General features: G+C 42.0%; 2 protein-coding genes across 2 annotated transcripts; one reads left to right on the forward strand and one right to left on the reverse strand.

The window, feature by feature from the left end:
* The first annotated feature begins 272 nt into the window (after nucleotides 1-272).
* Nucleotides 273-76,286, forward strand: ENPP1 (ectonucleotide pyrophosphatase/phosphodiesterase 1). The gene is given in 31 exon segments (XM_037894812.2): nucleotides 273-663; nucleotides 31,114-31,186; nucleotides 32,291-32,407; nucleotides 33,200-33,325; nucleotides 33,749-33,809; nucleotides 36,363-36,460; nucleotides 42,519-42,598; nucleotides 44,313-44,432; nucleotides 46,244-46,353; nucleotides 49,245-49,310; nucleotides 50,658-50,730; nucleotides 52,806-52,859; nucleotides 52,861-52,915; nucleotides 54,665-54,796; nucleotides 55,686-55,717; nucleotides 58,020-58,147; nucleotides 59,978-60,047; nucleotides 62,632-62,719; nucleotides 64,601-64,608; nucleotides 64,610-64,777; nucleotides 65,315-65,366; nucleotides 68,181-68,218; nucleotides 68,221-68,278; nucleotides 68,281-68,336; nucleotides 70,031-70,102; nucleotides 70,105-70,168; nucleotides 71,704-71,781; nucleotides 72,634-72,710; nucleotides 72,712-72,767; nucleotides 73,618-73,775; nucleotides 74,750-76,286. Coding segments are annotated over 30 exon segments (2,541 nt in total). The 5' UTR covers nucleotides 273-486; the 3' UTR covers nucleotides 73,772-73,775; nucleotides 74,750-76,286.
* An 18,008-nt stretch (nucleotides 76,287-94,294) lies between these two features.
* Nucleotides 94,295-97,908, reverse strand: CCN2 (cellular communication network factor 2). Its single transcript, XM_037894813.2, has 5 exons — nucleotides 97,434-97,908; nucleotides 97,068-97,290; nucleotides 96,435-96,686; nucleotides 95,979-96,193; nucleotides 94,295-95,615 (listed from the first exon to the last, which is right to left on the reverse strand). The coding sequence occupies exons 1-5, from the start codon at nucleotides 97,482-97,484 to the stop codon at nucleotides 95,319-95,321; spliced, it is 1,038 nt and encodes a 345-aa protein (XP_037750741.1). The 5' UTR covers nucleotides 97,485-97,908; the 3' UTR covers nucleotides 94,295-95,318.
* Nucleotides 97,909-144,179: the final 46,271 nt, after the last annotated feature.

A 144,179-nucleotide genomic window follows, 5' to 3' on the forward strand; every position in this document is an offset into this window, starting at 1 on the left:
GTGCTCAGAGCTGGGGGGCAGGGGCTGCGGGGGAAGCCTGGGCACGCCAGAGGGAAAGGCTGTTCTAGGCGCAAAGGAAAGCAGCGTGGCTCTCCCTGCCAGCCACCCCCAGCTCCCCTCCTCTTCCTCCCGCGTCTATTGGGAGCCACGTTATCTGACCCCCAGCAGGCGCGACGCGTTTAGCCATTTGGGACGGGGGCTGGGGGTCGGAAGGGCGCGGGGAGAGGCGAGCAAAAAGCGGGGCCGCGTAAAGAGGCGCGGAGGGAAGCGCCGCCTCACACCACCACCCACAATGCAGGACAGCCGCGGGCCAGGAAGCTGCACTGGCTTCTCCCCGCGCTCCCGCTCCAGCCCTGAGCCGCGGGGGAAGGCGCCAGGCGTGCGCCTGGCCAGCAGGGAGGCGGGGCCGCCGGGCCCGGGGCTGCTCTGTCACCCTATTAATAGCGGCGGCCGGAGACAGCGCCGCAGGCTAGAGGCGCGGGGACCATGGAGGGAGACGGGAACGTCACGGGGAGCCTGCCCGGGCAGCGCAGCCTCAGCCACGGAGCGGAGCAGGCGGCGGCGGCGCCCATGATCCCAGCCATGGAGCTCGCCCAGGAGCCGGAGAAAGCAGCGCCTAGAGGCAAAAGCAAGAACCCCAACACCTATACAGTGCTCTCCCTGGTAAGAGGCGAGCGAGGTGCTAGGGGCTCAGGGCCAGGTGCCTCTAGGGCCGGGTCCAGCTGCTCTGCAGAGGGGGCCATGAATAGCCACCGGCAGGACCTTAGTCCCCAGCAGTGTTCCCTCTAATTTGTGACAGGCCATGTGCGCAAAAAATGTCTTCTGTGCAAAATTTTGACAGGCCGCGTGGGCAAAAAAATTTCTTCTGTGCAAATTGTTGTGCTTGTATGCACACTTTTGTGCGCGCGGTGTTCCGCCCTGTGCCCGGGGTTTCGGATCTGTGTGCGCACACACAGGTGCACAGCTTAGAGAGAACAGTGGTCCCCAGCTCCCTGGGGCTGCCCTGCTCCGCTGGCCCTAAGGAGCAGGGCAGCCCGGTTGACTGGTTCCAAAGGCACCCGCGTGAGTGCTGAAATGCTGCAGAGGAATGAAAAAGCCTGCTGCGGAGCAACCTCCGCTCCTCTGTCTTTGGCTCTGCACTTTTTTTTCCCCTTAAGAGGGAGTGTGAGGAACTAGCAATTGTACCATAACATTAAATAAAGCCTAACGAGGTGGCGCTTTAACGTGCGTGGCTGATGTAGCCAGTGTGGGTATGTGAGATATACCCAGGCAGAAATGCCAAGTGCCTCACTTTATCTTGCATTAATTTAACTCTGGATTTAAAAACATCCTGTGCCAAGGGCTTTGCCGTGTGCTTCAACAGGGCATTTAAAAAAATACCTTCTGTGACACGCTGAGATCCTTGTAGTCGGAGAACAGGAGAGTGAGCCATGCACTGGCGTTCCACTCATTACTCTGCTCATTGCCTGGCTGTAGGCGAGCCAGTCACAGCTCTCCAGGGCCAACCAGGAAATTGACCCATTTTTTACCATGGCAGGTTTCAGAGTAGCAGCTGTGTTAGTCTGTATTCGCAAAAAAAAAAAAAGGAGGACTTGTGGCACCTTAGAGACTAACCAATTTATTTGAGCATAAGCTTTCATCGGATGAAGTGAGCTGTAGCTCACGAAAGCTTATGCTCAAATAAATTGGTTAGTCTCTAAGGTGCCACTAGTACTCCATTTTTTACCATGGTTGTCTGCGGTGGGTCATCCTGTTCTGTAAATGGTTTAATTGTTAGGGAGGCACAGAACAGTTTTTAGCACTACCGACTCTTGAATTCTCTGAGTGGTAGCGCTGAAAACACTTTCATCCTGCCTCGATTAGCAGCTCAGAGAGAGTGTTCCACAGTTCTGTCAGAAAGTATTTTATCTTCTACGTTTATAAGTAATATCCTATCTGAAAGAGATTAGAGGAGCGGGGATTCTTTTTTTCACCATCTAGTTTACTTTCTGCATTTAATAGCACTCATTTTCACTGCTTCCTCTCTTTGAAATCAATGGTTGTTTTTTCCCTGTTGTGGGTATTTGGCACTGCAACCTGGGAGAAGAAAATAGACAAAAATGTGACTGAAAAATTTGTAGTGGACCAGAAGGACAGGTGCAGTACCAGAAACTACTTTACATTAATTTTTAAAGTTATGTCAATTAGAAGTTTATGGTGTCTCTTGAAACCATTTTCAGTTCTGTTTCAGGGAGACCCATTGCTGACAGTGGTTGTTAGTAATGGGTCAGTTTCCTAGTACAGCTGCATCTCCTCTGTTCTCATTGTTGCCATCTGTACAATGAAGATGATAATGTTCATACTTCACAGGGACGTTATGAGCCTAAAATGATTAATGTATATAAAGAGCTTTGGCATTCTTGGGAGGAAGACACTATAGAAATACAAAATATTGCTTTTGCTTGTGTGTGCATAAGCAGTAATTTTTAAGTACAGTATAGTAAAGTCTACAGCTTTGAGGTATCTTTTCAAATATATATATGAACTTGCAACCTGTTTGATAATTAGGGCTAACACACAAACACTTCTTACACTTTCAAATGAACTGTGCACCACCTCACAATTGCCTTTAAAAATCTTTAGCTGTTAGCTGTAAGTGTGAACTGTACATAATCACTTGTGAGTCTCTTTTAGTCTTGTTGTAGGTAGTGTAATTATATTACATGCTAAATTCACCCCAGAGTTTTTGGCAGATTTTTCTGCTGTAGAATTGACCGGCAGCCCCACTGGTGAAAAGCCTTCTGTGTGTGTGTGATGGAGGGGGGAAGGAGGTGTGGTGTTGGAAGGTGGTTACAGCCATACTCTATATGTTATACTTAGCTATAGAACAGGGGTGGGCAAACTTTTTGGCCCAAGGGCCACATCTGAGTATGGAAATTACATGGCGGGCCATGAATGCTCACGAAATTGGGGTTTGGGGTGTGGGAGGGGGTGAAGGCTCCACCTGGGGGTGTGGGCTGTGGGGTGGGGCCAGAAATGAGGAGTTCTGGGTGCGGGAGGGGGCTCCGGGCTGGGGGTGCAGGCTCTGGGGTGGAGCTGAGGATGAGGGGTTGGAGGTGCAGGAGGGTGCTCTGGGCTGGGACCGAGGGGTTTGGCGGGTGGGAGGGGGATCACGGGTGGGGCAGGGGGTCAGGGTGCAGGCTTTCGGCGGGGGGGCACTTACCTCAAGTAGCTCCCAGAAACAGCAGCAGCATGTCCCAGCAATGGGAACTGTGGGGGCGGCGCTTGGTGCGGGGGTAGCATGCAGAGCCCACTGACTACCCCTATGCGTAGGAGCTGGAGGGGGGACATGCTGCTGCTTCCGGGAGCCGCGCAGCGTGGGGCAAGCCCCCGACTCCACTCCCTGGTGGGAGCTCGAGGACCCGATTAAAACATCTGGAGAGCCGGCTTTGGCCCCCGGGCCGTAGTTTGCCCACCCCTGCTATATAGGGTCAGCACAGCCCCAAAATTGCTTGGTGCTTGCTGGAAAGGGCTGATGGTGAAAACTTGGCTCACTTTTTCAAGGCACCTGATTTGAAGCAGGGACTTGAACCTAACTCTCCCACATCCAGCGTGCACATCCTAACCACCAGCCTGTCACATATGTTGAGGGGTGTGGGTGTCCTCTCACTCTGTCCTGACTCCTGTTCAATCTATTCCACTTTGCATTAATAATTAAATAGTCCCAGAGAACGAGACACTGACTGTGTACTCCAGTGGTTATGACATTCACCTAGGATATGGGAGACCAAGACAAAGACCCTGCTGTCAATCAGGTGTCTAACTTGTGTGATACTGGCTATTGTATTATCTATTTTTGTTTTTTTCATAGAAACATTTCATAATGTTTCTGTTCTGTCCTAATGCTGAAGGGAACATTTTTGATATCTCAAAATTTTTCATGGAATGGGAAAACTTTCCCTCCCAGTTCTATGCTTAAGAGCTTTGCTGAACAAGGATGGACCTAAACATGCTTGAAGGTAACGGTGTGCTTAAGTGCTCCGCTAAATCGGAGCCCTATTTGCTCAACCAGTGTTCTCCCTCAGACTTGTCATAGTATTCATCCCTCACTGAGGACTACATACACAGAGAGTCTGAAATTTTAAATGAAGCAATTTTTGAGTAATCCAAGCACAAATAAAGGTGGGTTTTTTTTAAATCTCTTTAAAAATATGACTTGCCCTTCACTTTTGCTGTTGTTGCTGACACTCCGATAACGCAGAATGGTCACACAGAATTTACAAAACTTTCCAGAAAATTGGGGTGATGGTAGACTGAGAAAAAGCATGAGTATTTGTAGCCAAAGGGCCCTTAAAAGTGGGGTTAGAAATGAAAGTCTCTCCCTTAAACTTGGCTATAATGGAGAGATTGTATCTCTCCAGTGCTTCTAGAGAGAATATTTCTTGTTGTAGATGTAACAATATGTGCAATGGTTTCATACCCAGCTGTGCTAGGATTTTTATAAATACTGAACAATGCATTTGATTCAGGGCTGATGATCAGAGAGCACTTCCATTAAGGTTTTCGCTTCTTCAGAAAGCAACAGGGCTCATTTACATTCTCCTCTCTCTAGCTACAGGTTAGTCCCACAGATGTCAATGGAAGTTGTGCATATATAGGGCATCATGTGGCTTGCCATCAGTCACAAGGGTGCAAGACCCAAATTACAGAAGAACTTCATAGCTTCTGTGTGAAGGGGAACAGAGTATGGGGGCTCTACCTGTGGGGGTGGGGTTAGGGTGGTGGTTTCACAAGCCCTTATAAGCTGCAGAACAGTATTTAGCAAAGGCACTCCGCACAGGAATGTATAGTGGCTGATGGAGGTTTGTGGGCAGAACAAAAAGTGGTGTGGAGTCTCCTCCTTGCACTGGGACTGTATTTGGTTCATTGAGTGTAAATGTGGGGAGTTCTGTGCTTTGGATGAAAAATATCGCACATGGACCATCCATATGAACCTGAGTCAGAAATGGTCTTTAGCATAAACAGAGGGCCAGATCCTTGGCTGGTGTGAATTGATATGTTCTATTGACTTCCATGGATGTATGTCAGTTTTCTCTAGTTGAAGATCTGGCCCAAAGAGTGAAAAAGTTGTTGACTGGTGGCCAGATCATTCTCTCCACTAATGGACTCAGAGGACTCGGATCAGGGTGGAGGGGGAAAAAATGGGGAGAGACACACTTCTGTGGCATTGTTCCCCTTCCCACCCACTGGTAGGAATCAAGTCTCCACGCTGGTTATTGATCTGTCACCTGCATTTGATACCGTTGATCATGAGTTGTTGTTGACTTGCCTGCACACCCAGATAGGGGCTTCTCTTCAGTGGCTTCATTGTTTTCTTTCAGAGAGATCTCCATAGGTAATTGTGGGCAATTGCTCCTCTTCCCAAAAAACTCTCAAGTGTGGTGTGCTACAGGGTACCATTCTGCTGCCCTTCCTCCTGAATCCTGTACAACATGTATGTGGGGCCATTAATAAGGTGTGGCAGGGTCAGGCCAGATGGCTACAGGAGAGAGTTAGAAGGCAGATATATTAGTCCCAGATTAAGCAGGTCCATTTTCCCTGGGTAAGGTAACGGGCAGTTCCAGAACAAGAAGGAACTTGCTGGAACAAATTCAGGCAGGCAGGCTAATTAGGACACCTGGAGCTAATTAAGAAGCTGCTAGAATCAATTAGGGCAGGCTGGCTAATCAGGGCACCTGAGTTTAAAAAGGACCTCACTTCAGTTTGTGGTGCATGTGTGAGGAGCTGGGAGCAAGAGGCACTAGGAGCTGAGAGTGAGAAGGCGTACTGCTGGAGGACTGAGGAGTACAAGCATTATCAGACACCAGGAGGAAGATCCTGTGGTGAGGATAAAGAAGGTGCTGGGAGGAGGCCATGGGGAAGTAGCCCAGGGAGTTGTAGCTGTCGCACAGCTGTTCCAGGAGGCACTCTAGACAGCTGCAGTCCACAGGGCCCTGGGCTGGAACCCGGAGTAGAGGGCTGGCCCGGGTTCCTCCCACTCCTGATCAGACACAGGAGGAGTTGACCTGGACTGTGGGTTCCACCAGAGGGGAAGGTCTCCGGGCTGTTCCCCGACCCTCACGGTGGATCAGCAGAGACTTCGGGGATTGTTCTTCTTCCTTTTTCCCATGCTGGCCAGTGATGAGGTTAGCTGAGTGAACGGCAAGCTTGAGCCACTAGCAAAAGTGGCCAAACTGAGGGCTGCTGTGAAGCTCTGAGGCGAGCAAATCCACCAATAAGTGCAGGACCCACCAAGGCAGAGGAGGAACTTTGTCATAAAGGATAATAAGAAGACATGAGGTTTGTGTCTTCGGTTTGCTGATGACACCCAACTGTATGTCTCAGTCTCCACCAACTCAGATGATGTGCCTCAATCAGCGTCTACCAGAGATCGGTGCATGGATGAGCGTGAGCTGGCTGAGGCTCAATCCTGACAACAATTAAGTGATAATGGTGCTTTGAGGGAAACCGATTGAAGAGATGGCAGAAATAATAACAGCCTCTTTGAGGGAGTTCATCTACCACTAGTGTGCAGGGTTGGAAACTTAGTGGACTCTAGACCACTCGCAACTATTGGATGATCATACTGCAGCAGTAACCCAGCCAGCTTTTTGCCACCTTTGTCTGGGTAGGCAGCTGCAGGCTTTCTTTTAGGGTGCCGACCTTGCCATTGTTACCTCAGAATTAAACTCTTGCAATAAAATATTGCTTTACATGGGGCTGCATCTTAAAACCATTTGGCAATTGAAGCTAGTACAGACTCTGGTAGCTTGCTTACTAAGGGCGTCTTGCTGGGAGTACATGGCATCAACTTTCCAAGATCTTTACTAGCTGCCTGTTGATCTCCGTGTCCTAAAACCTGCCAGCCTAAAGGGTTGTCTCTCTTCCGATACCATACTGCCACAGCTCCAGTCAGCATAGATAATAAAGTTGGATCTCTCTCATTAAAACAGAGTAGGTGGCAGCATGCTCTCTGTGAAGGATCTGGTACTCAGGAACTTGCTCTCTCCCCCCCATGGTCCAAAGTAGCTCAAATCTGGTGACCTTCTGGGCATGCTGCAAAACACACCTGTTTGCTGGGGAATTTGGAGAGGGCCAAGGGTGTGCTTCCCAGGACGATGAAGGGTGGAAAGGAGGGGTAGGGTGTGTGTGTGTTGCTGTTGGGGTTTTGTTGGAATACCAAATGTGTTAGGTTGCTTAGAATCTTGTATAGGCATCTTTTAATTATTTAAATCAAATTAAATAAATATCACACAGAAGACCCTCCATGAGAGCCCTATGGGGAAGGGAAGGAGTTGGGGATTGCTAGGTCTTCCTTTAGAAACCCATGAAAAAACATATATAACCCAGTATTAAGATTATGCTGTCAGGTTGATTTATTTTCTTTCCCCCACTGCAATTGGGGATGCACTGGGAGTCACAACCAATGGAGGTGTACATGGGAGGTTACTGGGACTGTTTGGGCCAGGAAGCAGTGCAGAGGCACAGGGGCTCCAAAGAAATGTCCCTGGCCTCCCACAGAGCACCTGAGATTAGGTAGATTTTTGGACTGAGTTCTAGTTCTGTGGGGAAGCAACGCTGACCTTGCCTCTCTAAGGAGGAAGATCACACGGAAACCGAAGTCCAAACTATGGATTTTTCCAGTCCTGCACCTTAAACCGACCCACACAGTGTGTCTTGGTACTTAAAAATTTAGAAGTAAGAAAAAACACGATTGCGAGGATGTGATGTTCCCCTCTGGTGTTATCTGGACCAGTGATCTGCTAGGTCACTCCAATCCTTGACTCTGGGAGCCAGCTGTACCCTGCTCTGCTCTGAGAACCCCCCACTCCTGGGCTGTTCACACACAGCCTCTGGCATGTAAGCTGCTCCCAGCTACTTGCAACCGCATGATACTAGCCAGTATCTCCAGTCCCAGACACAACCCTGGGAACCTCCGTCTTGCAGTGTCCAGTTATGCCCACTGGATGCTGCAAGCATATATGAGTTCAATTTAACAAAGAAATTGATATGTACCAGGCTTGTTCTCCCAAGGGGAGCCTCTGACATGCTTCAAACCAAATGCATTGCTTCAGGTAGAATAAACAAACTTATTAACTATAAAGATATAATCACTTAGATTCTAAGTCAAAGCATAACAAGTCAGATTTGGTCAAATGAAATAAAAGCAAAATGCATTCTAAGCTGATCTTAACACTTTCAATGTCCTTACAAACTTAGATGCTTCTCACCAGAGGAAGAAAAGGAGTACTTGTGGCACCTTAGAGACTAACCAATTTATTTGAGCATAAGCTTTCGTGAGCTACAGCTCACTTCATCGGATGCTTGTGAAAGCTTATGCTCAAATAAATTGGTTAGTCTCTAAGGTGCCACAAGTACTCCTTTTCTTTTCACGAATACAGACTGACGCGGCTGCTACTCTGAAACCTCTCACCACAGGCTGGCTGCTCTTCAGCCAGGTCTCCCCTTTGATCAGTGCTTCAGTCGTGTGGTGGTGGTGTCTGTAGATGTAAGTGGAAGAGAGAGAGAGCATGGCAAATGTCTCTCCCTTTTATCATGTCCTTTCTTCCCTCTTGGCTTTGTTCCCCCTTTTCCGCGTCCCCCCTCCCCCCTTCAGAGTCAGGTGAGCATTACTGAGTCTCTCCAAGCAAGGTTGAGCAATTCCCCTAGTGTGGCCTCATACAGGTGAGTCATTGCATTGTAGCTCCTTTGCTGGACAATGGCTGTTGATGGTTGTTTGAGACCCCGCCCCGGCATTGGTTACTTTCCTTGCTGTTGCCTCTGGGGAGCTAATTTCTGTCTGATTCCCCCAATTTACAGAATGATTTAGTGACAACAATGCTCATAATGCATTAATGATATATACATATATGGATAGAGAAATGACTTTCAGCAGATCATAACCTTTCCCCTGATACCTTACAAAGCATGCTTTATACGTAAGAGCACGATGATATGACAGTGAGGAATATGGGGGTTACAGCATGCTCTCCCAAGGTATAGAATGTCACAGAGGAGTCACATTGGGTTTGAGCCAAAAGTCTACTGAAATCATTGGGAATACTGCCATTGATTTCAGTGGGCTTTGAATTATGTCCATGTGGTATAATTATCAATTCTGCTCCAGTAGCTCTGATTAGAAGATTCAACAAAAGCAATCCAGAGGCAGTGTGATACAATGTTTAGAGGACAGGGCTGGGACTCAGGAGACCTGGATTCTATTCTTGGCTCTGCCACTGGTGACCTGTGTGATCCAAGGAATGGAAAACCTACCTTATGAGAGGAGACTCGCATTACTTGGCTTGTTTAGCCTGACAAAAAGAAGACTGAGGGGAGATACAATTGCTCTATAAATACATCAGAGGGATAAATACCAGGGAGGGAGAGGAGTTATTTAAGTTAAACGCCAATATGGACACAAGAATAAATGGATATAAACTGGCCATCAACAAGTTTAGGCTCCAGAGTAACAGCCGTGTTAGTCTGTATTTGCAAAAAGAAAAGGAGTACTTGTGGCACCTTTAGAGACTAACCAATTTATTTGAGCATAAGCTTTCGTGAGCTACAGCTCACTTCATTGGATGCATACTGTGGAAAGTACAGAAGACGTTTTTATACACACAAACCATGAAAAAATGGGTGATTATCACTACAAAAGGTTTTCTCTCCCCCCACCCCACTCTCCTGCTGGTAATAGCTTATGTAAAGTGATCACTCTCCTTACAATGTGTATGATAATCAAGATGGGCCATTTCCAGCACAAATCCAGGGTTTAACAAGAACGTCTGGGGAGGGGGGTAGGAAAAAACAAGGGGAAATAGGTTACCTTGCATAATGACTTAGCCACTCCCAGTCTCTATTCAAGCCTAAGTTAATTGTATCCAATTTGCAAATGAATTCCAATTCAGCAGTCTCCCGCTGGAGTCTGGATTGGAAGTTTTTCTGTTGTAATATCGCAACTTTCATGTCTGTAATCGCGTGACCAGAGAGATTGAAGTGTTCTCCGACTGGTTTATGAATGTTATAATTCTTGACATTTGATTTGTGTCCATTTATTCTTTTACGTAGAGACTGTCCAGTTTGACCATGTACATGGCAGAGGGGCATTGCTGGCACATGATGGCATATATCACATTGGTAGATGTGCAGGTGAACGAGCCTCTGATAGTGTGGCTGATTTGATTAGGCCCTATGATGGTGTCCCCTGAATAGATATGTGGGCACAGTTGGCAACAGGCTTTGTTGCAAGGATAGGTTCCTGGGTTAGTGGTTCTGTTGTGTGGTATGTGGTTGCTGGTGAGTATTCGCTTCAGGTTGGGGGGCTGTCTGTAGGCAAGGACTGGCCTGTCTCCCAAGATTTGTGAGAGTGTTGGGTCATCCTTCAGGATAGGTTGTAGATCCTTGATAATGCGTTGGAGGGGTTTTAGTTGGGGGCTGAAGGTGACGGCTAGTGGCGTTCTGTTATTTTCTTTGTTAGGCCTGTCCTGGAGTAGGTGACTTCTGGGAACTCTTCTGGCTCTATTAATCTGTTTCTTCACTTCTGCAGGTGGGTATTATAGTTGTAAAAATGCTTGATAGAGATCTTGTAGGTGTTTGTCTCTGTCTGAGGGGTTGGAGCAAATGCAGTTGTATCGCAGAGCTTAGCTGTAGACAATGGATCGTGTGGTGTGGTCAGGGTGAAAGCTGGAGGCACGAAATTAGATGAAGGTTTCTAACCATCAGAGGAGTGAAGTTCTGGAACAGCCTTCCAAGGGGAGCAGTGTGGGCAAAAAACCTAACGGGCTTTAAGACTGAGCGTAATAAGTTTATGGAGGTGATGGTACGATGGGACTGCCTACGATGGCATGTGGCAGTCGCTGATGGGCCACATGCCAAGAGCAAAAATTCCCAATTGCTGGAGACTGGATACTAGATGGGGAGAGCTCTGAGTTACTACAGAGAATTCTTTCCCAGGTATATACCTGATGGGTCTTGCCCACATGCTTAGAGTCTAACTGATTGCCATATTTGGTGTCGAGAAGGAATTTTCCCCCAGGTCAGATTGGCTGAAACCCTGGGGATTTTTCGCCTTCTTCTACAGCAAGAGTCACGGGTCACTTGCAAATTTAAACTAATGTAAATAGTGAATTCTAACTTGAAGTCTTTAAACCATGATTTGAAGACTTCAGTAACTCAGCCAGAGATTAGGTGTCTGTTACAGGAGTGGATGAAGTTCTGTGGCCTGCAGTGTACAGGAGGTCACAATGATCCCTTCTGACTTTAAAGTCTATGAATCTTAGGCAAGTCACTTCCCCTCTGAGAATCTGTTTCCACTCCTGTCCTTTGTCTGTCTTGTCGTGTTTTTTTTTTTTTTTTTTTTGACTAAGTTCTTTGGGGCAAGGACACTCATACTATGGGTTTGTACAGTGCTTAGCACAATGGACCCTTGCTTTCCGGTGGGGTATTCAGCTGCTACCTCAATACAATACATAATAATAATAATAATAATAATTAATAATAGTAATGTGGTTGATCGCCACAAAATTTCTAAAGGATGCCCCTGAAAAGTAATAAGTAGGCAAAACAAAAGATCAGAGTAACTAATGCTGGGATACCAAATGGAGGTTTAATGGGTAGTCTGAAATAGCAATTTTAAACTCCATGATATGCTGAATTTTGAAATTCTGTGTGCTCTTATTGGGGGGGTCTCGGTTTAAAAAATATTGCTGGTCTTCCTGAAGTATTCTTTTATTTTGCAAGCAAGGTGAATAGCAATATGGGGGAACAAGGACATTATGTAATATTTTTTTTGTCTTTGTTTTTGCAACATTACAACTTTCCTGCTTCATCAATTTCATGTTTGAGTTTTAAAGGTGTTCATTTTAATTGTTAAATAAATAAAAAGTACTAGTTTCAAATTGAATGGGTCTTCCGATTCCTTTTTTTTTTATTGTATTCCCCCAGCATGTCTACATACAGTGTTACCCACTCTATTTCATGAAAATGAGAAAATCTTAACTTTTAGGAGTTTTAAGAACACAGTCACTTTTGATTTTGTTTTTCTGGTAATCTCATTTTCCAAAGATGGCTTTGAATGTAACACAGCCTATAGAATTTGTTCTAGCTCCTCATTAAGCTTATAGAAATCATGTGTGTGGTGTACAATTTCTATACCTTTGGATAAGAAGAAGGTGTGTGTGTGTGTGTGTGGTGGATATTGGAGTTGGGTGTTGGAGACTCAAGAAGTTAAAAAGGAATAATCTTTCTCCTTCAGAGCAGGGAAAATCTAGGAAAGCTAACTGTTCCTCTAAGTTATGACCCTTTTGTAGCACTCTGTTTTTCAGTTTTTACTTGCTCAAATGAAATAGCTATCCCGCATATCTGATGGTAGAGGGCAAGTGCTGATGCAAAGTTGAAACTTTATTTGAAGATACTGCTTGGAGCTGAGGCTTTGTTTATATTCAGAAAGTTGACTGGTTCATTGGATAGGGTATTAGTCTGGGTTCAGTTTCTTGCTCTGCCACAGCCTTCATGTATGACTCTGGGAAAATTATGTCTTCACTGCAATAAAAGATTCATGGCACAGCGATTGCTAGCCCAGGTCAGTTGACCCAGGCTCATAGGGCTTTAAAATTGCAGTGTAGATATTCAGGCTTGGGCTGGAGCCCGGGCTCTGATACCCTGTGAGGTAGGAGGGTCTCAGACGCCAGGCTCCAGCCCAAGCCTGAACATTTACACTGTTTTGCCTATTTTTGGCCCTGCAGCTGGAGCCCTGTGAGCCCAAGTCAGCTGACCTGGGCTCTGAGACTTGGTGCCACTGTTTTTTTTGACTCTGTATAGACCTATCGACTGTGTCTCAGTTCCTTATCTGTAAAATGGGGGCAATAGACATTTTCTACCTCAAAGGGGTGTTGTGAGGCTCTCAGATAACAAGAGTAATGGGGTCCATATAACTATTTTGTTTTTGCTATACCTGCATTAGGGGTTATAATTAGATACACTGCTGCAACTTCTCTAATATAGATGAGGTCTGAAAGAGATAAATATCTAGTTCATGCAAGGCTTACTTCTGATTTATTGCTGAGTCAAATTCTTCCTTGGAGTAACTCTACTGACATCCGTGGAAGCACACAAGGGGTGAATTGTTCCAGTTTCTTTTACCATGGAAGCTGGATATCTGCTGAATTAGGTAAAAATTACAGAGAATGACAATATAGTTGTGGGAGCAGACTCAAAATTCTTCCAGGTTTTTCAAAACTTTACTGTTGACTGGCTACTAGCCATCAGTATGTGCTCCAAATAAACAATATGGGTGAATTAAATGGGAGTATTAGCATTAACTTCAGTGGGGCTAGGACTTCTCTCCATATTTTTACAGAGCCTTTCCTAGCTAGATATAATGAATTAGGACATGAGGCTAGTTCTAAGTTAGTGTGTTTAACATTTTGAACATATAAAGCACTACATACACATTATTATTATGGTTCCAAATAGGCTGGGTGAATCTTACAAAGTAACTTTTGTGAACATTAGTTCAAATAAAGAATGCAAAATTCAATGGCATTTCCAATCTCTGTGAACATTCAGATGAGCTGCCAGACAAAATGTCACAAATATTAATGCAAATACATATTTACAGTAACTCCTCGCTTAATATTGTAGTTACGTTCCTGAAAAATGCTACTTTAAGTGAAACAATGTTCAGCAAATCCAATTTCCCCACAAGAATTAACATAAATAGGCGGGGGTTAGGTTCCAGGGAAACTTTTTTTTCACCAGACAAAAGACTATATTTTATATGTACACAGTATACATTTTAAACAAACAATTTAATACTTTACATAGCAATGATGATTGTGAGGCTTGGTTGAGGTGGTGATTGAAGGGGGTGGGATATTTCCCAGGCAATGCCTTGCTGCTAGATGATGAACTAGCATTCGGCTGAGCCCTCAAGGGTTAACACGTTGTTAATGTAGCCTCACACTCTACAAGGCAGCACAAATGGGGGGAGGGGAGACAGCATGGCAGAGAGAAACAGAGAGAGACACACACATAACCTGTGTGTGTGAGAGATATGCATTACCCCTTTAAGTACGCTGACCCCACTCTAAGTACATTGCCTTTTTAAGTAGATCAGCAAGTTGAGATAGCAGCTGCTGCCAGCACACTCCCTGAGCCCCTCAGCAAACGTCCTGAGCCCTGTCCTGTCTTCCTCCTCCCCGGCCCCCCACTCTGTGGAGATTGGGTAAAGGAGCGGGGGGAAGGCAGGAGGGGAGGGGGACACCCTGACATTAGCACCGTTCTTCCCTCCCCGCCCCCCCTACCCTCCCAGCAAGCAGGAGGCTCCCAGGAGCAGCTCCAAGGCAGACGATAGGAGCAGCATATGGCAGTGGGGGGAAGGACACCTGAACTGCCTGGCAATTGATAGCCTGCTGGGTGGCTGCCTCACAGGGAACTTAAGGGAGTGAGGCGCTGATAGGGGGGCTTCTGGCCCACCCTGGTTCCAAACCCCCACCAGCTAGCTCCAACGGGCTGCTCTTTCTGCAAGCAGTGGACAAAGCAGGCGGCTGCCAAATGACATTATAAGGGAGCATTACGCAACTTTTAAATGAGCATGTTCCCTAATTGATCAGCAACATAACAATGAAACAACGTTAATCTGGGTGATGTTAAGTGAGGAGTTACTGTAGATAATTTTATGCTGGAAATTCATGTAGCAATCTTAGAAACTGCTGGTGGATTTGAGTCATCCATTTAAGAAGCATAAGCAATAGTTTTAGATGACCAGTCACACAGCATGAAAAGCTAACTATGTGTAGCAAATACTTGAAATAATAGTCACAGTTAGTTGTTGAACAATCCAGAAGTGGAAGTGTGTTCTCATGCACCATTTGTCTAGATGACCGTGATAAAATCTCCTGTGTGTTGTCCATATTAAAACTCTTTTAATTCTTACTGACAGTGGAGCTGCACTGATGTTAGAAATGGTGGGAAATTTTAGGAAAAAAATGGCTAATGTAGAGAAGACTGTTTTGCCATAGAGCACTGTTTTACCATCTGAGTCATTAGCCTAACTATAAACTCTTTGAGAGAGGCAAAATAGGTGAGGTAAAATTTTTCTTGGACCAGCTTCTGTTGGTGGAAAGTTCAAGCTTTTGAGATACACAGAGCTCTTATTCAGGTCTGGGGAAAGAAGCTGAGTATCTGAGCTAAAAACAAGTTGGGACAGATTCAGGGTGGATTTGATTTAAATCACAAGTCAGGAAAACTCGCTTTAATCATGGATTTCTACATAAAAGTGCATTCTTGTTGGTTGTTATAACCTTAATACATCACAACTCAGAGATAGATGTAGGTTTCATTTTTAGAAGGTACACACTATACATTTTTTAAAGTGATTTATTTTGAAAACTTTTCAGATTAGTTTTACAGCTATATCAGAAAATGAATGGTGGTTTGGTTATTTCATTTACCAAGGGTAAATGAAGCAGACAGGTTTGCCTCCCAGTGACTTCATAAATAGCTCCAATTCAACAGGTTAATCATTAATATTTGGAGGATTTTCTTGCCATGCTGCATTAGGAGGAGAACATCACCAGACATTTAAATTGTTTTATTTAACTAAAACAACGTTATGTATTCTGGATTTCTTTCTTCAACAGCAAACATATAATATTTTAACAAAACAAGCTATGAATTTTTGAATTTAAACATTCAGGTTTTTTAAAATCAGGTTTGTTTTTGTTAAAATTGTTAAATAGTTAAATGAAATACTAAAAAAAATTAAATCTACTGTCAGCCAGGTCAACATGGGAAACTTAAAATATTGGCTTCTGCAGCTAACTGTCATCTTCACCTTCATTTTCCTGTTTGTTCATAATCTGGAAAAGAAAAACAAGCTTTCCTGCTTTTTCAGGTCCCAAACGATTTCTTAATTTGGAATGAATTAGTCCAAAAGGAAGAAAATATTCTTTCTACACTGGCAGAAGAAGCTCATGCTGTTAAAAATGATATTATCACTTCAAGAGTCTCTAAGTCCAAGTAATTAAGTGACTTCCACCAGTTCACTGGTGTGACTTTCTTTAAAACATCATCCGCAAACATAAATTTCTTGAATGGTTCACCCTTAGCTCTGAAGTTTATTGTAGTTGGCATTATGGAGGGATGATTGCTTGATGTCCATGTCATAGCCAACTCCTCTTCTTCAGCAGTTAAGGTTTGACTCTGGTACCGAGTATTGAGAATATTTGCAAGAAAATAAGCTGGAGATGGTGCTCGTCCCATTTGTTTTTTTTTAATGCTTGTAATTTAACTCTGTCATTGCATATTTCTCTTTTTAAGATCTCGCTCGGTTCCTTCCAGATTTCAACAGTGTCAGCAATAAAACAGTTATTTCCCTGCATTTTGTTCACGGCTACAGAAATAGGCTTCAGGGTACTCCTCGTGTGTTCAACATTTCTCTTAAGCCCCATGTTGAGAACTTTGGCTGTGACAGCGCCATCTGTTTTTTCACAATTTTGTTCACAAACTGTCATCAGATTAGGCCAGTTCTTGATATAGTGCTCAAAACAGTCCACTATTGAGTTCCATCGCACGTCTTGTGGGAGAGTTAGCTTGGTTCCTCCCACTTTTTTCAGAGCAGCTTCTGCAAAGTGGTTGTTATGGAAGTATTTTGCAATTTCAACAACATTAGCCTTTATTTCTGGAACACTGAAGTCTTTGGCTGCATCGTTTGAGCACTGCAACCGTATGTTATTAGCTTGGGACTCTCTTCACTCTCTTCTAAATAATTTCTTCTCATCTTGGATACATTTGCAGCATTGTCTGTGACCAAGCTGCATACTAGACATTTGAATTTTTTTTCACAGTTTATTATAGCTTTTACTGCTACTTCTTGTAAGTATTCTGCTGTGTGTGCATTTCTTGATGTATAAATTGTTTCTGTAAGGAAGACATTCCCTTCTTCTGTTGTCACACAAGCGCATACAACAGGATCATTGTGGACATTGCTCCACCCATTGAGACTCAGGTTAACAATTTTACCCTCTAGACCAGGGTTTCCCAAACTTGGTTAACAGCTTGTTCAGGGTAAACCCCTGGCAGGCTGTGAGATGCTTTGTTTACCTAAGCGTCTGCCGGTACTGCCGCTTGCAGCTCCCAGTGGCCATGGTTTGCCGTTGCTGGCCAATGGGAGCTGCGGGAAGCGCTGCGGGCCTCTTTTAGTAATCTGCTGGTTCTTATCACAAACTTATCTATGGTTGTTTCTGGATGATTTTTTTTTTTCTTTTTGCTACATATACTGTGGCTAGGTGACATATGATGTGACTGAAACACTGTCATTGGCAGATAATTCTGAAACTATAGAAAATGATGGTGATCTTGAAGGTGGATAGTCTTCAGAATCCTGTATGTTGAGTCCTGTATGGAGTCTCCTAAACTAAATAAGTCAATTCAGTTATTTAATTATTATTACCATACTGCTCATTTAGTATTACTCATTGCATTCCCTGACACTCAGTACTACTTTAAAGGTGAAATTGTAAAAGGAAGATCTGCCTATTTCAGCATTTTTTTTTATCACAACTGCATCTAAAATGATAATACCACAGAGTAACAGCTATATTTTTTTTGCTCCAACACGAGGATTCAAGAATAGTCCAGAAGGAAGACAGGCAGTCTTTAAAGAGCATGAAATAAAAAAGTTTACCAACCTGAAGATCCTGCATGTTTAGACATGTTCCTTTCATCATCTTCAACGCAGCTTCCTCCTGAGAAGGCACACTTCTCATGAAGTTGTTTCATTAGGGCAACCAGGCCTTGCATTTCTTTGTTGCACTGTTTGCATTTTGCATGCATGCCTGTCTTACCCACAGGTAGAGGAACTTCATTCAAATATTCCAAACTGGGTATCTTTTTACGGCCTGCTGCCATTATAGGTTTTCCCTTCTAGTGAGAAAATGGTATGGTAGATAAGATCTGGAAAAAACACCCTCCTGAGCCATATAAGTTTTGCCAGCATATGTGGTAAGTGTGCACAGCGCTATGTCAGCAAGAGAGCTTCTCCCACCAACATAGCACTGCCAGTAGGGGTCTGTTTAATTATGTTGACAGGAGAGCCCTCTCCCATTGGCATAGAGCAGCTACCCAAGAGATCTTCCAGTGACGCAGCTGCATCAGTTCAGCTGTGCTGCTGTAAGGTCTCTAGTGTAGATATAACCTTAATCAGAGAAATAGCAGGCAGGGGAAATGAGGGGTGGACAAGGTGGGTGAGGTAATATCTTTTATTGGACCAACCATAGAGCTCTTCTTCAGAGCTCTTCTTCAGCTCTTTAGGGGTACTAGTTTCATGATGTAATCATAAAAAAAACAAGAGAAAAGCAAAATAGTAGCATTTTAGAATACCTCATACATAGGGTTGCCAACAGTCCCTTATTACAAGGGACGTCCCCTATTTTTTCTTCTCTGTGCAACAAGATCAGGAGTTCCTGAGTGCTGCAAAAAGCAGCAAGAAACACCCCACGTGAGTGTAGGTGAGTACTGCTTATTATTTATTATTAATAAATATAATTAATTATAATATTGGGAGGAGGGGTGGGGCAGGAGTGCTAAGAGAACAGTCCCATGTTTTTGAAATAGTGTTGGAAAGAATATTTATACATAAGACTATATTTCTAGAACATTTTATTGATGTGCAGTGTAATATATAGGATCAAAATCACTTATATATGCAAAACATGGCAAGGTTCCTCCTTAGTTTGAACATGGTGGGCAGATCTTAGGCCCTGCTCTGGCTGTTTTGCAGTGCTCTGGCAGTGCAAAGTGGCCAACCCCTCCCGCCCCCACCCCAGGGATTCTACCTTTGGCCTCAGTGGGTATAGAGCAGTTGTAGTGGCACCTATGCCATGCTTTTGGTCTCTGGGCAGGGGGCATGGCCAAAGGAATTCCTATGGTTTGCTGATGCCCTGCTACTAGAATGACCCCTGGGGATTATGGGCAGCTGGGTGTACTATAAATCAGAACACCTCCAGGCTTATGCTGGAGGCTGGTTTTAGGACAGGAAGGGTGTAACAGTGGCTTAAGGTCACATTTCCCATTACTTCCGCCTCCATTCATGCACAGAATGCAGCTTGGCTGGACTAGAGGTGTAAGCTCAGTGTAGGATTGGCAGTACATGAACACATGCTGCTATATATTATGTTATAACCGTTGAAAACAGGTGGTATGCAATGCTCTTTGTTTATTCTTTGGTTATGATTCACTGTTGGTGGGATTTAGGGTGACCAGCTGTGTCCGGTTTTCAATCGGAACACCCGGTCGAAAAGGGACCCTGGCGGCTCTGGTCAGCACCACTGATTGGGCCATTAAAAGTTCGGTCGTTGGTACTGCGGAGCTAAGGCAGGCTAGTCCCTAGCTGTCCTGGCTATGTGCTGTACCCCGGAAGCGGCCAGCAGGTCTGGGTCCTAGGTGAGAGGGCCACGGGGCTCAGCGCTGCCCCTGCCCAGAGCACCCGCTCTGCACTCCCATTGGCCAGGAATCACAGCCAATGGGAGCTGTGGGAGTGGTGCCTGCAGGCCAGAGCAGCGCGCAGAGCTACCTGCACACCTCCGCCAAGGAGCTGGACTTGCCAGCTGGCAGGAAGCCTGCCTTAGCACCGCCCTCCCCCCGCCACACTGCGCTGCTGACCAGGAGCCGACGGAGGTAAGCCCACGCCCCAACCCCCTGTCCCAGCCCAGAAACCCCTCCCACACCCTGAACCCTTCTGCCGCAGCCTGGAGCCCCTTCTGTACCTCAAACCCCTCATCCCCAGCCCCAACCCATAGCCTCCACCCCTAGCCGGAGCCCTCACCCTCTACTGTACCCCAATCTCCTGCCCCAGCCTGGAGTCCCCTCCTGTACCATAAACTCCTCATTTCTGGCCCCATTCCAGAGCCCACACCCCCAGTTAGAGACCTCACTCCCTCCCACACCCGAACCCTGTGCCCCAGCCCAGTGAAAGTGAGAGGGTGGGGGAGAGCGAGCCACTGAGGGAGGGGGAATGGAGTGAGTTGGGGGCAGAGCCAGGGGGAAGGAGCAGGGCAGGGCCTTGGAGAAAGGGGCAGGGTTAGGGTGCTCGGTTTTGTGTGGTTAGAAAGTTGGCAACCGTGCTGGGATTAAGAATATTGTCTATAGGGTCTATTGACCTTTTCTAACACACAAAGATCACTTTTCAGCTCTGTTTTCGTTGAAGTTTCAACACAACTTCCCTCATGATTAAACACCAGCACCATTTGCTTCCTTTCCTTTTAAAAATTAGACAGGAAGTAAATCCTTTACTTTTCTGAATTTCCTCTCTATTTGCTAACAGTCTATATTTTATATTGGCAAGAAGTGAATGGGGAAAAAACCCCAGCAGCTGTAATGGTACTGCAGGATATTATGATCTATGTGGCAAACATTTTAAATCCTAAGTATTTAATTCTTCATTTTACCTTTTTTGTTTCTTTTTCTGCTGAAATCAGTTTGTCATCTCTCTGGCTGCCAAAGCAGTCTGTGATGTATTTGTGTTTAAGTATTTAGAAAGCTTTGTATGTCAGTGTCTCCCACAGGTAAATGTAAAGAAATGCCCCATCATATGAAAAAAGAAAAGGAGGATTTGTGGCACCTTAGAGACTAACCAATTCATTTGAGCATAAGCTTTCGTGAGCTATAGCTCACGAAATTTTCCACAGTATGCATCTGATGAAGTGAGCTGTAGCTCACGAAAGCTTATGCTCAAATGAATTGGTTAGTCTCTAAGGTGCCACAAGTCCTCCTTTTCTTTTTGTGAATACAGACTAACACGGCTGTTACTCTGAAACCTATCATATGAAAAGTTATCACTCCTTGGTAAACTCCCCAAAAGGCTGTTCATAATGGCTGACAATGACTTCAGCTACTTTTAAGGGTTCTTCCCCCTTGAATAACCTTAGGTGGAAATAGTGTGCAATAATAGTCTTGGAATGTTCAGTTTAGATGCTATCATAAATATAAGGAAAGGGTAAACCCCTTTAAAATCCCTCCTGGCCAGAGGAAAAATCCTCTCACCTGTAAAGGGTTAAGAAGCTAGGATAACCTTGCTGGCACCTGACTAAAATGACCAATGAGGAGACAAGATACTTTCAAAAGCTGGGGGGAGGAAAAAAACAAAGGGTCTGTCTGTGTGATGCTTTTGCCGGGGACAGAACAGGAATGGAGTCTTAGAACTTAGTAAGTGATCTAGCTAGAGATGCGTTAGATTATGATTTTTTTAAATGGCTGAGAAATTAAGTTGTGCTGAATAGAATGAATATTCCTGTCTGTGTGTCTTTTTGTAACTTAAGGTTTTGCCTAGAGGGATTCTCTATGTTTTGAATCTAATTACCCTGTAAGGTATTTACCATCCTGATTTTACAGAGGTGATTCTTTTTACTGTTTCTTCTATTAAAATGTTTCTTTTCAAGAACTGAATGCTTTTTTCATTGTTCTCAGATCCAAGGGTTTGGGTCTGTGGTCACCTATGCAAATTGGTGAGGATTTTTACCAAACCTTCCCCAGGAAGTGGGGTGCAAGGGTTGGGAGGATTTTGGGGGGAAAGATGTTTCCGAACAACGTTTTCCCAATAAACCCAGATAAACGTTTGGTGGTGGCAGTGGAAGTCCAAGGGCAAAGGGTAAAATAGTTTGTACCTTGGGGAAGTTTTAATCTAAGCTGGTAAAAGTAAGCTTAGGAGGTTTTCATGCAGGTCCCCACATCTGTACGCTAGAGTTCAGAGTGGGGAAGGAACCGTGACAGATGCTAATAATAGTTTTGGGAGTGTTTTAGTTTAGATGCCACGACTAGTCCTTCTCCATGTTTCTTTTTGAAGCAGAACTAACTACTATGTACATCTGTTAAAAATAACCCTCCCTTTTCAGTTCAAAGGAGGTTGCAGACATGCAAACTTCAGCTTGCGCCTGATATTTTTGCATATAGCTGTAAGGATAATCCAGACACCTCAAATGCATTGCTTTAGGGTAACCAGGATCGCCAGATCTGCAGCTCCCACACCTCAGATGTGCAAGCGCTGCCTTGTGGTCAGACAGAATCAATGTGTTGACTTTAACACTTGACCTCCAACCTCACACTCTCTCCGTTCCCGAGATGATAGATTACAAGTAGACATTTAATATAGGCCAAGAGTGTGAAGACAGGGAATATGTCTGAAGATGCATAAGAAAAATACTTAGAAACCTGAAATAAGTATAAAATATTACATTTACATCTGTTTGATACATTAATCCAGGGTTTCTCAAACTTCATTGTACCGCGACCCCCTTCTGACAATAAAAATTATTACAAGACCCCAGGAAAGGGGACCAAAGCCTGAGCCCCTCCTCCCCTGCACCTTGGGAAGCGCTGAAGCTTGAGGGCTTCAGCCCTGGGCGGTGGGGCTTGGGCTTTGGCTTCAGCCCTGGTTTAACAACAGCCCTGGCAACCCCATTCAAACGGGGTCATGACCCACTTTAGGGTTCCAGTCCACAGTTTATCTAAAGACTGGGTATTCAGTGAACTACCCAGCTCTGACACAATATGGGACTGCCCCTCCCTACACAGCTCTGTGGCCATGTGCCTTTTCACTTAACTTCAGTTCAAGAAATTTGATTGGTATGATACAGATGTTGCCAAAGGAGAATACAGAACTATCAAGTATCTTCCTGTTTGCGATATAAAACTATTGAGCCATACATCACTGTAACTTCCAAAAAGAGATTGAATGGAAGACAGACAGACTTTGCTCTGTGTTAAACAGGTAACTCCCCAGCTTCCTCTATACAACATGATCATTAAAGGCTACCTCTCTTCTATGGCAGGTTGCAGAACAGGTTTTCCTCTTTGACATGACTTATTTCTTATTCTTATTTGTTTGTTATTCATAATTTCTATTGTGCTATGTTTGTATTTACATTTTACTGACAAATAAGACATGCTACGTTCCCCCAAAGATCTTACAATATTAAGTTCCACTGATGTATGCTACTAGTGGATCTTCCTTTCTCAGGATTTCACAGGTGTTGGGGAATTCTCTAGGTGGTGTAGAGCTGGCATAGGAAAAAGAGTGAGACCCTCAGGACTAGCCCATACATAGAGATGGCATGACATCTGGAGACAGTAAACCATTGAAAACAAGGATTAAATAAATAAAACCATGAGGCTTTAGGGCTTTGTTAACTATGCAGGTGTCTTGGTTGGCATTTTTTTTCCAAAATTTACTTAAGAAGTCTTGGGGTTGAATTGGGGAGAGGTTGAGTTTTGCTGGGGACAAAAACACTGCGAAAGAGGAAAGACTAGGGTAGAGAGTTAGAGAAGGACCACTAGGTGCATGGTAGGTACAGGAAGTAAGGAAGGACAATAGAGGGAGAGTGGGGAGTTGGAAGGGGAGGGAAGGAGACATTTATTTCAAAATGATTCTAATTAACTATGATTTTATCAGATTTCTTGGGATTGAAATCAGGATGGGGAGTACTAGAGAGCTGTCAGTGCAAAAGAAGGGGTAGACAAGAAAAGTGGAGCGAGAGGAGGAAGGATGGAGGGGTAGCGCTAGGACAGGGCAAGAGAGTGAGATTCTGAATGAACAGGGAAGCAAAGGAAGCATGGCAGGGGGCAAGCAGTAGTGAGAAACTTCTCTGTAAATCACCCAGTAGGACACTGTCTGGAATCGGGACTTGCAGCTGAACCTGAGACCAGCTAGCTGACCTACAGCCAAACACCCTGATCAACCAGACTCCCTGAGAGGCATCACCAGGTCTGCTCTTAAGCCCAGCAGCCCAGGCTGGTGGCTGCTCAACATTTATGCCTGTAGCTGCAATCACCTCTGTGCCTGCCTTGTTCCTAGCCATACTCCTGCTCTGCCCCAGTCCACTCCAGCCCTGCTTGTTTCCTGACTCTGGCTCTGACCCTCAGCTCTGACTCCTGGTTCCTGACTCTGGCTTTCATCATTAGGCATGACAGCTTGGCCCATGATAGTGGTTCTCTGGTTCGGAATGGCTTAGCTCCTGGGAATTCCAGGGTGTCATAGCTGCAATATTTACATTATCCCTATCTTAGTCTCTGTTCCTGCTTCTTTGGAGTCAATGATGAAACGCCCATTGACTTCAATTCCACAGGATCAGGTCCTTAGTGAGTGACCTATGCAAACCTGCTGCCTAACCGTGGTGTCACTATGCCATCAGTCAAACTCAAAATAAGGATCTTTCCAAATGTCTTCTGGATTACAGCTTTTGCATCTCTCCAATCATCTGATGACAACACCCATCATGTTTATAGGCTAAGGCTTTTCCTGTGTCCTCCCACATAGAGGAAGCAGTGAGATGACAGAGATTCATCCTTAGAGGAAATATTGTCTTGTTTTGTTCCAAAATAAACACACACAAATGTCTTTGTAAGAAAAACAGCATATTTTTCTGTCGTTTTGTTTTGAAAACTTTCTCAAATACTGTTTATCATAGCAACTCTCTCTGGCATTTCAGCTAAATTATATCTGGAAATTACAGGACATGACAAGGTCAAGGGGCACTTCTACTGAAGCCAAGCTCTGTGTTTTTTTTTTTTTTTTTTTTTTTAAACTTTATTTACCTTCTGCTTTTGGACTAGATTCATATGATGCTTCTCCCCAACAACCAAGCACCCCCAGCTTTTTTTTTTCTTTTTTTAAATTTTCTTTATATTTTTGGCATGTTTACTTCTCATGAAAGGTGCTAATTTGACAACTTCTATACACTGTTTATCCAGAGACCAGGCACAGGGAGCCATAGTGTCCTGGCAGTGAGCCTCAACCCTTGTCTGGAGGCAGGATCTTGATGAGTAAGATGGCTGTTCAGGGGCCTTGCCTATCGGGTCCTTGGCCTCTCTGCTGAGATTGCCCTAATGATGGCAGTTTTGTGGGTGTTATGAAACCTTTTCCTTAGGCCATGCAGTGGGGACTAAAACTTGGCCATAAGTGGTATACTGAGTAGCAATTTTAAATGTTGTGGAAATGGGGGCCTGATCCAAACCCCACTGAAGGGAAAGGCTCCTATTGACTTCAGTAGGTGCTGGGTCAGACCCTTAGTTCAGATCCACATAAATTACTAAATGTTAGGCGGTAACAATTTTCTTTTGCTGTGTTGGAGTTGGTTGGCAGTTTGTGGGTGAAATGTCCCTTTACCAAGCTACTGAGACATCCATCCCTCTTCAGCAAGCCTTACTTTTAAGCTACAGAAATAAAATACGGTAGCCTTCAGATTCCGTAATAGAAACGATTGCTATACAACATCGCAGGAATGAAAAAGTGCTTTTTTTATGATGTTGTAACTTAAAAAGATAATGAGACTAATTAAAAAAAGCCCAGTAAATGAATATCCAAGATAATGGGTGAATGCAAGTATGCAGATCCTCAGTTAGTATAAATCAGCATAGTTCACCAGCTGAGGATCTGTCCCAAGTTTTTTTTCTATGCTGTGTATTTACTGAGAGTTTCTGGCTTGTCTTAAACAGAAGACTATTTTTGTAATGTGTTTGTGGTTTGTGGTGCTGTGAAGCTGGCATTCATGAGGACCCCAGAATTTGGCATTTGGCATTCATGAGGACCCCAGAACATGAATCAGTCCAACTCAACAGTAACATTACTATTTGAACCATTAAATCGTCTAGTCTGACCTTTTGTGTATAGAATATCAGGGTTGGAAGGGACCTCAGGATGTCATCTAGTCCAACCCGCTGCTCAAAGCAGGGCCAATCCCCAATTTTTGCCCCAGATCCCTAAATGACCCCCTCAGGGATTGAACTCACAACACTGGGTTTAGCAGGCCAATGCTCAAACCAGACTTCCTGACCACAGTGAAGGATTCATTTACTCTGGTGACCAGGATCATATTGTGGGTACTGCTTGTTAAGATGAGTTATAGTCCTATTATTTGGAGGTACAAGATGGGGTGGTTAGCTGCCAAAATAACACCAATGATTTATGGATGGTGTTGTGGTATTTATGTCTCATCTAGGTTTTATCTAAACATCTTCAGGTTGTTTTTTTAATGCATTGTAATATTACCACTTTAGAGCTGGTGGTACTGCATTTACATTTGTTTTGTTGTATGGCTTTGATGCCATAGTTAAATGGATTGTTTCTAAATATTTCTTTTAATTGAATATGAACTTGTATTGTCTGTTAAGTGTCATTAGTCAGGGGCTGTGTAATTCTGACGTGTACTCAAGAATCAATCCTGAAGCACTTAGAGGAGAGGAAAGTGATCAGGAACAGTCAGCATGGATTCACCAAGGGAAGGTCATGCCTGACTAATCTAATCGCCTTTTATGATGAGATTACTGGTTCTGTGGATGAAGGGAAAGCAGTGGATGTATTGTTTCTTGACTTTAGCAAAGCTTTTGACACGGTCTCCCACAGCATTCTTGTCAGCAAGTTAAGGAAGTATGGGCTGGATGAATGCACTATACGGTGGGTAGAAAGCTGGCTAGATTGTCGGGCTCAACGGGTAGTGATCAATGGCTCCATGTCTAGTTGGCAGCCGGTGTCAAGTGGAGTGCCCCAGGGGTCGGTCCTGGGGCCGGTTTTGTTCAATATCTTCATAAATGATCTGGAGGATGGTGTGGATTGCACTCTCAGCAAATTTGCGGATGATACTAAACTGGGAGGAGTGGTAGATACGCTGGAGGGGAGGGATAGGATACAGAAGGACCTAGACAAATTGGAGGATTGGGCCAAAAGAAATCTGATGAGGTTCAATAAGGATAAGTGCAGGGTCCTGCACTTAGGACGGAAGAACCCAATGCACCGCTACAGACTAGGGACCGAATGGCTAGGCAGCAGTTCTGCGGAAAAGGACCTAGGGGTGACAGTGGACGAGAAGCTGGATATGAGTCAGCAGTGTGCCCTTGTTGCCAAGAAGGCCAATGGCATTTTGGGATGTATAAGTAGGGGCATAGCGAGCAGATCGAGGGACGTGATCGTTCCCCTCTATTCGACACTGGTGAGGCCTCATCTGGAGTACTGTGTCCAGTTTTGGGCCCCACACTACAAGAAGGATGTGGATAAATTGGAGAGAGTCCAGCGAAGGGCAACAAAAATGATTAGGGGTCTAGAGCACATGACTTATGAGGAGAGGCTGAGGGAGCTGGGATTGTTTAGTCTGCAGAAGAGAAGAATGAGGGGGGATTTGATAGCTGCTTTCAACTACCTGAAAGGGGGTTCCAAAGAGGATGGCTCTAGACTGTTCTCAATGGTAGCAGATGACAGAACGAGGAGTAATGGTCTCAAGTTGCAATGGGGGAGGTTTAGATTGGATATTAGGAAAAACTTTTTCACTGAGAGGGTGGTGAAACACTGGAATGCGTTACCTAGGGAGGTGGTAGAATCTCCTTCCTTACAGGTTTTTAAGGTCAGGCTTGACAAAGCCCTGGCTGGGATGATTTAACTGGGACTTGGTCCTGCTTTGAGCAGGGGGTTGGACTAGATGACCTTCTGGGGTCCCTTCCAACCCTGATATTCTATGATTCTATGATTCTACTGTACCACATCCACGTATTCTTTTTAATGTTTCTTAATAGATTGGAGATCATAAATCCAGAGTGATCTCTGAATTTTTGTAAAGGGAAATCATGCCTCACCATTAACCTAGAATTCTTTGAGGGGGGTCAACAAGTATGTGGGCCAAGGGGATCCAGTGGATATAGTGTACTTAGATTTTCAGAAATCCTTTGCAAGGTCCCTCACTAAAGGCTCTTTAAGCAAAGTAAGCTGTCAGGAGATAAAAGGGAAAGTCCTCTCATGGGTCAGTAACTCGTTAAAAGATAGGAAACAAAGGGTAGGAATATATGATCAGTTTTCAGAATGGAGAGAGGTAAATAGGGTGTCCCCCCAAGGGTCTATACTGGGACCAGTACTGTTCAATATATCCATAAATGATTTGGAAAAAGGGGTAAACAGTGAGGCAAAAGGGGTAAACAGGTGGCAAAATTTGCAGATGATACAAAACTACTTAAGATAGTTAAGTCCAAAGCAGACTGTGAAGAGCTACAAAGCATCTCAAAAAACTGGGTGACTGGGAAACAAAATGGCAGATGAAATTCAGGGCTGCTAAATGCAAAGTAATGCACATTGGAAAACACAATCCCAACTATACATATAAAACGATGGGGTCTAAATTAGCTGTTACCACTCAAGAAAGAGATCTTGGAGTCATTGTGGATAGTTCTCTTAAAACATCCACTCACTGGGCAGCGGCAGTCAAAAAAGTTAACAGAATGTTGGGAATCATTAGGAAAGGGAATGATAAGACAGAAAATATCATATTGCCTCTATTTAAATCCATGGTACACCCACATCTTGAATAGTGCATGCAGATCTGGTCGCCCCATCTCAAAAAAGATATATTGGAATTGGAAAAGGTTCAGAAAATGGCAACAAAAATGATTAGGGGTATGGTACAGCTTCTATATGAGGAGAGATTAATAAGACTGGGACTTTTCAGCTTGGAAAAGAGGGGGATATGATAGAGGTCTATATGACTAAGGGGGGATATGATAGAGGTCTATGAAATCATGACTGCTGTGGAGAAAATAAAGAAGTGTTATTTACTCCTCATAACACAAACACTAAGGATCAGCAACTGAAATTAATAGGTAGCATGTTTAAAACAAACAAAAGGAAGCATTTCTTCTCAAAATGCACAGTCAGCCTGTGGAACTTTGTCAGAGGATGTTGTTAAGGTGCAGACTATAACAGGGTTCAAAAAAGAACTAGATAAGTTCATGAAGGCTAGGTCCATCAATGACTATTAGCCAGGATGGGCAGCAATGGTGTCCCTTGCGTCTGTTTACCAGAAGCTGGGAATGGGCAACAGGATGGACCACTTGATTACTTGTTCTGTTCATTCCCTCTGAAGCACCTGGCATTGGCCACTGTTGGAAGACAGGATACTGGGCTAGATGGACCTTTGGTCTGACACAGTATGGCCGTTCTTATGCTACAAATTCAAGGGGTTGCCTTCATACTGTCTGTTAGCTGTTTTGTGAACTCGAATATCTGTAGCTAACTATAAAAATCTTTTTTCTTTAAAGAGCTCATAGTTAACTGAGCCATGAGCTCGTAAAGTATTGAAAATATTTTCACCACAGCATAATACATAATTAATCCATAACATTACAGTCAAAGGACTAATTCTGCAACTTGTTTCCTTGACGACTCCTCCCTTCCCCCAGAGCACAGTTTCATCAAGTAGATAAAGGCTAGTCTTTCCAGGAAATATTTACCTGAAATCTGAAACTTTGTTTCCTAAAACCTTTTTTCCCCTTCTGTTTTCCACCTGCTCTTGCCACCCCAAAGGGGTGCGGGATGAGGGACATGCTAGCCACTGCTTCCCACAGCTCCAATTGGCCGGGAAAAGTGAGCCATGGCCAGTGGGAGCTGCAGGGCTCCATGCCTGCAGTGGCTCCAGATAAACAAACTGTCCCGGCCCACCAGTGGCTTTACTCTGAGTGGCTGGGTGCCAAAGGTTGTGACCCCTGCTCTAACTTGTTTACTTGTATTGATAAGAATCAGAGTAGATACTAAGTGTATTTTTCTGAGGTTACCTACTTCCTTTTAGCATCGACAAGCTAATTTAATTTCTTCTAAATCCCTTTCCTGTCTTAATTGCCTTTATATTATGCATGTGACTGTGTCCAGTTAATCTGAAGATCAAAGATGTGAGACACTGCAGGAAACTCATAATATTACCTATAGTGTCTTCAGCTTATCTATCCCTGTTATAATGAATGGCAGGCAGTTCCCATCTATAAATCAGTGTAACTAGATTACCTGTGTATGCATAGGAACTGGAATGTTAACTTCAAAGGATGGGTCAGTGTGTGCTGACAAAAAAGGAGCTGTGGTCACATGCTGTGCTCAAAACACTTGACAGCCTGTTTCAGCTACAAAAGAGAAATCTCTGGCCTGATTCTGCATCTCCAGTATGCTGACCTTTAAAGAGGTAAAGTTTAAGATGTCGGACTAAGATTTTCCAAGAAGTTACTTGGAATACCCTGCAAAATCCATGGAATGACTCTAACAGACTCTACATATAAGCTGCCTTTGGATTCTGACCTGTTGAAAAGATTCCAGAGAGACTGTTGTGCAAACCAGAATATTCACCATCAATGTTACAATTCCGATCTGAGGATTTAGCAATCTCTTGTAACGTATATGATTCTTTAACCATTCAGTAACTTTTTTCTTTTATTAATACATCTTTAGTTAGTTACTAAGGATTGGCTGACAACAGGGGTGAAAGAAAAATTGAACTCTTACCGGTACGGGGGCCAGCTCTGGCCCCACCAGAACAGGGGGAGCCTCAGGTGGAAGGGGTAGGGTGGGGGGTGAGCATCCCCCAGCCAGCCCATCCGTGCTGCCTGGCCCATGCCTCCCGGGGCTCCAGCGGCGATTTAAAGGGCTCAGGGCTCCGGCCAATGCTGCAGCTCCAGGCCCTTTTAAATCGCTGGCCCTGGGGCGGTGGCCCAGGGTGCGTGTGTGAAAGGGGCAGCGACGTTGAAGTGCTGCTGCGGCTACGGGCTGGTACTGGCGGCCGCTTTTTACTGGTGTGTGGTTCTACAGAACCTCTTTTGTTATTGGCTTGGTGAATCTAATTATAGAATAAATCACCAGTTTTTGGTGTGTTTCTGCCCTGTTTCTTGCAGTCTGCCCTGAGCGTGGCATTCTCGGTGTAGGCCGTTCTAGGCACCAGTCACAGAAGCATTGAAAATCAACTTTTTCATTTTGGGGAAGGAAAAGCATTGTAAGCAATTGACATAGGACAGTATCTGGTGCTAATATTTTTGTAAGGAATGTGAAAGAAGTAAAGGCCCAGTCCTACAGTCTTGATTTATGTGAATGTTCTCATTGAAATCAACAGGATTACTTGCACAAGTAAAGACTACTTGTGTGATTGGCTATGGGATTGGTCTCCTAATCTGTAAATTTATCAGCTTCTGCAAGCTTGCATGGGCTTCATATAGACTGGGTAACTAGATTTTCATTACCTAAAAGAGGGGTTTCAAAATGATCCTACACTGCCATTTAACTCAGTTTTTATTTTCTTTCCCATATTACAGGTACTGTCTGCCTGTGTGCTAACCATAATCCTAGGATGTATATTTGGACTGAAGCCTAGCTGTTCAAGAGATGGTAATTAATGCAATTCTCCAATATAAATAGTCTGAGCAATTCCTTTTTAAAATTCATCATGAAATTATCAGAGTACCATCCTTATGTTGCAGGGAAAGACAGTTGTGTGCCTTACCTGAAGTAGTTTCAATTGCCAGCACATTCATCTGAGGACTTGCCTGTGGGAGGTTGTATTCTAGGAACTGGAATAAATGAGGAAACAATTTGACTAGTGAAATGAGTAAATTCTCCATCAAAGAAATCCAAGAGGGAGTGGATTGTGACAGATTCTGACCAGACTCAGAACACAGAAATGCTATTGAGTTGAGTGTAAGGCCTTTTCAAGCTCAGCCAATAATCCTGTGATGGTATTTACCCTGATACTCCAATTACTGTTAAATCCCCACTGGGAATCCATTTGGTATTCTACCATTTTACTCAGGCTTTGCAGAGAGAACCAAGATTTTTTCGTGACCGATGAACTGATCAGCAGCAGGAGATGAGGTAGACTCTTGATTCAGTAGTTGACTTCCATCCTCTATTTGTTTTTCTCTTTTAGTAACTGTGAAATACTTATGTCAGACCTTGTAGATGGGGGCTAGTACATGTGGTTTTATTTATCAGGAAATAAACCAGCTGCCTAATATATATTTAATATGCCAATCACCATGATATCTAACTTTAGGCAACCACAGGATATTAGAAAACTAGAATAAACACATCTGTCTTAATAGTGGTACAATATAGCTGTATCATTCCCTACAATGATCTTATTGATGTTCTAGGCATATTGACCAATTCAGTATTAATGTTTAGCCATTGACCTCTAAATTCCCACCTCGTATTCCCCAACAGCATCCTAATAGCTGCACACTGCTCGTTTGAAAGAAACAATAGAAAAGACATGAAGGAATGTTAATCATAATACTTTTAGTCTTTAATCATACCTCTAGCTGGAATAATGATAATGATACAAAGTCTGTGTCTAGAGCGGGTGCTAGTTTTCTGTCCTTTGCAGATATTTAGATCTTGTTACCACTGTTGTTTGAGTTCTCCTACTTTTTGCTAATAGCTGCTAAATTCCTAATACTGAGATTACTGAAATGACACTGTCCAATATTTCAGTCAAAACTTGCAAAGGCCGTTGCTTTGAAAGGACATTTGGAAACTGCCGTTGTGATAGAGATTGCGTCAAACTTGGAAATTGCTGCTTAGATTTCCAGGAAGCATGTATACAGCCAGGTAAGGGTGAAAACATTGGGGAGACAAAGGGAAACAGTTAAATCATCTGCCTTATAAGTTAGTGCCACTGGCGGGAGTGCTAGTGAAGACAAGTCATCAGCAGCTACTGGTGGTTTAAACACCGTGTTGCTTAGACCTGCTTTAAGAACATTGTGGTTAAAATGCCATTGATCTGTCTATGCTAGTGATTCCACTATTGCTTTCATTGATGAAGCTACAGTGGTTACTATTATTAAGTCTAGATCAAATAGACTTGATTTGTTCCATTTTAGGCAATATGTATCACTGTTGCATTGTATTAATCCATAGTCAATGACTTAGCATAAACAAAAAAGGAGACAGGATGCACCCCTGCCTTACACCTGTCTTGATCCTGAATGGCTTACTCAATCCATTTTGAGTTGGCATAGAATGCCTTCATAATGTTAATTAATTTTGTTGGAATTCCACATTGTTCCACAATTTCCACAGTTTCTGTTTACACTATCAAATGCCTTTTGAGAGTCCACAAAATTGATGGCAAGACTGCCTTGGGAATTCAATTGTGTTCTCAGTAGTCCATCTCAGGGTGAAATTAGCATCTGTGCACCATCTCCCTTGTCTAAATCCAGATTGTTCATATTGGATGGTTCCGGTCCCAAGCCTGGATCAAAAAGGAGGAGGGTTGGTCGATAGGGCGGCTTCCTGTCAACATAAAAAAAAAAAAATTCTAGCTACAGAAACTACTCATATAAATCTGCATGTAGACAAGAACTAAAAATTGTACTTTTTGCATTTGATTTTTGATTGTAGCTCATATATGGACCTGCAATAAGTTCCGGTGTGGAGAGAAGAGGCGGCCAGAGAATCGTTGCTCCTGTTCAGACGATTGTTTGGAAAACAAAGATTGTTGTGTCAATTATTATATAGTTTGCCAAGGTAAATTCCCATTTTACCTTTCCAACCTCACCCTGCTTGTTTGAAAGGAACAATAGAAAAGTTACGAAGCAGGAATAATGATAACAGTTCAAAACTTGTGTCTAGAGCATGCCCTAGTTTTCTCACTTTTTCAAATCTTTAGATCTTGTTACCATTGTTGTTTGATTTCTGGCCAACTTTTTGCTAATGGCTGCCAAGTTCTCACTATTAAGATTACTACAAGTAATGATGCTACCTGAGAACTCCTGGCCTTGCTTCCTAACGGTCTGAAAACTGAAAGAAAAGTTTTATGCCCTTTTTTGTTTTTTGTTTTGTTTTGTTTTTTTGTTTTGAGATATTGTGATGGACATTTAGCAGATCAGTTTTATTTAATTTAATATGAGAACTGTACAATATTTCTTAATGTGACTATACCTATTTTAGGAGCAAAAAGTTGGGTTGAAGAAAAATGTGAGGACATAAATGAACCCCAGTGCCCAGCAGGGTAAGGATAGTCTCTCTTTATTTGGAAGTTTGCATTTAGAACAATATTTTTAAGGGTAATGTTCTCTCAGTTTACAATCAAATAAACCACTCCTCAGCTCAGCAGTCTCTGAATAGTAATTATATTCCATTATTCTTTATAGTGTATCAGTAACATTACAAATATAGGTGTTCTTATCCTGGTAAAAGGTTCAATATACAAGCACCATTTTACAACAATCTCCCATAAATGTCCAATCCTGCAAGGTGCTGGGTGCTCCCTTCTTCCATCTCAGAATCATGCAGCATTGGGTCTTCTAAGGTAACAAATTTTTGCTGTGGTATAAATGGTAGATATTCCAGACTTATGAACTAAAAATAATTGTGCTCTGTGCAACCAGCTAGAGAGGCGTGGGAGTCAACTGAAATATTATTCAGGGCTATGAAGTGTCATGCATCTTGCATGCCTTGTCATCCCTACCTGCAGCTCAGCCCAAATCTTACCTCTGGCTGACCTGTAAACTGGAGCAGCAGTGGGCCCTTTTGGTTGCTAGAGGCCACTGTGAAACATGGGGACAAGAAGCCACGTGGCCCATAGGACTCTCCTGTGGCTGCTTCCCCAGTGGGAGTTGAGCATGGAAGAGTCCAGCAGCAATAGAGGAAATTAAGGGGTTGCAGCAGCAGCTAGTATCCCACTGGCAGGGCCAGAAGTTAAGGGGGCTCAATACTGACCCCAGCCAGACACAGCTGCCCTCTCAGTCAGCACAACATTCAACTCCTTCAACTCCTACTACACACCTACCCCAGTGCCCCCTGAGCAGTACTCAGGCAACTTCCCAACTACCCTATACATGCTCCAGCACCCACCAACCCCAGCACCCTAGAATCCACCCACCTAATCCAGCAACCCCAGATGACGTCCTGATAAGCATTAGGTTTGGGGCAGCTCCATGGCCTACGTACCACCACTGCTAGGTGGAAGGTGTATTGACCGTACATGGAATTTTATGATCATATGCAAATTATCTACAGTATGCAAATTAGTTCCTTAAAAATGTGTATAAAATGTCACCTATGGAACTGCCAAGATTTGTGTAGCTCCTATAGTTATTCTACTTTGTAGATTAAATCAGTTCCAGCTCTCGGAATTTTTGTTTGTTTTTTTGGTTTGGTTTTTACCTTGGAGGACCAAGCCTCATCTAGCAATTTAGTAAAACTGGCTTTGAAACATAAGGATAGTTACACTAGCCAACAGCAAATTATTTACTTGAGGTTTGGGGAATTTTGCCATTCAAGTCTTGTTTGGGATTCAGTCTGGGCTGTGAGCACTGGCTTCTGAAACCAAAATAGCTGTGTTATATTTACTATGGATATGTCACATGCATGGGTGTTTGGGACCACTGTGCAGATGTCTTCACAGTCCCTACTTAACTCCAAATGAAATAATTTTAAAAATATTTTTTGCCCATCTCTTCCTAATTTGTTCCCATTATGTGGATCAGTTGGGTTATTACATATGAAATACTTAAATGAGCTAATAGAATTGCTCTCGGGTCTCTACAACAACTGGACTTTTTTGTATTTTGAGTGTATGTCAAAGTGTTTCCTAATGTAGCCTTACTTAAGAAACAACAATTGGTGTTTCCTTGTCATACTTGCATATATTGTGCTTTTAAATCACTCTTAATTCTTTGTTTTGGGTTGCATTGGGTGGGTTCTGATGATCCAGAGTAGAATAAGGCTGTGATCCTATAAATACTTAAGCTTAATTGTGCTTAACTTTATTCACCTGAGTAATCCCACAGACTTCAATGGGAATGTCACATGCTTGCACTGAAGTCTCTGCAGGATCAGGATCTACACAATTTATGCAAAGGGATAAATTTATTTTCTTTTGAAAAGAAAAATCCTTGTCTTTTCCTGTGGTGGTGGAGAAAGAATGTGTCAGACATCCTTTAAGTTTCAGGGTAGGCTAACTCAAGGGGGCAAGATATGTAGATTCCAATCATTTCTCTGGCTGATTCAGTGGAAGACTTTGAATCCACATCTCTTACCTCCAAGGTGAGTGCCTTAATCACCAGGCTATCGAGTTATTCTTGCTATTTGGCTCAATTGACTTTTAAGCATTTATACAAAGTTGACCAGCTCCAACAGGAGTGAGAATGATCAATTAACTGCAGAACGACCTATAGCCTGGCTGTTAGAGTGCTGGTCTGGAAGAGGGAAGATCTGAGTTCAAGTCTCTGCCCCAGAGTGGGGCTTCAAACCCCATCTCTCATGGCCCAGGCAAGTATGTTACCCATTGGGCTAAACCTTATAAAAGGGCTGAAAGACAAACTTTGCTGACCTTGAAAAACTTGTCTCCAGCCGAAACTATCAGGTCAAATTTATGAATAGTTTCTGGTTGACTGAAACTGCATTTTTCAGCAAACAAACTTTGAAAAATTTCTGCCCAGCTCTAATTGTGAACATCAATGAGCATCTGTTTAGTTCTTTACACTGAAAAAACACTGTACAGATATTAAATTCCATGGTTTTTTTTTTTTTTTTAACTCTCTTATTTCTAATTGCTCAGGTTTACGAAACCCCCAGTTTTGTTGTTTTCTTTGGATGGCTTCAGAGCAGAGTATTTGCACACATGGGGTGAACTTCTTCCTGTTGTTAGCAAATTACGTGAGTAAATTCTCTGTCTAGACAATAACATGACGCTTAATTAGAAAAATCTAAGCTGTCCATTGTTTTAAGAGTACAAGGAGAACTCTTTTAAACACTTCACCAGGAGCTGGCCAAGTATTCTTTGGGATCTCAGTGAGAGATTGAAAATGGTTGAGCAGCCCTTTCTGTGGTTAAGCAGTGCTAATTTTGCAATGAATTTACATTGTTGTGAAAAATAAACTAGTTAATGTGATGTTTTGACTCCATACCAATTCTAAAGTATGATTCAGCCTGCAGAGTGACTTGTATTTAGGTGGGGATGTGACAAAATAATGGAAAGAGGGTTAGAAAGCATTTCAATATTTTGAAAAGGAAATCGAGGTGGAGAAAATATGAGAAATGAGTACTAAAATGTAAGACCTGATGCATGGAGTAGGAAAGTGATAACATTTGAGGGAGGAGTTTCATTTTGTTAAATGAATGAGTGACCAGAACCAGCTGTAGTCTTAGTGCATTTTTCCACAGGTTTTGGGGTGTTTTACAGAATATGAACTTTGTTTTCTTTTTTAAAAAAAGCCCAAAGTTTTTATCCCTTATAGCTATAAGGATAGTTTAAACATAAGGCATACAACCAAACTCTTGGCCACTTGTAAAAATCCCATGGTACTTCTTGCCTGAGTAGCAATGTCAGGATTGCTGTGCTGTCCAAATTACAATCTGGAGGGACTACATTCTGTTTACCTAAAAATAACAATGAAAACATTCTCTCCTTATATATTAAAAATGTGTACACTTGGATTGAGATGGAAATAGGAGACAGACTTGTTGAAAGTCTCTGGGTAAGGATAAAAGGGGTAAAAAGCAAGGGTGATGTCACGCTAGGAGTCTATTACAGGCCACCTAACAGGAAGAAGAGGTGGATGAGGCTTTTTTAACCAGCTAACAAAATCATCTAAAGCACAGGAGTTGGTGGTGATGGGGGACTTCAGCTACCCAGACTTCTGTTGGGGAAAATAACACAGCAGGGCACAGATTATCCAATAAATTCTTGGAATGTTTTGGAGACAATTTTTTATTTCAGAAGGTGGAGACAGCTACCAGGGGAGAGGCTGTTCTAGATTTGATTTTGACAAATAGGGAGGAACTGGGAGAGAATTTGAAAGTGGAAAGCAGCTTGGGTGAAAGTGATCATGAAATGATAGAGTTCATGATTCTAAGGAATGGTAGGAGGGAGAACATCAAAATAAAGACAATGGATTTCAAGAAGGCAGACTTTAGCAAACTCAGGGAGTTGGTAGGTAAGGTCCCATGGGAAGCAAGTCTAAGGGGGAAAAACAATAGAAGACAGTTGACAGTTTTTCAAAGAGACATTATTAAGGGCACAAGAGCAAACTATCCCACTGCGTAGGAAAGATAGGAAGTATGGCAAGAAACACCCTGTCTTAAGCAGGAGTTAGATCTTCAATGATCTAAAAATCAAAAGAGTCCTACAAAAAGTGAAAACTACTATGTCAAATTTACAAAGGATGAATATAAACAAATAACACAAGTATGTACAGACAAAATTAGAAAGGCCAAGGCATGAAACGAGATCAAACTAGCTAGAGACATAAAGGGTAACAAGAAAACATTGTACAAATACATTAGAAGCAAGAGGAAGACCAAAGACAGGGTAGGCCCATTACTCAATGAAGGGGGACAGATAATAACAGGAAATGTGGAAGATGCTTCATGACTTTTGGTTTGGTTTTCACCAAGAAGGTTGGTGGTGATTGGACGTCTAACATAGTGAATGCCAATGAAAATGAGGTAGGATCAGAAGAGGCTAAAATAGGAAAAGAACAAGTTAAAAATTACTTGGACAAATTAGGTGTCTTCAAGTCACAAGGGCCTGATTAAATGCATCCTAGAATACTCAAGAAGCTCACTGAGGAGATATCTGAGCCATTAGTGATTGTCTTTGAGAAGTCCTGGAAGATGGAAGAGATTCCAGAAGACTGGAAAAGGGTAAATATAGTGCCCATCTATAAAAAGGGAAATAAGAACAACCCAGGGAATTACAGACCAGTCAGCTTAACTTCAGTACCCGGAAAGATAATGGAGCAAATAATTAAGCAATCAGTTTGCAAACATCTAGAAGATAATAATGTGATAAGTAACCATCAACATGGATTTGTCAAAAACAAATCGTGTCAAACCAACCTGATACCTTTCTTTGACAGGGTAACAAGCCTTGTGGATGTGGGGGGGAGGAAGCGATAGATGTGGTATATCTTGATTTTAGTAAAGCTTTTGATACTGTCCCACATGACCTTTTCATAAATAAACAAGGGAAATTGAACCGAGATGGAGCTACTAGAAGGTGGATGCAAAACTGGTTGGAAAACCGTTCCCGGAGCATAGTTATCAGTGGTTCACAGTCAGGCTGGAAGGCTATAATGAGTGGGGTCCCACAGGGATCAGTTCTGGGTCCAGTTCTGTTCAATATCTTCATCAATGATTTAGATAATGGCATACAGAGTACACTTATAATGTTTGCAGACAATATCAAGCTGGGAGGGGTTGCAAGTGCTTTGGAGGATAGGATTAAAATTCAAAATGATCTGGACAAACTGGAGAAATGGTCTGAAGTACATAGGATGAAATTCAATAAGGACAAATGCAAAGTACTCCACTTAGGAAGGAATAATCAGTTGCACACATACTAAATGGGAAATGACTGCCTAGGAAGGAGTACTGCGGAAAAGGATCTGGGGGTCATAGTGGATCACAAGCTAAATATGAGTCAACAGTGTAACGCTGTTGCGAAAAAGGCGAACATCATTCTGAGATGTATTAGCAGGAGTGTTGTAAGCAAGACACGAGAAGTAATTCTTCTGCTCTATTCCATGCTGATTAGGCCTCAACTGGAGTATTGTGTCGAGTTCTGGGCATCACATTTCAGAAAGGATGTGGACAAATTGGAGAGAGTCCAGAGAAGAGCAACAAAAATGATCAAAGGTCTAGAAAACATGACCTATGAGGGAAGATTGGAAAAAATAGGGTTTGTTTAGTCTGGAAAAGAGAAGACTGAGAGGAGAGTTTTCAAATATGTAAAAGGTTGTTACAAGGAGGAGGAAGAAAAATAGTTTCTTAACTTCTGAGGATAGGACAAAAAGCAATGGGCTTAAATTGCAGAAAGGGAGGTTTAAGTTGGATATTAGGAAAAACTTCCTAACTGTCAGGGTGGTTAAGCACTGGAATAAATTGCCTAGGGAGGTTGTGGAATCTTCATCATTTGGAGATTTTTTTTTTTAAGAGCAGGTTAGAGAAACACCTGTCAGGAATGGTCTAGAAAGTTAGTCCTGTCATGAGTGCAGGGGAATGGACTAGATGACCTCTCAAGGTGCCTTCCAGTTCTATGATATTCATCACCACTAGAGCTGACTGGAGGATGACAATTCCATATCACAGCAACTTTCAAGGTTTTGAAATTTTGTTTTCATTTTGTACTGAACCAAATCAAAATTTTTCAAACACTTTAATGAAATAGAATTATGTCAAAAAGTCCATTTTTGATTGAAAGCTGAGCTTTTTTTAAGGTCCAGAGCTTTTTTTAAGGCACTCCTGATGAGAGAGACTAACTTTCACATTCTCTAGTCAGGTGACATGGGTACTGGCCTGAGATGTGGGTAACCCAGGTTTGAACCTGCTCTACCTGACTCGGAGCAGTGCTTTTCATCCCAGATCACTCTGAATCACACAGAGCAGGCTTGAAGTTGGATCTCCCACATCCCAGGCCAGCGCCGTGCCATGCCATCAAGCTAGAGAGTGCAAGAGTTAGTCTCTCTGTGGTCACTTTGAACCAGAGAGCCCTGGACCTAAGAAGTCTTACCAATGAAAACTTAAAACTGATAACAATTTGGCTTTGATGAAATTTCCTTGTGTTACAAATGTTGTGACCAGCTGAAGTCACATCCTATTATGTAAAATGGTGGGGATATTGTTCAGCGTTTGACACCTTTTACCTTATTGGTGCCTGCATTTCATTTGCAGGTTAAATGATTTATGGTATGTACATGCGAGTATGTGGAATATAGCTCAGTTTTGGCTGTCAATGCATGGGAGCACAAGGAGGATAGGATATGATGCAAGGAGCCTTAGCCTCCCCTTCGTGCCTTGTGCAGGGGACTGCCACAGTATGGATAGGGGGTGCAAGCCCTGTGCTAGCCTGGAGCCAGCAATAGCACTATCTTACCCAAAGTGAGGTTGGGGTACACAGGCCTCACCTCTGCACTGACCAGCAGAGCTGGGCCAGCATGAGAGAGGAAATACATGATGGACCCTTTCAAAGTTTGGAGCTCCTGATGTAGTGTACACAACCGTGGGCCCTTGGAGGAATTCTGGCAGAGAGTCTTCAGCTACTGCTGTTACAGCACACTGACGCCGCCGCCTCCTCCCCATGATTTTGTCAAAGGTTTGAAGCCTGATGAAAGCCATTGATGTCAATGGAAAGAATCCTACTGATTTAAGTGGTCTTTGATTTTGGCCTTTAGTTTGTAATGAAACATTCTGGAATGGTAGGTGCTGTATGTAAGTTATTGTCATTTAATATTGTAAATCAATGTGTTGCTAACTTATTTCATAGCACACTGAATAAATTAATAGTACCACATAGCCTCTGACCTGGCAGATAGTTACACACAGGAGTAACTATGCAGGTCAATAGTACTATTGGAACTACTCATGCGTATGTATTTGCAGGACCGGGGCCCATGGATATAAACTTTCCGTTCATTCCACTTAACGGTTAGGATTTAAGAAGCCAAACTGAGGCAGGCTCCAGGGACAATTTAAAGGGCCCGGAGTGGTAGTGGCAGCCGGAGCCCCGTCCCCAGAGTCCTGCTGCTGGAGCCCTCGGGAAGCGGGGCAGGGCTCCAGGGACGATATAAAGGGCCCAGGGCTCCGGCCGCTGCTACCACACAGGGCCCTTTAAACTGCTGCCACAGCCCCCAGCTGCCGCTGTTACCTCGGGGAGGGGGAAGGAGGCACTTGCCAGTACAGGGTGGGCCAGGGCTGGCTCTGACCTCTCCCAGCCCCACCCTTTCCACCCAAGGCCCCACCCCTTCCGGGGGCCAGAGCCAGCCCCAGCCCCAGCCCAGCCCGTACCGGTAAGTCCCTAGACTTACTTTCACCCCTGATCTATACTATACTGAACATATGGGAGAGAATGATCCAAAGTGCATGCATAGATTACAGAGCAGAACATCAATCTGATGACTTATTAACTTTATGCTTATCTATATCCTTTACACAAAACTTTTGGTCTGTGTGTGATTTTTTTTTTTTTTTTTTTGTACTTTAGTGAGGGTTATTGTCCTAATTTTCAGAAGAAGAGAACACCTATTTAGGTGCTTGTGTATAGATTTAGGCACCTTGCTTTAGGAAGCCAAATTTGACAATTTTGGCCTAACATGAATGATTTTTCATTCTAATATATATTGGCAGTGATGATTATTTTTTTTTAAGAGACCTGCAATTCTATGGCAAGAACATAAGTTTGAGCTTATGCCTAGAGAACATGATGATAAACAGTCCTTTTTATGGGATGTGTATATAAACTGAAAGCAAAGTAAATAGCAATTTGTCAGATGATGGTTCAGAGAACTGGGGCAAGACAGCATTTATAGCCCTCAGTCAAAAGCGACTTTGCTTCTGGGAACTCCCAGACTGAAATCATTACTAGTGCTCGCCCTGCACAGCACTCTCACTAGCTACCGGGTCTGTGTTCTAACTGGAACAGCGTGACTTCTTTGGTCATTCCTATATACATCTGCACCAGGTATTGTTTAAAAGGCCTGATTCTGTGACCACTGAAGTCAGTGGTCAAAGATTGGCCCCATAAGGAGTATCTAGAATGTGTTTCTACCACTAGCTATTAAGTCAAATGTGACATGTTCATTCTGACATAAGTATGAATTCTACAATGTTGTAGAGTGCAACTCTACAGGGGTGTGATTTTTGAAACTGAATGTATACATAGTTGAGTCTTGTGAAATTTTTTTTACTTTTGTAACTTTACATTTTTCCTCCCTAGAAAAATGTGGAACATACACTCCCAACATGAGACCAGTGTATCCAACAAAAACATTCCCCAATCACTACACCATTGTCACAGTAAGAACTTCTGTGTTTTTCTCTCTAGAAGATACATTGTTCTGAATTTAATCAATTCCAGGGGAAACGGGATTTGTGGATTATTAAATCCAACAAGAACAATACTTAAGATTTCCCACAGGACCATGAAAATGTAGATTCCACACTTTTTTCTTCTTTTCTTTTCATGCTAAGATCTGGCTTAATGTGTGACAATCACTATATAAAGACTACTTATGCCTGGTTAGATTAACTTGATCCAGATAATTCATAAAAACTATCCAATACCAGGTGTAGGAATTCCTGTGGCGTTATAAATTGGTATCCTTCTTCACTTTGTGCATTGGTATGAATCTGGCATAATTTGCTGAATCACAGTTTTGGCCAGTGGAGTAGAAGCAAGCTACGTTCTTCTCATTCCTTCTTTGGGAAGATATGTGCCTTATGCCCTGCCCATGGAACAGAAAGTGTGACATTATGTAGGTATAGATGAGGTCTGAAATGGAACCAGCAATCTGAATATCTCATGAGTTTTGAAGGTGTGAGGAGATCTAAGGCTGGCTGAGATTCAAATCTGGTTTAGAGGCAGCCCAAGGGTGGAAGGTGTCACAAATAACTGATCTCTAAGGTTTCTCCCATCTTGAATATATACAGGAGAAAATAAACCAATTTAAAAAAAAAAAGCTTCCAAAACTGGATTGTGTCTTACTGCCTTCTAGGGTATATCAGCTTGAGCTTGATGGGCAAAGAGTTTAGAACTCAAATTAAGACTGATGGAATCACAGCCTCACTGCCCTCTGCTCCTGACTCATCAGTGCTGTTGCCTCTTTGGGTGGCGTGGCAGTGGATGCTGTTATGTGCACAGTCTCTGGATCTCTACTTATTTTTTTTAAAAAGTTGTTTAATGCCCCCTCCCCTCAAGACACACACTCCCAAATTTGAAGAGTTGGCCTGGTAGAGAGAGTTTTGCTCTGCCACCATGTAATGGGGTTTCCCCTAACCTGGCATCAGACCCTCCTCTGCCTCAGTTCTCCCACTCTTATGAAAGTTGGGGGACTAACTTTCCAGATAGTGTAAATAAAGCTCCCCACGGTCACTATTCCATTCCTTTTTCTGAGGCATATGTTTATTCAATCACAAACACAGTTCAACATCAATCAAAATAGGTAAACCAGGCACACAGCAGGTATCCCCAGCCTGGCCTTTCACCTAGCTGGAGTAGTAAGCACCCTTCTGGCTCCTTTCCCTGTCACGTGGTCTCCTCAGGAGCCTCCCTACTCTTGCCACTCCCCACTCCCCGCCAGTGAGCTATCTGTTGGTCTGTTATCTTACAGAGGCATCTAGTCACAGGTGGGGATCCGCCCAACTGCTTCATGAAGGCCATCCCGTTCTGTGACAAATCAGCTGTGCTACCCTTAAGATGTCAGAAAGGCTAAAGTTATTCCATCCATTTAGGCTCTGTTTTGTCTAAATGTCTCTAAAAGAGCATAAGCGAAAACTATAGCAAGTAGGCTGTAAACTCAGCCTGAAGAGGTCAAGCCAAATTCAGATTTTGTAAGTCAATAGACTTGCATCCACTTACACAAAGTCTGAAAAATGCTGCGTTACTTTTGAGAAGCATCAATATGTATTTGATCTTTGTAGCAGTGAAATGTGACACTGTTGTGACATGTACATAAGGATTTATATAAAAAAGGATTTTCTTTTTTGTACAATGGCACAATCTTCATTGTAGGGGCTGTATCCAGAATCCCATGGTATAATTGATAACAAGATCTACGACCCCCATAGAAATGCTTCCTTCTCACTTAAAAATGCAGAGAAGTTTAATCCACAGTGGTATCAAGGACAGCCGGTAAGTATTAATAACTAATATACTGCTATGAGTCACACAAGAGAGAGTGGTTATGTTGTTTAGTTATTTCTCAGGAAAATGGTGATACTGAGAAACAATGTTACAGAGAGCATTTCCAAGGCAGCCAAGAAGCTGTCACTCAGCATAACTACATGATTACATTGTTGCAGCTGTAAAATGGATTTTGAAATAGCTTACATGTAAACTGCAATAATGAAAAAATTAGGTGGCAGGATTTGTTAATGATCTTATTTATATTACCCCTGTTTGGAACATTTTCATTATTCATTTTCAGCCTCCTCTCCAGCCCCACTCCAAAAAGTATAATTCTGTAGAATGGTTCTAGTCCAAGGTCCCTGCAGATGCTAATTGGGAAAGGCATCTTGGTACAGTCCCAACTCCTTGGATACCCAGAGCTCAAAGTCATTTAACTCTCTCCATGCTCCAGCTGCAGTGACCCAAAGATTCCCACCCTTCCGCCTCCTCTCTTTTCTGCCTGGAAATAATGCCTTAGAAAGAACTAAAACTAAAAGTTTGTGTGTGTTTTTTGCCTTTCTTTTTTCCATTTCTCTGGCTTTTAGGTCTCTCACTCTCCATCCTCTGTCTCTTGCCATTTCTTCCTCCCCTCCAGCCTATGCTACTCATCTTTACTTCACTAGGTCTCCCACTTATCCTCTCCCAACTTAGTTTTAGCTTCCTCTTTTCCCCCAACTTGCCATATTATTGCCAACCTGACCATTCAAAAATCATGTTAGGCCTCAAAAAATCATGATCTTGGCTAAAAATCATGAGATTTTTTCAAAAAATACATTTTTGGTTCTTATTTGCCTTTTGGGTTTTGAACCTTTAGGCTATTCTCAAGTCACCTTTTCAAGCTTTTCTCCACAAACATGAATGCTAGAACTTGTTTTTTAAAATGAAAGTGGAAATTCTCATGAAATAACAGGACTCCAGGAGCTGGGACTTTATGACAAACACTAAGGGCAGGGCTACACTTGTGCGTTCGAGCGCATTAAAGCAGCCCCGGGCGCCCTAACTCATGACCCGACCACACTGGCAAGGCACTTAGAGCACCTGGACTCTGCAGCTGGAGCGCTCCTGGTAATCCACCTCCACGAGAAGCATAACGCTTGCTGCGCCTCGGCTGAAACGAACACCCGAGCGTCAGTGTGAACGAGGTGTTGCATTGCTGCACTCTGATCGGCCTCTGGAAACATCCCATAATCCCCTTAAGTCAAGTGGCCACTCTTGTCATTGTTTTGGAATTGGCTGCAGGAATGCAGACATGCCCTTTCAAAGCTCCGTTTCTGACAGCCGGCTGCTTATCTGCTCTGGGACAAAGCAACCATTAGTATAGAATGTTGCTTGCTCTGTGTGTGTGTGTGTGTGTGTGTGTGTGTGTGTGTGTGTGTGTGTGTGTGAGAGAGAGAGAGAGAGAGGCAGGGGGATGGAGGTCTGCTGCTGTCTGAACTTAAAAGACAGCATGCTGACATGCTCTCAGCCCCCACAAACCCACTCTTTCTCCCCCTACATACACACAACGCATTCCCTGTCACACTCCACTCCACCCCACCCCATCTGAAAAGCATGTTGCAGCCACTTGCATGCTGGGATAGTTACCACAATGCATTGCTCTCTGTTGCCTTTGGAAGAGTTGCTAATGTGGCCACGCCAGTGCACTTGAATCTGACAGTGTGGACACACTGCAGCGCTTTCCCTACTGCGCTTTCCAAGGGTGGTTTAACTCACTGCGCTCTATATCTGCAAGTGTAGCCATGCCTTAAATAATTATACTTGTCCTCATCCCACAGATCTGGCTGACAGCTATGCATCAAGGTCTAAAAGCTGGTACATTCTTCTGGCCTGGATCAGATGTGAGAATTAATGGAACTTTTCCAGACTTATATAAAACATACAATCGGTATGTAAACATCATGTGGTGTGTGTGTGTTTTCCTTTGGTAGAGCAATAAATTAGGGGAGAGGTAGTCAGTCATTTTTTTGTCAAGGTCCAAATGTCTTGGTCACGGTCTAGTCATGGTCTAGACTCCAGAGAAAATAATACAAAAATAATAACGATAATGATAATAAGTAAATAAAAAGATTTTGCAGTCTGTTCAAAAGCATCTGATGGTCCGGATTTGGCTCGTGGTCTGCCTATTGACTACCCTTGAATTAGGGGGTGTGTGTGAGAGAGAGAAAATGATATGTAGGCTTTGTTCTGCTTCCTTTCCTGGTTTGGATCATCTTTCACAAAATGATAGATGACAGAAGATAAATATCTTCCTGCTTACTAATATAGTCCTGCTGTGACGGTGCTGCCTGTGGGAGCCAGCAGAGGTCACTCAATCAGGGTGAACTGCAAACAGAACGGAGCAAACAAACACCAAATGCTGGTGGATATTCCAATACTTAGATTTACCAAGCCAGCACAAAACAGCTTCTGTAGTACCTCACTGGTTACTCAGAAGTCCAAATAATGCAGTTCCCTTAAAGTACCCAGCCTCAGGCCTCCATCCAGCCACACATGTCAAACATATGATGATAAATTCTGAAAATCTTCTCGTCATATAAAAGAAAAGGTTCTCCTGATCCCAAGCCCCAGACCCAGGTCAAATGATGGGGGGAGGAGGGGAGGGATAGCTCAGTGGTTTGAGCATTGGCCTGCTAAACCCAGGGTTGTGAGCTCAATCCTTGAGGGGGCCATTTAGGGATCTGGGGAAAAAATTGGGGATTGGTCCCGCTTTGAGCAGAGGGTGGGACTAGATGACCTCCTGAGGTCCCTTCCAACCCTGATATTCTATGATAACTCGGATCTTACCCAAAATACACGCTTACAGTCAATTAACTAAACTAAAATTTATGAAAAAAGAAAAGAGTTGGTTAAAAGGTCAACATACATACACACTTGAATTCAATTCTTGAGGTTCAGATACATAGCAGAGATGTGTTGTAGTTGCCAAAAGTCCTTTAGAAATCGTCCATAGGTTATAGTCCAGTGTCCATATTCAGGGTGACTGCAGTCAGTGTCTGGGGATCTCAATCCTTATGGCTTAAGGTTTCCCCCTCTTGAAACTCAAAGCAGATCTGAGATGAAGAAAGATCCGTGTCCCAAGGTTTTCATACATTTCCTGCAGCCTTTTGGCGTGAGAAAACAATAGGCTTAACTTTCCTTCTTCCAAACATCATGGCAATTACACAGGATAATGTATCCATTAAACAGTTCAGATACAGGTTATATCAACCTTCAAAGAGACATAGACAATAATACTATTTCACTCAAGTATATGTTAATATTCCTTTTTTGATCTTTGAATCAAAGCTATAGACAAGACTGGTTTGATTACATCACAAGACCTGAGCAAACATCTACTCTTCTATCCCTAACAACACAGGCTTGCATTTCAAAGCTCTATTCATTTACATATCTTCCTAACCAGTCTCTAAAGTTCGGCCATGGGTCAGGTCAGTCTGTGAGTTAATTAACTCTTTCTGGCCCTGTCACCTTTCAATGAGATATTCTATACACTCATAACATCACACCTGCACATTGTGAAAAAGCAGAATCCCACTAGCCAGAGCCTGCATTTTCCATTATGCATGTTGTGTAACTGACTGAAGAACCTATTATGCTATAACATGCTTAGGAGAGGTATGCAAAAGATTTGCCATCTGAATCTGGTGATGCGTTGCTGTCTTATATTTACACTTGGTGCAAATATTTCACAAATACCTACATTCTAACACTGATCACTCAATCTGAGCTCTTCCCTTACATGAAGTGGGAAAATCTTTACATGATATTGTCTATGTAGCTGAAAAACTCTATGTAATGAGGTAGTTATGGGAAACATTTCACTGTCAAATTGACCTTATTGCAAGTTTTCAAGGTATTTCACAGTAAGGCAGTAGCCTTTATGGTCAACTGTTGTTCCTCCCTATGAATAAACATTTCTCTGCAGTGGAAAAAGTATGTGCATTTGAGGATCATCATTAATAATATAAAAATCTTCCCTGAGGTCCTCAATCTTCTTCTCAGGTCCTGTTTTTCTTGTCACGTAGATTCTGACTGTTGGTTGCTTGTGGGACATTCTACACTTTTCTCCAGTTAGTTGAACAGGGTCACTTGGAATTGCATTGTGTCGTTCAAGCTACAGCTGTCATCAGCAACAAGTGGTGCTGTCTCAGTAACATACAGGCTGTTTTTAGTGGGTGTATACTAATCTATGATTGCCAGTCTACTTCAGAGTTTTGATCCCAGATTTTATCCATGTGTGGTCATTAGAAACTTGGCAACTGGGCTCACATTATAAACACCAGAATGGTGTTAAAAATACAGTATATGGAACAAATCCTTCTCACCTTATGTGAGCATGCCTGGTGAAATCAGTTGTACTGCTTGTATGAGGAAGGCAAGCAAGATTTAGGGCCATATCCAAAGCCCATGGAAGCTAGAGACTCCTGTTGACTTCAGTGGGCTTTAGATCAGGCCGTTAGCCTTTTATTTGTAAAATTTCCCATCATTGTAGTACTCCAAAATATTGATCTAGATATATTTAATGAACAGGAGTACTTGTGGCACCTTAGAGACTAATTTTTTAGTCTCTAAGGTGCCACGAGTACTCCTGTTCTTTTTGCGGATACAGACTAACACGGCTGCTACTCTGAAACCTGTCATATATTTAATGGATATCCAACCTTATTGTTGCCAAGTGATTTCAATGATCTTGAAATGAAGACAGGTTTCGTAACTCATGTGAACATAATTTTCAGTTCTTTGAAATACAGTTGCTATTGTATTGTTCTGATGCAGTTCAATCCCATTTGAAGAAAGGGTGATAGCTATTCTTCATTGGCTGCAGTTACCTCAAGATGAAAGGTAGGTATTAAATTTCAAATGTAAAGCTTCTGTTTACAGTGTTAGAATAATGAAATAATAATGATTAATAAATACATTGCATTGTAAATGTTGTTTATATTTAATACCCTGTGTGCATTATTTCAATAACTTCATAAAAACATAAGAGTGGCCATACTAGGTCAGACCAATGGTTCATCTAGCCCAGAATCCTGTTTTCTGACAGTGGCCAATGCCAGATGCTTCTGAGGGAATGAACAGAACAGGGCAATTATTAAGTGATCCATCCCCTCTCATCCAGTCCCAGAATCTGAAAGTCCCTGGTTTATGGAATTGCATCCTGGACTATTTTGGCTAATAGCCATTGATGGATCTATCTAATTCTAATGATCTAATTCTTTTCTGAACCCAGTTATACTTTTTGTCTTCACAACATCCCTGGCTATGATTTCCATAGGTTGACTATGCATTGTGTGAAGAAATAGTTCCTTTTTGTTTGCTTTAAACCTGTTGCTTATTAATTTCATTGTGTTGTGTGAGAGGGTAAATAACACTTCCTTATTCACTTTCTCCACATCAGTCATGATTTTATAGACCTCTATCATATCCCCCCTTAGTCATCTCTTTTCCAAGCTGAAGAGTCCCAGTGTTTTTAATCTCTCTTCATATGGAAGCTGATCCATACCCTTAATCATTTTTAGTGCCCTTCTTGGTACTTTTCCCATTTCTAACATATCCTTTTTGAAAGGGGGTGACCAGAACCACACACAGTGTTCAAAGTGTGGGCGTACCATGAATTTATGTGGTGGCATTGTGATATTTTCTGTCTTACTATCTATCCCTTGCCTAATGGTTCCGAACATTCTGTTAACTGTTTGGACTGCCACTGCACAGTGCGGATGTTTTCAGAGATCTGTCTACGATGACTCCAAGATCTTTCTCGTGTGGTAACAGCAAATTTAGATCCCATCATTTTTGTATAAATAATTGGGATTATGTTTTCCCATGTGCATTAATTTGCATTTATCAACACTGAATTTCATCTGCCATTTTGTTGCCCAGTCACCCAGTTTTGAGATCCCTCTGTAACTCTCGGCAGTCTACTTTGGACTTAACTATCTTGAGTAATTTTGTATTGTTGGCCAATTTTACCACCTTTTCCCGGATCATTTGTGATCAACAAATTAGTTGTTTCAAGCCTGTTTCTAAGCAAATTGTCTATACCTTTCTCTTCTTTCAAAATGTTTCCTCACTAAGTGATGCACAGTTGTTTCTATTACTTGATATCCATTGTTGAATTATAATTTTTTCCAGACTGTTTTTCAATGTGTATGTAAAATATTACATTTTTGGTGCTGTTTGATATAGACCACACTTTTACACTCTGTATTTAGAAGAACCAGATTCCTCAGGCCATAACTTTGGACCAGTCAGCAGTGGAGTAAGTAGGTGGTTTTTTGTTTTGTTTTGTTTTCAAACTATGTACTGAGTTAGTGATGAAGCTTTGTAAAGCATGTTAATTTAACAGCCATAAACTGGAGCACTCATCTGCAGTATTTATTAGAACAACGACTTTGTGGGAGGGTGAACATGACCTAACATACCTAGTAAAAGGGCATTTAATAAATGTGCTGTTTTCAATGCTAACAAATTAGGTACTAACTTTAATTATAATTTAAAATTGCAAATGCAGATGAGGTTGTAAATGGTGTATATTTAGTCTCCCTCTCCCCTTCCCCCCACTCATCATACACTAGTTCTCCCTTTTGACACAAAATACTAGAAATTTTTGGAAAGAAAAAATTGTTTTCATGAACATTATCAGTTGAGGGGGGGAAAAAAAACTTTTCACTTAAAAAAGGTGGGTCGGAAGAGGTGGGGTGAATGAAACCTTTTAACCAGCTCTAATCCCAGTCCACTTCTGTGGATGGCTATTCACGTTGTAATTGGCATGGTTGCTGGCTGTCTCAGACCACAGTTAGGTGGATATGAATCATATCTCCTTTCATGTCATACTTTGGCATAGGGCTGGGGTTCTCAACCTATTTCTTTCTGAGGCCCCGCCCCCAACATGCTGTAGAAACTCCATGTCTCCACCTGTGCCACAACAACTGTTTTTCTGCGTATAAAAGCCAAAGTTGGCACTAGGGGGTACCAAGCAGGGCAACTGCCTGTGGGACCATGCCACAGGGTCCACCACAAAGCTACATTGCTCAAGCTTTGGCTTCCGCCCTGGGTGGTGGAGCTCAGGGCCCTGGGCTTCAACTCCATGCAGTGGGGCTTTGACTTTCTGCCCTGGGCCCCAGCGAGTTTAATGCTGGCCCTGCTTGGCGGACCCTCTGAAGCATGCTCACAGCCTGCAACGGGCCCTGGACCTCTGGTTGAGAACCACTGGCATAGGGGAAGCAGATACTACCACTGTCTATGCTGTAAATAAAGAGAAGCCTTCATTTTCCACCACGGGTCAATGTTACATCCTTCAGTAAATGCACTTACAAAAACAGGAAGACATGGAAGGGGAAAAAAACTATTCAGTGATTTGGGAATATTAGAGAATGCTACTATCTTGAACTCAGGAAAAGTTTTGGCATCTATAACTGACTTTTCCAAATTTCACTGGAGCTGTCAACAGCAAGAAGCGTTCAATTTCTCTTGTGGAGCGCTTTCACAAACTGAACACTGTTTCTGTGATAATACTGAAAGATCAATGTAGTTCTTTAGTTGATTAACTGCCAATGAGAGCTTGACAGTGGTGTCTGTGTCTCCCTCCTCCCCTTCCCCTCTTCTTAGGTAATATAAAATTCAGTTATTCTTATCTTTGGTTAGTAAATAAAATGTAGGTTACGTATGTCAGAAACACTTTGAAGAATAGAATCCACTGTAAAGACATCTGACTAGCTCTGTAAGAGCATGATTCTGCAACCCTTACTCACACTGAGTAGAATTACTTATGCAAGTAGTCCCATCAAATGTAACTAGCTTATTATAAATATTAATTGCTTGTATTGATTACTTATGCATCTAAATTATTCTTGCAAGTAGTCCCACGGAGTCCACTGTCACTAAGTACTAAACATGAAAAAGGGTGAAGAATTGAAGCTATGGGATGGCATTTCTTTTGGTTTAAAATTTAATCATTGGTTGAAAATTTAGACCCCAAGTCACTAGTCCATTCCTATGTTCCCAGTTAAAATGACCCAAATGACAGAAGTATATAATATATGTGAAGAGGAAACTGATTGGACTATCTTTTTGTAAGAATTTCTCCTTTTAAACAAATAGCTCATACTTAACCTGAAGGGAAAACTTGGGTCTGACCATGCAATTCTTATTCACATGAATAGTTCAACTGAAACCCCTGGGAATACTTATGTGAATAGAGTCTGCAGGAAGAGGTCTTTTATTTGAATATGGGCCATACTGTGTCTTACATTTTACATTCATCAAATACAGATATATGAATTAGTTTCTAAATGCTTAACATCTATTTTACATCACCACATTTCTATTCTGCAGGTCATTCTTGCACTACAGAGAGTGGACAACATAGTTGGGATGCTGATGGATGGTCCTCAAACAAATGAACTTGCACAAATGCCTAAACATTATTCTTCTTTCTGATCATGGTAAATTGATATGTAAACAGTGGCAAAATGAGGACAGACACATGCATGGAATTAAGTGGCAGGCTGCAACTTTTATTAACCTTTAGCACAGGGAAGGGACAGTACCTGCCATTACCCACACTCTTCTATACCAGATATTTAATTGGTTCCAGTTTGGGGGTTACAGGGCTCATTACCAATAGAAACTCAGTGTGGGGTAGGCTCTCCTCAGCCTACCCCCAGGAATCAGTCTTAGCACCCCCCTGCTGCAAGAGGAACAGAGGATGCAGAAGAGCACGGACCAAAGGTGTGAAGGCCACTAAGTCTGACCTTGGCCCACAGAGGCCGCAAGGTCTCACTCGATTCCCATGAGCCCAAGGCCCATCACCAAAATGCCATTTTTTAAATTTATTTATTTTTACCTCTGGGAACCATTCATTTTATCCTCTTAACTGCACTGGAAAACCTGCCACAAATTGTGATGAATTAACAACTCAACCCAAGTACCTCAGTTATGTATTAATCACATTCCTACCTAACCCACTGTGGTTTGAAGGTGCCTCTAGGAAGGTGAAAAATTCCCTGGTCCTCTGCCAACTGGCCCAAGGGAGAGAAGATTCCTTCCTGACCCTGAATGGTCAATAAGTTGGACCCACAGACTCTGTAAGTCTGGGTTCCCATTCCTAGTTTAAGGAGAGTAGGCTGGGGCTGATGGAATGGAGCCAAAAGAGGGTCCACATGGTCCCCACTCCAGGTTAAATCCTGCAAGCTAGGGAATGCTGGCCAATCAGCACCCCAACCTTCCCAGCTGGCCAATGGCTGCAAGAGACAAATATGTGGAGAAGCTACTTGGTGTCCTTCAGCAAGCGTTTCCCTCTCTCCCTGCTGGGACTGTCCATTTTCACCACTGGCCTCCTCAAGTTCCCTCACCCATTGAAGCCGTGGTGGCAGTTTGTTTTCATAGTAGACATGCTTAAAGTCAGATGTCAGCTTTTGTATAGAAGAATATTCTGGAGCTGATTCTTATTTACAACCGCAGCCCCTTTACAGCTCTCTGGTGTAAGTGGGCCTTAATATAATTACATTTTACAGTGCCAGAGCGGTGTAAAGGGTCCGCATTGTACCTGAGAATCAGTCCTTTTATTGTTAATTTGTAGTGTTGGTGGGGGGAATGATAGTTCATTTCTTTCACATGCTGCACCCAGCTCTCTCTTCCCCCCATTCCACCTTAAGTGACTTCAAAGCAATAGATTCAATTTTTAAGACTATAATTAGTTTTTATTTATTATAATATCCTGTTTTGTTAAGTAGTCACTGTGGTGTGCGTATACACACTGCACAAATGAGCTGAAAGCCACAAGCCATGACCTGTTATTTTCCACTAGCTTCCTTTGACCTGTCATTTACTGCAGGGCTGCGTGTATTAAACTTAGATTTCTGACCACAGCCCAGAAGTGAAAAGTTTATCCACTCTACCAGTCAGCTCCCACAGTATCCTCTATTTTTCTCCTTCAGTGGTGAAAATCTATTTCCATTTTCTTGTGAGAACTGTCATGAGGGAGTGTTACTGGGCTGCTGAAAGGGTAGATGTTTATGTACAGTATGAGTTTACAGTTCCTTTCTGCTGTTCAGATTATATTGTGCTTGGTGATAATTTAACCAGGAAAGCTACATTTCCCCTTTGTACAAAACAGCTATACATCCTGTTATCAGGAGTACTGCAGATTTGTACTACCTCTTTTAAAAATAACATTTTTTTCCATTTTGCAGGCATGGAAACAGCTAGCTGTAGTAAAACAGCATATCTGAGCACATATATGGAGAATGTTCAAGATATCACAATAATTCCTGGCCCTGCAGCTCGCTTAAGACCCCAAAACGTTCCAGATGAGTATTTCTCTTGTATGTAGTTGCTAATTTGTGTTACTTGATTATCTATTTCTAAACTTTTTAAAAATTAAGTGAGGATTAATATGTATAGAATATACTGATATTCCTCAGATTCAGTACAAATTTACGGAGAAATGAACCATAAGGGTTGGGGAAACTGTTATGCCCTAGAAGCATAAATCTTCTGCTCTTAAAGGCATTTAAAAACATGGTTCACTTACATGTGTAGCTGGGGCCCTTAATCTCTATATGGTTTAGCCAACACAGGTTATTGGATTCAGTACAGGGGTAACTAGGAGAAATTTAATGACCTGTGATATACAGGAGGTCAAACTAGATAACTTAGTCCCTTCTGGCCTTAAGCTCTATGAAGGAAGGTTGCTGAATAAATTTATTTTGTTTCTTTTGGTGGGATTTTTCCTTGAAGTTTATTAGAAACATGTTTATAAACACTGTACCAAGGTTAAGTTACATCAAGAAAGCTCCAAGTTATTAGACTAGCACAAACAGTTACTGCTTGTTATGTGCACATTGCAATAAAATCTGGAATGTCGGATTCTAGTTGGCAACATCCATTTTTGTCAACACCATTTAAACTATAAATATCTGAACATTACAAGTAAATAACCAAAGTGACTGGAGAGAAGAAAATGTGAAGGGAAACCTCTCCTAAAAAGGCTAGTTAAAAAGTATAGCTTGAAGATTTTCTTACTGATTGTTTTTACTATTGGTTGCTTGGTCTTCATGCAGGAAAAACAAGTTGATTACATTTAGAAATTTATTTTTAACCTAGATGACTGCTTTATATGGTATTGAATCAGCATTCCATAGTTGGACGCCTTTATTTTGCATCTTTTTGTTTAAACTTTAGGTGACTAATTTTTACATCTGACTCTTCCAGTTGATTACCAGCACGTTACCAGACAACTTACAGTAAGTGTAGTCTTTAATGTCGCTCATGCTTCTTGATTCATTTTGACATTTATTATTTTACAGCAGCAGTATGCTAGGTTCCTTACATAACATATAAAAAGAGAAGGACGCTGCCCCAAACAGGTTACTACCCAAGTCTAGATATGACACAATGACAGGTAGAGAAACAACAAGGAGAAAAGTGGACAAGGGTTATAGTAATAAGGGTTATAAGAAATAGCCAGCAGGATTTGTCAGGAACAAATCATGCCAAACCTACCTAATTTCCTTCTTTGACGGGGGTCTAGTGGGGTAGGGGGAAAAGAGTAGCCATGATGTGTCTTGATTTCAGTAAGGCTTTTGAATACAGTCCCCACCTGACATTCTCATAAGCAAAACTAGGGAATGTGGTCTAGATTAAATTACAATAAGGTGTGTGCACAGCTGGTTGAAAAACTGTACTCAAAGAGAAGCAGTGGTTTGCTATGAAAGTGGGAGGGCATATCTAGTGGGATGCCACAGAGGTCAGTCCTAGGTCCAGTACTACTCAATCGTCAATATTTTCACTAATGACTTGGAAAATGGAGTGGAGAGTAATTCTTATAAAATTAGTGGATGACACCAAGCTGGAAGGGTCCAAGCAAATTGGAGGGTAGGATTAGACTTCAGAATGACCTTGACAAATTAGAGAATTGAAATCAACAAGATTAAATTCATTAAAGACAAATGCGAAGTATTACACTTGAAGAAAAAATCAAATGGACAACTACAAAATAGGGAATAACTGGCTAGGTGGTAGTACTGCTGAAAAGGATTTGGGGGGTTATAATAGTCAACAATGTTATGCGGTTGAGGAAAAAGGAAAATATGATTCTGAGATGCATTAATGGTAATGGTGTATGTAAGACATGGGATGTAATGGTCCTGCTCTACTCAGCAATGGTGAGGCCTCAGCTGGGGTAACTGTGTCTAATTCTTGGTGCCACACTTCAGGAAAGGATGTGGACAAATTGAAGATATTCCAGAGGAGAGCACAAACATGATAAAAAGGTTTCAAAACCTGACATATGAGGAAGGTTAAAAAAACTGGGCATGTCTAGTCTTGAGAAAAGAAAACTGAAGGGGGACCTGGTAACAGTCTTCAAATATGTTAAGGGCCCTTCTAAAGAGGATGCTGGATCCATTGTTCTCCATGTCCACTGAAGGTAGGACAAAAAGTAATGGGCTTAATCTGCAGCAAAAGGTGATTTTTGGGTAGATATTAGGGAAAGGTTTCTAAATATAAGGATAGTTAGGGACTGGAATAAGCTTCCAAAGGAGGTTGTGAAACCCTGGAGGCTTTTAAGAACAGGTTGGAGAAACATCTGTCAGGGATCTAGGTTTACTTGGGTCTGCCTCAGTGGAGGGGGCCAAAGTTTATGACCCTTTGAATTCCCTTCCAGCTCTACATTTCTATGATTGTGACCTCAGTGACTCACTTTTGGCTGATACATGACTTAAATTTTGTTTGTCATTCATTAGACTTTTCTATTTTTAACTCCTCTCTCAGCTGACATTGCATCAGACTCACTGTCCAGATCACCCCATGCAGAAACCTCCTTATTGGTCTCATCAGGATTTTCTAGCCCCTTCTGTTCCCACCTCTGACTCCAAGCATGGTCGGAAATGGTGTCGGCGGGCTCTGGTAGCTATTATTGTTGTAGATTGTAGGGTAGGACCCCCTAAGTGGCTCAGTCTAGTATTCCAGGAGCTGGCAAACTCCAAGTAGGGATTACATAAAGGAAAAGGGAATGTTGGTGGGTGAGAATATTAAATATCCATGGGTGACCAATATATTAAAACCTTTGTATGTGTATGATTTTCCATAATAGTGTTGCAGCATTCTCAAACTGGACAATTCAACACCACTAGACTTTGACATCCTGTTCATGTGATGTCTCTTACCTAAGAGAGACCTCAATTAATAAAGGTCTTAATACCAGCCAGTGTTCTTAAGTCCAGTGTGGTCAGAACCTTATCAGAAAAAGGAGCAAAAAATTAGATAATTAAAAAAAATTAGTTGACCGCATCCCTTAAATATAAGTGTTAAAATACAGATTGACCGATTCTCAAATGTAAGTAACTAATATTTATGCACCATCCAATAGGTCTTTGAGGGTGATGGAAAGACTCCCATTGACTTTAACAGGAGTTGAACAAGACCCTTTGTCGTTAAAGCACTATTAAGCACTTAGTTTCTGATGTTCATAAGAATTTATGCATGATGGTCATGACTAGTTTTTTCACACATTATTAAATGTATATCTTAATTTAAAAATTTCAGTGCATAGACCCAGATCAGCATTTCAAAGCATTTATGAAAGAGTTCTTACCCAAGCGTTTTCACTACGTCAGCAATGACCGAATTGAACAAGTACATTTTTACTTAGACCCCCAGTGGCAACTCGCTCGGTAAGTTACCATTCATCAGTACTTGATTGTACAGTAAAGAGTTTCTTGACTTGTTCTTTTGCTTTGGAGGAGAAAAATTAAAACAAGTGAATGGTTCTAGATTGACAGCCATTGGAGTCTGAGGTCTCCGTTTATCCACAGAATAGGTGTAGCACAAAGTAAGCTTTTTCCTACACTGCCCTTGTCCCTGACTTTGTGGGATCACCTTAGTCTATATGAATTTCTCCTTGCTAAATATGCCTAAGGTGTTGGTGGGTTTTGTGATGTGGACACTTGTCAATTAAGAACCCATTTCTGGAAAGCACTTAAGTACCTGCTTAATTCCCAAAGCATGTGCTTAAAGTTAAGCATATAAGTGCTTTGCTGAATCAGTGTCCGCCTGTGAACTGCAGTGAATCAACTCACTTCTCACAAGCTATTGAACAACCCTCTTGTACTTCTAGAGCCTAGCAGCCCAGGCAGAAACTTCGCTGGGGACCGAGAGGTGAAATTTCCTGAGCCATCCCCCATTATGTCTTGTTTTTCTTATTTCACTGTCAGAAATTGCATTGATTCTTCTGACCTATACATTTTCCATTGCCAGAATAGTAGTGTATATTGTGTAGTGGTAATAAGGGTTTAATTTAGGAGTGGGACAGTGGTCCATATATAACAAGTTGACATTTGATGAGAGAACCTGTCTGGTGTATGTTTTACGACTTTTAAAATAAACAAGCAAATGTAAAGCTAACTAATTTTACTAAATTCCCTAAAACACTAGACAGTAAAATAATTGAACTGAGGTTACAATGGAGATCACAGGAATTAATCAAGGAATTAACAATAGTATAATTGGAATCAATAAATCAACAAGAATATAGATTGAGATAAACAACTGATCAAATTATTGCATGAACACAATCAGAATCAAATCATGAAACCAACACTTACCCATGACACTTACTTCTCTGCTGCTGCTGGCAGCAAAAACTGCCTTCAGAGCTGGGCACCTGGCCAGCGGCAGTTGCCACTTTCTGGCCACCCACCTCTGAAGGCAGCGCAGCCGCCAGCAGCCGCACAGAAGTAAGCCCGGGCGGGGTGCTAGGATGCCTGAGAGCAGCCGCTGGCATGTGTCCCCGCCCACCAGGGAATGCTTCCCAGGACAGGTGGAGGATCTGGGACTCCCCACAGTGGCCTGGACTGACCTGCTACAGCCACGCTCCTGGGCACAACCCCTTGCAGTCACTGCTCCCAGAAGACTCTGCCGGCCCCAGAGGCAGGTCCCCCCACATAGGCTGCGAGCATCGAAGCGTGGTGGGGAGCTGAGGAGCAGCCGCAGCCCCAGGGTCCTGAGTAGCAGCAGGAGTAGATGGGGGAGCTCCGTGGCTGCCCGCACCATGGCACCAGCCAGTGCAGCAGCCACCCCACGCTGCCCAGCTCTGGCTTCCAGCCTCCGACTGGGTCAGGGCCTCGGGGGAAGAGGCTGGGCTGGCACTTAACTGAGGAGGAGCAGGGGGCAAGACTAAGGAGAGGGGTGGGGCCTCATGGCAAGGGAGGGCACAGCCACCCCCTATCTTCTGTGTAGCCCACCTCAGCCCACCCACTGGGAAGAGGCTGGTGCTGCCCATGACTTGCAGAGATTATAACTGGAGATGGCAGCCTCTATTCTTCAAAATTTAAAGGTTTTACTCCTCCAGAGCTTACAGACTCTGTAGGCCCCTGGGGTATAGATTTCACTTTAGTTAATGTCCCCTTTTATATGCAGACAAACCTACTGAATATATTTTTACATAAATACATTTTGTAAAGTAAGTATTATTGGTTACATACCCTGTGACTTCTTTTAAATAGGAAACCATCTGAAGTCAAATATTGCAATGGTGGATTCCATGGCTCAGACAATCGCTTCATGAGTATGCAGGTAAGATTCAGAAGATGGTAACGCTTATGATAGCTTAATTCACCTTATTCACAGCTTGCAAAGGATGATTTTCATGCATATGTTTGTTTAATCCAGGACACACCCTGTGACGGGGTATACCAGGGCCCTGGGCTGCAGGCCATGCTGTTCTGCTATACCCTGCCCCAGGAAGCAGTGAGGTGGGAGAAAAAGAGAAGCAAAGATGGGTGGTTTTTGCCTGCTTAGAGAGGCCTCAATGGAGCAGCCATCTTGGAATCCATAGCCAATATGAGCCCAGCAGACTGAGAGAAAAGGATCTATAGGGCCTTAGCGGGTCAGTTCCTGGCTGGGATGAGAGGAGTGAAGAAGGGGGATGGAGCTAGAAAACCTGTGGATGTTGGCCCTGAGATAAGGATGGAGATAAAGGGCCTGGTAGGAAGAGGCCTGGGGAAGTAGCAACTATGGATTAGAGTAAATAGTACAGTATGTGGTTGCAGTTTATAGAATTCCCCTACTAGCCATAGGTGAAGTGTTATAAACCCCAAGAAGGGGACAGGTCTTATTTGGGAGCCCAAATAAAGGGCCCAGAGCTAGGACTGATGACTCTAGCAAGGGCAAATATGCTATATAGTTATTGGACTCTTTGAACCCCATCTGGGGTATTATTTGGACTTTGTGTCTTGGCTGGAGGGCCAAGTTGGTGAAGACTCATGAAGGTCAGCTGGTAGCTTAGAGTAGTCAGGAGGGCATTAAACTTATAACAAAAGGGGAGGGTAAAACGATGAAAGATATGAGCACTCAGCACAAAATCAAGATGCTGAGAATAAAATTAATCAAGGATAAAGTTTACAGATGACACAAATATTAGGGGAACGGTAAATAATGAAGAGGACAGGTCACTAATATAGAACAATCTGGTTTACTTGGTGTAAACTTGGCACAAGCAAACAATATACATTTTAATACAGCTAGGTACAAAGAATGTAGACCATTCTCAAATGATAGGGGCTCTATTCTGGGAGCAGTGACTCTGAAAAAGATTTGGGGATCGTAGCAGATAATCAGTTGAACATGAGCTCCCGATGTTGTGGCCAAAAGAGCTAATGCAATTCTTGAATGTATAACCAGGTCTCTTGAATAGAAATAGACAGGTTATTTTACATCAATGTTTGGCACTGGTGTGACCACTGCTGGAATACTGTGTTCAATTCTGGTGCCTACAGTTCAAGAAGGATGTTGATGATAAATTGGAGAGGGTTCAGAGAATGATTAGAGGATTAGAAAACATGTCCTATAGTGAAGAGAAGGTTAATGGGTGACTTCTTAGTTTATAAGTATGGGAAAGAAATATTTAATAATTGAAATATTTATTTGTAACTTGAAGCTAGACAAATTCAGATGGAAAACAAGGTGTAAATATGTAATGGTGAAAGTAATTAACCACTGGAACATTGTGTCAGGGTTTGTGGTGAATTCTCCATCACAGACAATTTTTAAATCAAGATCAGCTATTTTTCTAAAAGCTATGCTCTAGGAATTACTTGAGGAAGTTCTATGGCCAGTGTTATACAGGAGGTCAGACTAGATGATCACAATTGTCCCTTCTGCCTTGGAATGTATGAATATTTCTGTTCATTTCTGTGCTCCTTCTATAGAGCTGGAGTTAGTAAATACAATGGAAATTTGACTCTTACTACAGAAACCTGTACATGCCTTCAACAATTATGTATTGTTGAGATCAAACAGTCTTAAAAGTCATAGTTAAACACATGTAATTGACTTTACCCCATATTTGTATTATTCACCTAATCTAGCCAATTAGCCTTTCCAACCCTCCCTTCCCCCAAGAGGAAGGATTGTTTTATGGTTAATTCAAAAGGACTGAAAGCTACACCTGGGGTCTTTTCTCAGTTCTGCCACCAAGCTTGTGTGACCTTGAGAAAGTGACTGAATCTGAGATTGTGATCATTGTTTGCAAAGAGCTTTTAGATCTTGCCAAGGAAGGTGATATAGAAGGGAAACAGTATTATATCGCTTCTGGAAAAATAGGTGTGATCTACTGGGTGTGCAGTTTTCATCCAGAAAGGGAAAACCAATGAGTGCCTCAGACTAAAGTCTTGCAAATAAGCTGTTCAGGTGACGTATGCCAGTCATGTTGGGACAACCGTTATACTAAGTTCCTTTTAAGTGATTTTATTTAAGTAAGCATATGGAAGCCGAAATAATTTGCTCAAAAGGAGGGAAGAGAGCAGGACTTTCATACATCACAAGGTTTACATTTGCTGAAGATAACTTTTAAAGCCAGCTGTGAATCAAACTGTCCACCTCTCCCATCTTCTGGAAATGCTTCTTCTACCTCTTCAAATTTCTTCCATGATTAGCCCTATGTTGTCATGTGAAAATATATATCTACCTTTAAAAAAAAAAAAAGAGAAATCTGCACCTAGTTCAGTCCGTGGCAGACTGTATATGTTTATCGTCAAAGATGCGGTGATAAACTGAAACCACTTTTATCCAGTTACATTTTAATGTAATAATATGTACACTTTTTTACTGTAATGTTCCTTAAAGACAAAAGTAAATTGGAGTTTTGTTTAAACTGTAGGCTCTCTTTATTGGCTTTGGACCTGGATTCAAGTTCAAGACTCAAGTTGACCCATTTGAAAATATTGAAATCTATAATTTGATATGTGGTAAGAATAAGCAATCTTTTTTTTTTTTTTTTAACCTCATAAGCCTGTGAAAACCTTTTGGGCATAAAAATAAAAATCTTAATAAACACGTGTTTAAATCTCTGATGAAGCTTCTCCCTTAGAGCCGAATGCATTTCATAAATTTGAAGCCATGTTTATTCCTGAGAAAAATCAGACCCCTAGAGTAAAAGATTAATATGAACTCTCTGTTTGGAACAATTTGACTTTTGACATAAAAGAATTAAACTAATCTGTCCTGCCCCTGCCAAAAGGTAGCCTGTCTAGATTACTTGATTTATGTGTGTCCTGCTTTCCTTGCGTGCCTGTGTGCTCACTGACAGCACATCCTCATACAATTTATTCAGGACCCTTGTCACTTTATTTCCTGTAACATTACCATTTATTGCAACAGCAACATCAACCTAAGATCTCTTTCTGAAAACTGAATGCCTCGTTGGCTCCTTTGCTCTCCCCTCATATTATGTTGTCTCTTCTTCCCTTTTACTTTTCTCTGTTCTTGGTTTTCTTAGCTCACCACTGTCTTCCATTGTCTGTCTATAATCCTCCACATCTCTCTATCCACCTGCTAGTTCCCTCTGTGTCCCCGGGGGTCTCCACCTGTCTTTCCACCCTCTGAAGCACAGTTGCCAACTTTCACACAGTAAATAAGCACCCCAACTTTCACAATAAGTCAAAAATCAAGCTAATCCCATTTCAAAATAAGGCCAAAAACAGGCCAATCCCTAAGAACCGCATCACTCTGTGACTAGATCCCCTTGGCGTGCAGTCTGGGACTGGGGTGGGCCCTGCTGTGCACCCCCGACTTCTCTGCCCCCTTTGCCCCTCTTGCCAGGAGTTGATTCCCGCACCCCCCACCCCCCAAAAAAAGCAACAAGCTACAAGCAAAAACTAGCCAACAAGCAACTCACAAGCCAATTAAGCCAAAAACAAGCCCAATTTCTTCATTTCTCCCCCCCCCACCACACACACACGGATTTGGCTTGTCTGCTCTAAAGCCTCCCCTGGAAACTCCTCCTTCCCCTTTTTTCACTGGAATTCACCCTTGCAGTAGGTCCTCCTGAAGGGAGATTCTATTACCAAAGGCCTTGATGCACAAAAACACGTAAGCCTGTGAATAGGCATACTGAAGTCAGTGGGAAAGCTCTGGTGCCTAAATGTTTTAGTGGATCAGGGCCATCAGCAGGAAGCAGTGCCCTTTTTTCTCTTACTTGCACATACATTGTTGCTTCCTTCTGGGACTGTTGCTACTATCATTGATGAAGGATATAGTAGACTAGTCACCAGTTAATCTCCACAGGCAAGCTTCTCCCTTGAGCTATCACTTCTTATGGGGAGAGGCAAGAGTGGAGGTCTGTACTGGCAGCTCAGAGGAGCCAGTTCAGCTGTAGGCCCTAGTGCCTTCAACAGGTACCCATGCCAGCATCTCAACTTTCAGAAGATAACAATTGATCAGGAGTTCCCCTCAAAACTGGGTGCTCAATAGCCACCAACTTTGTGCACCAATTATTAGAGTTCTAGCCACTATTTCAGATTTGGAAGCTACAAGTTCAACTCCCACAAGGTACAAGTGTGTGTTTGGTTTTTTGCTAGGGGAGTGTTGTCCCGTCCCTCTGCACTATCAGGAGGCAGGTGGATGAGAAATGGTGTCTCCCTCCTTCACTACAAGTGACAGTCACAAGTGGTAAGCTGGCTGTGAAAGCAGCTACATTAATCTGCCACCTGACTTAGTTTGACTGTAAGGAATACTAAAACAGAAACAGGCAATGCTGCAGTCATGGCACCCACATGAGTATAGTCACAGCCAAACTGCCATGTATTTTTTTTCAATCCCCCTTAATGTTCAGTTTGAACTGTTTGTAGATTTGCTTTGGTATAACACCAGCCTACAACAATGGAACTCATGGAAGCCTAAACCACCTTTTAAAGAATCCTGTTTAAGTTCCAAGACATCCAGAGGAAGAAAAGTCATCCTTCTGTTTATCCACTCCTGAAAACCACTCTCTTCATTGGACATTGGTTTGCTCATGTGATTTGGCAGTAAGTAATTCAGATGGATAAACTGCTGAGCCAAAATAATTTGTTTTGTATTTGTGTCTGAAACTGTATACTCCTGAGTGTGATCACTACATTCATAATTTTGCAATCTATAGGCCTGATAGAGTGCCCATTGACATCAATGGAAAGATTTCTGTTGATTTTAATGAGCAATAGGTATAGAGGGCCTGATCTATCTTTTCACGTAGGACCAAATGCTGCCATTGGAAGGCAAGGTTTGACAGAGAAGCATTGAACTCTTGCCTTCTTGACTTTATCATATGGGAATTTTCCTCTCCAGTGGACTATAGTTGTACATAAATTGAAGACTTTATTTTCTTAATTTTAAACCTTGATCATGCACACTGTCAATGGGCAGCCCTCCAGTTGACTTCACTGGAGTTCCTGTGTGGAAGGCTTGTGGAACAGAGGGCTTGAATTTGTTAACAAAGCGCTTTGTATATTTATTGTTGAGAACTGTTGGCAGGGAATTGTGCTCTATATAACAAATAGTAGCATCCCTGTGTTTTTGTTTTATAGGGCTTGCCCATAAGGGATTTTCAGCAACAGTTAAATCACACTGCATCAGAAGGTAAGCATTTTATTTTATAGGAGAAAATGGTGTTTTTGTTTTGTTTTTAAATAAAATAAAAGGTTTTACTTTAAAAAAAGTTTGACCAATGCCTAGATGTATCCTGAGTCCTACTCAAGTACCTGGGCTGAACAAAGAATCTCATCTTTTACCGGTATTCACCTGAACTATTCATCTTTACAAATAGATCCCTCTATCTTGTATAACTGCCATTCTTTAAAATTCTATTACTATGCAGTATATTTTTATAGAAATGTAGTCTATGTTTGGGCCATTACCTCATGGTTGCTCTGTTAAATACAGAACTGATATGGCATATATGCCATCTATTTCTTGATTATCTAGATATACTGAATTCTCTTATAGTAGGTTTTGAATTTTACAACATCGGATACATAAGAATTTAATGAGGAAAAATTAGCTAGGAAAACCCCACAAATGTTAATGCCTTGAAGCCTGCATATATGATGAAACATAGAAGATCTTTACTTTAGACAGTCTAGAGTATTAGTCATAAGAATAAAATAGGTTTATTTACATGGTCAACAGTATATCTGCATCACTGTGATTTGTAATAGAATGTATTCTGTTATGACCACACTGAAGCTGTTTCTTTTCCTCTTAAATGAGCCTTTGACCAATAGCCAGTGACTAAAGTCATCATAACTAAAACCTAACTAATGGTCATTGTGAACTGTATCTGCTGGCATTAATAATATCAAAAATGGATTCAGGTTGATTAGAATGTCAGAAAGATCAATAAGTTGGTATGGACCTTCTTCTGTGTTTGTATTCAAGACAGAGGTGACATCACCACCTCTCATGAAAATAAATTCTGTACCCATGAGGAACTCCCATTAATATCTGTAAGGTTATGTCCCCATTGAAGGCAGGATTAGACATATTTTTTGTCCACTCATGAATAACCTGATGCTTTGGCAGGTATGTGTAGACTGATGTGGTGTAGGCAGTGGGATAAGAGTTTTTCATGAGTCTACTCAACAATAACAGCAGATACTTTAAAAACATACCCCAGAACATCTTAAAATTTTGCTTTCTGTACTTTGTAGCTACCCATGCAGATGATCAATAAAATGAGATCCACTTAGTAACTTTTTAGGCCTGATCCTGGGAATTTTGCTTTGAGTTCCCCAATTCAGCAAGATACTCAGTGGGTAGTCCCATTGAAGTTAGTGGGACTACTGACTTGCTTAAAGTTAAGCACATACTTAAGTACCTTGCTGAATCAGGGCCTAAGTAAAGACTGTAGGATCAGGCCCATAATTCCAATTAACTCACTTTGTAAAGATGTAAGTCTAAGGGCCTGGTCCTGCATCCAATGAGGTTAATGTCATTGTCTTCAGTGGAAGCAGGATCGTTCTGCACTGTTTAACAGTTTAGATAACACTACTCCAGTAATTCAGATCTTGATATTAAAATTTATAGTGACTACACTTACCAAATACAGTAGAACCTCAGAGTTACGAACACCAGAATTACAAACTGACAGGTTCAACCTCTCATTTGGAATCAGAAGTACACAGAGCAGAGACCAAAGAGAAGGCAAATACAGTATAGTACTATGTTAAATGTAACTACTAAAAAAATAAAGGGAAAGTTTTAAAAAAAATAATTAAAAAGGTAAGGAAACCTTTTCTGTGCTTGTTTCATTTAAATTAAGATTGTTAAAAGCAGCATTTTTCTTCTGCATACTAAAGGTTCAAAGGCTGTATTAAGTCAGTGTTCAGTTGTAAACTTTTAAAAGAACAACCATAATGTTTTGTTCTGAGTTACGAACATTTCAGAGTTGCAAATAACCTCCAATCCCGAGGTGTTCATAACTCTGGGATTCTACGGCACAAAGTGAAAGGAGTCACTACAGATTTAAAAAGAAAAACCAGTGACTATCCTGTAATACTTTTGAGGGGGTGGGGATATTGTGCAGAAAGCAAATGATTAAATCCCTTCTGGATTCAAAGAAAAGAATAGTTCATAGCCACACAGGGAAAGGAGCCACACACAATTACAGTGGTGCAAAACATTAAAATGTTCCCTGTCCTGAATTATTCTGCATTGTATGGAGAAATTAGGCACACTTTTTATTAGAGTGACTGTAATTACACTGTCATGTAGTTGCATTCCAATAGTGTAATTCTATTGTAATGGCATTTTTTTTTTCCCTGCTTTTTCAGGTCAGTTGGTAGAAAAAGGGGTGTAAGGCACAGTCTCTGGCTATGACAGTAATTCATTGTGGAACTAAGTGCACACCCTTATGAAGGACTAACCAACATTTCACTAAGTCATTGATTAATTAAAGGACTTCAAAGAAATACATTGAAATCAAAGTCAATTATAGGACTTACTATTTAAGTTGGCATTGCTTCAGTAAAACTGAAGTCTGTCCCAAACCTATCAACTAGTCATGGTCTCTCCCTAAGCACTAGAGTGGTGGGTTCCAGAAGAACACTTGAACTGAAACACCCACCCAGATTTTTGGGAAATTTAGAACCATCTCTAGTTTTAAATGATTACTCTGTACTGGCAAAATGCATTACTTCCTCTTTGAGTTTAATTCTACTATATATTTAAATATCTGATACTGGTTATTTACCAATCTGTTGCATGATCATGGAGGTGCTCTGCAGGCTAGTACCTTTCTCTTACTCTTGTCTTAATCATAATTTTTCTGTGTGGTAGCTGGAAATTGTGGCAAGTTCTTGCCATCACAAGAAATATGAGGGTGCACTGCAGAAAATCCTCAACAAATATGCAAAGTGTATAGAACTTGTGAATAAACCCTGTTTCTGCTCTAAGTAAAGAAGATCGAGAAATACAGTTTGCCTTATGGGAGGACCCAGGGGTTCTACAGAAGAGAAGCACATATTACCTCCTTTACCATCACCAGTATGTGAATGATACAGCCAGGATCTCAATATGACTTTGTGGAGTGCCTACACTGTTAGCAAATACGTAAGTATTTGCTGGCTTCTGTAATGCTTTGTTCTTCCTACTGGTACTCTTTTTGGTCAGAGGTTGTTTTTTTTTTGTTGTTTTTTGTAAACTGGAATTTCAGGGCTGGAAGCAGCTCTGCTTTTGATATGTGTTGCCCCAAAATTCACATAATAGCTGTCCCATAGCATCTGTCCCATGAAAACACCCACAGGAAGAGGGAATGTAGGGAGGGAAAAAAGACATACAGTGGATGGATTGTGGCTCTCTTCCTTCCCTGAAGTGAGCTCCAGTTCTGCCTCCAGAAACCAGCAGGATCCCAGGAACTGTGGCAAATCTCCAGTAGGCAAAAGCCATTGGTGGAGAGGCCCTGTGAATCCACTCTGGCTTTGGGTCTCTGGATAGGCCCACTCCTTTGCAGTCTGGGCCATAAGCCTCCATGGTAGTGGCTGCATCTGGAACCCCCACGTTAAGAATGGTTTCATAGTACGAGGGGGGCCCTTTTCTAAAGGGCATCCTATGTAGTTTCTGTGTGGGCTAGTGTATGATGAGAAACCAGGCAGGTCCTTGACCTGTGCCTTCCCCTTTCTCAAGGCAGGAAGCCTATCTATGTAGTCTGAGGAAGGGAGAAATGGAGGTGAAGTGAAGGCTGGACAAACCAGTGTTCGCTATTCATACATGAACATGCTTTCCATGCAGAACAGGGGAGGTCTGCTTGGGAAATCTTGTGGGTGCAACTAGCCCAGGCTTTTCAGAATTGTCCAATTTTGTTTCTGAGAATATTTAAAAATCAAAAATACCCACCTTCTATCCTGTATGCCACCTGGTTCATATTCAGAGACTAAAAGGCTAGAAGGGGCCATTAGATCACCTAGTCTGACCTCCACTATAAAACAGGCCATTAAATTTCACCCGTTACCTCTGCATTGAGCCCAATAAACCTATGTTTGACTTGAGATATTGACAGTAACTGATGACAAGAATTGGATTTGGTTCTTAAATATTGGAAGAGGCTAGCAATAACTTGTTGCCAAATACACTGATCCCCGATGTCACCTTCTAAATACTCATCACTGAAATTATAATCAATATTCACATGATTCCAGGGCAAGTATCTTTAAAGTAAAATAGAGTGAAACACACATGAGGATATAGAAATAAATATTCTATTGAAATAAAGTATTCTTAGAGTGGCCTTAGATTAAAAACACTTTAGGATCAGCAGAGAATGTTGTTCAGTCTGATTACTTGGCGAAATTGCAGGATTTTCAATAAATGTTGTTTTTAGTTGTTTGTTTTTTTAAATAACCCATCATACAAAACTATACTTAAGAATAAAGCTACAGGCAAACAAATACTTCACAAAAATAAAATCCAGGACTGCTAAATCACTTCACCGCCACAACACCTCCCGAAGGCTCTCAGGGCACCTCTAACGTGCACATCTAGGTTTTCTTTTTGATAAAGGAATTTCTTCCCATAGCACATGGAATGCCTAAGTTTGGTTGTTTTATTTATAAGATACTCATGAAGCAATTTTTGCCTCATCGAAATAAGGAAGCAAGAACATTTAATCCTTCTGAAACTTAGTCTCCTCACACAACTAAGAGCAATTGCAGATAATTTTTAGGGTTTTGTAAACCCAAGTATTAAAGTGAACCATAACGGTGACTCAGCTGTTTGTACAGCAAATTATTATTCTGTTCTGTTCATAGGATAACTGGACTGCCTCTGTGGAAAACGTGTCCAACTGTTTAATTGTGGACATTCGTATCCCTTCTAGTTCCTAGCAAGACTTGTTCATTTTTACAAAAGTCACCATCAACTGAACTACGGATTCCTTTTCCCTCCAAGTAAATTCACTGTCTTCTTCACACAACTTGTCTGAGTTTCTGTCATCCCTTTGTTTTGTTCATGCAATAGTGGAAGGGGGCACCCTTTGTAATAAAACGATCCAGGGAATTAACTGAAGGCGTCAGGTTGCTACTCCTAAACCATTTGCAGTGTAGTCCATTTCAATCTGCAATTTATGCTAACATGCAAGAAGTAGGAATCTCCAAACTTTACTTTGGTGGTTGGCAGGATGCCCAAAGTGTTCTTACTCCCTCTGTCACCAAAGACAATTCAGGGTGTCTTGAATAAAGCAAAGGAGGAAAATCACTCTTGCAAAAATTTTACAGCTAGACCAATACTGGGTGAAATCATGGCTCCACTAAAGTCAATGGAAATTTTTGCCATTGACTTTAGTGAGGCCAGGATTTTCACCAGCTGTGAAAAGTATAACTGGCTAGGCCCTGCCCTCTTAGTTACAGTATATTGGTTCACTAGATGGAAAAACCTTGCGTCAGAACATTCTTCATCCCTTTAAACAGCATTGGAATTATTTCCACCGTCCCTCTGGAGGTTTGCGAGGTAGTCAAGTTTTCTAACATGGCACCTCACACAGGAAGGGGGGAAAGAGTTTATGAACTCTGAATCAAGTCTTGTGAACTGGGAAAATACAAGTAGTTCAAATTTCAACCTTTCTTCATAAGTGGTTGTTACTGTTTCAAAAAGCCCACATGTTTTGTGGACAAGAACGCTCATGTCAAATACTGGGGTGTAGCTTCAGTGGGAAACTTCCTTCAATCAACTAGGATGGAACTCATTTATAGCTGAAATACAGTATTATACCACATCAGGTCTTCAGTAAAATAATTAATTGTTTTGCACTTAAATATTTTGGGGCCTGATTCTCTAACACTTTGTGTAGCTATTTATACCTGTGCAAAGTGAATGTGAAACACTGCTATTCTGCTCCAGTAGCATTTTTACCCCTACTTTGCACAGATGTAAATGGCTACACAAGGTGCTGGGCAGTGGAGAATCAGGTATTATTGGTTATTATTTGGTATTATTTCTTTTGATTATTTGAGCATCCACACTAAGTTTTTGGGTGCTAGGGCAGGAGTCTTCTAGGGTTAGATAGCGCTGGGTCCCTTCTACTTTTTTTCATCTATTCTGCAGGCAGAATGAGTTGGTAGCAGTCCCCTAAAACTCATGCAGTGATCCAGAGGTGACCAGTGAAATCTAAAAGTGTGCACAGATTTTTTATATTTTCAGGAATGTGTCCACTTTATATTTGACAACTGCACTTACTGGAGCTGCTGCCTAGATTGCTTCATTCTCTATGCACCTGATCTAACACCCATTTTAAGAGAATGAACAGACCTCCCACTGACTTCAGTGAGAGCAGAATCAGGCTCAAGTGCATTTACTCTTTTGAAAATAGGTCAGACCCACAGTAACGTTTTTAAGTTGATCTATTTAACCTCCATGTAGCTGGCATCTCATGGCTTTCCAAGTGACCCTACAAAAGTAATGAATAATTCATCATTCATTTCTTTAGATCTAAGAAAAGACACAAAGAGTTCCTATGAAGCACTATTTAACAGCAACATTGTGCCAATGTATCATGAGTTTAAAGGTAATTATGTACATCTATTTACATGCAAAAACATTGCTGATTTGCTTGTTTCCAAATCATTGCAAAAGTTCCCTGGCTCAGCTGCCTCTGTAAATTAAGTCCCAGCCAAGATAATTGGTAACAATTGGGCCAGACTGAACTCCTTGCTTACATAGACAAGGAGTTACTCATTGGAGTAGTTTACGGAAAGTCAGTAGAATTGCTCATGTGAATAACTGCCTCACCACAATGATTTTGGGGTTCCCAGTCTCTGGTCCTATATAAACAAAGGCCCAGAAACTCATTTCTTAATTTGACATTTTACAATGTTTTGTTGCTTATTTTTCCTCCTGTCTGAATTTCACCTGCATGTATTTTGGGCAGAGTGTCTTTAATGGACTCAGATGCAGTTAAATAATCAACACCAGTTCCCAGTTTAGGATGTGCCTTTCTAGGCTCAAAGATGGTCTTGTACCTGAGGTTTCTTATCTGAAATCTGGTCTGCTGTAGTAATAAGGGCAACAATCTCACATCTAGCAGAGAAGGGATGTGCAAGCTAGACATGCATGAGTGCATGTAGGACACAGGGATTGAGTTGGTATCTGAGAAACTAGGTACAGAACTACGCCCCCTGCTAAGCAGGTCTGCATCAGCCTAATACAGTTATATTTCACATGGGGAACACAAGGTGGCTCACTCTTAACTGGGACATCAGTCTCTCAGAGGCATGAGGAGAACCTTGGAGACTAACAATAAACATCTCTCTTCTTCTGTCTTCATCATAGCTGTCTGTATACTGATAAATACACAGTGCAATTATTTTCAAAAATTCTCCCTCGACATAACATTTTCCACTACCATATTGTATTCCAGTGTTATGGAACTATTTCTATGATGTCCTGCTGCCAAAATACACTCTGGCAAGAAATGGTGTCAATGTAGTCAGTGGCCCCTGTGTTCGATTATGACTCCAATGGGCTGTACGATACTCCAGAAAAAGTGAAGAGGTGGGAATTTTCTCCTTTCTTAATGCTGATTTTTTTTCTTTCCTTTTTTTTTTTTATCATTTTCATAATAACTATGACACTAGTTGCCAAAAAAATTATCTCCCAAGAGGGGCTCCTGGCAGGATACATCAGCTAATGTGTAGCCAGTCACATAGCTTTAAAGTGATGTGTTTGGAGCTAATAGCCCAGCAAAAGAGAAGGTAAAAAGAAAAAAAACACCCCAGAAGTATGGAATCACAAACCCTGTACGTTAGGTCCACCTGGGAACTGTGGCAGCTGTAAGAATGGGGTTATACCTAAAACTCCACGAGGCTGCTTCCAAGTACTGGAGGAAACAGGAGCAATGGAAGGAGCCCATCGTCCCTTGGTAGTCTGATTCCTTCCTGATTCAGAGTAACGGGCTAAGTTCTATTGATAGACTTCTCTGTAAAGATTTGCTATTTTCTTATAGTTGGCAAGATTGGTTCAAAACAACAGATGAGCTGGGCGTTCCTTTAACTGAGTCAGAGCTCTGAACTCTGCCAGTAATCTACTTTAGATTCTCGCCTATTTTTATGATGAATCATGGTTTTCCCTTTTTTGAGACCATCACTAGACCTACTCTTCAGACCATCAAGCCAGCCAAACTCTGCTTGTGTGACAGCAATCTAGAATGCCCCTCAAAAGCTCAAAGTATTCTACTGGCATATTCTAGTGCTAAGCTTCTGAAGGTTTCTCTTTGGGCCAAGGAGGTTAATAAAACCGTTTGCTAAAGTACACCAGGTGTCATTGTGCCATGTGTCCTTTGCGCTACTTTAATTTGATAGTTTTAGAGGAAGTAGATCTAAAACGCCACCTCTTTGCATTTCAGATTAACCCGTGACCCAGAAGTTCTGGTTCCAACTCACTACTTCATTGTGCTGACAAGCTGTAAAAATATTTCCCAGACCCCCTTGCAGTGTGAAGGGGCTTTAGATGCCTTATCTTTCATTGTACCTCACAGGCCAGACAACAGTGAAAGCTGATGCAGTAAGTAACCTTTGTTCAGCTCCATGTATATATCTGAAGCCAGGCCTGGCTCGCACTGCAGACAGAGCAGTGGGGAATTAGTTAATGGCTGTAAAGTCTTTTGAAGTATTTTATCATGGTGTCCTAGAGTGAGATTAAACAGTTTTAATTTACATAGAAGTGTGGTATATCCATTTACGTGTGAAAGTAGCTATGTTGTGTGCTTTGCTCTGTTGAACTGTAAAGAGTGGTTGGGTTAGAGTCTGGTGGGTTTGAAACACATAAAGTGAGAGAATCTTATTATGACACTTAACAGAGACAGCTGTAGTATCAACACCAAATCACAATAGTTGACACACAAATCCATTGCTGTTGATATGATTACCTCCCTGCCACTGGATTCCACATTTTATAACTCAGTAGGTTAAAATCAGTTGCATTTTGAGTTTACAGGATCACTTTGCTAAATTAATATTGCCCTTTTATATAAGACAGCCAATTTTAACTTTATTTTTAATATTGATAACGGGCTCTTTAATCTGGCTGAGAAAGGTTATAGCATGATCCAATGGCTGGAAGTTGAAGCTAGACAAATACAGACTGGAAATAAGGCATACATTTTTAACTGGTGGATTCTCTGTGATTGACAACTTTTAAATCAAGATTGGATGTTCTTCTAAAAGATCTGCTCTAGGAATTACTTTGGGGAGGTCCTATGGCCTTAGTTATTCAGGAGGTCAGACCAGATGATCACAATGGTCCCTTCTGGCCTTGGAATCTATGAAATTGTTAAAAACAAGATCAGGTGCTATGTTTAGTTATATTTGTAAATGCTTAACATCCACTGATCTCTTCAACTTCTTGGTTATGTTTTGTGAAAATTGTTGCCTTAACTTCTACAAAACAGCTTTCCACTAGCATATTGTATGTGTAAACTTGAAACAGAATTCTTCAGAATATCCCTAATTTTTCCTCTCGTTTCCCTACCCCAACAGAGACACAAACATGACTTTTTATGGGTTGAAGAGCGAATGAGGTTTCATACAGCCCGGGTCAGAGATGTAGAACTTCTCACTGGACTCAGCTTCTACCAAGACAGAAAACAGCCAGTGTCTGATATTTTACAGTTAAAACATATTTACCAACTTTTCCCATGGAGGTGAAATTTGTCTATTCACAAAATAATTTTGTAAATACACTATTTTATCTACAGGAAAAAAGTCTTTAAATGAGCTGGAACACTTACTGAGAGCATTTTGACCATAGTTGAGATATTGGAAAGAATCTGTGCCACATTCGTATCTCAGGGATATTTGATGGACTAAGTATAACACAGGAAGACAGCTTCTGTTGGTCTTACTCCCACTTGAATGCGGTAGAATTGTGTCTGTTATTAAAGCTGATCTGCTGGCATTTGAACTTTATATACAGAAACACTGAGGAGAAAATGAATGGAACCTTCTAAATCTTTTTAATTACGTTGGAGTGGAAGAAGTTTATAAGGGAGGGATAATTATCAATATTTTGATCAAAAATAGAGATAATTGGCAAGTATGTAACATCCTGGAAAGCCATTAAAATCCTGATTAATGTAACATACACAATGGTCCTTTTAATTCTGGCTTCTTGGGGGGGGGGGCAGTGAAATAGTGAGTGAATTAGACATTCACATCTAGTGAATTAGACTTTGAGCATTGTGCTATTAAATATCATGCAATATGCCGCATAAAGCTATATTGCATGTGTAATGGGCATCCACCCCCAAATGGGGTCATCAGTAGGGGAAGAGCGTAAGACTTTCAGCACCATGGCACAGGCCCTCTAGCTAAAACAATATCTTTTATAACTGGTTACAGTAGTAGGTTATTATCCTGTAGTGGACCAGGAACTAAAGAGAAATGTGCATGTTACACACGTTTTCTGTGACTATGCAGGGATGTGGTGCTTCAGAGTACATGTATAATAAGAAATTAATCAAATAATATCTTAGGACAGTTTTGGAGAATTATCTCACTCCAGATGAACTTAGATTTGATTAATACATTTTGCTTTCTTAAAGGTTCAAGGTGGTTTTTAGATTTGGTGGAATGAATTTTGTCCTTTTGAAGAAAACTGACATTTTTTGGGGGGAAATACCATTGCTCAGAAGACCATTGCTTTCATTTTCATTAATAATGAAAGATGATCTTCCCCCACACTAACATTCAGGGCTGATTTTTTTTTTTTTTTTCTGAACCCCTTTTCAGTGTGGCATAGCTATGTTTAGCCTAGAAATGTAGGGGGGCTTGAGCCAAAGCCCACTGAAGTCAATGAAAGCTTTTCCAGTGACTTCAGTAGAACTGGATCAGGCCCCTAGACTGTTTCTCCTTTCACTGTGTGTATTTTCTTGATCTCTTCTGTCACAAGCATAACATTCTCCTAAAGTAGTTTCACTGTGTGAAGTGCAAGTGTGTTGCAGCAACATTGCATCATGACCATGATAGCATTATTTAGTGTAACATCAACTTAGACAAATAAAAACCATAGGCTGTTGCAGTTTGTTTTCCTTTTTTTATGCCAGATACCCTTGGGCAGTCAAATAGAAACTCCAATATATGGATCTACTTCTTAACAGGGTCGGATTACAGCAGAGTCTGAGTCCCATTTAAAAAAAATGGTATCTAGCCTTTATGGGGCATAGCCACACTAGGATAAATATACCTTTTATCCTAGTATAGACAATTTTATGACCAAGAATTTCTCCATAAACATACAACCAAGAGTATAAACAAGCCTGTTTCTCTTCAGCTTCTATCTGTAGTTTATCAACTTCTGTCCTCTCCTCTTTATTAGAATGTAGCAAATCCCTATTAATAGATCTTCCCCTAAGTGCTGTCTCTGAACCGTGGGCGACTCCACACCTGTCAGCTTTCCTGCAGCTCTGGGAGAGGAGATGGGAGAGGAGGCTGGGCTGGGAAGCTAAGAAGGAGAGGAGATTGGAACTGGTAGGGCAAGGAACCTGAACCAGAGTGGAGGGTGGGAGAAATGTGTGGGAGGAATACTGAGATCAGACAAGGAGCTGTGTAGAGTGGGAGAGATTGGGACTAGGTGTAGGAGGGGAAAGAAACTGGAAGTGGGTAGGGGACTGGGACTCAGCAAGCCTCTTGGGGAAGTCTAGAACTGGCTGGGAAAGAGACAGGGACTAGGATGAGAAGCCTGAGGAATGGAAACTGGGACTAGGGCAAGTAGCTAGGCTGGGAAGAGACAGGACTGGGACAGGTTGGAGTGGCAAATGGGGGTCAAGTTTGGGGGGAGGGGGAAATGGATAGGAGAATCTGTCCACTAGACCGGGGTTCTCAACTTTTTTCTTTCTGAGGCCCTCCCCCACCCCAACCTGCAATAAAAAACTCCACCGCCCACCTGTGCCACAACTGTTTTTCTGCATGTGAAAGCCAGGGCTGACGTTAGGGGATAGCAAGCAGGGTAACTGGGGCCCCACCCCACAGGGGGCACCGCAAAGCTAAGTTACTTAGGCTTTGGCTTCGATCCTGGGTGGTGGGGCTCAGGGCTCTGGGCTGCAGTCCCGTGCAGTGGGGTTTGGCTTTCTGCCCTGGGCCCTGGAGAGTAGAATGCTAGCCATTCTCGGTGGCCCCCCTGAAACCTGCTCGTGGCCTTGCAAGAGATCCTGGACTCCTGGTTGAGAACCACTGCACTAGAGGACAAACTCCTTTAGAGCCTGGAATGGAACCTAGGATTTCTGAATCTCACCATGCTTCTGACATCAGCAAATGTGTGACATCAGGTGAAACGTGTGTCATCCCTTTCCAGTGCAGATCCACACAGAGCAGTGGTGGGCAACCTGCGGCCCGATAGGGCAGGCCATCGGCAGGCCACCAGAACATTTGTTTACATTTGCACGGCTGCCTGCAGCTCCCAGTGGCCACAGTTCACCATTCCTGGCCAATGGGAGTTGTGGGAAGTGGCATGGACCTGGCCCCTGCTCTATGTCAGCGCTCCAGCTATAAAATGAGGATAACAACACCCCTAAGCTTCCAAGGGAGGTGTGAAAATAAATTCCTTAATGACCATGAAGCACTTGGATATTGTAGTAATGAGTGCTGTAGAAAAACACATGGGGAAATGAATAATTCTGTCTTCAGAGCAGGGTTTAGAAGTACCACTGGATAATACATAGGACCATGCATTGAACCAGGAGAAAACAAAATCTTGAACAGCTGTCTTCATTAAATGAGCACTGTCCATTCTGTGCTCTGAATGGTTCTGTGGAAAATAGTTGTATGTGACCATGTAATAAAAGAGTGCATCGTACTGCAGACACAGAAGGGGGCTGAATTAACGTTGAGAATTTGAGTGCTTGACGTAGGCAACTTTTAACAATTCTTTTAATTTAGGTTTTTTGTGTGAAATATTTTACAGCAGGGGTGGGTGTTGTACCAATAAAATAAAAACCAGCAGGACCTTATTAAAGGGAAAAAAGGCAAAATACCACATTATTGTGAATACAGAAAGAATCATAGTAAGCAGTTAGTTACAGCTGTAACATTCCATTCAATCTTCATCTTTATTCACACATTCATTCATACACACACACACACACACACACAGGTTCTGCAAGGTTGTTATCATAGTAAGCAGTTAGTTTATAGCTATAACATTCCATTCAATCTCATATTTTATTCACACATTCATTCATACACACACACACACACACACACACACACAGGTTCTGCAAAGTGTTATCATAGTTTACCAGCCTTAGAGTTGCTCATGCCAAGCCACTGGCCAGGTGGCCTGGACATGAGGAGGGAGCAGGGCCTTGTCAGATGCTCATCTGATACTCCTGGAAGTTGGTTTTGCAGAATCAGACCCCAAAGTTCTCACTTTTTAGAGTCTATTTTTATAGGAATTTCTTCCTATGCCAAGTCTATGGGAATTGCTGCATCATGCTGTTGCTGAATCAATCAGCAGATGGCACATTCCTGATGGCTCCAAGATGTTATCTTGTTCTTTGGTTCTCCCATTCTTGAGGCTGTTGGGTTGGATTCCAGTCTGCCCTCCGGGGGTCCTCTGGTTATTTCCACTTGACGCCTTCTTTAGCCGATGGACCACTGGATTCTAGGCTGGCACCTCCCTGATCATTCAGTTATTATCTACACCAAGCATCCATCCACATACATCCTCTATCTCTATTTAATCACAATTGTTAATACAACAAAAGGGCGGGGAGTCTCTGGGTTGCTGTTTCTGTTGTTAGAGTATTGCTTTGAGTCTCTGTGAATTGCTTTGAGACAGACTCTGTCTTAGAATGTACTAACACAATTAGCAGCTTGCAAGTTTCACACACAGAGGGAGAGAAACAGTAACCAAAAACCCAGAGACCTCTTAATTAGTAATACCCTGGAATTTAAACTATGGGGAATCAAACTCATTTGTGATTTTAATACAGAACTTCTTTAATATGATCCAACATGGGCCTCCATTCCTGTAACCAGGAAAATGGAAAATGAGACAATGTATGCAACTTGCCAAATTAGTATTTACTTGAACTATGCAAACGTAACTGCATAAATACAGGGTTTTTGCACTGAGAAGTTTCCTACAGCTGTTGAATTCTGAAATAGGAATTTGATGCAACAGTCAGTGCTCCTCTAGTACTCCCTAACCTAAATTTTTCTCAGCAACTTTCTAGTTTTATCATCTTAGGTTTTGCACTTCAATAGCAGAACATTTTATGGGTTCTTGGAATTATGACAGGACAAGAATAACTATAGTGAGCATCATCAAAACTTCCATTTGTCTACACGAGACTAATAAAATTAGTTTTGTTGCTGCAAAGGATGGTGGGGTACGAAAAAGCCTCCATGAAGACTTTGCCAATAAACTCAAAATAAAACCAGTTTCAGTTCTTCCCTTGCTACTCAAAGTGTTAAATAAAACATGACTATTGCCTTAATACCATACTACCACAAACTGAATTTTTTAAAGATAGCCTGCAAGAGGGGAAAAATTGCTTCTTTACAAAGTATGAGAAGACCTGAAAGTCTGCTTGTTTTTAAGTTGCTTAGTATTAGCAAATAAAGTCTGGTTGCTGTCAGATGCAATTCTTTAGACACACCATCTTCCTTCTCTTTCTGTACAAGAGATTTAGCTTTGGGGCATGGGGGTAAATCAAGGGTCTTCTCCTGGGAGTGGATCACTGTCCCCTACCCACTCTTTCAAGTCATGCACCAAATTTCTGTGGAGGAATAGTGTGAAAATGTGAACTACCTATCGGACCCCTTAACTCTCTCCATGACATCCCAGAATTCCCCTTCAGGGGCAGATGAGGGGATATGGATCAAGGACTGGGAAAGTCCCTTTCTAAATAGAATTTTCACAGGTAGTAAAAAAAATTGGCTTATAAGGAAAAATTCATCTAAATAAACACATTGGGTGAGATTTTCAAAGATGCCTAGTGGATTTGGACACCAAGCTTCAATGGATTTGTCAACCCAGCCCCTCCAGGTGGCTTTGAAGTCTCACCTGTAAAACAAAGCAGATATTAGCAAGAGGTTGCTTCCTAAAATGGTCATATTACCCAAGGGCTGTTTAGCCTCAGACCCCTCAACTTCATACAGGAGATATGAGCTAATGAGGGAATACAAATGATCAGAACAGGGAATTGTTTTATTTGACAATTTAATATGGCAACTTTAGTGGCTAACTTTTCTAATGTGGTTGTTTTAATAATATGTATCACATTGGACCCTGAGGAAAAAATATATAATAAAACTTTAAAACTAAACAGCTCCCAACAGAATGTGAGCATCCTACTTTTGAATGTCAATGGCAAGTGCTTTAGCAACCAGACTGAAATATGTTGGCTAACAGACTTGATAATCCTGAGTAACAGAGATATACTTTTCATCTGGGAATGTCACTGTCAGTAGTATGGAAAAATACAAATTGTATTAAAATTCTTTAAAATTCAAATGAATAAATGTAATGGAGTGTCAAGATCAACATGGATCTAACATTTCATTACAACAAAATTTGGATGACAAAGTTTTAAAAGAAAAGAAAATTCCCTACAGTTTGTCTGTACATTCCTCCCTCAACAGGGCACAAATTACAATAAATGTAACCCCCTTTTGTGACTGTGAAGTTGGCCCACAGGAGCTACAGAACTGTGCTCCAGAATCGTACCTTTCTTTTAAAAAAGAGTTTCCAGTCTTTCTGATTGTGAAGAGAACCTTCCCAATGTGATCTGAATGTAAACAACACAGCAATATTGTCCGTAGTCTGCAAATAGCCAGAAACATTAGCCGTTTTATCTTAGTGGGCCGTTAACCCTGAAACCTAAAGATGACAGTTTAAAATGCCATTGACTTTTTCACTGGTGATCATTTTAGCAGAACCTAGCATAACTGGCTTCCTGAGGATTCCTCGGACCTAAGGGGGAATCCCTAGGGACCTCACCAGACTGCTAAAATAATGCACTACGTTTCCCGTCATGCTTTAATGCCTGGGTCAAAGTTCAAGGATCACAGAGTCCTTCTCCAGATATATAAAGCTCAGTTTGCTGTTGTTTTTCCTTCTATGTAGGATGCTCTAAGGGCAAAGATACCCAAGTGAGTAAAATGGTTCCTAGATTTAGCTTGTGATGTAAAATATAAACAGTTTAAAATTAACAGAATAAGAAAAGTGCCTTCTTGAAACAGAGGGCATTCATGGTGTCCTTACACAGTAACTGGTAACCCCAAAGATTTTTTTAAATCTCCTTTTTGAATCTACATATCTGTGTACTCATCCACTACCATCAAACAGCATGTTATCATTTCAGGGCTTAAGCTCTACCTTAAATGCATGCAGACAAATGTGGTCCATTCCACTAAGCGTTTGTAGTGGAGCTTTGCTTATCATGTAACTAGAACCCCGCGAATAATGGATTTTTTTTGGTTCAGTGGCTAAGCCAAAAAACAAACAAACAAAAATGGGGTCAAATGAAACATTTAATTTGACTAGAAACAAAACAACTTTGTTTCACTGTGAGTGGTTATTTTAACCGTTTTCATTTTTACCTAAATCTAGCTAAATTACCAAATGTCATTTTTGAAACAAAAAACTGAAACACATTGTTTTGAAAATATCAAAACAAAATGTTTTGACTTTTTCCATCCCCCCTTCTTTTGAGCAAAACTATTGGCCAAACAGCTACTCACCCCCCAACCCATCAATTAATTATGGATCTCCTAAACCCCACAAAAATTCTTTCCTCCAGCCCCACGTCCAATCTGCTCCTTCTGCAACTTCCCAGAGTAGGGAACAGGACACCAAGCTTCGGGGGCTCTTCCTGAGGGCCAACTTTGTCTGAATCATATTTATAGCTCCATTATAGCTTGGTAATTCAAAACAAGGTTTTAAATATAGTGAGCCTCCTTTTGTTCTTTCCTCCTTTCTTTCCCTTCAGTTTCTCCTCCTTTTTCACTCTCCTGTTTTTTCTTTCCGTATTTATAGGCTACTAGTGAATTACTCTGACCTTTATAAATGTGAGTTTTGTATATCTGTGCTGGCACCTCATAACTCAATAGCTCTCCTGTAGTATTCCCTCTGAAAGAGATACGTAACTCTAAAATTATACAACTTACAATTAAATAAACTTTGTTCGACTTTGACATCCTTCTCATTTTAACTACAATCCACTTGCCCAATTTGAACTCTGACATGTATGACTTGAAATAAGAAAAGTGTAGGGTTTTTTCCTCTGCTCCCATAATTGAAAAATCTCTGGCTTGGTTCTTGTGAAAATACTCCAGAAATTTCTCACCTCTGGTTTCACCATTTCTTTTGTGCTCCATGTAAATTATTGTGCCATTCTTGTGCCATCTCTCAAATTTTTCTCACTGCCAGAGATACTGTACCCCAGGCAACAGAGAGAATGATGCTGATTAAGGCACTGTGCAAGTGCATGGTAGCAGTCATCTTTGGGCACTGATGTGTCATTTAATAGGTAAAATCCTGCCCTCTCCTCCCCAAACAAACAGGGTTTTTTGCCACTGACTTCAGTCTGGCCAGGATTTAATTGAAAGGTACCATCATTGCTTTTGACCAGAAGGGCCAGCAACCTCTCTAGAAGCATATAGCAACTGGAATCAGAAAAGGAAAAGACTGGAAGAGGTTATGTTGGTATGGTGTTATTTACTACTTCTCATAACACAAGAACGAGAGGTCACCAAATGAAATGTATAGGCAGCAGGTTTAAAACAAATAAAAGGAAGTATTTCTTCACACAACACAAAGTCAGTCTGTGGAACTATTTGTCAGAGGATGTTGTGAAGGCCCAGACTATAATAGGGTTCAAAAAAGAACTAGATAAATTCACAGAGGGTAGGTCCATCGATGGCTATTAGCCAGGGTGGGCAGAGATGGTGTCTCTAGCCTCTATTTGCCAGAAGCTGGGAATGGGCTACAGGGGATGGATCACTTGATGGTTACCTGTTCTGTTCATTCCTTCTGGGGCACCTGGCATTGGCCACTGTTGGAAGACAGGATACTGGGCTGGATGGACCTTTGGTCTGACCCCGTATGGCCGTTCTTATGTACTTATGTTCTAAGCCTTTTTCAGATGAGAGATGTGCTTTGAGAGACAGAGGAGCCTCATTTTTTTTAAAAAAAAAGTAACACTGTATATAACATTACATACTCCATGGTACTAGGCATATCCAAGGAACAGCATTACAATCCATTTATTAGCAATTCTGTGTTGTAGTATAGAGGATCTAAGCGTGTCCCTAATTTATGTTATAGGCTTGAACAGATCAGGGATATCGTATGATTTAAGAACACTCAACAAAGGAATATTTTTAATCATTGGATCATATCTGTTCTGTAACCTAGTGTCCCAGCACTGATGCTATGCTGGTGCAGATGTGTCCTCAGTGTCAAAGTTTAGGCAATGTAAACTGGAGCACAAATGTCCTTAGTTTTCAGCCACAATGACTGTAAGAAGTGTGAACTCCTCACATATCATAACAGGAAACAAATTCTAGCCAGAATAGTTGGCTTTAAATTTAAAGAATTAATAATTTTGACTATTAACACTTCTGGCTACTAAGGAAGCTGAGATAATATTGCAGGCAGACGGGCATGTTTTGAATAGGATGGGCCTCTGCAAGAAGTCTGGATGGGGATCTAAATAAAAGTTCAAGGTGGTAGAGGGGTGTTGGATTGGGGTGTAACCCATAAGTAAGAAAGGGAGAGAAGCAGTGGGGCGGAGATAGGAATTTTAGTTAACTCTTGCATCTCTGTACAGTGCACACCTGCAAAGACCAGGGTAGCTAATTGAGGGCAGGTCTACACTATGGGGTAAGTTGACCTAAGTTATGCAAATCCAGCTACGTAAATAACGTAACTAGAGTTGATGTAGCTTAGGTCCACTTATTGTGGTGTCTACACCATGCTGGATCAACAGGAGAAACTCTCCTGTTGACTTACCTTATACTTCTCGTTCCAGTAGAGTACCGGAGTTGACAGGAGAGTGATCTGCGGTCGATTTAGCAGGTCTTCACTAGACCCATTAAAACGACCCCTGGTAGATCGATCGCCGCAATGTAGATCCATGATAAGTGTAGACATATCCTTAGTTAGAAGGATTGAGAGACATCTAGGGGAGGGGTGTAGTAATTATTACTATACATGCTCAGGTTTCAGAGTAACAGCCGTGTTAGTCTGTATTCGCAAAAAGAAAAGGAGTACTTGTGTGCTGTAGCTCACGAAAGCTTATGCTCAAATAAATTGGTTAGTCTCTAAGGTGCCACAAGTACTCCTTTTCTTTTTGCGTATACATGCTCACTGGCTGTTGGAGTCTTCTTCACTGAAAGGTTCTATTAAAAGCAAGCAGACTTGCAGACTCAATACCTTCACTCTCTGACAGCTGAGACAATCTGAGCTCAGGGGGAAATGGTTACAAATATGGAAGCTGGAGACAGACCTGTGGACTCAGCAGCTGATTGATGGCAAGATCAAGAAATGTGTTCTGTGAAGGTTATGCCACAGCGCTTGGACTACCTGAGCCTGAGAAGGAGCCAGAATTTACCAATGTACATAGCCAAAGAGCCACAGTAATATGTCAGTAGTCCCCCATTAGCTCCCCCCCAGCTCCCAGGACCTCCTGCCCACTGGCAGCCCCGCCAATCAGCGCTTCCCACACCTCCCAATCACCTGTTTTGTGGCATGCAGGAGACTCTGGCGGGGGGGAGGAGGAGGACCGAGGGCACTGCAGGTCAGGGGAGGGTGTGGAGTGTTGGCAGGGCCTGTGGCAGAGCCAGGGGTTCAGCAGTGAGCTCCCCCCGGCACATTGGAAAGTTGGCGCCTGTAGCTCCAGCCCTGGAGTCGGTGCCTATACAAGGAGCCGCATATTAACTTCTGAAGAGCTGCATGTGGCTCTGGAGCCACAGGTTGGTCACCCCTGATTTAGGGAATCTGTGGCCTGTCACCAGTCTCGCTAGTGAGACAGTCAACTATTCGCTCAGGTCCTGGAATTGCTGCTGGCTGTCAGGATGTTCAGACTGTTTTGCTCAGGCAATTCTAATGTGTTTGGAGGGGAGCTGAGGCTGATGTTCTCCTCAGGATCTCACCACAGAGACTGAGAAATCATCTGTGGAGGTCTGTGTGTACTAAAAATTGCAATAGCAACAAAGTGGGGGAGACTATAGAGAACACACAGGTCTACCGTCTTGTAGTTTTTTAAAGAAGTTATTCAAAAATATGCCAAATACTGTTTGTGTAAGAATTAAATGTTTGTTCAATAAGAAATTGTATGAGTATGACTAGCAGCTTACTAACACCTGTATTCAGGGTTTTGCATACTGTAGCCTTGAGGAATCCTTAAAAAAACAACCCCAAACCCTGCAAAGATAGAACTCTGGCCTGTGCTGCCTCAGAAGTAAACTGAGGTGCAGGAACATAATGGTTATGTATTTTCTCAGCACCTGTCTTTGCCCATTACAGATGCATAAGTTCATACTCATTTCAGAGAGATGGACCCAAGCAAGAAGTTGGTATCTTAATTTTCCCAAAGTTAGAGAGGATTTTGGAACTGGTGCCCAGGGTCAGGAGTAGCTCTGGTTTTAAGGCAATAAATACATACATACATATATAAAAAAAGTAAGGGCTATACAAAGGAGACATGAATCATGATCTACGTATCTAGAGGAAACCCAGAGAGAAATAAATTTCCCAGTAAGCGGCTTACTCAGAAGTTCATTTGAAGTTGTAAACTAGCCAATAAGAAAGAGGTGCGACTTACATTAATCGAGGACACTGTTGCAATGCCAGATGCTGAGGTATCAGATCCATGGAGGGGACAGTGTCCAAACGTGTATCTTCTCTCTTGCAGAAAGTTGGGGGAAGAACTGTTTGCAGAGATGCTGAAGGTACTGTTTAAAGCTTTTATTTCAGACCTTTCTTAGCCTTAATGTTGCCAACTTTGGTTGGAAAAATTCCTGGAGATTTCCTCACATTACATAATCTAATTAAAGATTAATCTTTAATTCCTGGAGACTCCAGGACAATCCTGGAGGCTTGGCAACCCTAAAGTCTGGTGAGCTAAACTCTTGCAAAACTTGCAGACACAGCCAGGCTGCCTCTCTTTAAATTCTCTTTACTCTGGTTGTCTCTTTATTTTCTTTGGTAAATAAACACTACTTTATTTAAGATGAGTTTTATGGATATTCACGGGGGGAAAATTGCTGCGAGCTGTTGCCAAAGAAGAAAAGGGGTGTGTGTGTGTGTGTGTGTGTGCATTCAAAGATATGGGACACAGGGGAGGGCCTAAGAGGTGCAACTGCTGCTATTTACGCTGTAGGGAGCTTGGAACACCAGAGAAGTCTAGAAAATAGGGGATCTGATGTAGCAACCTCTATTAATGACCAACAATTGGTTTCTGAAGATTCCTTAAATGGACAATTTTTTGAAATTTGCAGGTTCTGTATTTTCTGCAGCTCTAAAATAGATACGGCAGTGAAATATAAAGTACATGTCACAGAACAATGCATTCTGGTTTATCAAAACCAATGCAGCTAGCACTCATAATAAATAGTATGTGATAACTCCATTAGAAAGTATTTTCTAATAACTATACATTTAATTTATGCCATTCGTGTAATTCTCATATATTTCAGTCCACAATTTTCCACCATTGGTTGCACCTTGAAGAATAAGCAACGTATTACACTTAGATGTCTTTTAAAAAACCCAAGGAACAGCAACTTAGAAATGTGTTTTGGAACACAATAGCTCAAGTGTAACTGAAGACAACAGAAATAGTCTTGAGCTGTTTTCAGCTACCTTAGTGCAACCATTGCATTAAACATGGTTCAGCACTTTTGCAAATATGCCATAGTGACCACAAGGTGTCAGCGTAATCTAAGGTTTCAGAGTAGCAGCCGTGTTAGTCTGTATTCGCAAAAAGAAAAGGAGGACTTGTGGCACCTTAGAGACTAACCAATTTATTTGAGCACACGCTTGTAGTCTCTAAGGTGCCACAAGTCCTCCTTTTCTTTGTGCGTAATCTAAGAAGACAAGCTGCTGTTGTAGTATTTGAAAAACTGCTGAACTGTAACCTCTTGAATCACAGGAAGAGATTTGAATGAGAGGTCACTGAAAAGAGATATTTAGCACGTGATAGGTACGTAGTAAGTGTTAGTTTAAGGATTTGGGGAGTTATTGCTTTAATCTTGAATCAAGGTGCTAATATGAAAATAAGTAAAAACTAGGTTAGAGTGTACTTCTATTACCCAGGATATAGAACAACATCGTATATCAGAAGTGCTCAAATATTGACCCACCAAGGGCTGCAGTAAGCTACCTAAATACTCACATCAGATAAAACAGAGCAGATTGCACTTGCCCTCATCTTTAACAGGGAAGGGCAGCCAAGTGACACTACAGGTTCCAGCATGTAACTCTTCATTCTCTTGGGCGGAGCTGGATCCTCTTGTAGTAATATGCAGTTGTGCTAGTCCCACAGGTCAGACTTTGGCTGCCTCCGGTGAACAAAACACAAATTCCAGAATCTGTATAATGGGTTCTGATGAATCTAAGGTATATTTTAAAAAACTTTGTGGAGAACAAACAGTGAGTGAGGTAATATCTTTTATTGGACCAAATTCAGTTAGTGAGAGAGACAAGCTTTTGAGCTACACCGAGCTCTTCAGGTCTGTTTAAGCCTGAAAGCTTGTCTCTCACCAACTGAAGTTGGTCCAACAAAAGATATTACCTCATCAACCTTGTCTCTGTAATATTCAGTGACCAGCACAGCTGCAACACTGCCTCCATTAGCTCTTGGCATATCAGATGTCACAAATATAGGTGCAGATAGCTATTTCACCTTGGCAGAAATCTAGCCTTAGAAGAATGTGTGCAAATGAACAAAGGGCAGATGCTATTTTCCCCCCTGTAAATGGCTCACATTTCCATTGCGCTGTGTCTTCTCACATATATGGTACCCAGGAGAATATACATTTGGGAGAGAAGTCAAAACAATGGTACTTTGCCACTGAAAACAAGGAACTGCATGGCTGAAATAGCTTTTGGGGAAAATTCAAGAGTAGAATGTTTAGTGAGATGAAAATAAAGCAACAAAGGCTTTGGTTGTGCTGCGTATGTGCAGAGCATCATAAAGGGACGCATGGAACTGCATTGTGCCAGAGGAGCCTTAGCTGTACCCTATTCTGGGGTGCAGCTCCTACCTCCACACTATGAGGATGACTGTCAGAGGGGTAGACCTATGGGGCTGCCTCTTCCACTGTCCTATCTTACCCTCATTGGGATGCTGTGGATGGAGACCTAGGAGAGCAGAGACAGAACAGTCCATGTGTTCTCTCAAAAAAAGGGGCTGCAATTCTATCTGACTTTAACGTGGTGGGTTGGGGGAGGCTGTTCATGATCTTATTTGCCCTCCTTTCTGTCCTCCTCTGCCCTGCACGTAAGGCCATGCACAATCTGTCCCAAAGTTCTCAGGGTGTTTAATGCTGGCTTAAAATGCTATGGCTCTTCAGTAAAAAAAAACTACACCACTCCACTCAGCAGTACCTGGTAACACATTTGGAAGAAAGGCCAAGAAATGAACTGTCATGTAGATTGAACTACCCTCTCACTCCTAGCCTCTCTCGCTCAGCAAGGCACCCTGGTGAGCAGAGTGAGGAAGCTTGCTCCATGCATGGCTGTGACCTACCTGTTCTCTGTTAATAAGCAAAGGACTTCCATCTCTGTGGTGGTCAGTCTGGAACCCGTCACCAACACTAAACTAACTAATAAATCACTGAGCATAGAGTCTATCAGGGTTCAAAAAAAGACTGGCCATTTATATAGATATCAGAAACAGCCACAGTTGTAACATAAGGGATTTAAACAGAAAAACCCAAAACAAACTGTAAGAGTTCTGAAAGGCATCTGAACTACTTGTGCTTCAAGGCATGAACCAAAGTTATAACTTATTCTCATAACTTATAACTAAAACCCTGTCTCTGTCTGAAACAGCTGGTACTGGCCACTGTCAGACAGGATTTTGGACTAGATGGACCACCGGGTTGGTCTAGGCTGGCAATTCCTATGTTCCTAAATGAAAAATAAATACAGGGTTTGGTTTGGGGAGAACAAATGACTTTATCCTAGTTCATCTTCTAGTACATTATATTGGGCCAAATCCTGAAGTCCTTACTCAGTTAAAAGTGAAGCCATTGGGTGCCTTGTCTAATGAAGGATTGAGTAAAGACTTCAGGATTTTTCACACTGTAACTTGAGAAATAAAGGGATATCTAGCACTGTAGCATATTACAGTATCATTCTTTAATAATATGTCTAACATCTTTCTGGATATCACATATCTCTAGGGTTAAAGCTTGACTAGCATATTAATATTTCAAAGGCTTATTTTCTGAATTCTATATAATTACCTTTTGCTTATCAGCCACAACAACTTCTCAGTTGCCTAGTAGGTTATAATTTTAGCCATTCACAATGTGTTTTCCTATGTAATTCAGCTAAATCTCCAAATTCTTGTGTTCATCTCAATAACTTATTACCCTGCTTGTCCACTAGATGCCAGTCTCTGTCTTTTCCTGCTGTGGAAGTACAGTATTAGATGATGCGGAGAAGAATATCTCTGTTATAGTCAAATAAAAACAGGACCTTGGGCCAGCTGGTGTGAACTGATGAAGCTCAACTGACTCCATTGGAACTATGGTAGTCTAATCCATCTGAGGATCTGGCCCCTGTTGTATACATCAGTTACGCTTTTTTTCTGCAAAGGAAAAAGTTCGTGTTAGGTGCTGAAAACTAGTAAAAATCTTTCTATACCTTTCATAGGATTAACTTTAAAAGACAAGCAAATGTCTGGAGTGCCTTTCTCTCTCTGACCCAGCCAGTTTTGCCTGAGTGATAAATGCAGGCACATCTAAATCTAAAATCTTGTCTACACCAGAGAAATGCACAGTGCTATGAATCTTTTGGTTCATCTAGCATGATTATAAAATGCCTTGCATCCCTACACACAAGTGTTTCCCGTAGCATATATACCATACCAGATTAGACTTGCTTTTGGCAAATCTAAATACCGTTTCAGTGCTAATGGAGATAGCACAAACAGTTAAATATTCCTCTTCCTTCTGTCTTGCAGTGCACCTGAAGCTATTCAAAATCTTCCAGAATTCACTGCCTCTGGCATATATTCTGGGAACTATGGAGGAAGTACCCAGAGGGCACTGTGACTGAAATGGCTTAGAACACACCAGTGTTGATGAGGGACAAAACTGCAACAATGCAGAACACAAGTCAGAACGATGAGTGTGAGCATACTCCAACTATGTTTCAATTTGGGAATGGTTTGACATCGTATTGTAGACATGGCCAAAGTGTAATTAGCATCTGAAAGGCCAGATCCTATAATTTCGCTCCTAAATTCCTACAATCTGCTTCTGCTCACCTAATGGGCAATCCACAATACAATTACAGCTGTATCGAAATCCAATTGCCAAGAGTTATCTTCTGACACAGGAAAAATACAGTTTCACTCTTTTAGTGCAGATGTAACATTAATCATGTTCCTGAATTCTGTTAAAGCTTTGAATGTGTCAAGAGCTTTAGCACACTTTGGGACCGGGTTCTCTAAAGAAATTTCTGGTATTTCCTGGTTCCGGTCAGACTGAAAATACTGTAAGAATGCGGTAGGTTTTGGTACTTCCATCTATGGGCATATGTGAATTAGAAGGAGGGGAAAAAGTGGAAAATGGGATAAAAAAAAGTTAACTGAGCTATTTTTCTCAGATTCTCCTTGGTTTTGGGGCAAAGCCTTGCATTGGTATTTCATCCTAACTGGCTGGACATTTTTGGGGGGGTAACTATATGCCTCCATATGGAAGTAAAGTATAGTACCTTATGAATGAGTTAAAACCACATTTTAGCTTTGTTTCTAAAGAAGCTGGGGATTCAGGGATAGGGTACAAAGTCAGGAAGGTGGGATCAAGTTACATGGTGGGATGGAATATTCCTGTTCTTTTACTTGTTTTGTGACCTTAATATTTAGCATAACAGCTAGGGTGCTTTCTTACAGCACAGTGTTTGGTAAAGACGTTACACTACAAGAAGGAATGCAAATGATCTAACTGCTGTTTGCTATTTCTAGTTGCGTGTCCAAAAACCAGTTTTCTGAATTGACTCCCTTTCTTTGTGATTCAAACAACTGGATTCTGTTCAAAAAGCTTATTTGTTCCTATGTGGTTACAGATCATTAAAAGTGGCTCATTCTTAAAGAGTTTCTTAATGGGTGTCTTTTTTATGTTTGTTAGTTATGAGGAATCTGACAAAATTCCATCTGGAGAACAATGCTTGCCTCATATGATGGGGATGTAATCCATGTCTGTAGTTCGCATCTGTATTGTGTTAGAATGCTGAGCTGCAAACCGTGCAAATGCATCGTGGTTGCCCATGGTACAAAATACTGAAATGGGGAAAGTAGCTCACGCTTTTTGACAAGTCAGTTGACACTCTGGTCTGCAGCCAGGTAGATTGCTTCTTCTAATGGCTAACTGAGTAGTGTTCATTAAATCAGTGTCAAATATGTGGTGGTGTTCTAATTACTATAGTATGAATGTAGCAGAACATTCATTTGAATGAATATACTTAAATACAGTAAACAAGTTTTTTAAAAATGCTGTCACAGCAAATCCGTGTGGTAGAGCTTTCTGAAGAAGCAAACTAGATGGAAACTGATTTTTTTTAAATTAAGTTATTTCCTTTTTACTGCCCCATTCCTAGAACATGATTCCTGTTATGGTCACTCTCTGCTTTTACTGATCTCTAAATCATAAGCATGAGGGCAGAAAGCAGGGAATAATATTAAGGTTGAGAGGCCTACATTTTTGCCTATGTGTACTCTTATGATTCCATATCATTTAAACATGGACTTCTTGAAACCAGAAAATGTGTGTGTCTTTGGAAGGAAGTGCTACAACCATACAATGCATAATTACATTCCCATGAGGCCCTGCAACAACATATTCAGGATACTGGGTTTCTCTACTAATGTGGCTGCACCCATCTATGTTACAAAATGGCAGTCATGACTGGTCTTGGGGTGAGAGAAATGAAGATCTTAGTGTATTACAGTTACACATGAAGTTGTTGACTTTTTACATAATACTTCAAAGAAGAGCCACAACTTGTCAAGCAACTTATAAGCAGCATGACTTTTGGCAGTTATGACCTCGAGTGACAATATTAAGTGTTCATTAGAAATGTAACAACATAGGGAATTTTCATCCATGTACAGTATTTTATATCAATTTTTACCTAATTTGAACTTTTTTTATTAGGAACACTAACAATGTCAAACACCAAACCTCTGTGATCACTACTTCCATCACCCTGCCTGTTAGACAGTGATTATCTTTTCAATTGTCTAATTCATAGAGCATTTACAGTGATAACTGTGGCTGAAGTCCAGGTATGTTTTTGTTTTTCGGGTAGAAATGACAGTTCTGCTATTATTGGGGGAGGTGGGGTGGAGCTAAGGTAGTGGTTGCCTAAACAGTCCTTCTGGTTATGTGAATATAGAGTGTTTCCAGAGTGAACAGAGAGCTGCTACACCATATTCATAACCTGCAAGGAAAATACTGGAGAACGAGAGGAACTATTAGAGGCAGAGGATACCTAAAATATTTCAGATGGGCACAGAAAACAACTTCCTCGAGCCAGCTGAATTCCTCACATTTTGGGGAGGAAGCGGAAATGCTTCGGGGGCCCTATCCAGTGTCTACTGACTCACTGGAAAGAGGCTCATTGACTTCAACAGGCTTTAGATAACCCCAGTTAGACTGTCATTAATGCAGACTTGGTGCAGTGTCCGTTGACCCAAGTTCCAACTGAAATCAGTGGGCATTTGAAGGTGCTCAGCATGGTGCAGGCTCAAACTTTTTTTCAGCTTGTCTAACTTCCCCAGGGAAATGCTGGGCTAAACTTGGCTTCCTGAAAGTGATTCTTGTTTGGGAATACCTGGATATCTGAAACACAAGAAAATACTTCAAATGCTGAAGTTGGTTTTAAAGTTCCTACTCTTAATAGACAAGAGTATAAATGTATGTTACTTTGATGAAAGAATTAATACAGGGTTGAAGTTCCTAGCTAGTATTTGGGGTACAGATGGCCCAACTCTTGACTTACTCTGTTTTGCTTACCTAAGATGGGTTTTAAGATATTATCATGCACCTTTTAATACCTGGCTCCCTTCATCAGTTGACCTCAGAGTGCTTTACCAAGGAGATCAGTATCACCATTTTACCAGTGGGGAAAACTGAGGCACAACAGTGAAGTAACTTGCCCAAGGCCACCCAGCAGACCAGAGGTAGGACCAGGAATAGAATCAAGGTCTCCTGAATCTCAGTGCAGGGCTCTATCCATTAAGCCACATTATAGTCCTCACAAACAGAAATCCCACTGGTTCTTCAACAGAAGTTTTACCAGAGTAAAGACTTCTCTATTTGACCCCAAAATTAGACAGTTTCAATTTAATGATGCTTTTAAAAATATTTGCTATAATTTAGCTCAGAAGGAATCTAGGTGCTTAACTATTAAAAGAGTCCAGTAACACTGAACAGCTTACATAGATGCTATCTCAGCACCTGCTATGCAACATCATGACAAGCATGGCATAAAAACCTAGAGAGCTGAAGTCTAAAGCTACTTAGTGCTATATACATGCCCTAGTTACTGATGAAACAGTGTTGGGTTCAACACTCCAGGACCCCTATTTAAAGTTTGAAAGACTAAATGGCCTCCCATCTTTCACTGACCTACCAATGATTATGAGCTGGCAAGTTGTGTTGGAATAGATATGAAGTTTTAAGTCTCAGTGTATTGATTTCTGGGGAACAAAAAAACCACACAAAAAATCCCCACTAACAAAACATTGATTTTTTATATATCACAAAATAAACCCTTGTTTTGATGAATATGTAGGAAGAGAGTAGGGGTAGTGTCGGGCAAATGAAATTCCAAGTCATTTATATAAAAAATATAATACTTTATTTTCAACTAGAAAGGTGCAAACATGTAACTTTTGGTCACACTTCTCAACAAATAACAAACCGTTCAAACAGCCACGGTCAAAGAAAGAAACAAATGCTCCCAGGTGGAAAAACTGATCAGCTACAGAAGAGCCATTCATTTTACTTAAAGCCATTTGTTCACTAAAGCCGAGGCAACCATATTTTTACCACACAAATGGATGCTTCCCAAGGATGCAGGCACCTCATCTTTCGCAAACAATCTCTGTCTTGAGTTTGATTCACTGGTCACCCTAACTGAACAATTTCCATTAGAGGATCTATTTCATGCTTTGAATGCATTGTCAGACAAGCTTTACGTCCTACCTATTTCTTTCAAAACAGACAAAAAAAGCTAACATTAAAGTATCAAAGCATTAACAAAGGCACAAAACTTTAAATTAATTTAGATAACTGTACATATATATACACACACAGTATTTACAATATTAATAAAATCTAGCTTGTTACAGGCAAATTAACTGCCACAAGCTGTCCAGTCAAATAGACATGATTCTGATTCTTCTTGAACAAGTCATCTGAATCAGTGTCAAAGCTGAAACATTACAGTCCTCACCAACAGAACACATTTTACTTAGCACCTTGCTGGGTAATTTACATTCCAGCCATTGCTGTCACTCAATGAGTGTCAGCAAACATGCTAAGGGTCTCTTCTTCAATTGCACTACTAGGTGGAACACACGTTACCATACTAAGGGAACATTGATCTTCCTGCATATGCCCCCTAGTACTCCCTAAACACCACTCCATGAACAGTGTCCTCTGAAGCTGTGCTTCGCTGTGGTCCCATGAGCCATTTTACTTTCTTCTTCAAACCAATGTTTGGGGTTGGAAGACAATTTGTCTTAGTCACATGGAGCAGTCTGAACTTTTTGGAAACAGATTTAAATGCTTTGTGCTATCGAATCATGGTTACAAAATGAGATGCCAATCAGGTCAAGTTGAGAGCCTAGCGTCTCCTGCTTTATGCCATGTCTCCATACATCTTTCTGTAGTACAGAGACTCAAAGATGTCATTGTCTCCAGGGCAGTTGTAGTGGCATGCACAGGTCTTGATGAACATCATTCTCCTCTTCATGACCTCACCATCGGGGCATTTGAACTCCACAGGAAGAGTGGCTGTTCTGTGGGGGGTGCAACAACGTCCATCAGTGCAGACCCCACAGAATTTAGCTCGATAGGTCTTCACACTGGTACAGCCGGAGAGCTCAAACTTGATGGGCTTGGAGATTCTGGGGGTGCGAATACACTTTTTGCCTTTCTGTGGGGCAACAAATGAAAGAAGTTTAGAAGCCTTTTTTTAAAGATTGTACAATTCCCATTCATATTTCTATCCATTAATTTCATCCGGTCGTATGCAAAGAGGTTAATACTCTGATCCTCATGAAGGTTTCACATGCAAACAAGATAGTTTAAATAGTGTTCAAATGGCATTATATGTATTGAATGGCTAAAATAGGTGCATTTATTTATAACTTAATTCTTAAATATTCACTACTGGGATGAGACCTTATATAATATTTACTTGGTTCTGAAAGTGGCTAAGTTAGAGCTATACATCTTCTGTAAAACTGGATCTATGCTGAAACATCCTTAGAAGTGTATATTAGATGGGGATATTTACCTTGATATTTTCCTCCAGGTCTGCCTCACAAGGTCTGACCATGCAGAGTCTGCTTTGCTTCTCCAGTCTGCAGAAGGCATTGTCATTGGTGACTCTGGTGGAGATGCCCATTCCACAGGTCTTTGAGCAAGCACTCCATTCCGTGGTCTGGACCAGGCAGTTGGCACGCATCATCATTGCCTGATCTGGTCCATAAGTGTCTTCCGGTCTGTAAGCTGTGGAGCACAGGTCAACAGGATGAGATTGTGGCAGACAGCAATAGTGCAGCTGCTATCCTCTTAGTGTATTAATGCTGCATAAAGGTAGGGCATCATATTTGTCCTTGGTGTGATTCCACTGAAGGCACTGGAGTCACATCAGGGCTGAATCTGGTCCATTAGGATAATCATCACTGCACTATGTATTTCAATCTATTGCACTGGGAGGCCAACAAAATTCATTAAGATCTCAACTCACCAGCTAGAGCGGGTCCAACCGCCGTCTGTTCTCGGAGCTCATTGCACACCCATTCCTCGCAGCACTTCCCGGGGAGCTTGACTCTTCGGGGGGAAGGGCAGTCTGGGCTGGGCAGCCGGACATCCATGCTGCACAGGGGCACGCACCCCACTGCCCCGTCGAGGCAAGTGCACTGGTACTTGCAGCTGCTCTGGAAGGACTCCCCGCTCCTGTACACCATCCCTCCGAACACACAAGGGGCGCCGTCCCGAGCTGCAGGCAGGGAGAGAGGGACAGCCGGGCATAAGCCCTCCAGAATAGGCAGCAGCCCAGCGACTCACGCTGCCACTGTGGGGAGGGCACGCAGCAGGACCTGGGGGAGCCAGTAGTCTCCATGGCTCCTGCTGGGGCGGGGGGGAAGGAGGCTGGACGACAAGATCACCCGAGTGCAATGGAGCTGGGCCCTGTAGAGAGGGCCCACTCTCCTGTGGAAGGCAGCCAGAGGGGGGGTGGGTATGAACTGGGCTCTTAAACTGGGCAACATGAGGGGACTCTCGCACCCCAGATCTCGGCTTGCCCGTGCTGCGCCCCCTCCCCGCTCAGTGCCGCCCCCCCACCGCGGGGAGAAGCCGGGGCCCCCCGGACTCCACTTACCGGTGCACACGCCGATCCTGCGGTTGGCCGGCGAGCCGAAGTCGCAGAAGAGCCCCTTGTGGTGGTCGCAGGGGTCCCGCTCGGTGCACAGCTCGCCCAGCTGCTTGGCGCACACCCTGCAGCAGCCGCAGCCGTCCTGCACCAGGCTCACCCCGGCCGGGCAGGCGGGGGGCGGCCCCGCCCCGCACTGGCACTGCCCGCTGCAGTCCTGGCCGGACACCTCCTGCAGGGAGAAGGGGGGGGGTCGGTCAGGGGAGCCCCCGGCTGGCAGCGCGTCGGCTCCCCGCGTCCCCAGCCTGAACCTCCCTCCAGTCCTGCCGTCGGGAGCCGGCCCCCGGCGGGGGCGAGGGCGGGGGGGCCACTTACCCAGCAGAGGAGCGCGACGAGCAGCGCCACGGCGAAGCTGCTGGGTCCCATCCGTGCGGCCAAGCTCGGCAATAGGCGGTGCAAAGGCTCCTCAGCTGCTCTGTCCTGCGGGCGGAGGGAGTCCGAGCCAGCGGGCCGCGGTGTGGCGCTGGGTTTCCTGCCTGCTGGCCAAGGCCGCCTGCTGTCCGAGCGCCTCGACTGCGCGCCTCGCCACGGTCCCGTCTCTTTGGCAGGCGAGTTGTTCTATGGGTCTGAAGCAGGGAGCCTGGCTGCTTTTATACCCTCCCGGCGCCCCGGGCTCGCCAATCGGCTGAATGGAGTCCTACACAAACAGCGACATTCCTGACATTCCTCCCCACCTTCCTGCCTCATCAGCTCGCACCGGATTGATCCTGACCCCTTGACACGCAGCATTCCTCCTGTCTGCAAAAGCTGGCACACTTCAGCACACAAAAAAGGCGCTGTATTTCCATCCCCAAATGGCATTTCCCCCCCTTCCAGCCTCCTACTCCTGATTTTATGTGATGTAAAATACTGTTTAAAATGATTTTTTTAGATGACAAACCTCTGTTTCAAACGGCTTTTGCTTTGCCCACCCTACCTCCAAATTACATACATCATATTAACAGGCACTTCACTACAAGATACAAACTCCTGGGAATTCTGAACCAGCTGAGACGTCTTAAATATCTATATCTAGGATACATTTGAACCACCACCAGCAGCCCTGGTAACAAGAAAAGAGCTGTTTTAAAACCCACAGGCATTCAAAAGAAACTGCATGTAAAATCTGTTATGAACTCAGCATTCTTCATTAGGGAAGGAGAAACTTTTTCATACTAACTATTGCTGCTGCTGCTTATAATATTATCAGAGAGGGTGTAATTTAGAGGGAAAGGAATTAATGGATACTGTTAATCAAGTTTATTGGCCTATAATAGCTGAGACTAATTTGCTATAATTAAAAATTAACCTTTTACTTGGAGGGGAGGTTCCATTATTCTGTCTTTCAAGGAAGCACATTCTTTGATATTAAATTATGCCAGAGAAAAATACTCATCAATAGTAGATAAGAACCTGTTGTTCCATTCAACACAAGCGATTAATGCTGTGACAGGCAGCTAGTTCAAGGGGGGAGGGGGGGGGGCGAAGCAGGGAGAAAGGTTGTGGGGATGGTTGCTAGGAACAACCATGGGAATTCTTTTTCTTTCTTTCTTTTTTTTTTCTTGGCTAGAAAATACAAGACACTACTAATTTTAAAAGGTGGATTGCTCTCTACTGACTTATTTGGAGAGTGGGTGACTAGCCTTCCCTAGATACACACTTTTTCAGTTCTGGCAACCAGTTTTGGAGCACTGAACACTCTGGGCATTTTGTTACTACCAAAAAAAGTCATAATTATATTATGAGGACTGGTTATAAATTGAGTCTGTGTGCTACTGAATCATACTGAATATTTGAAATGTGTTCCTTCCCCAATAGATGTTCTCTATGAATAGAGAGAGTGCCTATTTACCCTGAAATACTTGGCACAATGAAGTGCGGCTGAAGCGTGGAAGAAATGTCTCTTATTTCCCACTGCCTGCTTGCAGCTGTCATTTGTGAGTAACACATTCCTAGGGCATCTCTGCTTCCCTCTTGCTGATTATGCCTCATAAGATTAAAAATCAGTTTGGCTTGTCACCAAAACCTGTGGCTCCTAAGTATCTTGGTCCTTATTAAATAATCATGGACCACGTCTGTTCTTATTTATTTCAGCAGGAAGGATGGCTTCCCAATTCTGCATCATTTGTCTGCGCTGTGCTGTCATGTTGATTGACCCCAGCTTTAACACAATGAATGCCAGCATGTTGACTTTTGACCTGTTTAAGTATGCTTGTGTTTAATGAGACAGACAGAGTTAATGCACTTTGTTAGTCAAATTGAAGTCTAGATGATGGATATTTTTAAAAAGATGTTTGCATATAACCACTCCCTCCTCCCACGCTTTCACACTTACGCAGTTTTACAGCCTATCTAAATTAACTAAATTCAGAAAGTGATCTAATCTCTTCTACTGAATTTTAACAAACTGAATCAGTCCAATTCCATTATAAATAATATTACTTGCAAATGGTTATTTATGTTATCAACAGTTCACACTCTGGGCCTAATTTTCAAATATGTGGCCTTTATGAGAAACCGAAATCCTACTTTTGGATGCTCAGATTGGTACCTGTGCTAAATTCTGTCCTCAGATAAATACATCACTGGCTTGTTGCTTTTCTGAGGGCAACATTTGACCTTTAGGCATGTTAATGGCCATTCTATAGACCCTATCCAGCTTTTATGGAAACTAATGGTAATCTTTCATTCAACTTTAATGGGAGTTAGACTGGGCTGTAGTACTGAGGTGCTGACCTGAATGCCCAAATGCAAGATTTGATTGGCCTGTTTAGACATTTGCATATGAAATTTGGGTCAGTTATATGGTAGCTGATCTGTGAAGATGATAAACATAATCTCTCCTCTGTGTGTGTGTGTGTGTAACTTCCATTAATGTCATTGGGGAGACTGAGTATGTGTGGAGTGGAGAATGTACCTCAAAATCTCTCTCATTTAAAAACCCAATATTCTATATTGTACTGCAAAAGTGTATTTATCTTCTTGGCACTCCTCTTTGCCTTCAAGTTAAGGTTCTTCTTGGCATTCCTCTTTGCCTTCAAGTTAAGATTCTTGACTCACTTCTGCTAAAAATCCCAATTTTTCATAAAAAAAATGATATCTTTGCTGTTTAAAAAAATCTGGAGGAACAGTTATGGTAAATAATACATTTCCAAACTTCTGAAGCTTTCCAAAATCCATATTTACCTAAAGACTGTGATGACCCCAGTACTGGGTAAATAATATGCATACCAAACTATGTATAACATGCATACCAAAATGCAAATGTAACCAGGTAAACAGACTGCCTTTTAAAAATGCCTAAATATGGTAGGAGATCGTCAGAGAGAGGCTCTAGACATGTTTCATAGCTTTCTGTGTAAGAATTTTTTTCAGAGAAATAATTTTTTTATTAAACAAAAACCTAAGAAGTTCATTGACAGAAAAAGTATGTTTAAAAGTAACAAACCACCAGAAAGCCAGGAAATCCAAAGTGAAGGGCCAAGTCTGTCCTTAACTCAAATCGCATAATGGGCCAAATACAGCAGTCCTCATCCATCATTGTCTTCAGTAGGAGTTTGTCTGCAGGACTAATTCTCTGCTCGCTTACCCTGGTGTAAATTGGGAGTAACCTCACTGGAATCTAAGGTGTTTCACCAGTGTAAATATGCCCAGAATCCAACCCTGGAGAATTTGGCTTCATGTTGTTTTATTTCTTTCACTGTTTATAAATGACTCATCAAGTCTTCTCTAGCCTCCCCTTATTGATGAGCAGTATGTCATGGTTTGAAGAAATACATCTTAGGGTTGATTCATAAAAGGTTAAAATGCACTAATATTGAGTTATATACAGGTGATTATACAGCAAATGCTTTTTAGCCAGTATATTTTTTCTGGTGAAATTAAGAATTCACTATGTTGGCAGCACAGCCCTATTGACACAGCTATACCCGGTATGTGTGTGCCTGCATCAGCTTCAGTTGGTACAGTTCCTTTGGTTAAGTCTTGTAAAATGTACAGGTGTGGATATGCTACATTCCTTCCCTTATGTTTTTCCTTCTTTTTTTTTTCCTTCTCCCCAAAAAGTTCACTTGATCAAGTATCAGACATACTGAAAACCTGGCAGAACTACAGGAAAGTGGCTAGACTTGGAGTGTTTGTGTACTTAAAGAAGGAATCTTGCACATTTTCAACTTTCAGTCTCAGATATTTTCTTATAAGAGCAATTGGAAGTCTGAGCCAGCCCTCAAAGCGGAAATCAAAAGCTCCCAGAGAAACATACCCAAGGAATGTGAATCTGATCCAGGAGCCATACGCAATGCACATACAGTCCCGTCTTCCTTATAGGAAGTCTGGCCGTATATGGACATGTGTACCCTGAGCTATTTTTCATCATGATGGTCTTGTAGTGGGCTACAGACATTTCTAGTTTGCCTCAGGTTTAACGATGTACATTAATTTCCCTCCCCAAAAGCTCTCCAGAATATTTCTTAAATTGTAATAAATATTATCCTAAAATCCTAAGGGATCCAGTTAAACTTACATCAACATGTATTTGTTTAAAATAGAGACTCCAAGCAAGATTTGCTGTGCTAGTGCAGAAATGGAAATAAAGTAAAAATAAAAAGCTGTACTCTGTCTTGAATTTGCTGCCTTTCTGTTTGTCTTTCTTAGAATTCATGTGATGACTCATTCAGTATATCCATAGGTATAGAAAGTGCTCAGGTACAATAACTGCTACAGATTCACTAACTTTTTGGGGTGGGGGGTTCATGAGCTAGTGAATCTGCGAAGGCAGAGAAAAATGGAGAGAAAACACTTCTTTTTCCTAAGAACTGTCAAGCAGCTTTTCCATGTTTTCCATCTAGTTTATTCGATCTGTATAACTATAATACTGTGGGCTAGATCCTCAGCTGGTGTACATTTTCTTAAATGAAACTTCACCAATTTATACCCGCTAATCCTGCCAATGAGATTTTACTTGTTAATGTCATTAACTCTTCTTAGAAGCATACAGGCAAAGAGAGACTGGGTGGTGTGAGGGATGGCTTCTGACCTACAAAGCTGTTTATTACTAGATTGCTGGTTCAAATCCAATACTAAAGACACAGAGGTAGATTCTATGTTGGTGGAGCTTCTTTTGGAAATCAAAATCACCAGCAGAGAATTTGGCCTCAAATTGTTACCCCGGAGACCACTTGTGGAATTAAGTACTGTTCAGCGGCATGAGTAAGGCAATGCCATAATATGTAACTCCCTATTCATAATCCTGAGTTCATTCTTATTCCTTAATCATAGATATTGTCACTTAAATATGTGATATTTTATTACTTGAAAATGTCACTAGAAGGGTTGCTTTAAACTTCTGGCTTAATTCTCTGAAAAGTCACCATAGTTTTTCATGGACATGTGTGGTCTTAAAGTGGTAAAGTGATTACTGGAAATAAAATAATCATGAGAGTATTCCAAACATATATAAAACTGTCTACATTAAGTCAAGATTACCTTTAAAGTGAACTGAAAGGCATTTTACCTGCCAAGACCCAGGTCCAGAGCGTCTGGATTTCCCCTGAACCATCTGATGGCACCATTAACAGTGCAGGGAGCTGCGTTCATTGCACTAATGTAGATGTCAGCAATATCATCAGTATTTGCCAGGAAAAACAGAGTCCGTAACACAGGTCATGGCATGTGAGTGAAGAGGGAATTGACTCTCAATTATCAGGCTCTGTTTATTCCCAGGTTTTGCTAGAGGGTATAGGATTTCCAGCCATGGTAAGCCCAACTAGTGTGGGATTGGAATGACTCAAAACAATCACTCCTCACCCTGCTTTGACAATGGCTTGAACAGTCCAAAAAAGTGAGTGGAGGTGGCTGGAGATGGGACATGCTATACCTGATATGTGTGTGCCTGCATCAGCTTCAGTTGATAACAGTTCCTTTGGTTAAGCCTCTGGATTCAGTTCATTCCCCTAGGCAACCTTTGATGCCCTCTCCTGGAGGAACCCCTTGGGAGAGTGGTGATGGAAACATTGCCTGCCCTCTCCTGAAGGCTAATGTCCCTTGGTGGCACAGCAGGAGGGTGCCCCTCCCTCCTGATCTCCTACATCAGCAAATCAATCCCATTTTGTTTTAAAATGCATTTGCTCAGATTTTCTAAAGTTTGCACATAAATTCTATTGGGGCCAAATCAAGGGTACTTTGCTGAGTTAGGAGAGTAGGATGATCCCCTTGTTGATGTAAGATCTTAGAAATACTTATTTCATGTACAATATTATTTTTAGTTCATTTTTAAACTTTAATGTTGTCTTCCATTTGTAATATAAAGGATGTTGTGGTATGCATGAATTTCTCCTGCCTCTGTACTTGTATGCTTCTTCCTGGTCCTGAATCACCCATTCTGGTATTACTGGAAGTCCTAGCATGTTCTCATAAAAATAGTGAGACTTGGTCACATCCCAAGGGAGGTCTGAAATCCACTGTGATCGTTTTACTGCTCTGCATGCCAAAGCCATTATGAATTTCTCTCTCTTACCCTTGCTGCAGGAGTGCAATTAGGGCCATCCCATACATATTTGAGCAATATGGTCATCTGACAGAATGTTGAAAATAAAGGCCAAAATGTTTGAATGTGTGTCTACACCTGGGCACCTCAGTCCCTACTTAGACACTTACGGAAAAGTGGCTAAACTTCCAGAAAATTTTGCCCAATCAATAAACTTTTCGGGGTGTCCCATTTGTATTGAGCCACAGAATGACAGAAAGTCATTGAGTCACCCAGCAGGTCTCTGTCATTGAAAAAGAACAAGAAAAAGAAGAAAAAGTGTTGCAAGAACTGATGGTTTGACAGTTTGATGCACAACGACAGTTCTGTTGCATCAGTCAGACAGGGATGTCTGTTTTCAGGAGCTCTATCTGTGAGTATCAAATTAACATACAGTAGTAACTTCTGTTGTAACTATAGAATGTATGAGCATATGTAAAGGCGGGAAAGTCTCATATGGACAATATTCTTATTTCTAGTGTTTGAACAATTTTGTGGATTGAAAACGATTGTCGCACACCCTCATCACTCTGGATCCTTTTTTTTCTTTCTCTGTCTTTATGATAGAGACAAAATAAAAGTATATGGTGTCCCTTTAGGTCAAGTGATAGAAGCCCGTCCCTTTGGAGGAAGGACACTTGAACTCCATCCGTAGAGTCATAGATTCCAAGGCCAGCCCAGAAGGGACCATTGGGATGATCTATTTTGTATAACTAGACTTGGAAGGATTAGGATATTTTTATTTGTAAATATCAGTAAACATCAATTTCACTATACACACACAAACCCACAGAAACATATGTCCATCACTAATAACAGAAATTTACAGATAGGCGAAGTAAGAAAAATGCTTCTTGAGAACTTATTAGAATTTGATTTAAGGATATTTACTTTGTATATTTTGACATGTGATGTTGACAGTTTATATTAGTAGATCCCTGTAGACTGCTGCAGTTTTAATCCTGGTCATAAAGCTTTTAACTTTTTGAAAACAATGTCTACTGTCATTAAAAAAATATTTTTTGCTGTGTTGTTGTAGCCGTAGTGGTCCCAGGATATTAGAGAGAGAACATGGACGAGGTTATCTTTTATTGGACCAAATGGTGATAGAGACAAGCTTTTGAGTATAAACAGAAGAACAACTCCATGTAAGCTTGAAAGCTGGTCTCTTTTTACCAACAGAAGTTGGTCCAATAAAAGATACTACCTCACCTACCTTGTCTCTCTTGTTAAATAATTTGTTGACCCTCCCTGGTGTCTGATCCTCCTCCCCATCCCCCATAATTTCCTGTAACTGTGAAATTTAAATTGGTAAAAATTGAAGATAATGCTTAAAAATAAACATCTATATTTTCCATCAAAATTATAAAAAAATAAAAATAGAATTCTGCCAAGCCTATTTATAACACAGGCCATAGAACTCCTCCAGAATAATTCCTGTTGCAACTAGAGCATATCTTTTGGAAAAATATCCAGTCTTGACTTAAACATTGTCAGTGATGGAGAGTCCGCCACAAGCTTTAGTAAATTGTTCCAATAGTTAATTACCGCACCGTTACAAAAGTATGCCTTATATCCAGTCTGAATTTATCTAGCTTCAACTTCCAGCCCTACTTGCTCTATGCAGTTCAGAGTGGCCAGAAGAGTAACAAATAATAAGTCCTGGAGTCCTCAGTTTGTTTACTCTGTCTCCCCGCGCTATTACTAGCATACTCACTGACTCCGTGGGAGCTCTGGGGCTGAGGCACCCACCAGCCACCTGCTGATCAGCTGTTCAGTGGCCCCAGCTGATCAGCTCTTCTGTGGCAGGCAGGAGGTGCTGGGGGGAGGGGGCAGTGTGGGGGGGAAAAGGTGGAGTGAGGTGGGGCACTGGGGGAGGGGGTGGAGCAAGGGCAGGAAGAGTCAGAGTGAGGGTGGTGCACACTCGGGAAGGGGAGGAGCAGAGCAGGGGAGGGAAGAGGCAGAGCAAGGGTGGGGCATGCTTGGGGGGGCGGAGCAGGGGAGGTAAGTGGTGGAGCGAGGGTGGGGCATGGGGAGAATGGGGAGAGCGGGGTGGGAAGAGACGGAATGAAGGTGGGGCCTTGGGGGAAGGGGTGGAGTGGGGGCGGGGCCTTAGGCAGATTGTGGATGGAGCACCCATGCAGATAAATGAAAGTCAGCACCTGTGATTAGTAGTTTAGGGTTTATGACTCACAGCTGAATAGTTCTGATTTTGTCTAGCAGAGGGGCAGTAGTGCATCCACACTATTACCAAACTTTGTAATCTTGCAACCAAGGCTAGATTACAGCAATGTGCGCTACTTGGGGCTATGTCTGAGACACTCTCAGAAACAGAGGTTTCAGCTACTGAAAAATACAGCAGCTTGCCGCTTTTGGAAAGGAGCGGCTCTGCTCGGGTGTTGTGTGTTGGTGTATTGTTTGCTTCTGAGTGCAGTTTAAAGTATTGATACCTATTAAGAACTGATGTTGTGCTCAGGGCTGTATAAGACACAACACTTCCTGCCCTGAAGATCTTCAAGAAAATGCAGATTGGCTGGGATTGCATTCAGACAGTCCTAAAATGTTCTGGTACCAAGTAATCGGATGCTCTACCTTTTTTTGTTCCTGACTCTTCCTGGTAACTTCAGTCTGAATCCCTCTTACTGTTTGATTACTTAAACTGAGCTCTCTGAAACTGGCTTGGTCTCTTCACTGCAGGGCCCACAGTTTTGCAGTCTGTTTGTTCCCTCTGGTAATCCACAGAGACCAAATTTGAGAGCTTCAGGGTATACTTAGGGCCTGGCCAAATTATCTTTCAATTAACAAATGGAATTAAAACTGCAACAGTCTATGAGGATATTAATTTATGTTGTTGTGAAGTGGGGAGATGCCAAGGAAAATGGCAGTGTCTATGATCTGTGTGTGTAATATATATTACATGTATATGAGTATATTTTCTTAAAATTTCTTGTTCATTTGGTTTTAAAAAAACAACTGCTTATGGTGATCCTTGTGAATGACAGCTCTATTAGTACTCAGTATATTAGTGGCATCCAAATTGGTTGTCCACCATCACATAGAACCTTATGAAACTCATTGACACTGCATTATTTTCAATGCCTTTGTAGTGTGCCTCAGCAATGGTGTAGATGAATTGTTTTCATGAATCTTTTATAACTAGGAATGTCTTGGTTGGGAAAGCCCTCTGTGGTCCGGGTCCTGGTTTTCTTTGAGATTCCTTCTCTCCTTGTGCTCTTCCCTGACAGCTGAGGTGCTTGAGCTGGCATTTCCCTGATTTATACATTTGGGGTCTGGGTGTCTTCAGCGATGGGTCCTTGTCTCAGGAATTCACTTCCCTCCTTGGTCTGACACAGCCTGAGTGAGTTGACCTTGTTGTAACATGACAGGGCTGTTGTGTTTACTCAGGCCTTACTGAGGTGATGGTGGAGTTGGATTATTGTATGTGCCTTTAAATTGTATTTGCATGTAGAGACATTGATAGGAAAACTATATAAATTGACAAAAGAACATAGTGACTGCAACACACTAGCTTCTTATTAGAATTGTTTAATTTTTGGGAGAATGATTCCAGATGATTTAGCTGCCAGCATGGTTGGCTAGTTTTGCAGCTAGTGTTCTGTGATATGCACACTATGTAAATAGATCTCTGCAAGTGACGCAGATGGGGAACCTAGGATGTAGCTTAGGACATCCAAGGTTATGTTGATGGGGCTTCCTTGTTGACCTGCGGATGTATGGGAAATTTAACAACTAAAGGATCAGGTCTCAAAACCATCTTATAACCATAATCTCACCAGTGTCTGTAGGGAATTCATTCTCAGACAGTTTGTCACATACAGACGAGGAAAGTAGAGTGTGGGAGAAATATGCAGGGGGAGGAGGGGAAACATGAGGTACATTTCTAAGAGATCTTGATTTCCTACTGGAACTCAACCAGAAAAAAGAGTTGTCTTCGATACCAATTGGGTTTCCCCTCCAATTGTATTTTACAATAATGGTGCAGAAGACTACAGTTTACACTAGTGTTACTAAAGACACCATGGTGATGGGTGCCCTTTAATTAATAAACATAGAATATTTAGAAATAATGTAACAATAACACCAAAGTGTTTTTGACCAGTATTGCTACTTTTTAAAAAAAAAAGTTGTATAAGAAATATAAATATAAATTCCAACTTCACAGGTTAGAATCTAGACTTTCACAATATTTGGAGTTGTTTGTATCTGGCATTTTGGTTTAACCTGTATGGAAAGTGGATTCAGTTGTGAAGTTCAAGTTTGCTTGGGCTTTTATTTGAGGTCAATTTCTAGTGAAGAGGTGCCCTCTGATGAAAGAGCATGTTGAATACAGGACAGAAAAAAAACATGTTAATTCAATGGTGCAGTTAATATTTGTGATTATTTTGGATTAAATTGTGGTTGCTCTGGGATTTTCATTTATTGCCTTCTATTTTTTATTACCTTGCACTTACATAGTTCTTGAATTCTTCAGATCAAGACAGACACTAATTAATTCTCACAATATTCCTCTGAGCTAGGGACACAATGACACAAACTGCTTTTACAAATTTCAAGTGAGTTTTAAAATCCTCTGTAAACTAACTGCCTCTGTGTTAAGATCATTCTTAAGGAAAAGGTGTCATGTAGGTGTGGAATTCTTGGGAACACCTATTTTCTCATTTCTCTGGCCCATACTTCCTGAGACTCTATACAGGCATTTGTCCAATTCTTTCCTTGTAAATAGTGATGGTGCTGTACGTGACTCACTAAGTGTGCCTTGGATTTCTTTTCCTTTTTCTTCTTCTTCTTTTTTTTTTTCTTTTTTTGCCATCAAGCTGCCACAGGGGGGAGTATAAGTTTGGAAAGGGCCATGCTAGTGTGTTCCAATCTGGTATTTCACCAACTGTAATGCATTCCACTTTAATATTATGCACCAGAGAATGAGTTATATTAAGGAAATTAGATATAACTCTGACATTAATGCAGGATGATTGGTCTAACATGAGAAATGACCAACAATGCCTGCTACAAGCACCAGTACAGAATGTGTCCAAGTTGCTGAAGATGCCTGTCAAGAATACAAAAAAATTATGGTAAGGAAGTCCTTGCCCTTAACTTGGACACCGAAAATAAACTCGGAAAAATGAGTGAACTCTTCAGATACAATCTGTCTAGACTTATGGTGGAGGGGTGTGCAGCACGCTATTCAAATGTTTTTGAGAAAGTAGCAACACATTCATAAAGCACATTGAGAAATTTAAAAACTCTTCCACAACCACCATCAACCTAATGGTTGACTTTAAAAGAGAATTGAGGGTTTGGCTTCCAAAGGACACTTGAAAGACTTTTCAGAAGATAGTGTTTCCATGTTTGAATTTAGCCAGTATATTGAAATTCTCATGGAGCGCAAGGATATCTTTGATCAAATCATAGCAAACATTTTACACAGCAAGGAAATCTAGAGAGGCAGCAACTTTACAAAAAAAATGAAGGCATTTTTACAGGGACTTGACACTATTTCAGAGTCTCACTGCAAGTCTGGCTTGAGCTAATTCAAGTTAAAACTGGAAGCACAAAGACAAAATAAAAAAATAATTCAGAGCAGCTATGTAATCTTTCCACTACCCAACACAATTGATACCAAATACAAAGATCTTCGAGTGAACTCAGAACTGAAAGAGAATGAAATGCATCTAATAGAATATTGTCCTCTGTTCTTCCCTTTTCTCATAGAATTTCAAATTGAAGATCCTATTTCTTCCCTGAATCTTTATTTGCAAAGGAGATTGTGTCACAATCTGTTGCACCAAAGTGGTAGAAAACAACAGAAATAAAAACTTGGAAGACAAGGTAGTTTAATTCAGAGTTTTCAAGATTCTTGTGCTCCTGTCCAGCTAGCTCATTATCATGCATGTACTTTTTAAAAGCACATATCAATTTAGTTTATCCAGAAGTTCACAATTGGCCAGGTGCTGAAAAGGCAAATAAGTTGGTAACAAGGAGGTAACGTCTTTTATTGGACCAAGTTCTGTTGGTGAAAGAGACAATCTTTAGAGCTTCACAGAACTCTTCTTCAGGTTTGTGAAACTCGAAAGCTTGTCTCTTCCACCAACAGAAGTTGGCCCAAAAAAAGATGTTACCTCACCCATCTTGTCTCTCTCATATCCTGGGACTAACACAGCTAGAACAACTCCGTGTGTAAGGGCAGATATTAAAGAGTGATGGCTCTAACTAGTTAGGAGCCTCAAGACCTGATTATTGTGTTGTCGTGTCTTACAAAATTGCAAGTTTTTTTCCATTCTGGACAATGTGTGGCTCTTGAATGTTTGAGGAATAAATATGCTTACAAAGTGAACAAATTCTGTGTTTTGGGTTTCATTTCATAAACTTTTCATGAGTATTTCAATTTTCATCACTTTATTTTTTTCAGAAAAAAAAGTGTTCATTGTTGGGCAGTTAGTTGGTTGTTTGATGGAGAAAATCACAGTAATCCTATTTCTGGGTTTTGCTTCTGAGAAAGTATTGTATAGTAGAGCACAAGAATGGAATCAGGATTTCTGGTTCTATGACTGACTTATTGCTTAACCTTGAGCAAAGCATTTAGCCTTCCGTATCTCAGTTTTCTCCATCTGTAAAATGGGGATAAATAAGGCCTACGTAACATTCTGGCTAAATGTGTTTATGCCCCCACTGCCGCTAGTCCACATAGAAGAGAAGAGTCTACTACTTCTATAATATAATAGATACTCTTTTAGCTCAAGTGGTGGCGATATGTGCTTCTGGTTCTCAAAGTCACAGGCTCAATTTCTTCAGAGAGTCTATCGTATACCTCTTTCATGGAGGCGAGTCATAATTTTGGTAACATATTAAAATGTGTTATTCATTTTATTATGATAAATTCCAGTAATAAAAACATATGCACTGTATTTGGAGTCTGAATTCGTTGATGAATGGACGAGGTGTCTGATTTTCTTCCTGGAAGGCCTGTTGATGCAAATCCTGTCAAAGCTGTGTTTTTTGTTCAAAATTCATTTCGGAGCCCGGCTTTTCTCTAAGAATAACATGTAGTCCTAAATTCTCACTATTTAATTATTAAAAATATTTTAATATGCACAAATAAAAAGCCAAGTTAACAAAAAGGTCTGTCATATACAGGCATGGTATTGCCAAGAGCCCAAGTTACAACAAGGTTAGCCCTTTAAATAGCCAAGTTAAACAAGACTCACAGCATACCCAACATTCCCAGAATTAATGAACTCATGCTTGGGAGCTGTTGGGGGAACCAGGATGGGAATAGCAAGGAAGAAGAAGAGGCAAATTAATTCTGAAAAGTTAGAGTAGTATTACTCCTTGCTGTATTTGCACAGTATGGTGCTGAACTGACACCACTGAAGCTAATGGGACCTTTTCCATTTGACTTACATGAGAGTAGGGCCAGGCACATTGAGGCACTCAAATAATGATTTCTCTTCCTCGTGACAAAGATTTTTAATGAGAAAAGGAAAGGTGTACATAGTGGAATCAATTTTGTGTTATGATTATTCAACTTATGATGTTGCGACTTTAAGTTGTTGTTTTTTTAAAGTCTCACTGTCGGCCATAATTTCAAGAAAATTGGTTTAGTATTTCTTGGTTCTGGACTGTAACAAAGGGTCCTAAACAGGGATGATAACAAAACTTCTCTAAAAAGGACAGACATTTTTTACTGTTGATATATGAAAATGGCAACTTTAAACAGTCTATTTTTAGCTATTTTAGCTAGTTAGCTATTTTTGAGTTGTGAGTATAAACTTTGCAGTAAAAACATTTGGTAAAGAGTGTTTTATTTATCACCCTTGCATAGTTACAGAAATAACTGAATATATTTTGCTCAAAGATTCTAAACAAATTCAATTTTGAGCTGAGACTAAGCACAAAGATACTTCAGCCCTAAAGAAATGTTTTTATGGAAGTGAGGAGCAGCTGAAGAAAGTGGGTGTAGGCGTTTATACAATCAGAAATACATAAACTAAATCTAGATATAACTAATCAATCGGATTGAACCCAAAAAACCAAATTACAGGACAATAAATTCCCCTTTGCCTAATTCATAACCCTCAGCCCAGCTTCTTACCAGAAGTATGAGAAAATAGGTGCACCTTAAAATATGGCACTGCAATAATACAAATGCCCTGAATGTCCACTGATTCTACCAGAACAAGTGGAGGAATTCGTTCCATGGCTGAAAATCCCTCACAGAAAAACACCCTGCCACCAGGGAGTAGTTAACTTGAGCACCTTTTCTCGTCACTGTTGCGATGGCATAGTTAAAGACTCAGAAGCAGTCTCTGAGCCAGTGGTGTGCTGCCAAAATTTCAATTAATCAATGATCCATGCAACATTTTTGGACAGAATATTCTTCCTCTCACCCCTGCCAAAACATTCAGTTCACTCCATATGATTTCTGTCCCACCCCCATTAATTTTACAAACTCTCCTCTGACTATTAATTTTTCTACCCCTGCCACCACAACCAGCCTTCTGGGCCAGTATCTCTCCACACACTGTGCTTCCCCCTCCCCAGTACCTTCCTGAGGTTCCTCTAAGCTGCTCCTGCCGTTCCTTGTAGTTATAACAGATACATCTGCATTTAAGGAAAGGAAGGAAGGAAAGAGTTGCACCTTTCTCATCACACAGAAAGGTAAAAATAGCAGATGTTCCCCAGGGTTCGGTCACCCTGGTTTCCGATGAGTCTCCTTTTTTGTCTCCGGAGCAGCATCCCTTTCTTTTAAGGTATTAAACCTAAAGAGATGCTCCCCCGGGCTCCCTCTGATCCCCGGCTGACAATTAACTCCTGAAATTCCAGGTCATTTTTTGGCCCTGCGCAGCTACTTCCAAAGGACGCCACTGGGGCGGGGTGCAGCAGGGCTCTGGGTCCACCTCCTTGAAGCACTGCAGACCTGTTCCTCCTATCACAGGAAGGTACAGTAACTGAGGAAACTGTGCTTGCCAAGCAGGAGAACCAGGATGGGAATAGCAAATCTTCTTCTTTTTTTTTTTTAATAATCTTTGGAGACTTTTGTGGTCTGTCAGTTGGCCAAAGTAGTGATATCTTAAAACAGAAGTGAAAATTATGAGGGGAGATTTTCAAAGGCACAAAGGGCAATTAATTGCCCAGCTCTCACTGATAGCCAATAAGGAGTTGGGTGCCTAAATGCCCTTTGTGTATCTGAATATCTCCCGCTCACAATAATCTTTTTAAAAATTGAATTTAGGGATCATATAAACATGATTTTTCTCACTGACAGAAGCAGGCCTATAGAAGCCATTATGGTCTGTCAAGTTAATATTTCTTTTACAGGTTGTACCCCTAGATTAATAATTTGTTCTGAGCCAGTAAAGGCTGTTATGTAAAAACATACTTGGAAAAACATTTTTATTGCTTTCCATTACTGTGGGTGTTTGCAACCTTAAGCCTATTATTATGAATGATTTACTCTGTGAAGCCTGGCTGGGTTAAGTAGTGTAAAAATCCAATTCCTGGATACAAGGGCTGGGAGTCCAGAAATCTGGGCTTCTATTAATAGAATCATAGGACTAAAAGGGACCTTGAGAGGTCATCTAGTCCAGTCCCCTGCACTCATGGCAGGACTAAGTATTATCTAGACTATCTAGATTATCTAATATTATCTATTACTGACTCTGCCACTAACATGTTTGGCAACTTTGAGCAAATGACTGAGTGGCCAATACCGTGAGGTGCTACCTACCTTCAGCTCCCATTGACTGTTACCTCAACCTAGTACAAGTTTCCCAGACTCCACCTACAGGATTCCATTGCTCTTCATATCAACTGGAGGAGAGCGACATTTGAAAGTGTAATGTATTTTTTAAAATTTTTTTGCTGAAGCTTCCGCATCCCTAGATAATACTTTGCATTATATGTAGCACTTTTTCTTCCTTAGGTTTACAGATGAGTTTACTGAGGTAAAGAGAGCTTAGGACCCAGTCCTACAGGATCTCACAATGAGAGGCTGGGAGTGCTCTGCATTTCTCAGGAGGGGCTTTACATCTTGCAGGGTTGGCATTAACCTGCCTGGGCCTGATTCACCATCTCCAAAATATCAATATAAAGCTGACCTAAGTGGCCCTGTGGAACTTACCAATCATAGGAAGCATCCCCAGTAGTCTGAGCTGGCTATATGTCATGCCTCCTCAGGAGCCCCAAGCACAGGGGACATAGCAGTGGCATTTCCAGGGAAGTGAGAGTGTGGCTAAAGGTTCTAACACGTCATTTCCTCACAGCTACCAGTACAGCCCATAAAAGGTGTTGATAGCCAGGTGCAAGATAGGGCAGCTCACAGGTGAACCATTTTTGTTCACTCCCTGCCCCTGTGTCAGACTCTGCTTGAGAGTACGGATGAATATGATCCTCTGTGCCTCAGTGATCCCATCTGTGAAATGGGGATATTAATGCTCACCCAGCCTTTGAAATCACTTTGAAACCTTTGGATGGAAAAGTGCTCTGTGTAATGCAAAATATTATCTTGAGATAAGAGAGCTGCTATCAAACACATCACACTACCCATGCTTTCCCGCCTATTGAGAACAAAGGGCAATAGAATCCCACAAGGGAAGGCCTGTGAAGCATGGACAGGATAAGAGTTCAGATCAGCTGCTGTTTCAGAATCACCATGACAGATTCCCACCAAGAAAAGTTGGAGTGGGAGCAACCCATGGCACCTGATCTGCCTAGAATCTTCCAAGTGGTTTATAAATTATTGATTCCCCCCCCCCACCTTTTCCATTTATGTTTTTAAATGAAGCTTTGGCTATTTGTACTTGTCTTAAATCCCATCTTTGTCAAAAGGACCTTATCTGCAAGCCACAGAAAATACACAGGGTGCTGCGTGACAGCAGGACCTGGTTTGTATTTAGTATTTTTTTTAAAGTGAAACAATAAAAAAAAAAAAATCATGGGAATATGTTTCAGCTTTCCATTTTTTAATTCTTTTTTTTTATCCCAGTTTTCATTTTCAAAACCATTTGGATCTGAAAAGACATTTTTTTTAATCTGTTGTTGGAACGCTGTCTTCTCACCCTATTTGGATGTTAAGAATCTCTCTCATTTTCCATTTCTGGAACAGCCATGCAGGGATCAGTGTTTCTTGTTCAAACCTTTGTGATTTAGGGTGTGTTTATTGGTCTTTCACCAACTGGTTGTTTTTTGTTTTGTTTCCGAGATACTTTCCAGGCACTAATATGTAGATGTTGTTCACAGATAAATGGGGGGGGGGGGGGGGGAGAGGGAGGGAGGGTGGGTTAGTGGAGGAATTAGTGACATTGTTAAATCTTTCCAATATATCTAAATAGTCAAACAATTAAAATAAGGTATTTTACACCATTTATTGAGCTAGGGAAGGATTGTGATCCTAGGCCATACTTTCAGGGTGTGTGTGATTTATCTATATTAGGCTAGTGCCTAGAACCTCTGATCAGGATTGGGGCCCTGTTGTGTAAGTTGCTGCAAAAAGCACATAGTAAGATACTGTCCCTGAACTGAAGAGCTTACAGTCAAAGGCTCTGATCCTGCAGATTGTTCTGCACAGATGAAGGGATCTAAGACACAGAATGGCAGGAGAAGGAGGGGCAGGGTGAACAAGAAGGTGCCATGGTTACTAGGTATTAGTCATATACTGAAACATGAGGTTCCTCGTTATCCACCTTCAAATCCCTCTTCAACACTCTCCTTTGCCTCGATTCCTACAACAAACTTGACAATGGTTGGGCTGCTGGTGTGCTGTGACTTCTGCCTATCGTGAATGTTGTCTCATTGTTTCCACGTACTCCCAGGTCTGTCTGTATCCAGCTGTTGTTTCTTGTCATATTCTTACACTGTAAACTGTTTGGGATAGGGACAGTCTTTTTGTTCTATGTTTGTACAGCACCTAGCACAGTGTGGTCTTGGTCAGTGACTAGGGCTCCTAGGGGATATGGTAATTCAACAATAATAATTTTAACATCACAGGTCAGTTATTTTGAGTTTAGGGGAGAAACTGAAGTTGAAATGGAGCAGGAGAATGGATGGATAGGGTCAAAGACTGTAGGAGGAAGCTAACGGTAAAGGGAGGGAGAGGAGAGAATTATTGGAGGGGTGGCTGCAAGGGAGAAAAGGAGAACATGGGTGAAGACGGTTGGTGTAGTAAATAATGTCCCTAATAAATTTATTAAGGTTTACCATGACTTAATTTCCACACAAGCATTCCTTTATTAGTTCAAAGGCCACTTGGTATTGATTACATCCAAAATATCAGGGTATGCACATACATCCTCATATTTTCTATCCTATTAACAATATAGTTATAAGCATTGGCCAACATACTTACAAGAGGTTCAGGCCTGGGATATATCTTCCCTCCATGGTGTGACTCCAGGGGGTAAGGAAAAGTTCTGACAACGAACCCCTAGAAGACCTTGCTTTTTATATGCCATAAAAAACAAGTGGTGTTATTGGACTTTAGCCAAAGAGAGAGAGAGAGAGACACACACACACAAAGTCTTAGGGCTAAACACTGCACCTGGTCCCCAGTTAACCATGTTTACTTTATTTCCATTACTGCAGCCCAGACCTTCAATAAGATTACACTGGTATTTCCAAGATCACTACAAATTTAACACAAACATCTTTTCTTTCTCATGCACCCATTCTTTTTAGTCACATACTTTTGGCCTATCACACATACTAACATCCAAACTTAATTTAAAATCATAGTTCACTCCGGTCTAATGTAGGCCTATATTTCTACAGTTGGGGAACTAAGGAGTAGTGGTGGTAGTAGAGAGGGGAATGCTGAGAAGAGGAACAAGCACAATGGTGGAACATAAGGCCAGATTTTCAAATGAACGCTATACCCAGCAACTCCTGTTGTGACACTTGTGACTTAATGTGTGGAGTAAGTAGCTGGACGCTTATTTTGGTGCCTAAATGTAAGCTTTTGTAAAGTCTGGTCAATAGCGTCCAAGTTCTAAAGGTCAGTGATTGTAATAATGTCAGGAAGGCTACGGGGTAGAGAGCATGCATGGCCCTGGTGGAGCTGCTGCTGTCTGTGATGGGAGATCTCCTGGGCCAGGGCTTGTTTGTTTCTGTTCCATGGGGGTTCTGTGCATCTAGGTAACTGGCCTTTGTACTAGAGCCCATCACCATAGTTATCTGAATGTCTCACAGGTTAGTTATATTTGCACAGTGAGATTCCCCAATGGATTTCATGGTCTTCAATTCTTCTTTCTACAGGTCTGGTGGTTGAAATGTGGACGAAGACTGTAGAAATAGACAGAAAGGAGGTGGAAGGGGATGTGTGTACGTGAAGCGGATTTTTGGCTCAGTGTGAACAGTGAGCAGTGCAACAGTAGCAGATAGAAACTAGTATTGTGATCCCAGGAGCTACCTTGTTGTGGTGCAGTAAAATAAAATAAGCATTTGTAGTAAGATATACTGGCACTTTAAGCCTACAGGGGACATGCAGTGAGGCGGCGTGGTTCCCTGCTGCCCTGGAGGGAGACGAGTCCTTTTGGACACCAGAGTGGGCAGAGCGAGGGAGCTCTGAGCCCACCCCCCAGAGGATCAGGCGTTGCACTGGAAGTATAAAGGCCCGACCCCAGAGCTTACTGGGAGAGCAGCCGCCGGGGAGGCCTGACGCCTCCAGCCTAGCTCGTGATTGGGAAACCCCAGCGGCCTGCGGTAAACCCGAGGACTGGCCCAACCTGCCCCTCGCCAGCTACCCGGAGGAGCTGACGAGTCTGCCCTGCGCCAGCTATCCCGAGGAACCCATGGTACTGGATCCCCCGGAGGACGCCACCCCGACCCAGGTACCTCAGGAAGGGGAGTCTGGAAGTAGCCCAGGGGCAGCTGACCCTAGTCTGGCTGCAGCGCTGCCAGAACCCAAGTCAGTGTGTTGCGGCCAGGATCCCCACTGACACAGCAGTGGGTCTTCTGCCTCTGCTAGGGCCCCGGGCTGGGACGCAGTGGAGTGGGAGGGCCTGCGTCCCCCCTGCCACCCAACTCGTGGGTGGCAGTCTCCCCCTCTCCCAGGCCCTTTGGAAGCTAGGGCCTGGGCTTGTGATTATACACTGTTAAGGCTCAGCCCCTGCCTGAGGGCCTGAGCACCCGACTCACCATTGCCCCACCCTGACCTAGGGCCTGGGCTTACCGTGTTTATTTCTGTCCTCACGAAGGCCGCAGAGGAAGACTTCCATGGCCGAACTAATTCCCCACAAGACAGCTTCCCGAGTCTAGTGAGGTGGTGTGGTTCCCCGCCGCCCTGGATAGAGACGAGCGCTGGCTAACCTCTTTACACAGCCAGAAGACCTTGTTCCAGAAATATTGGAATGAACAAAGGTGCAGGAAATGGTGGAATTTGGAAAAGAGAAAGCGATCCCAGAGAATTAGTAGTTGGATGGGAAAAACCCAGGACACTGTCCTTTTAAGGGTCCTTTTGTATAGAGTGGACACGGGTCCCCTCTCTCCCAGCCAATCAGGATGAGCTCTCTGAAGGAGGGCAGTATATACACTGCCTTCTACTTCAGAACAGGAGAGATGCCAAAAAGAGAAGGAAGCCTGAGCCAGAAAGTTGAGCTCCAGATAGAAAGTGCTGGGAATGTTGGCTCCAGGAAGAGCAGACTGGGACAGAAGAAAAGTTCCATGTCTGGCAGAAGAGCCAGAACTGAGTGTGAATCTTTGTGTTGTGATAATGGGTTTTATTTGTGGGACTTTGAGAATTATTTTTGAACTGTTTCATGATTTCCAGCTGAATTTTGCAGGTTTGATTGTTGTGGATCGTTTAAGTGGGCACACAAAATTTGGATGCTTATCTGAACTGATTTCAAACCTCTTGAGGTTGCTCATCACTGATGACCACTGTAACACAACAACAACAAAATGACTAAAACTAATACAAATTCTATTGTTTTTTTGCAGACTATTATTTTGTAAATGGTCAAGTTGGCTTTCAGTTCTAAATTGAAAGCATGCATTCCATATTTTAGCCCCAACTTAATACATCTAGTCAAAAGATATTCTTCTGAAAAATGGATTTATAATGAAAATGCTGGCAAACTCTGGACTCTTCTAGTGCTAGTGGGAGCCCAATAACTATCATTAATGGTTTTCTTTAATACTTTTCCATTAAATGGTCCAAGAAGTAGTTCCTCCTTTGGTGCAAACATCAAAAACATGGGCAATTTTACTTTTTTAAGTTTAGACAACATCTGTGTTTCCATAATTTCTGTGGGAATGCAATCCACCCTTTCCCAGTTTTATAAAAACCACCTTCTTGGCTACAGTGCAGGCCATTACAAGCACTTTCATTATGTCCCATATATCTAGTTTAGGGAACCAGGAGTCCACATATTTCATTTCTCAAATGTTACTGTAAGTGAGGAGCATACTTCAGACCTGTGTTTTTGCTTTGATAATGCCTTCAAGTTGATTCCCTTTTCAACCTAGAAATCCTAAGTGTTTCCAGATAATTCATTTACTGTCCAATGATAATGTTTTACTGGTATCTATGCTGTTTATTGTCCCCAAACAGAGCTGATTTAGAGCCAGTTCAGTTGGCCTTGAAAACCATTGTGGCATCTGGAAAAGCTTATGTTGACTACTGGCTGCAGTTTAGTTCTTTACCTATTACAAATGCATCCTGAATTTGTACTGAGGTGGGAATACCCCAAATAAACTTTGCACTTTATTTGGAATATGTGTGTGTGGAAAATGAGGATGTATTTAAAACGTCATTGTTTCTATTGTTAGCAGAGTCCATAAAACATAAGTTTGAGCTAAGGGACCAATATAATATCATTGTAAAAGCCTGAGAAGGCTTGACTGTGTAAGGTAACTTTTCCATATTAAAACATATTTCCATATTCTATTGGAAAGTAATTTGTGCATAAAGCAATCTCCCTTAGAGGAACACTGAGGAAAGACTTGGATTGACTCATGGAATCTAATACACAGATGGAACCTAAGGACTTAGTTTTCCAAAAGAAGGAACTAGATTTTCCCTGAGTAAAAAGGATGTAAATGCTATTTACACCCCTCTTAGTTCTGCTTGATAGTTTGGAAAAAGGACAGACCAATGTACTTAAGAGCCTGTCTTCACAAATGAGAGCAGGCAGGCCCTCAAAAGGAGCGGCCTTATTTACATGGAAACTCCTGTTTTACACAATGAGAGGAGGCTGGTTCAAGGAAGGGGTGGTATTTTTATTTACAGCTAGTTCTTTCCTTACTGTTAGGAGGATGTTTGGAAGGTGTGGTCTCATTTGCATGGTGCCTTGACTGGCGATTGCACAGCTAACTCCAGTGTTGCCTGCAACTGTAATTTTTTTACCCCTGCTAACAGTAGAAGGAATTGTTGTGAGCAAAATAAAACCAAATGTATGGAAAATGTTACTGTTAATGTTGTCTTGCTCCATTTTTTACAATGTACATTCCTGCTGGTATACACTTGAAAAGAGACAGACAAATTCCTTGTTTTGTGTGTGGGGAGGAGGTTTTATATGCGTGTGTTTGCTGCCAAGACAAACAGAGTGTTTTGTTTGCTACTCAGTCTGAGGCGACTAGAGCTGTTTCTGAGGTAATAAAAAAAAAAAGGAACTAAAAAAACCTTGTAAGTGAATTTACAGCCTGTGAAAGGTGCTGGATTGACAGCTCTGGTTGAAGGCCTCTCTTTATTCATGGTTTCCTGCACCTTGCCGAGTCACTCACACCAGTGCAAAATGAGTGTAAAATATTACCTTTCTAACTCGGTAGCAACATTTTTACACTCACTGTTTGAACTAGAGTAAGTGATTCCATAAGATGCAGAGCAATGGCAAATTAGGCCCAGAACAGGTACAGTGCAGGCTGCCCTACCCCATCAACTCTCCCTGCAATCTATCATATTCTTGACTTTACAGGCCACCTCTAGGACTTAGACAGTGATCCAATTTCCAGGCCCTTTCCATCACTGGTTTCTGCCAGTCCTGCAAACCAGGTTACAAACCCCAGTGGTGATGGTTCAGGGATCTGGACACTTCTTGATTAGGAGCTGGACTGAAGGTACCATGCCAAGGTCACCAAAAGTGTGATCAAATAGAAAAGCTTAAGTCACTACTGACTGGGGATGAATTTGAAGCAGTAAACTTAGGGTATGTCTACACTGCAATTAGAAACCTGTGGCTGGCCTCTGCCAGCTGACGTGGGCTCGCAGGGCTCAGGCTAAGGGGCTGTTTAATTGCAGTGTAGGTATTCAGGTTCAGGCTGGAGCCTGGACTCTAGGACCCTTCCACCTTGCAGAGTCCTAGAGCCATGGCTCCAGCCTGAGCCTGAATGTTTGCACCACAATTAAGTAGCCCCTTAGCCTCAGGCTCATGAGCCTGAGTCAGCTGGCATGGGCCAGCCACGGGTGTCCAATTGCAGTGTAGACATAATCTTAGAAAGTCTTATGAAAGGCTCCCTATTCCAATGAGTTCTGTCACCCAGTTCCCCATCACTCCTGACCCAGCCCCTGTCTCTCTTTTATTGGCCATTGTTAATTTGATGCCATCCTGGCATTTCCCAAGCAATGAAAGAGCTGAAGGAGACCTATCCTATCTCTTGTAAATTGTACAGTGCTAGCTCTTTTAAACAGAGGATGGAAATACCTGAGTCTCTCAAGCGGGTTGATGGTTGGTCCAAATGCATGTAAATAAAGATCACCACAATCTCCAGAGAGAACAGATCTAGTTCTACTCTGGCCACCAGTGGCAGATTAAGGTAAACTCCTTTTTAGCATGGGGCTCTGGGCTCTGAGTATAAAGGTAGACTTCATATTTGGGACCGTTGAGCACTGAGGTCCAAGGAATTGCCATCAGCAATGTAGAAGCAGCTGTTCACACCATGGCCTTGATTCTTTGTTACACTCTTCCCCTCCTCAGCATAAGGATAAGAGGATTAGGAGAGAATTATAGTATCATAGAAATGTAGGGCAGGAAGGGACCTTGAGAAATTATCAAGTCCAGCCCCCTATGCTGAGGCAGGATCAGGCAGACCTACACCATTCCTGACAGGTGTTTTTCTAATCTGTTCTTAAAAACTTCCAATAATGGGGATTCCACAGCCTCCTATGGAAACCTATTCCCTTGTAGTTAGAAAGATTTTCTTAACATCTAACCTTGCTGCAGATTCAGCCCATTATTTCCTGCCCTACCTTCAACTGACATGGAGAACAATTGATCACCATCCTCTTTAGAACAGCCCTTAACATATTTGAAGACTGTTACCAGGTGCCTTCTCAGTCCTCTTTTCTCAAGACTAAATATTCCTGATATTTTTTAAACATCCTCCCAGGTCAGCTTTTCTAAACCATTTATCATTTTTGTTGCTCACTTCTGGAATCTCTCTCTCTCCAATTTGTTCACATCTTTCCTAAAGTGTGGCACCCAGTATTGGACACCATACTTCAGCTGAGGCCTCACCAGTGCCAAATAGAGCAGGACAATTACCGCCTGTTCCTTGCGTACAACACTCATGCTAATACACACCAAAGTGGTAGCAACCCCTCCCTGCGTGGTGTCATCCTCTAATTTTATAGGCATACTCTCTGTTATCCAGATAATTAATGAAAATATTGAATAGTACTGAACCCAGGACTGACTCCTGTGAGACCCCACTAACTACTCCCTCCATTTTAACAGCAAACCATTGATAACCCTTCTCTGAGTACCGTCTTTCAACCAGTTGTGCACCCACCTTATAGTAATTTCATCTAGACCACATTTCCCTAGTTTGTCTACGAGACTGTCAGGTCAGACTGGGTCAAAAGCCTTACTAAAATCAAGATATGTCACATCGACTTCTTTCCCCTCTTTCACTAGGCCAGTAAAACCGTAATAGAAGGAAATGAGGTTGGTCAGGAATTATTTGTTTTCGACAAATCTGTGCTGGCTATTTCTTATAACCCCTATTATCCTCTAGGTCAGTGGTCTACAAACCGGGGTGCGCGCACTGAGATGATCCCAGGGGGTCCGCGGCCACAGTAGCGCCGCTGAACAGCACTCCACCATTTTTTTTCTTCGGCGGCAGCTCTGCACGTCCATGGCTGGTGTTCCCCTTCGGTGGCACGCCTGCAGCAGGTCACCCTCAGGGTGCGCGAGCCAAAAAGTTTGGAGACCACTGGTCTAGGTGCTTAAAAATTTGATCATTTAACAATTCGTTCTAGTATCTTTCCAGATATCAAAGTTAGGCTGACTGGTCTATAATTCTCTGGGTCCTATTTGTCCTTCCCTTTAAAGATAGGTACTATGTTTGCCCTTCTCCAGTACTCTGGGACCTCACCTTTCTTCCATGACACCGTGAAGATAATTGCTAATGGTTCTGAGATTGCTTTCAGCTAGTTCCTCAAGTACCCTAGGATGAATTTCATAAGGCCCTGCCAACTTGAATATATCTAACGTATCTCAATATTCTTGAACCTGTTCTTTCCCTATTTTGGCTTGTGTTCCTTCCCCCTTGTTGTTAATATTAAATATGTTGAGTATCTGGTCACCATTAATCTTTTTAGTGAAGAGTGAAGCAAAATAGGCATTAAACACCTCAGTCTTCTTGATGTCATCAGTTATTAGCTCTCCTTCCCCCTAAATAGAGGATCTGCACTTTCTTTCATCTATCTCTTGCTTCTTATTGCCTTTTATTGCCCTTGTTAGGTGTAACTCATTTTGTACTTTAGCCTTTCTGATTTTGTTCCTACATGCTTGTGCTATTCTTTTGTACTCTTCTTTAGCAATATGTTCATGTTTCCACTTTTTGTAGGGTTCCTTTCTGACTTTTCAGATCATTAAAGAACTCCTGAAGGAGCATATTGGCTTCCTACTATTCTTCCTATCTCTCTTTTGCATTGGGATAGTGTGTAGTTGTGCCTTTAATATTGTCTCATTGAGAAACTGCCAGCTTTCCTGAACTCCTTAGGATGTTTTTTTTCCACGGGACCTTACTTACCTGTTCTCTGAGTTTGTTAAAATCTGCTTTTTTGAAAATCATTGTTCTTACTCTGCTACTCTTATTCCTTCCTTTTCTTACAATCATGAAATCTATCATTTAAGCCTCCTTTGTGCTCACTATATTTTGGACTCATCTGGGAGCTTCCTGGCCTCCTGGGACATGGGAAGCAGAGAAGAGCTGGAGCACTGAGTTTTGGCTATGCACACTTCCTCTCCCAGCCCACCGTCTCATTCCTGCTACACTGGGGACTGGGAGGAGCAAAAAACTAGTTTGGCAGCTCTGTGCAAGCCAGTGCATTCCCTTTAAGGACCCTTTATACCACCAGAATGGCAAAAAGAAGCAGGGCTCAACTGTGACTCTCTCCTATATGTCTGTTTCCTTCATCATTGAGCCTGATCTACACTATGATGTTAGGTCAAAATAAATTGCCTAGTGTCGACCTATTTGTGCCTGTCTACACTCAAATTTGTCTTCTGCTGACATAAGTGCCCTGTTATGGTGACGCTGTAAAACCATCTCCCAAAAAGCTGTGGAATCATGGTCAACCTACTGAAGTCGACGCAGTCCACATGTCGATAACTGCACATGTATTAACCCTAACAGTGCTCTAGCAGCTGTCCCACAATGCCCCATTCCCTGTGACAGTGACTGCTCTGGTCACAGTTGTGAACTTCACTGCCCATACACCACAGAGACTGGAAGCATCTCCCTACCCCCTTACAACCTCTCACATATTTTTGCAATGCCTTTTCCTGATTGCCCACCTTGACAAACACACCTAGCAGCATTCTCTTGTTATGTGCAACTGCCCAACCAGCCATGCTGGCTCCACGCACTAGACACACTCCTGCCTTGATAAACAGGAGGTATTGGATCTCCTGAGCCTGTGGGGAGAAAAGGGTGTGCAGGCAGAGCTACAGACCAGCTGTAGAAATGTGGACATTTACAAAAAGATTGCAGGCAAAGGGCACTATAGGGATCAGCAGCAGTCCCATGGGAAAGAGAAGGAACTGTGGCAGACATACCACAGGATCAGGGAGGCCAACAATTGATCTGGTGCTGAGCTGCAGACTACTCTTAGAATGAGCTGCATGCCATAGCTGGCAGAAATCCTGCAGCATCCTGCAGACCACTCTGGATTCCTCTGAGGAGCCTGAGACAGAGACCCCTGCTGTGGACAGAGAGGAGGAGGAGGCAGTGGAGGGGGGAGATGCAGCTGACAGGGTCCAGCCATGCCACAAGCCAGGACCTGTTCAAGACACCACCACACTCTAGCCAGTCTCAGCAGTTGAGCATGGACAAGCCCAATGAAAGGGAAGGGACCTCAGGTAATGGTGTGCAGGTATTTTCTCTTGCAATGTTTAAATTTAAAGATGGTGCCTGGCCCATCCCCAAGGTATCAGGACACAGGTATTGACATTTCATTGTTTTACTTGTACAAGAAGAGGTAGCAATACAACAAACAGAGGTAGGGATATCTGCTTTTCATTCCCCTCTAGGGTTAGGCTGTTTCTGTACATAGGGCTATCCCTTGTATCCTCCTGAGATCTCGATGAAACTTTCATTGAGATATTCTCCAATCCATTCCTGAAGGTTTCTAGGGATGGATGGCTGTCTTATTTCTTCCTCCACAGAAGGACACTTTCCCATGCTACTCCACAACAAACTCACAGGCACCATTGCAGTACACAGGCTAGCGGCATAAGGGCCTGAGCAGCTTCAGGATGCCAGTAGCCTCTGGGATTTCTGTGTCTTTGTTAACCCTCAGGAGTGAGATATCGGCTAAAATCACCACCACACGTGGAAAATACTGCCTATATTCAGTTCCATTGCCCTAAAGCTGTATCCGTGGAATAAGGACCCAAATATTATTGTCTTGTGCAACCACCATTCCTCCCCATCTAACATTCCTGCTGGGCCATACTCATCATGCTTGGGGCTGGAGAGCCGGGCTGTGCAGAAGTGCTTTAAAGCTGGAGTCTCAATAAACATGTCTTACTGAAAGTTATTATGGGAATAAGAGAAGGGAGTTTTGAAACTTATCTTTCCCTTTCTGTTGTGATTGTAAACCCAATGATACATCTGTCTGTTTTATCTGCCATTGTAGACTTGAGAGGTAACCCCTCCACACTAACAGAATGCCTGACCCTGATGAGGAGAAAGAAGAGGACGAGGGAGAATGTGTTCAGCAAAATCCTGCAAGCCAATGATGTGTCGGATTGCAAACAAAGGGCCTGGTGGGCCAACATCGCAAACAGCATGGAGAAGGAGAGAACAGACAGGGGAAAAGACTAGGAAAAGGAGAGGGAGATGCACCAGGACATAGTGGGCCTTTTCAGGCAGCAAATACCAATGCTGCAAAAAATGCTGCTTGACCTACAGGTCCAAAAATCTTAGCATCCCCACCCTTTGCAGTTCTTGGAGAATTCCATACCAGCAGCTCCCTACACCCCTCAACATTCCATGTGGCTTCACAGGCCACATCCATACCCTCACCACTCCATGCCCGGGGACAGCAAGGAAAACCACAGCTTCACACACACAGACCTGTGAGAATCACAACTGGTGTATGTGCAACAACCACGGACTCTTTGTGCACTGAAATGGATAGAAATGTTTGCTGCCTCTCCAGTTTTAAACTTCCATCATGTTAATTTACCTTTATAGATTGCGTCGCATTGTCTGTTGTTTTTTGCACTGTTTTTGTCACTCAATACATTTCTATTTTTTGAAAATAAAATTATCTTTATTAATTCACAACGCATATTGCAGAATGCCTAATGGTCCTCAGCATCCAGTGTAGAGCATCACAGAACTCATAGGTTCAAGAAAACACCTGGTCATATTTATGAATGTATAGTAAACACTGCATGATTCCTAGCTTCAGTAAAATACATGGTCCCAGTTATACATGTAGAGCAAGCACTACACAATTCCTACCAACACCCAAAGCTCCAGGCCCAGAACACTACAGTGATGGCCTGTTACAGTGCTCTTCCCAAGCCTCCCTCAACCACATAGCTCTACACTGGGCTCTTGTAATGGCCCTTGTGTCTGGCTGTTCAAACTCAGCAAACAGCCACTCCACCTCCACTCTGGTGGCAACTTTTCCCACTCTGCCTCACAGACATGATGCAGGAGTCAAGACCCAGCAGGCAGCGATAAGGGACCGTTTTCTCACTGAGATCTAGTGTAGTGACTAAATACCAGTGACCCTTCATTCTACCAAAAGCACATTTAACTGTCATTCCACACCTGCTGAGTCGGTAGTTGAATCTTTCCTAGGTGCTGTCAAGAGGACAGTGTATGACTGGCAGAGAAGCAAGGGATAGGCTGGGTCCAGAATCACTCCTGGCATTTCAATATCACCAATGGTAATCTGCCCATCAGGAACAAATGTCCCTGCTTGCAGCTTTCTGAATAGTCCTGTGTTCTTAGAGAGGTTAGTGTCATGCACCTTCCCTCACCAGCCTACACTCATGTCAATGAAGCATCCCTGGTGATCAACCAATGCTTGCATAACCATAGAAAAGTACCCTTTCTGTTGATGTACCAATGGCAAGGTGGGCTGGTGCCCAAATAGGAATGTGTGCACAATCTATCACTCCACTGCAGCTCAGGAACTCCGTTGTTGCAAATCTATCCACTATGTCTTGCATTACCAAAAGTCACAGGCCTGCATAGCAAGAGATGCTTACTGGCCCTACATATTTGCGTGACAATGCTCCCCACTGTGACTTTTCCAACTCCAAAGTGATTTCCCAGTGACCGGTAGCCATCTGGTGTTGGAATCTCCTTCCTTAGAAGTTTTTAAGGTCAGGCTTGACAACGCCCTGGCTGGGATGATTTAATTGGGGATCGGTCCTGCTTTGAGCAGGGGGTTGGACTAGATGACCTCCTTAGGTCCCTTCCAACCCTGATATTCTATGATTCTATGATCTTCCAGAGGGCAATCAACACACACTTCTCCACTGTCAGTGAAGCTTTCATTCTGGTGCCCCTACGCAGGAGGGCTGGGCTGAGCTGGGCACACAGATCCATGAGTGTGGCCTTTTGCATCCAGTCTGCAACTGCTCCATGAATGCCACCACCAAAACCTTGAATTGTTTTTTGCTATATCCTTCAGCAATCTGTCATCAAAGAAACTGTCATGTTCCATCATTGTTGCGGTTCCTCCTGCGGGCCTGCAAGTACAGAAATATTTTGCATCCTTTATTTGTAAAGTTCATGAGAATAGTGCAGAACTCTACAGGCTCCATGCTTCTGTCAGAGATGGCACACACCAAAAAGTGCCATGTTGGTTGTGGTATTTAAAAGCATAAGTGTGAAAATTATGGGCTATGGATGGCATTATGGGATGGAGACAATTGCATGTTGGGGACTTGACACCCTAGTTCACAGAGATCCCTGAGTAACTCAGTTCTACCCCCACCAGCACATAGTGAAACTTTACCAAAAGGCATTGCAGCAAATGGTGGCATGTGGCACATGGGGATACATACCCGTGGGTGCACCACACTTTGCATTGACACAAGCACTCCTGGTGGGTACATGCAGCGCAGATGCAAGCAGCCAAGTATTCATGTGTACAAACGATGTACACACTTTAGTGGCTGTATGATGGCATAACTTGTGTTAATGAAAGTTTATAGTATAGATGTGGCCTGAGTGAATTAGCCAGTATATAATACTCTCTGCATGAAAGCTGGTGGAAGGAGCTGGCACTAATTACTGAGATCAACACATAGACCTGGTGGAATTATGAGCTGCTTTGGCTCCTCCTTCCCATGTAAAATTGCAGGAAGGTGCTATAGAGAACAAGCAGGGGAGAATAAGTTGCCGGGCCCTCCCCACACACTTCCAGAAAGGGGGTTGTGCTGGGGTTAAGAAAGCCCACCTCAGGCCTTGGGCTAAGGGAGAGTATCATTCTATTCTTCTCCCTGCCACTCTGAGGCAAGGAATATAAGGACCTGGGAGGAAAAGCTGGGGGGAAGGAGGAAGGTATTTGGAGGAACACGGAAGTTCTGGTGGATCAATGCTTCTCCTCTAGCCTTAATTCTAGCAGGATTTTCAAAATCACTGTAAGCACCTCTCGGCATCTTTAGGCACTTAAATGCCTTTAACAATTTGGCCCTGAGCCCCTATCACCACATGCACATAAACGTGTTGAAACTAGAATCCTAACAATAACACAACACTCTCTCTCCTTCCCCTGCACTGGTCACTGGAGGAAAGCTAATAAAATAGTTCCTTTCTTTCTCCGTCCTCCTAACCAGCATGTTGCACTGTGCCTTTGTAACCTGTTCCTTAGCTGAGGTATAAAATAATAATTTCAGGCCATTTCACTACAGTGGGAAAGATGCCTGGGATCATGTCTCTGAAATCTTGTTATCTGAAAGCTGCTGCCTGTACTCTGGGATTGCCAGGGTCAAGAGACATTCATCAGGTAAGTGTTTTTCTTTTAAGCAAACCAAACTTTTAAAGTTACTAATTCAGATTGCAAAACAATTTAACTTCTGGGGTCAGATCCTTCAGCTAGTATAAACTGTGTGACAGTGGAAATCAATGATGTTATGCCCATGCACCCAAAGGTGCCAAAGTCCCATTTTCAAAAGTGACTTAGGGGCCTACTGGGACTTTGGCTCCTCAAACACTTAGGTGCTTTAGAAAATGTTACCGCTGCTCCCTGATCTTAGTTTCCTTCTTAAACATTCTTCCTCGGCTCTGCCCCCTACCCTCTGTCCCTGAGCTCTTTTGCTGTGGCTGGACCCAGGTGGGAAGGTGAAGGTGCCTGCCCTTAATGGTAGCTCCCTTACTGACTTCAAACAGCAATTCAGCATGTTCTTTAACACACCTGACTCCCTCAGCCCAGTTAGCACAGGCATAAATAGCAGTGTAGATGGTGAGGCATGGCTTAGGTGTGTAGAGTGCCCTGCACACCTGAACCCCTAGAATATGTGGCCTACACGGCTCTTTACACACCCAAGGAGTGCCCCCCATGTTGGCATTGCTGCTTTTAGCAGTGTAGTGTCATGCTGCCGGAGCCTTTCACTGCTGCCTCCTCCTTCCAAAGCCACATGTAGCTACACACCACAGCGACAAGTGTGGTCGCAGCCTGCCTTTCACTGCGGTGTGTAGCTACACGTATCCTAAATGCCACTGCAAGTGTCAACGAGGCTTTTGTCTGCTAGCTGTAAAATATTCACCTTCCTCACAGATGAATTATGGTACAGGGGCATGGTTTTAAAAATAGAATTCTGAAGTAAGGCTCCTAAATCCACATGTAGTCACCTAAATAGGTGGCCTGACTTTTCCAAAGCACCGAATGCTCAACCGCTAACTCCTAATGAGGTCAGTGAGAGCCACTGGGCGTTCAACACTTTGGAAAATGAGGCCCTAGCAGTGCAAACCAAACTTCTGCACATGCATGGAGTCCCATTGAATGGTGCTCACTCTGCCGGGCAGCATGCAGATATAGCGGTCCATCCCCGAACCCCGTACAGTGCAAGATCAGGGCCCAAGTGTGTGATTTGATGGCCTGTTCGATTAATCAGCATATGTCACAGAGCTAGCTAGCTATAGCTATAGATAGCACTGAAACCACATCACAACCAAAAGGAATTTATTTGAAAAAGGTGGAGATAGTAGGATGTTGAAATGGAAACTACATTTAAGTCTTAATTATATTAAACTGCTTTGGTCTGGGGGGAACATTGGTTAAGTTTGATTTTGAAAATTAGGTCCACATAAACATAATTAACTCTTTTCACTGGAGATTTTAGTTTTTCTGCAGAATATTTAATATTAAAATATTTAAAGAGGAAGCTTTGAATATGACAGCTAAAATGGATCGTTCTTAAGTGCACAGAAAATCCATAGGAGAAATAAAAAAGTTGACATGCTCCCTAAGGAGGACCCATGACAAGCAGACAATTAACCAAATCCCCATGATCATTAGCTTAAAGATCCACATAATGGCTTAATTGCTTTGAGTTGCTGAGAGTGTGGCACTGCAGCCAGATTCTTGCTGTGAAGTGTGTGATTCCCAGAGACATCCATCAGGCTTCAGTGAATTGACTTTCCATGCTAATTGACCTAGATGTGCTTGATTTTTAGCTCACTATCTCCACTTCATTCAATCCACTTCATTCAATCAGTGTGGAGGAGGGAATGGGGAACAGGACTGTTTATCTCTCATCCTATATTAAAAAGGAAGCTTTTCCTAAAACATTATTTTGTGGTGCTGTGTGAACTGCTCAACTTGAACTGCAACAGCAATTATTCTGCCTTGGTTTGTTCTTTATCATCCATTGATCTGTATCACACTCATTCTTCCTGTAAGCAGAACATTATATCTTCTCTGGTGCTCCCACCCTCTGCTCAGCCAACCAGGGAATAGGTCAGATGATGTTGTTTCTATCTCATCAGTCAGAACTAAGAAACACAGCTGGAAGTTCCAATGTTCCAATGTTTTACTCTATAGAGTGTGTGTTATGTACTTCCCCAGGGTGCAACCTGGAACTGGGGTACCGCTGAGCCCTCTGTCTTACCAGCCTGGGCTCCCTCTCATATTGTGATGCTGTGACAAGCTGCAGACCCCTCCAGGTTCTGCACTTACACAGCCATTTACAGGCAGGGACACACCCAGCTGAGTTACATGAATGCTTTTGCCAGCCATTCATGAACCAAAAATAGAGGGGCTCAAGCCAATTCCCCACAGCTCCCCAGCCTAGGACCCCAGAGCTGTACCATCCTGCCTTGGTCAGAAGCCTGACCAGTGTAAGTTTATTACCCAGTCTGCCCCTCCCTCAATGTGAAGAGGACAATGCACCAGCCCTTGTTCCTGAGCAGATTTCCCTTTGCACTTTAACCAACACACCATTTGAGGTAAAAAAATATAAACCAGATTTATTAACTACAGAAAGATAGATTTTAAATGATGATAAGTAATAAGTGTATAAATCAAAGTAGATTACCTAAGAAATAAAACAAAATTGCAATCTAAGTTCTATAAACTAGACAGGATTTGAATCAAGCAGTGTCTCACCCTGATGGCACAAACAGTTCACCAATCTTCCATACACAAGCTGGGATTCCTCCTTTCCTACCTGGGATCACCTCCCCAGTTCAGACTTTGTACCTAAGGTGTTTCCAGGTGTTGAGCTGCGAGGGAAGTGAGGCCAAGTGATGATGTCACTTCCCCCTTTTATAGCTTCTTTTATGTCAAGGAAACATTTTTGTTCAAACAAAGTCCCTAGCCCAGTTTGTGGAAAAGTACTGGCACAAGATGGAGTCCAGTATCACATGATCTAGTCACATGCCCTTGCATACTTTGATGAGCCATAGCAGTTATTATTCATATACTGGCTGAAATGTCCATAGGAAAACCCATCAGGTGTGGATAAGCTTCTTCTATGGCCTATAGTGTTTCTTAATTGGCCATCACCTTGAATGGTTCATTCACAATGTGCTAGCTAGATTGGATGTAAACTGCCTTGTGGGTGTCACCCCAGGAGCAGACACATTTGAAATACTGGTACATAGTCAATATTCAGAACTTCAGATACAATGACAGCACATATCATCCAAGAGGATATTAATGTTCAATAGATCAAGACTTTTAGAATGATACCTTTCAAGGCATACTTTGTACAAAACATATCATAATTATATCATCATGGTAAATATGGGGGTGTTGCTTTAGGGTAAAGAGTGTCACAGCGTGATAGAGAAAAGAATCTAATAAATTTTAACAATTAATAAATTGAAGGGAATCATGATATGGTAACTGAATAGCCACAAATAGAAAAAAGGGTTACATTACTGAATAAATTTTTAGGGGAGTGGGAAAGTCCATTACGGCGTTAACTACACAGTGTGTGGGTATATGTAAAAATACAATATTTTGGTTTTTTACTATTCATATCTATAAATTCATTGTCAAATTACATATTTTTGTTTTTCAAACATAAGGGACTAAATTCTGCTACATTCCTGCAATCCCAGTGAAGTCTTTCTTTTATTATGACGTGTTCTCCCTGGCTGAGTGGAGAATTCCAAAGTCTACCATAAGCAGCACTTTATCATTCCAGAAAAAACAGGCAGAAAAGCCGGTATATATATGTACATTAAAGTCACAGTGGAACAAATTCTGCGCTCATTGAAGAAAGTGGACTTAGTTTGGATTTACACTGTTGTCACTGAGAGTAGAAATGTTGCCAGTTAGCTGTATTGTGTAGTAACCACCAGAATAATGTCATGTTCAGTGGAGTTCACTCACTTCATTAAAGATCGTATTCCATATATGGTCAGGTTTCATTGTTTTATATAAAGGATCCCTTCCAAATTGCTGATTCATGCTGCTGAAATATGTCTGGTGATTTCTCTGAACTGGAATGACTGTCGAGATCCATGGAGATCAAACTGTGGAGCCACACATGGACTGAGCAATTTGGCAACCGCAGACTAAAACTTTGGCAGTATCATATTCACAACCCAGATGCTGGAGGGTTCGACCACAGCATGCAACCTATTAGAGTTGAAGACGGGCTAAACGTTATAATTTACTCTTCTGAATTTAGATACTAAAGGCTGGTAATGTCTTTAATGATTTTATCCAATCATTAAGGGCCAGATTATTTGCTATACATACAACCCTGAACTCTACCTGAAGAGGAGATCTGAGAGGTGAAATCCCTCCTTAAACAGCCCACTTAGACACAGTGCGCCACCTTTAGGATACATGCTCCTTTTGCCCTTCCACTTTCCCCACCACATATGTACATAAGATCCAGTCCCAATTTGTTCTGAAAGGGAATTACATGTACAGATGTGTATAGTATTAACAAAAGTGATACCAGGGACCCTCTTGCTGAATGCCACCACTGAACAGTAGGACTTTGTGGAGTCTCATAAACTAGAGATGGAAAGGTCAGTGGTGCCTGGTCTTAAATTGAATTAGTTCATCCTTATATTAAGGTCCTTTTTATAAAGGTTCATAAATTCTTACTAGATGTTTTTAATAAAGAGCTAATCAGTTATTATTGAGGCCCTGCTTAACTTGCGTTATTGTGGAAATTGAAGATTCTGCAATATTAGGCTTCCACTGCAATTTTGACAGAAGGAGCCTGCTGTCCGTGGGGCTGAAAGTGGGAACTGTGGCTGCCCAGGGCTAAGAGCAGAAGTGCCTACTGTCAGTTCTGAGCTGCTTTCAGCTCCAGGCAGCTGACAGAGGGAGCCCGCACTATCAGCCCCAGGCCCATGGTCTGATCCAGGCTTCCCCCACTCTCCGCCCTGGGTGGACGACAGTGGAAAATTGCTGAAAAGTAATAGACTTTATGACCGCACATAATAAGATCCATTATTACTTTTCCACAATTTTCCATGGCTTGTCCACAACTCAGCTGCAGTTTTTTTTAGAATCATCCTGCCATTCAAGTAAGGCCTTGATTATTATGGGTTGTTATGGAGTCCAGTAGATCAACAGGTTGCTTATAACAATGGCTTATACCCATATATAACCACTGGTACTGATGCGCTCATAAGCATCTATAGCACATATTACTCGTGTCTGTAACATACTTATTAATCCTTTATTGACCATTTATAAGTAGAAACATGGCCCTTAATTCTCTTGCTTTTTCCTTCCTTCTCAAAGGTCAGGTTGTTGGAGTTCCAGATCGCTTCTGCGGATGTATCAGATTAACTCATCTAGGACCAGATTTTCCTCTCAGTTACTCAGTGTAGCCCAGTGAAGTCAGTGGGGCTAGTCTCCTCTCCATGGTCAACTTTGGGGAATTGTCCCACAATTGCATTAGCATAGCTCCACCTGTTCTAGCCATGATGGGAGCACGAGTGTAAACCAGTCCCTGGTACTTTTGCTGCCATGTTGTCTAAGTCTGCTCAAAGTCAATCTATACAATACTGTGTTGCACTTACTGGTACTAGTGCAACAATGAGATGTTTCTCAAAAACTGCTAGCGTAAGCACAATCTTTGAGCGCAAAATTCTGCCCCTTGTGGATACCCTTGGTGCTGAGGTACGACAGTGATTAGTACCTTAGAAATCTTTAGAATAGATAGAGACAATTTCCATCAGATCTAGATTCTCATCTTCATTACCATGTCTCAGAATAGCCATGTCCTCAAGTCTGATCAGATATGCATCCACTACATCCACAATAGCCTGCATCCGCTACCTATTAAATGACATCCCTTTTTTTTTCTGTATTCAGAAAATGTTTTGCACAAATAGTATAACTTCCAAAACATGGTACAGAATAAGAGGTAATAGTCTTGAGAGTTCAATTCATGTGTCAACACTTCTTAATGACTATATTATTTAATTAGTCTTTGCAGATTATTTGCTTACATCTACAGAAAATACGATGACCATTTTTGTTTGGAGAATGATAGAATGAGCAACACAGTACTAAACTAATACCTGTAATTGAATTAATCTAATTTATTTAATCTAAATTCCAAGATGAAAACCTGGACAGAAAAAAAAGCAGAATGCACACATAAAAACCATTTGCTAAGTGCCAAGGAGACAAGCTTTCAAACTTCACTGTGCATTGCTTTAGTGCCTAGGAGTTCATTTTGAGAATTTGGACATTGTGGGTTCAACATTTCTGACAGAACTGCTTATTTTCCTGTTCACATTATGTTTAAGGACTATCCCTTTAAACCTATCTGAGGGAAGAGAATTTATGTGATGGTTTCCTTCCTCTGCCAACCAATCAGTCCGAGCAGTTGTGTGTGGAAAAGGAGGAGGGGAAGAAGCAAAGCTGAACAGAAATTACACTGGGAACTTTTATGTGACAAGCTCATTGTCAGGTACCAAGAAAGGAGCCTGAAAGAGGAATGGGGCTTGGCTAAGACAGAAAGAGAGGACTATAGAAGAAGAAGTTGCCTTCTAAAGGTCCCAGCCTAGAAACAAGAAAGGTTCTGGAGCAGTTAGAGTGGTCTTGAAGGCAGGAGGGGTGTAGCAAAAGAAGCTTGAAAGAACCAAGGGGGGATGGAGTCTTTTTGTGTCTGTCTCTTTGAGTGGCCTACTGTGTGAGTCTCTGGTTGTGATATGGTTGAGTTCTTAGTAAGAACAGACTAGACTAACCAGACAGACCAAGCTTTGGAAACAGAATGAGATGACTGGCAGAGGAAAGAGCCACAGACAAAGAACTTCACAAAGGAATTCAACCCTGGCATATTGAATTGGCCAAGGAATCTATAAATATAACTATCTGCTGGGGTTTTTTTCAAGTCACAGTTGTGTAGAATGAAATAAGTTTTACGCCATTCAAGATAGGGCTATCTTCCCATGCAGAGGACATATACTGCATGTTGTACTAGGTTGTTCATAAACACTGTAATTTCCCTATTGTTATTTGGGGTGAGTTTTAAGGTATTAGTACAAATTAATCCAGCAGAAAGGGAAATAGCTTCAAAACCCCCTTTATATCCAGAGGCTATCAATGAGGGACCTGTTGTGTCATAGTAACCAGATCAGAAGAGAGCATGCTTGAATTGCAGTGGTTTTTAGCTCATTTGGGCCTCACTGTTTTCTCTGCACACAGTATTCTCACAGCAGCTCAAATAAAAAGCAGATGTTTTCCTTGCCATGGTCCAGAGTCTGTGAAAAAGAGAGTCCTTGCATAAGAACAGTGCTACAGGACACCAAATACTTATACCAGCTTCTGTTTGAAGCTACAGGGCTGCCGGAAAATCCAGCCACGGGACACCATAGGTAGCAGTTTAATCTTTGTCAGTGAAATTGACCCAGTGTAGGAGCATACTGCTGCAAGGTCATGAGTAAGCCTACATACTGTAATATATGAAAGGATTTCTGTACAATCTTATTGCCAGAAAAAGGGTTTTTCAGGCAGCTAGAAAGATAGACACTGCAAGAGCCTTTCTCCAGCAGAGAGACTTGTAAGTGGGGATGTTTAACAGACCATGGAGAAATTAAAAGGAAGGATTAGGCAGCTGGTGGGGTCAACTGCACTTTAATAGTCACAAGTGGATGGGGTAGTTCTGTAATTAAAAATACTCCTTTACTCAGTCTCCTGGGCTCAGCATCAGAACCATGCCTGGCACAGCTCCACGGCATTCTTCAGTTGGGCAAGTCATAAGAAAGCTTTAAAAATACTTCTACAAATGGTTAAATTTAAAGGGGCTGACCACTGAGGGAAAAAGCCTTAATTATTGAGGCCATTTTGAATAAATATACTTGATAAATATACACTATGAACAGAGAATACCTAGGGCTGGTTGGAAAAAAAATTGCAAATGATTTCAAAATTCTTTCCATTGTATAATGTTAGAAATGGCCTCACTTTCTTTAATGTGTTTTTAATTGACATTTTAGTCTATAATGTTATCAAAACCATGGTTTCAATAATGTTTCCAATCATTCTGATACAAAATGTTAATAATGTGAATATTTTAAAAAAAAACCCACAAGTTTTTTTGTGATTATTTTTAAATAAAAGGCCATTTTTCGGTGGAATTTTTTAAAAATGTTGTCTGTCTCTAGTACAGTGGTGGGCAACCGGTGGCCCATCAGGGTAATCCGCTGGCAGGCCACCAGACAGTTGTTTACATTTTTATGTCTGACCGCAGCTTCCAGTGGCCGCGATTCGCTGTTCCCAGCCAATGGGAGCTGCGGGAAGCAGCGGCCAGCACATCCCTGCAGCCCGCACCGCTTCCCACAGCTCCCATTGGCCAGGAACGACAAACTACGGTCACTGGAAGCTGTGGGCGGCCATGGAAATGTAAACAAACTGTCTGGCAGTCCGCCACTGGATTACCCTGATGGGCCACATGTGGCCCATGGGCTGCAGGCTGCCCACCACTGTTGTACAGGGATCCAGCCAATGGTAGCTGGTCATGAGAGGATGGACAGCAGAGTGACTAATGTTCTTACAGGAAGTACTTGGCTTGGGAAGGAGGGTACTTCCCAACTCCGTGATGGAAACCTTGTGGCATTTACTTTTCTCACTGGGCCCACTCCTGTGGATTTTTTCCATAATAGGGCGAGATCTAGCCCTTTAATTTAAGTGCTCTCTTTTTCAATAGAATGAGGTGCAAGAAGGAAGAGTGAAAGTGGCCCTTCAAAAGCACTAAATAAAAAGCAGTAGAAGTGAAAGCACCCTATGTTTGGTAATGAAAGGATCCTTCAGAGTTTTATTGTGTTACTACTTTTCTTTCCCTCCTTTGGCATTTATCAGTCCAGCTAGAAGCTCACCACCCTGGCAACTGAAAGACTCATTTTACGTTAAAAGAGCTACTTGCTTTGCCACCTCACAAATTTCCCTTGCCCCCACCCTCCCCCCATTCACCTTGCTCTATACAGGCTACAACCGCATGGATTGTAATCAGATGGCTCATTCTTCAGGACTGGACAAAAGAACTAGTTTGGGAAACAAAACTCTGGGCCAGATCCTCAGATCACATGTAAACTGCTGTAGCTCCAACTTCACTGGAGTTGTGCCCATTTACACCACCTGAGATTCTGGGCCCCATTCACAATGGAGCAGAGAGTTGCCTATCAAACTGTTAGAGATGAGCAATTAATCTAGCTCTTGTGAGTAATTTAATACATATTTTATACCTATTACATAATCTAATGCGCAGGGTTTAAATAGCTAGACTCCTCTGAAACCCAAATTTAATGTTTAGTCAGGTGGATTCAGCTCTTCATCCCTCTGAGGTTACTATGTGGAGTTCCAGGCAATTTTATGTGTCAGGCTCTCTCAGATGATTCATTAAAAACCTAAGTCCTGTCTCTATATGGACATTAAACATTTAACCCGGTTTTTGTAAGAATAGGGGCCATAGCCAAAACTTCCCTTCCCCCTACTACTGTGCAGAGTGCTGTGCTCTGGTTGATTGCCACACTCCACACCAGAGGGGGCTGCATTTTACTGGCACAATGTGTGAATAGGTTGGGGTAAAAAAGGTGCCCCATTTAAAATAATATTATATAATAATTAGTAAGGGGGCCATGTTTCTGCCTAGTTCTTTCATGAGTCCACAACGTGGTGGTGGGGGCGAAGATCTAATTTTTTTTTCCATTTCTGCTCTTTCATTTTCTGCTTGTGTTTCACTCAGTCTGGACAATGAAGCTGCTCAAAAGGTAAACAAACAGCATAGATAGGGAAGAGCAAGTTAGAGTTCTCAAACCCTTTAATCTTAAAAATCTAAATGGTTAATAATAACACATTTAAAAACGTACAATTTTTATCTTTCCAGTATCCCATTAACATAGTTCCTATGAGGATTAGTTATGAAAATGCAAATCCATTCTGTCTCAATGGGATGATGAGAAACTGAAATTATGGTATCAAAACAAGAATAGGTATTGTAGTGTGAACAGGGGTAGAACGGTAGATCTCAAGCTAGAGAGTCTTTGTGAAGGAGGGATTGTACTTTATTTGCTATCTTATGGGGGTTTTGTCTCAGCAGGTTTCCTGTTTATTCTTTGAAACATTCTGTTACTTTCAATATGACAGACATGTTTTGCACGTACAAAATCTTCACTCATGACGTTGTTTGACCAGAGACTCCAGCCCTGTTGATGTGAGGGGAAAAAATATATTACATATAAGGCATCTTGTGGCTGCTGAATGGATTGTCATAAGAGGGGAAAAGCTTGGGTCAGAGTTGTGGACACTGGAATCTGTCCATAATAAATTAGTGTCCCTGGGAGAAAGACATTTCAATAAAAAGAAGCACTCCAAATTGTTTTTGGACCTAGAAATAAAAAAAATCCTTTTACTCACACGCAAACTCTCTCTCTCTCTCTCTAATCTGTGCATACTTCAGCAAGAGAGAGCTTTTTATCTAGTGGCTCAAAAGATTATAGGAAAATAAACTTTTTACAAGTGTAAGTCCAACCCCTGCAAAGCCTGAGGAATTGCCTTCCACCTTGTACCTCTCTGCAGAGCTGCCAGGATCTCACTGGGGAATCCAGCTGGGGAATCACCTTTAGATGAAGGTTGGTTGTGGCTGAGGGCAACTACAGCTGCCGACAGAGGTGCTAAAGCTACTGCTCTATCATATGCACCCTGAGAGCCCTCAGAAAACACTGAGGTCAAATTCTGGGGGCTCCAGCTTAGCACCCTGAAGAACACAGGGCAGAATCTTCCCCTTACAAGTTAGTCAGTGGGAGTCTACATTGAGTCACATAAAGGTAAACAATGAAGCAAAGGTTAAAAACGACTGAACGGCTTGCAATTACCAATCAGGTTTTATGCCACAGTTACGTCTCAGCCTGATGTATTCAATCACTAGTAACTGCAAAGATCCTAAAATGGCATGAGAGGCCTCTGAAATACTAGGCTGCCCAGTGTGCTTGGCACCAAATTCAGACAACTTTGAGAAACAGTTCAGATCTTCTGGGTATTTTTATTTTCTTACTTTGTATTTCTTTCCATAAGAAAGCAGGTCTATTTTTAGGATTTGGCTGAGTTGAACCCAGTGGTTTTATTTTCACTCTTGTTCTTTTTCCTCTCTTACATAAAAGCAGGGGTCCTGGCTGATCCAACTGTATTAAAGCTTTAGTTCTTTTAATGTTATATTCAGAGGGGTTGTGTGTGTGTGTGTATATATGTGTGCATGTGTAAAGCTTCTTTACATGTCCTGGAATAGAAAAGATCCTTACTTTCATTAAATCTCTGGGTTGTGCTTGTAAATTACTCCATTAAGATGGAATTTAAAGGGACATTGTTACGGGAGTAAAACCCAACATTTAACATAATATATTTGAGGTTCATCTCCCCAGTCTTATTCCTTGCTAACACTCACAGATCATACCTTAAATACTTCTCCCCCTCCCAGCCTTATCGGGGGCGAAAAGAGCTGGATACAACCCCTCACAGAACCAAGTAACACCATTCTCTCCATCTGCCAGATAGCTCTAAACAAGGAAATGAATGTGCTGTCTCAGAATGGCTTACCAATCCCCAGGGCTGTGCTTTGTTCAGCTACCTGTGCTTTTAAGGTAGGTGCATTATCAGTAATAGATTTGTTATGATGCTGAGTGTTCTGCCCAGGGTAGCTGTTACAGTAGGACTCAGAGGACCCCATCGGGTTTGAGGCCCCGATGTGTTAGATGCTGTGACAGAGTCAGGGTCCCTGCCCCAAGTTGATTTCAGTCTATGTTATATAATGCCCCGGTTTAGGTGTGCGCTGTGTCTAGAGGCAGCACATCCACGGCTCATCTAGGATAGAATAGGGATGTTCAATTTCATTTCACAACCAGAAGCCTGAAGTAGAATTATCCGTTAGAGCATTGATAACAGGAACACGCATTCTTGAGGCACCACATTTACTACAAGTATTTATTATTTGCTTTGTGGTAGAACCTAAATGCTCCATTCCTATTATTATGCCACAGGGATGGACAAATACATTCACAACAAAACACCCAGCCTCCACCAAACCTTTGTTTAGAACTCAAACCCAACTTTTAGAGATTTGCAAAAGTTGATAAAAGTTGCTCCCGGTTTCTACAAAAGACCAGAAGCTCAAATGTGCAAAAAATCCACCAGAGTATCATGATAAAGGGTGCTCTTGGCCAGGTTTTTCACTTCAATGCTAAGGACTTTGCTAATGATTTTATGTGGAAAGACTTAAGACCGATATATTGAAGTCAGAGGGATGTAAAATCACAAGAGAAAACCTTTTCCTGCTAGATTTCCAGATCAGTCTTTGGACATTTGAGTGCTTATCTCAACCACACTGAACCTTTGAAACATGTATGGTTTACTCTTCACTAATAGCAAGAGTGTGAGTGCCTGCAACCCCCATTACAGCCGAGGGTTTGAGAATGTTCAGTGTATTGTAGGTGGGGCTCAGCGCATTAGAGCCGGTCTCACAGAGATTAAAGACTATTCTGAAATGTAATGCTGAGATTCAGTGAAGTGAGCTCCAGGACATTGCCAATGATAATTCAATGAAAATAGTTTTAATGCACTCTGTTACAAAAGGTAAGGGACAAACCTCACAATGTTCAATGGTTTGATTTTTTTCAAAGTTTATCCAAACCATTGTTCTCAAAATCTGGGTGAAAATCCCAGGAGAATAGGCTTTCTGGTATTTCCTGGGTCACAAATACCTCAGATACCTTCTGGTTTTGGTCATGGGTGAAAGCAGCAAGATATGCAAACATGAAAACAAAACATTCAATTCTTTTGATTCTCTTATTGTTTTCCTCACACACGAACTGTTCACCGAACTTTTTCTGAATCTCAAAAAATCTCTGGTGTAGGATTGGCTTGCATTTAGATTGAAAAACATTCATGTCAGTTCTTACTTTGTTGATGCTAACTTGCCTACCCTTAATTAAAACACAGGGTTTTTCTATTAAAGAAAATTGGAGGAATTATACTTCTGGTATTCATGAATGTACTTTTCAAAGGAGAAGTGTTAGACTCAATGTCATAGCCAAATTCCAATAAAAGTAATTCCATTCTGTCTACCTACATTCCCATGACATTTTTATTGGAAATGGTATTCTTCTTCACGTTCTGCTCCAAACTGTTATGTAGCATTGCTGTCTACTGTTAAATATCTGCTGTCCTCTATCCCAGGAGTGGCTGCCTTCTGGTGATAATTAACGTGGCTCCTGTTAATGGATTTTTATAACACTCTGGTGTTTGAGAATGGCACTATATAACCAATGAGTACAAAATAAACAGTAAAATATTTATCACAATATTTGTTAATAAAAAGTTATCGATTAGTCTGAAACTCACAAAATAAGAACTGTTTAATTCTGTGCCCAGCTCCTGCAATAACTAGCCCATATAAGTAGGTAACATAGAAAGATAATGTGTTTTCAGATGAAGACTATTTGAAGAGGAGATTGACACAGTAACAACAATTCTTACTGTGATTCATTTGTATCAGTATATTTAAAGTTTGCGTGCCCTGTGGTAATAAGCATGCGCGGCCTAGATGCCATGGTGATGGTTTAATTAGAAATGTGCTAGTGATATGGCATTAGATAAAATATTCAGAAGCCTCTAACCTGGCTGTTATATATTTCTATGTGTTAGTCACATGCATTTGTCAGCCTGAAAGCAACTTATTTTTAAAAACAAGTTTTTCCTTCAATATTTTGAAGATAAATGAATGAAAATAATAATTATAAAGATTTTCCCACTTTTTGATGCTTTTTGCCTCCTGAAATTTAAAAATGATGTGATTTTAGGGAAAAATAGTTTAGAAGAATATTTGGTCATAATGTAGACTGACACCTTTAGGTACCAACTAGCAAATAGTTAACTTGGAAAAGTGGCTTTTCTCCATAGATGCAGGAATGCATTTTTCATTGTTCTCTTGAAACCATGGGCTATAGAAAGATATGTTAGTATGCAGAATTACTTTACAAATGTGGCTTTACTTTGTTGCACAAGTTTTCTTTTCAGAGTACCATCACGCATTCACCCATTTTGGTAAGTACTTAGATGGAGAAATCCTGGTCCTACTGAAGTCCATGACAAAATACCCACTGACTTCAATGGGTGCCAGATCTCACACAGATACTGTGGTGGTGGATGCCAGTATGGGAACCTGGGGACAGAGTGAGATCTATCCATGTTTTTCGCCTTCCTCTGTAGCATGGGGCACGGGTCACTTGCTGGAGGATTCTCTGCTCCTTGAAATCTTTAAACCACGATTTGAGGACTTCAATAGCTCAGACATAGGTGAGAGGTTTTTCGCAGGAGTGGGTGGGTGAAATTCTGTGGCCTGCGTTGTGCAGGAGGTCAGACTAGATGATCATAATGGTCCCTTCTGACCTTAGTATCTATGAATCTATCCTCTATTTTAAGTGAATCTGTATAATGAGAGGGCCCAAGAATTGTCTTCTTTGTGGCTTGCCAGTATAGGACTGTTCTCTCCATTGGCAGTTTCATAGCTATGGAACCTACAGCTGTGGTATTGCCAAAAGTGCTGAGGCTCTGATGGCAGCCCTGCAGGCCTGAGAAATCTCCCTAGAGCCTGTGGTTAGAGAGGCATGTATGTAACTCTTCTGCCAGGTGGAGGCGGTAGCAACCAGGGCTGGGTTCAATATCTGGGGGGTTCCTTTTCAACAGTATAACACAGAACTGGCTTGATCCCCCACCCAGTAACCTGAGAAAATGACACACCATCCCTGGGTGCTTCTGAGAGGCAATACTTCCCCACTCGCAAAAACTGAGTCTGAGTGTAGAAAATAAACTTTTAATGAAAGGAGAGAAGTCACCTGACATTAATTATGGCAATGCCATAAGCAGCATTCATACTCATAAAACTGTGAGCAGGACACCCACCCCAGAATGTGTGGGGCAGTGTCTTCTGCCTCATGCTCTTGAGTTCTACAGTCAAAAGTTCCTTTCCTGTGCCCCTCTCTACTCCCTCCTCACACCCCACTCACAGTCCTTGTCCTGGGTCAGTGAGGACCTAGGGTTCAGAGGTGCATCTGTGTGAGTTCACCTTCTACCCAGGGAAGAAGGCACCTGGCTTGCTCCACCATCTGAGCACTTGCTCTGGCTGGCCTCCCTGCCACCCGCCATTCCTCTCTGG

Source organism: Chelonia mydas, chromosome 3 (assembly GCF_015237465.2).
Source record: "Chelonia mydas isolate rCheMyd1 chromosome 3, rCheMyd1.pri.v2, whole genome shotgun sequence".
Lineage (NCBI taxonomy): Eukaryota > Metazoa > Chordata > Testudines > Cheloniidae > Chelonia > Chelonia mydas.

Coding starts and splice junctions, on each gene's coding strand:
- CCN2 (XM_037894813.2), bottom strand. CDS start 97,484: ATGGGACCCAGCAGCTTCGCCGTGGCGCTGCTCGTCGCGCTCCTCTGC. Junction 97,291..97,433: donor TCGTCGCGCTCCTCTGCTGG/GTAAGTGGCCCC, acceptor TTCTCCCTGCAG/GAGGTGTCCGGCCAGGACTG. Junction 96,194..96,434: donor GGTTGGACCCGCTCTAGCTG/GTGAGTTGAGAT, acceptor TGTGCTCCACAG/CTTACAGACCGGAAGACACT.